Source organism: Elaeis guineensis, chromosome 2 (assembly GCF_000442705.2).
Source record: "Elaeis guineensis isolate ETL-2024a chromosome 2, EG11, whole genome shotgun sequence".
NCBI lineage: Eukaryota > Viridiplantae > Streptophyta > Magnoliopsida > Arecales > Arecaceae > Elaeis > Elaeis guineensis.
In genome coordinates, this window is record NC_025994.2 from 117,605,299 (window position 1) to 117,749,477 (window position 144,179).

The window sequence follows — 144,179 nt, forward strand, 5'->3', positions numbered from 1 at the left end:
ACCGTAGCGAGTGTCACACATATAGTCTCTTGAAATGTATCAATAAAAGAGGGTGGATGTCAACTTTAAAATCAAGAATTTAACATACATCACGACACTCCTTTATCTCGTCAATAGTCTTCCTCTCTTGAATCTATAAAAGATCATCAATGGTAGAAATAGTTATCTAATTACAAAGTTGGTTAGGTTGCTTTATCTCATCAATCTTCGATCTGCACCAATAAAGATGATGTGTAAAGGATCGAGAATCTTAAACTATGATATATCTATTAATCATATCGATACTATCATTTTTTTAATATTCATTCGAGTTAAAGATCAATTAAATCTATATAATTTTTTTATTAAAATAAAAAAAGAGCATGATAAATAATGGACTGTTACAAAAAAAATATCAAAGAGGATTATCATACTACATACTTTCACATATCTATAGATGCACAGAGAGAATTTGATATTTTATCGAGATAAAAATTCGGTGACCTCTGAAATAGTGGGATTTATAAGCATCCTAGATGCATATAGAGAATTTGATATCTTTCTGTTGCCTATATAAAATAGAACAAAGATAATTAAATATGCAAAAATTATATATTGATAAAATTACTCATAAGATAAAACTCATGCATAGAGAATGCATACCAGAGAAGTCTTTAATCTTACACCATTGGACAACAATAATAATAAGACTATTTTGGGTATTGGATATAATTTCAACAATATTATCGGCAAAAGACCCCCACAATGTACAAATCATTCTATTACCTTTGTAAATATTGAATAATTTAATATAAAAATATAAACAGTGCTGAGTATTTATTTTTTTTGAGCTCGTGGCCCATTTTCTATGTAAACAGAATACATGTTAACAAAATACATATTAAAACAATAGTGAATAGAATACATGTGTATGAAGAGTGAAACAGAACACATATTAACAGAATAAAAAAATATCAAACATATGAATAGGATATATGTGCATCAAGAGTGATAAAAATGACAATGTATCTTCAAGCTCTATCTCCATTTTTTTTTGATTGCTGCCATCCTTACAGCTTTCTTTCAGTTCACCAATAATGGATAACTTGCCAATAACATCTATAAGAACTATAACAAATATGAAATAAGAATTAATTTATATATAAAAAAATAAAATAATATTTTAAAGAATATCATGATACTTATATTAACAATAGTACATAATGTAGTAATCTTACCAACCAAATAATTCTCATCGACTTGTCTTAAGGTTATCTCTATGAACCGAGTAAACTCAAAACCATACATAGATATCCCAGAATCATTCTCCGTAATACGCACATTGATGGAGTATTGAAAGTTAATTTTAAATGGATGTTTAGTAGTCCTATAAGAACCACTATTTTGACCAATCTTGAACTGACTTATAATAAATACTTTTCCTTTTGAGATAATATTCTTAAATTTTAAAATAAAAAAATATTTTATTGTTGCATGAATCCTTGATTTCTAATGAAAAAAAAATAAATATAAGATTAACTGCTGATTAATGAATAAAAAAATATAAAAATACTTATTATGACATCACCTCACCATTATATCTTGAAGAACCATCTCGATACTGTTAATCTCTTTGGAAAGATTAAATCTGGGCATTGTCTACATTCGAACCACTCTTGCTTTGATCCTCTAATTCTCCTTGAGTAGAGTTATGTCCTTTATAGAATTACATCTCATAGCCATGCTGAAATGAGAATATAGAAGGATAATAATAATGGATAGAACGAAGAATTTGATCTAAACACCGTTTTGCCTATTAGGCTTTATAATAAAGCAAATAATTTGAATTGAAAATCTAGAATGGAAGTATATTTATATTAAAATTCTTCATTTATGTTAAAATTTTGAAAATATATTAATAAATGAGTGAAAAATTCTCCATTTATGTTAAAATTCTCTATTTATGTTAAAATATATTAATAAAAGTTTTCTTTGATATGGAAATGAAGTTTTTTAAAAAAATAAACATGTGATGTTAATATTTTTAAAAGAATCTATTTTTGTTAAAAAAAACTTGGGCCAAAAGCTACTGATATGAAGAGGTGCCATACATAGAGAGAACTAATTAGGCCATGTCATATTTTTTTAGATTGATTTTTCTTTTAGATGATGCTCTCTCCGAGATCTCCATTGTTCGAGAGAAGTCATCTATAGATGGCTATTAACAGCATAAAGTTGAGTTGGTTAATGTCCAATGAAGCTGGTAGTGGAATACCAAATGCTGGAGTACAAATTTTTGTCCTCGCACCCCTTCTCGCTTATCTTGTAAATACTTTCATCCTTAATTAGTTATTAGCTGAGTATGATATTGTTGGATTCCTTGAATGGATTAGTTAATCAAAATGTCCCATGCCTTCAACTGTGTGGTGGCAAGAAGCTTTCTGGGATAGGAGGATTTATTTAGCATAATTGTTGGTGGTACCGCTTGTATTTTTTTTTTTTGTCTTTCCTTCCAAAATAGTTTTTCAAAGATATTTAAGGCTATCATTTTTCATTAATAATAGGTGGCTAATTTGGAAGCAGGTGAGATTTTCTTTATTAAACTTTCTATTATTATTTTTACTGATCAGGAAAGCTGGACAGGTAGAGATAATTTTCAATGCTTGCAAAATAGCTTTTCAAAGATATTTAAGGCTGTCATTTTTCATTAATAATTAATAATAGGTGGTTAATTTGAAAGCAGGTGCGATTTTTTTTATTAAACATTAAGAATTAAACTTTAAAATAGAGGCTGGATTGACAAATCAGGGAATACATGAATTAGAAAAGGCTAAAATAGGGGAGGGTGGGATAAGTGGAACCGATTTTCACTATTTTGGAAACAGCGTACTTAAAAAAAAATTAAAGCTGTTACTTTTTTCTTCTTAAGAATAGGCTGGCTAATTAGGATATTTGTCAGTATTCATAGAAAAGATTAGAAATCAATCAATTCCTAAAATATATTAATAAATGAATAAAAAATTCTCCATTTATGTTAAAATTCTTCATTTATGTTAAAATATATTAATAAAGATTTTCTTTGATATGGAAATGAAGTTTTTTAGAAAAACAAAGATGTGATGTTAATATTTTTAAAAAAATCTGTTTTTGTTAAAAAACTTGAGCCAAAAGCTACTGATATGGAGATGTGCCATACATAGAGAGAACTAATTAGATAATGTCATATATTTTTAGATCCACATATGCGTCTAAGGTGGAGGGATAAAAATTTGACACATAAACCTTAACTACCCTATTAAATGCCCCAGGTGGAACTATTACAAAAGAAATACTTACAATTACAATAAAAACTATCCCATTCAGTTTGGTGATGGAAAAATATTTGGATATCCATCCCTATCAATATCCTTAAATCTTAGAAGGATAATATAATTAGAGACAAGCTTTATTGCTTTCTAAACATAGCATCCCATTCTTGAAAGATAGTTATGGTTCCAACAAATTTGATTACCTTTCTATCATGCTTGCAGTTACATCAATGCATTGTCATTATATAATTTTATATTAAAATTTTATGAATTTGATTCTTTGGCAACTTGCATACAAATAAAGTATTTCAATGAATATGATAAGAGATTACAGCTGAAATAATTCATCTCATATAGGATTATATTACAGCTGGAAGATTAGAAATTATTTTTTGATTCTCTAAAAGCATTTTTAAATGATATAGTAGTGTTTGATAAAAAAAATTAGAAAGTAGTTTTATCTTTGTAGAAAGTTGAAAATAACTATTTGGAAAAATCTATATTTTAGAGCTTCTCCCGAAAAGTGCTTTCTCGCCAATATTGAGAAGCTATTTTGATTTTAATGATTTTTTTTTATGACCAAACTATAGACCAGCAAATCTTATAATTATATCTTATACCATATCATATAATATTATTATGCTATAAATATAATATTATAATATAATAAAATGTAATGTAGTTTAATTAATGTAATAATGATAAATTAATAGTATATTATATTATACTACATTATTACATTACAATAGTATGATGTATTATAATTTTATAATAATACATAATTATAAAATAATATATTAAAAATATATTATCTTATATTTATGTATTATTGCAAAAATATATTACATTATACTATTGTAATGTAATAATGTAGTATAATATAATATAACTTATTAATACAATCATTATATTACATTAATATCATGATATTTATATTGTGGTAATGCAATATATTATAATAATATAATAGACTATTTTTTTATTAAAATCTTATTTTTTAAAACTCCACTTCAAATGCTCCAAAAATTCTATTGCCAACAACAATTCTATACAAACCCTAAATTAGCATTCTCTAATTACAAATAAAAAAATTCAAGAAAATAAAATAAAAAATCTTGCGAATCTTTATTTATCGGCATAGAAATAAAGGGTTAAATTTATTAAATATTTTGGAAGATAGATCTACTCGAGAAATTTAGATGAAAGTGAGAGTCACCGATGAACAATAAACAATTTTAGCTCATTTTATTTTTTGAAAAAAAAAATATGCACCTAACTTTCATTGTTAGCATTGGCATGCTTAATAATTTTGAAGCGGTGATGGTGGGATTTGTGGTGTGACACCATCTAGCATAATTTCCAATCAGCTAAATATAACGTCTCCAATGTCCAATCGATCGACGAGACCTGGTACTTTCCTTCCTCTAACTTTAGGTACGCCGTGCCAGAAGACGTTTCATTGCCAACCATCAAGCGATTGCTGTTTCAAATCCATGTTCCGATAGCAGTCCAAATTCTTCACGATTTCCTCTGCATAACGTTTTTGTCTTATTGGGATTGGAGATGGGCTGGGTGGCAAAGAACAGGAGGACGCACATGGTTAGGCCGCTCGCCGAGTGTCCAGGGCTTCGACACGTACTTTCGAGACTACATGGCACGCGGTGATTGTTGGATTTTAGTTTGTGGTGTGAGGGAATAAGGAGGAAACGATGGCTTCGAGAAGAGGTCAGTGGGGCCATCTTATCTCCTCCTACCTCGATCCAGTGGGGCAGTGGATCAGCACAAACCTTCCTTTTTGTTCCTTTAATCCTCCCACGGCGTCAAATCGTCTCCAGAGTTCCTGCACTACATGTGGCCGTAGACATAACGGATTATAATTGCTTGTTCTTATGGATCCCATACATCAAATACTTATCTCACTCTATCCCTATAAGAATTAGTGGTTATGATTAGTTGTATATACAATCGTTATTATGATACTTGCAATATAGGGTATAATTAGTTTCTCCAAAAGCATAAGATATAGTAAGGGAGCTAAGGGCCATTCAGCTGACCAGCAGATCGGGAAGGAGGGAGGAGGGAGGGAGAGAGGAGGGCAACCAAGGCTCTCTGTTACTGGATCGCACGCAATCACTTGCCTCTAGCCTCGCAACCAGCAGAGAAAGAGAGAGAGAGCTGGGGCTGCTCCCTCCTTGGTGCTGAATAGGTTAGTCTCATGCTCGGGCTTCTCCCTCTGAACTCCGTGTCCGATGGATGCCAAGGTGGGTTTTTATAGAGTCAAGTGGAGGTTTCTCGGTGCTGAAAAATTTATCATCACTTTAAAATCGAATATAAATCATTTTTAAAATCAAAAACCATAATCGCCGCACAAAATTAAAATTGAAACAAATAAAACATAAATTACTTAATTTTTTATTCAGTTTTCTAAATTTTATATGTAAATAATAAAATTGAAAGATATCATCCATAATTTTCATAATATAATTCGCAACAAAATTTTATATATAAATAATAAAATTAAAAGATATCACCCATAATTTCTATAATATAATTCGTACCAACTCACCTAATAGATATATCCAAAAATAATATCTGATCCACATCTGTCATTAACTGGAATATGGGATGGTCTAGATTATTTCATAAAGTTCTTAAGTTGACTTTATATTGAATACAAAGTGTATTAAGTGTATTAACCGTTAGATATTTTTGGGTTCGGATCTGATTATGGATTTGATTTTAAGGGTGGCAATCGGATCGAGTATGGTCATAAACGGATTGGGTCAACGTGGGTCGAGTCAGAAAATTATCATCCCAAATCCGATCAGTTTATTAAACATGTCAAAAATTTAAATCTGACCCCGATCTGTTTATTAAACAGATAATCCGATCCGACCTATTTAATCTATTTATTAAATAGATTAAATTAGGTTAAACGGATTAAACAAGTTAAATGGATTAAACAAATCAGATTAAATGGGTCAGAAATAGATTAAACAGATTAAACAGATCTTAAATGGGTTAAACAGGTCAGATTAAATAGGTCAGAAATAGGTTAAATAAGTTAAACAGATTAAATAGGTTATCTAACTTAATCTGATCTGAATATTAAACGGATTAAATAGATCAGATATCTGAAATCCAAATCCAATCCAATTATTAAACGGATTAAATAAGTCGACCCGTTTATGACACAAATTCATTTAGCCTAAATCCAAATTTGATTATGACGGATCGAACATAGATCAGATTAACAGGTCGGATTATATTTTGTCAGCTCTATTTGATTTAGGGTTCGATTTTAAGTCAGAAAAATTCACTAAAACAGAGACCGAACCCAAAACCAAATGATTTTTAATTTTTGAAACCATCGCCAAAACCATTCCAGTTTAATTTTGGTTAAAACTACCCCATTTAGTTTGGTGATGAAAAAAGTAGTTGGATATCCATCCCTATTAATATCCTTAAATCTTAGAAGGATAATATTATTAGAGACAAGCTTTATTGCTTTCTAAACATAGCATCCCATTGTTGAAAGATAGCCATGGTTCCAACAAATTTGATTTCCTTTCTATCATGCTTGTGGTTACATCAATGCATTGTCATTATATAATTTTATGTTGAAATTATATGAATTCGATTCTTTGGCAACTTGCATACAAATAAAGTATTTCAACGAATATAATAAGAGATTACAGCTGAAATAATTCCACTCATATAGGATTATATTACCAGAAATAACCTTAATCACCTCGTATGACAGCTCAATGACTGGGTATGTGTTGATTGGGCACTGATATTATATATATATATATGTGTGTGTGTGTGTGTGTGTGTGTGTGTGTGATTGCATAGATATATATAGCTTATTGTATCAGCCATGCATATCTAGATTTTAGTATATACTATATATAGCTAATCATATATTATTAGAGAATTTTAGAAAAGATCTTCAACTAATATTAGCGAATATCATGAAATATTAGAGCATATCAAATAGATCTAAAGCTGACATACTATATTGAAGATATAATTAATTGCATATATCGTATATAGTTGATAAGATCTATATATAGAGATCTTTATTTACATGAAGTCGCATCAACTCAGTAAATTTCTCTTGGTAATTTTTTTTTGTTACTTTCTTTCTCGACATGAGGACAAATATAGTGGTTTTTTTCATCTTTTTCTTATTCCTTGCATCGTCGATGAAAGCAAGAAAGCTTTTGAGCATAGAAGGAAAGATAGCAATGTCTGATGCTGCTTCATTTCCAATTGTTTCTCCTCCAAAGAACTAGGGCAATGGCATGAACATTGTTGATGAGATGCTCTCAGCTTTGCACTCCATAGGCATCAACAAGCAACCATTTGAATCTGCTCCAAGCCCGGGCATCGGCAATCCCCTTCCCTCAAATTAATTTTATTGGAAGTCCATTGCTTGTCATGTTTGTAGTAGGATTCTATTCCTAGTTTATCCTTGTGTCTTGTTCCAATTCTAATAAAAATAATTTATTTTATATTAAAAAAAATTCTCTTTGAAATTTTTTTATGCTATTATTGTTGATTTAATTGATGTTTATTCTAAGTTCTAAGCCGATGCTTTTTATCTTCAATAATTAGTAGCATGCTATTCTATATGATGTAGGAGTCAAGTATAATAAAATACTCTTTGTTTGTGATTTGTTAGATGCAAATTATTTTTTTTTATGCCAGGTACATCATAAATACTATTAATAGAAATAGATAGATTGACAAATTAGAGATAAACCATCAATACTTTTGATGGGATAAAGTAAGTCGTACACAAAGGTCATGTGGCCATGACTCTTATCCTATTCCATGGATCTTAAAGTCCCAACCATCCATTTTTCAGTCAGCCTATTGGTGCCTCCCTTACTATAGTTGAATCAAAAAAATTGAAAAAAAATATTAAAAAAAAAAGTACCTTAATCATCTTTCTCTTCCTCTTTTAAATTCTCTCTACTCTCTTCTCTACCCTCGTTCTCAACAACGGCTCTCCCTCCTTGGAGCTAACCTCTTCTCGAAATCAAAACTGACAAGTTAACCAATGCTACGTGGCGAGACTAAATTGTGTAATAGAGAAAACTATATGAGAGGTAGAGATAACCAAAATTTATAGCTTTTTTGTAATAAAAAAGTTATGATTAACATATTTTTTCATGCATAAAATAATTTTATTCATTTATTTTTTTACCATGTCTGAGGAAAGTGCTACAATCTTTATCTTTTTGTTTTGCTTCTCCAGTGTCATTCTTGTTGGAGGTGAAAAAAAAAAAAATAAGCTTGACGATTATCAGCATCAATAAAGATTCATTTTTTTCTTTTCATTTCTTTTCAAAAATGTTAAAAATAATCCATGTACCAAATGATCCATATTGAAGTCCCACGGTTAAAAAACCTGAGCTAATTTTGTACAAAGAAAATGGTAGTTAAACTACTACACTTAATATCATGGATCAATTTTTTAAAAAAAAAACTCAAATATTTTTAAAATATAATTTGTATTTAATCTCAGAGAGTGAACTAACTGTCTTGCTCATGCACCTTATACTTTTCTTTCTTTTTTCGGATACCGAATGCATTAAAAGATCTATAAATGATACTAATGTGGATTAATATTTTTCAAGCCAAAAAAATAATTTATAAAAAAAACCTACTAAATAGATAATTAATTATAATTATGGACTATATTATTCAATAATATAGTTTTATTGTTGCTATAATTTAATCGGTATAGTTTTTTTTAGTCGGCTGAGAGGCGAGTAAAATTGATAGTCCGTAGAGTAAAGAGGATCTACCTCATAAATTGTATGACACCATCTAGTATAATTTTCAGTCAGCTAAATATAACATCTCCGATGTCCAATCGATCGACGAGACCCAGTAATAAGACGTTTCACCGTCAACCGTCAAGCGATTGTTGTTTCAAATCTATGTTCCTATCTCAGTCCAAATTCTTCACGATTTCCCCTCTTATAGTTTCTCTGCATATCCTTTTTGTCCTATTGGGAAGGGATCGGATAAAAAAGAACAGTTCCGGAGGGACAACAACACCAATGGAGATGGGCTGGGTGGCAAAGAACAGGACGACGCACATGGTTAGGCCGCTCGCCGAGTGTCCATGGATTCGACACGTACTTTCGAGATTACATGGCACGCGACGATTGTTGGATTTTAGTTCGTGGTGTGAGGCCGCGAAAAGAATAAGAAGGAAACGATGGCTTTGAGAAGAGGTAAGTGGGGCCATCTTATCTCGTTCTTCCTCGATCCAGTGGGGCAGTGGATCAACACAAACCTTCCTTTTTGTTCCTCTAGACTAATCCTCCCACGGCATCAAATCGTCTCCCCGAGGAAGGGACGGCGTCGTTTGACACGCGTTAAGCACCAGCAGTTTTTTTTTTGCCAAAAAAGCACTAGCAGTTTTGGATCTGACTTCTATAACAAAAGTTCCTGCACTACATGTGGCCGTAGACATAGGTGATTATAACTGCTTGTTCTCGTAGATCTCATACATCAAATGCTTATCTCACTCTATCACTATAAGTGGCTATGATTAGCTCTATATACAATCGATATTATGATACTTGCAATATAGGGTATAATTAGTTTCTACAAAAGCATAAGATAGTAAGGGAGCTGAGAGCCATTCAGCTGACCACCAGAAAAGGGAAGGAGGGAGGGAGGGAGAGAGAGAGAGAGGGGAAGGCAACCAAGGCTCTCTATCACTGCTGTTACTACTATGTCCCAAATGCTGTTTCAAAGAGAAATGAAACTGCTGGGAAGGGACATTTATTCCATTCACTATGCTTTATTGTACCTCTGCTTTATAACTCAGCTTTCTACCGCTGTATTTCACACATTCTCCACCAACAAATGCATCACTCTATCTGCCTCGGTACACTGTTCCGGATACTAGTACAGAGCTTCATTTTCAAGGGTCTTTTGGGCTGCTTCAATCCTATTTATCTATATCTACTTAAATACTACATGCACAGATCAAGTACTGCTGACTGTCTTCATTTTGGGTAACTATTAAAGATATGGTGCTTCTACAGGGCTGCTATACTTCAAATGTTTTTATCCTTGTAGGGAGATCATTATAGATCTGCAAATTCAACTGTTTTTGTGTCACATTCTTCATCCACAGCTTCCTCCAGAGCTTCATCTAACTATTCTACAGTGCATTTCACTTGTATAGATTATCAATGCACAGGTTACAGAGTTCAAGGTCTCAGTTATACTTTTTTGGCTTCTTGTTGTGTTTCTTTGTTTTAACCTGTTGTTGTTGTTGTTTTGGCCTATTGTTGTATACATAAATAATGTAATACTTTCCTGAGTTAATGGAATTTATATCCTTCTACCAAAAAAAAAAAGTCAAGGCTCTCTATTACTGAATCGCACGCAATCACTGGCCTCTGGCCTGGCAACTAAGAAAGAGAGAGAGAGAGAGAGCTAGGGCTGCTCCCTCCTTGGTGCTGAAAAGGTTAGTCTCATGCTCGGGCTTCTCCCTTTGAACTTCGTGTCCGATGCCAAGAGCGGTTTTTTAGAGCCAGGTGGAGGTTTCTCGGTGCTGAAAAATTTATCATCACTTTAAAAGTGAATATGAATCATTTTTAAAATCAAAAACATATATTAAGAATCTAATTATCTTAAAAAAATAGATCTTTATCTCATAAGAATCCTCTACATTTTAATTTAATTTATGTCAATTAAAATCAGATATAAATGATATATAATCAGCCCCTTAAAGCATGTACAAAAAGCATCCATCGAATACTTGTCAGGTAGTTGACGTTCCACAAAGAGATCTCTAACCAAAAGAAATAGGACGCGGCCCCCACTCTCTCGTCCATGTCATGACACATAAGAGGGGGTGGACCCCTCTGGAATTTGGGACCCAATATTTTCCAAAAGAGAAGGGAGGCGTCACCCAATCTTCCATCTATTCCACATGTGCATTTAGAGATAATTAAGAAATAAAGAAGAGATAACATTAGAATAATTATGCCAACTAATTGACTTAATCAAATCCTCTTGGACTCATAATTAAGTGCCCAATTAAATTCAAATAAATTTAGGTTAGGTTCAAGGCTATGGACTTGATCAATTCAAAATCCGAAAAAGAATTAGGTTTAATCGTGTGCTAGTGTGGTTCTCATAAACCTAATAGGATTTCAATAAATCCTAACCCAATTAGAACTTCATAAGTTCAATTGGCAAATTCGAGATTAAATTTCTTAATATGTGATCCCATAGGTTCCATTCTATCTGATAGTGAGATATATTATAATCTCCATCACAATATCATCGAAATTTTTTCGATAGATTGGAACATTTTCAATTCTACCTTTCGAGGGCCGTCGATCATTAAAATGACGTTCGATGAGTCTCACAATCTATCAGTAACAACTAGCAGTATGTAATGACAATCTAGTAGAACGAAAATATAAACCCTTAGGTGCAGTTATCGTATGATTCAGTCCTTCTATCGTGAGTTCTGACTTGATGGAGGTCATGAAGAACTCGTCAGAACCTATTGTCAGTCATATGCTAGATTAGCTCGACTCGAGTTTATTTGTGAATCCCATGAAAATTCTTTTTCAGTATTCATACTTATTTTTGCCAAAGATATTCTGAACTCAGTCTCGCAAATCGGATAGGACTTTTCCTTTTCTACCAAGATCAATAGATTCTATCTAGGTGCATCCTACTCCAAACAGTAAATCTGAACCTACTAAAGCCAACATACACAGCAAAGATCCGAATGGCTAAAGACCAAGAGAACATGCAATCAAACTCTGTAGCCTCGCTGTGAATAGCTAATGACACCGTAGGTCAAAAGACTACTCACACCACTGCCACATCGAGAAAATCACTGACAAGTGAGTAGATAACTATTGGATTCTTGTATTGGTCACGCTCAGTGTAAGTTGTTCTTTAACAACCATCCGTACCTTCAATCCAGTATCTTTACACGTAGATCTAAGGCTCATCTATCCATAAGAGAGGTAAACCGTACATCGATCTCAAATAGATTGATTACTCTCCTTCATGATGATCCGTTAATCGGGAGCACTTAGAAATTAACTACTAATTAATGTATGTCTCAAAATCTTAACTCTTTAAGAATATACAAAAATCATCTTTGTTAATTTATAGGATAAATTATGGACACATATACATGATTGGAATTAAAAAAAATTATTAATAAAAAAATATTACAAGTACAAGTTTAGATCTAGAAAATACATAATGTATCAGCCAACAATTAGCTTCTAGAGCATAAATTTAACAGTACGCTGATATTTAATGGACCCTGCTAGTGCGGGTTGTATACTGGTATTCAGTGGACCTCGTCAATAGGGGTTAAACGTTGGTCATAGTCGTAACTGTTGAATTATGAATATTTTGATTTGAATCAGATTTATGATTATATTGCATATAAATATTTGAAAAGATTGAATTTGCATGGAGTTAGCATGAACTACATTTTTATATTTATTTATAGTGTTATTTTAGAATATTATATAATATCTAAAATATCGAGTTGAGATATTTGTTACTTACTAGGCCGTCAAGCTCATACCTCTCTTTTTTATTTTTCAGATTCAGATAATTAATTACAAGTATGGGCAATAATATTGGAATAGAGCTTTTAGAGATGAGATTTAGTATTGTCAATTTCATTGAATTTAGATCTATTATTTTATTTTTAGAAAAATTTTATTGGATGTAAGATATTTGATTTAGTTATTCGAATTAAAGTTGAATAATAATTATTTAAATTTTATTTTGCTATGATGCATTGATATTATGATGAAATACCTTGTATGCTTATGGAGAGAGTTCTTCATTAGTATACGGTGGTTGCCATGATCCTCGGCTCATGATCTTGAGTCGGAGGCATGACAGGGATAGTCTAGATTATTTTATAAAGTTCTTAAGTTGACTTTATATTGAATACAAAGTGTATTAAGTGTATTAACTGTTAGATAACTTTGGGTTCGGATCTGATTATGAATTTGATTTTAGGGGTGGCAATCGGATTTAGTTGGATCATAAACGGGTTGGATCAATGCAGGTTAGGTCAGAAAATTATCAATCCAAAATTGATCTGTTTATTAAACATATCAAAAATTCAAACCAGAATCCGACTTGTTTATTAAACAGAAAATCCGACCCGACCTATTTAATTTATTTATTAAATAGGTTAAATTAGGTTAAATAGATTAAATAAGTTAAACAGATTAAATGGGTTAAACAGATCAGATTAAATGGATCAGAAATCGGTTAAACATGTTAAACGAGTATTAAATGGGTTAAACAGGTTAAACAGATCGAGTTAAATGGGTCAAAAATTGATTAAACAGATTAAACATGTTAAATAGATTATCTAACTCAATCTGATCTGAATATTAAATAGATTAAATGGATCGATATCAAAATTTAAATCTGATCCAATTATTAAACAGGTTAAACGGATCGATCCGTTTATGACCCAATCCTATTTAACCTAAATCCAAACTGATTTATGAGGGTCAAACATGGGTCAGATTGGCAGGTCAGGTCATATTTTGCTAGCCCTATTTGATTTGGAGTTCGATTTTGGATCAAAAAATTAACTAAAATTAAAACCAAACCCAAAACCAAATGGTTTTTTATTTTTAAAACCATCACCAAAATCATTCCAATTTAATTTTGGTTAAAACTACCCCATTTAGTTTGTTGGTGGAAAAAATATTTGGATATCCTTCCCTATTAATAACCTTAAATCTTAAAAGGATAATATTATTAGAGATAAGCTTTATTTCTTTCTAAACATAGCATCCCATTCTGGAAAGATAGCTATGGTTCCAACAAATTTGATTACCTTTCTATCATGCTTGTGGTTACATCAATGCATTGTCATTATATAATTTTATATTAAAATTATATGAATTCGATTCTTTGGCAACTTGCATTCAAATAAAGTATTTCAATGAATACAATAAGAGATTGCAGCTAAAATAATTCCACTCATATAGGATTATATTACCAGAAATAAGCTTAATCGCCTCTTATGACAGCTCAATGGCTAGGTATGTGTTGATTGGGCATTGATATATATTCTATATGTATGTGATTGCATAGATATATATAGCTTATTGTATCAACCATGCATATCTAGATTTTAGTATATGCTATATATAGCTAATCATATATTATTAGAGAATTTAAGAAAAGACCTTCAGCTAATTTTAGTGAAAATCATGAAATATCGGAGCATATCAAATAGATCTATAGCTGACATACTATATTAAAGATATAATTAATTGCATATATCATATATAGCTGATAAGATCTATATATAGAGATCTTTATTCACATGAAGTCGCATCAACTCAACAAATTTCTCTTGGTAATCTTCTTTTGTTACTTTCTTTCTCGACATGAGGACAAATACAGTGGTATTCTTCATCTTTTTCTTATTCCTCGCATCGTCGATGGAAGCAAGAAAGCTTTTGAGCCTAGAAGAGAAGATAGCAACGTCTGATGTTGCTTCATTTCCAACTGTTTCTTCTCTAAAGAACCAGAGCAATGGCATGAACATTGTTGGCAAGATGCTCTCAGCTTTGCACTCTATAGGCATCAACAAGCAACCATTCAAATCTGCTCCAAGCCCGGGCATCGGCCATCCCCTTCCCCAAAATTAACTTTGTTGGAAGTCCATTGCTTGTCATGTTTGCACTAGGATACTATTCCTAGTTTATCCTTATGTCTTGTTCCAATTCTAATAAAACTAATTTATTTTATATTAAAAAAATTCTCTTTGAAATTTTTTTTATACTATTGTTGTTGATTTAATTGATGTTTATTCTAAGTTCTAAGCCTACGCTTTTTATCTTCATTGATCAGTAGCATGCTATTCTATATGATGTAGGAGTCAAGTATAATAGAATACTCTTTGTTTGTGATTTGTTAGATGTAAATCATTTTTTTTATGCCAGGTGCATAATAAATATTATTCAAAGAAATAGATAGATAGACAAATTAGAGATAAACCATCAATACTTTTGATGGGATAAAGTAAGTGATACACAAAGGTCATGTGGCCATGACACTTACCCTATTCCATGGATCATAAAGTCCCAATCACTTATTTTTCAGTCTGCCTATTGGTGCCTCCTTTACTATAGTGAAAACAAAAAAATTAAAAAAATATATATTAGAAGGGAAGCACCTTAATCATCTTCCTCTTCCTCTTTTAAATTCTCTCTACTCTCTTCTCTACCCTTGTTCTCAACACCGGCCCCTCCCTCCTTGGAGCTAACCTCTTCTCGAAATCAAAACTGGCAAGTTAACCAATGCTACATGGCAATATAGGGTATAATTAGTTTCTACAAAAGCATAAGATAGTAAGGGAGCTGAGAGGCATTCAGCTGACCACCTGTTATAGCCCAAGCCAAGCCCACGGCATCAGGATCCAAGCCCAACAAAAAAAAAAAAAATAGAGTAAAAATCGGGAAGAAGACTCCCGGTAGGAGTCTTCTTCTCCGCGAGACCCAAGCACATTAGGAGTCCTAGGACCCCTCGAAATCCTAGGACCCTCTATAAGAAGGTCTCCCCTCTCTTTAGAATCGATCCATCGGCCTCTTCTCCCTCTCTTCTCTCGATTTTTCCGAAGTAGAGCCGCGGACACCGTTGTGATTCTCGTCGTGATTGCCCGCCGATGAGGTCACAGGAGGTCGAGGTAAGTCTTTCTCTTTTTCCCCTCTTCCTTCCCCTTCCTCCCATGCCCTTGTGCGCTGTGGCCGGTGACGAGCGTCGCCGATTTTTGATCGGGAAAGATCCCTGTTTTTGGGCCATTTTTCCTTGGATTTTTCGACGCCGGCGATCGGAATCGATCGCCGGCCACGCTCCTCAGTGACCGGGGGAGTGGCCCCCCCTCTGCCGCCGGCCTCCGCCGTGGCGGCCGCGGCCCGAACGGCCGATCAAGGCCGGAGGACCAAGGGTCCTCTGTTCCGGCGCGGGAAGGGCCAAGAAGAAGAAGAAGAAGAAAAAAAAAAGAAGAAAAAGAAGAAAAGGAAAAAAAAAAGAAAAAAAAAAGAAGAAAAGGAAAAGAAAAAGAAAAAAAAAAGGGGGGCGGAGAGAGAAACTCTCTCTCTCTCTCTCACACTTTAGATTTTAGGATTTATGGAATTAATTAATTAAAAAAAATTATTAAATTAGCAATAAAAATAAATAAATATAATTAGGGTATCCATGGATTAGTTCGAAAATTCTGGATGCTGTCGACGAATTGATCCTCGTGGGGACATTAGATTTTAATAATTTAGTTATTTTTAATTCGATGAAATTTTGATTTAAAATATGATATTTGACATATCAGGTTCAGAGAATGATTTTCGAGATCCCTAGAATTTCTAGTTTGGACTTTCTTTTGAGGTAAGTAGTGTTTACTTTTACTGAATTTATCTGGTAAATAATGAATTAAATAAATTTATGCATGCTTGCGATTGTAATTATTTATTGAAATAATTATTAAAAATTATTTATGATGAAAGTTAATTGTAGAAAATTATTTAAGATTGAAGTTATTTGTGGAGCAATTATTATGATGATATATGACCTCAAAGAATGTTATAATTGATTTGACTCGAATATCAATTAATTTTATTATTCTTAAAAATAATATATGAATTGGAAGACAATATGAAATTGACAACCTGACTGTGTTGAGGACCCCGCCAATGGGGGCATATACGTTGGCAATTGACTGTCCTGAGATTTATGTCGCCAGTGAGACCAGCGACATGTCGCCAGTAGACCAGCGATAAAACCGCCAGCTAGACCAGCGGTTCCAAAGGACTTGGCTGCCAGATGATTCGCAGCCCACCGCAAGCAGATACGCGGTATTATGACCCTGCCACAGGGATAATGTGGTCATAGTCATGGTTGGTAAGAAGAACTTAAGAAAATTGATGAAAAGCATAATTAGAAATTATGATGAATTGACTTATATATATGATTGACAGTATGAATATGATTCCATGAATTTTACATATTGATTTTTATCAGTAAATTGATATGCATAGTATTATTTGCCTGATTTATTCAGTTAAAGGTATACACTGCTTACTGGGCTATTTAGCTCATGATAAGTTTTATGTTTTTCTTACAGTTCCAGAAAATTAGCATGATGCGGGATTTCGGTTAGGAGAGCGATTAGAGATGGAATTAGTTCATTGATTTAGGATTTTCTCAGAATTGATTCAAGACTTTTAGTTTTATTTTTAGTGCTGACTTTGTCAGACAGTTATTTTTTTTGAACACTGAGTTTTGATTTGTTATTTGAACTAAGGTTTGATTATTAAATATTGAAAATTTATTTAATATTTGTGAAGATATCATGATGAGATGCCTTGCATGCTTATGAAAAAGTATTCTATAAGTATGCGGCGGTTGCCATGACCCTCGATTCAAATCTCGGGTCGGGGGCGTGACAATTAATATGGTATCAGAGCATAAGTAGATAGATAGAGACATATAGAATAGAGTGAGCGAGTGATGGGTAGACATTAGGAAATTGAAAGGTTAGTTATGATGATTATGAGCTGACCTGTCTCAAGTAAAGTTTATAACCTTATTAAGGATAAGTTATTATCTCAAATCTATCATAGGTCAATATGCCTCCACGACGAGCAAGGAATACTCAAGGAGCGGTAGGAGGGACATCAAATCCACTTGGCGATAATACTCCCCAATTAAACAGTGGCACAACTCAGCAGGAGGGAATCCATGATCCTACCGAAAATACTCCGACAGTACAGGAGGAGCCGAACATGACTCAACTAATGCAAACTCTGATCGGAGTAGTTCAAACACAGCAACAGTTACTTCAACAACAACATGCACAGCCACGTCAGCATTTTTCTCCGACACCTGGACATGGAGAACATCCGATGCAGAGAAACAATATCGTCGAATTTAAGAAGCTAGCTCCTCCAGCCTTCAAAGGGACTATCGAGCCACTGGAAGCAGATAACTAGATTATGAAATGGAGAAGGCTTTCGCCGTACAAGAATGCCACGATGAAGAGAAGATCCGCTATACAGCATATCTGTTACAAGGTGAGGCATACAACTGGTGGCGTATACTGGAACAGAAATATGAGCACGATGGGATACCACTCACTTGGGAGAGATTCCGAGATGAATTCTTTGATAAGTATTTCCCCGAAGTGTCAGAATACAGAAAGAGCAGGAGTTCATTCACCTGAAACAGGGAAACAGATCCGTTGCAGAATATGAAGCCAAATTCACAGAGTTAGCCAAGTTTGTTCCAAGATTAGTTGAGATTGAGCAAGACAGAGTACACAAATTTGAAATGGGACTGAAGACAGAAATCAGAAAACAGATTGTACCCTATGAGCTAACTATCTATGCCTCAGTTGTAAATAAAGCTCTAATAATTGAGAGAGAAGCTAATGAAGCTCATGCGGAGCGTGAACGGAATCAGAAGAAGAGAAATAGGTTTAGTGAACTCAAGGACGAAATCAGAACAATAAGGTTCCAGCAAAGAAGCCAGCAATTGATAAGAATCGTGAGAATGTGGCAGCTAGATGTTCGAGATGCGGCCGAAGAGAGCATGAGACTTCTAATTGCCCATAGAATACGGTTCGTGTTTTAGATGTGGACAGAAAGGACACAAGATTGCAGATTGCCCCCAGATGGACGAAAATAGATCAACACAAGCAAAGACGGAGGTCAAAGGCCGAAAACTCAAGGAAGAATCTATGCACTCACACAACAGGATGCTCAGGCCTCCAATGCTGTGGTGACAGGTACCATTCCTGTATCTGATATTCATGCTTCAGTTTTGTTTGATTCTGGTGCTACACACTCCTTTATATCCACTACTTTTATTAGACAACATGATATAAGTTGTGAACCCATGAAAACCAAATTATATGTTGAGACACCAGTAGGTGGTATTCTGAGTATTGAAAGTGTGTGCAAGTCATGTAGTATCAGAATAGGAGAAAAAGAACTACCGACAGATTTGGTGGTCCTGGATATGCATGATTTCGATGTCATTCTAGGAATGGATTGGCTGGCTACTTATCATGCCTCTGTGGATTGTCATGGAAAGAGAGTGAACTTTCACATACCGGAAGAATTAACTTTTAGTTTTGATGAAGTACAGGAACCACCCCTCCACTATTATTTCATTTGTGCAAGCTAGACAGATGCTAAGAAAGGGATGTAGAGGTTACCTAGTATCAATAAAGAATAAAGAACATGATGAATTGAAGTTACAGGATATTCCTATCGTAAATGAATTTTTGGATGTATTCATTGATGATTTAGTCGGACTACCACCAGATAGAGAACTTGAATTTACTATTGAGTTGGCACCCAATACCAGTCCGATTTCTAAAGCTCCTTACAGAATGGCCCCTATGGAGTTAAAGGAGTTAAAAGATCAATTACAGGATTTATTGGATAAAGGTTTTATAAGGCCTAGTGTATCTCCTTGGGGAGCTCCAGTCTTATTTGTAAAGAAGAAAGATGGTAGTATGAGACTTTGTATCGACTATAGAGAGTTGAATAAAAATACTATCAGAAATAAGTATCCTCTACCTCGAATCGATGATTTGTTTGATCAGTTGCAAGGTGCACAAGGCTTTTCTAAAATTGATCTTCATTCAGGGTATCATCAGTTAAAAATCAAAACAAAGGACATACCCAAGACGGCATTTAGAACTCGTTATGGACATTATGAATTTTTAGTGATGCCTTTTGGGTTAACCAATGCTCTAGCAGCCTTTATGGATTTAATGAACAGAATATTCAGATCCTATCTTGATAAGTTTGTTGTCGTATTTATTGACGATATCTTGATATATTCGAGAAGTAAATTGGAGCATGAAGAATATTTACGGTGTGTACTACAAATATTGAGGAAAGAAAAGCTTTATGCCAAATTTAAGAAGTGTGAATTTTGGTTGGACAAAATATCCTTTTTAGGACACATCGTATCTAAAGATGAAATTTTTGTGGATCCAGCAAAAGTGGAAGCTGTAATGCAGTGGAACAGACCTACAAATATTTCTGAGATTCGAAGTTTTCTGGAATGACAGGATATTACAGACGATTTGTAGAAGGATTCTCCCGCATAGCTGCACCTTTGACTCGTCTTACTCAAAAAGGGGTTAAATTCGAGTGGACTGAAGTTTATGAACAGAGTTTCCAAGAATTAAAACAACGATTAATTTCGGCTCCTATTCTTACTATACCAACAGGAGATGAAGGTTTCACAATATATAGTGATGCATCTAAAAAGGGACTCGGCTGTGTATTGATGCAACATGGTAAGGTAGTAGCCTATGCCTCAAGACAATTGAAATCATATGAACAAAATTATCCGACACATGATTTGGAATTAGCTGCAGTGATTTTTGCCCTAAAAATTTGAAGACATCACTTATAGGGTGCGCAGTGTGAAGTGTTTACAGATCATAAGAGTTTGAAGTACATTTTTACACAGAAAGAATTAAACATGAGACAGAGAAGATGGTTAGAACTATTAAAGGATTATGATTTAACAATCCATTATCATCCGGAAAAAGCTAATGTTGTTGCTGATGCCCTTAGTAGAAAATCTGTGAAAATATGGCGGTTTTAATCACACACCAAAGTCAATTATTGGAGGATATAAGGAAACTGAAATTAGACATCCGAATATATGACTCAACAGACGGTTAGCCAACATGAGGGTTAGCCAACACTCATAGAAAGAATTACAGTTGCCCAGAATAATGATCCACAACTAATGAAAATAAGAAATTCAGTGGAAGCTGGTGTTCAATCTGAATTCAAGATACATGAAGACGGTTCATTAAGGTTCAAAAATAGGATTTGCGTACCCAATGATTCAGCACTCAAGCATGAAATACTTCAGGAGGCACATCAGATCGGTTATACAGTTCATCCGGGAGGTACCAAGATGTATAGAGACTTAAAAGAAATATACTGGTGGAATAATATGAAGAGAGAGATCGCTCAATTCGTGGCTCAATGTTTGGTGTGTCAACAAGTTAAAGCTGAACATCAGAGACCTGCGGGACTACTTCAACCTCTTGATATTCCAGTTTGGAAGTGGGAACATATCACTATGGATTTTGTAACTGGACTACCGAAGACTCCCAGTAAAAATGATACAGCTTGGGTGATTATGGACCGATTGACAAAGTCTGCACACTTTCTTCCAATTAGAGTTGGATTTACCTTGGAAAGACTAGCAAAGTTATATATGAAAGAAATTGTAAGACTACATGGAATTCCAGTGACCATCGTATCGGATCGAGACACCAGATTTGTATCACAGTTCTGGAAGAGCTTACACAAGGCATTAGGAACAAAATTGAACTTTAGTACAGCTTTTCATCCACAGACTGATGGTCAGTCAGAGATAACTATTCAGATCTTAGAAGATATGTTGAGAACCTGTATTTTGGATATGAAGAGTTCATGGGATGAGCATCTACCTTTGATTGAGTTCGCTTACAATAACAGTTATCAGGTTAGTATTGGTATGGCACCTTACGAAGCTTTATATGGTAGAAGATGTCGATCACCGATTCACTGGGATGATGTCGGTGAGCGGAGAATATTAGGTCCCGAACTTATTCAACAAGCAGTCGAGAAGATTCAATTAATTAAAGATCGACTTCGGACAGCACAAAGCAGACAGAAAAGCTATGCAGATAATAGGAGACAAAAATTAGAATTTCAAGTCGGTGACCATGTGTTTCTCAAAGTATCTCCTTCAAAAGGAATCTCAAGATTTGGCATTCGTGGCAAATTGAATCCTAGATATGTGGGTCTGTTTGAGATTTTGGAAAGAATTGATGGGGTGGCTTATCGACTTGCCTTACCCCTTCACTTGCAGGAGTACATAATATTTTTCATGTTTCTATGTTAAAGAAATATTTACCAGATCTAAGTCACATCGTGGAACTTGAACCAGTACAAGCCAGGAAGAATCTAACATATGAAGAATACCCGATACGGATCGTAGACCGTAAAGAACAGGTGCTGAGACGTCGCAACATTCCTTATGTCAAGGTACAGTGGAGTCGACATTCAGAAAGAGAAGCTACTTGGGAGCTAGAGGAAAAAATGAAGCAAAAATATCTCTAGCTCTTCGAGACTACAGGTATGAAAAATTTCGAAGACGAAATTTTTTTTTAGGGGTGAAGAATGTTATAGCCCAAGCCAAGCCCACGGCATCAAGATCCAAGCCCAACAAAAAAAAAAAAAACAGAGTAAAAATCGGGAAGAAGACTCCCGGTAGGAGTCTTCTTCTCCGGCGAGATCCAAGCACATTAGGAGTCCTAGGACCCCTCGAAATCCTAGGACCCTCTATAAGAAGGTTTCCCCTCTCTTTAGAATCGATCCATCGGCCTCTTCTCCCTCTCTTCTCTCCGATTTTCCGAAGTAGAGCCGCGGACACCGTTGTGATTCTCGTCGTGATTGCCCGCCGACGAGGTCACAGGAGGCTGAGGTAAGTCTTTCTCTTTTTCTCCTCTTCCTTCCCCTTCCTCCCATGCCCTTGTGCAGTGTGGCCAGTGACGAGCGTCGCCGATTTTTGGTCGGGAAAGACCCCTATTTTTGGGCCATTTTTCCTTGGATTTTTCGGCACCGGCGATCGAAATCGATCGCCGGCCACGCTCCTCCGTGATCGGGGAAGTGGCCCCCCCTCTGCCGCCGGCCTCTGCCGTGGCGGCCGCGGCCCGAACGGCTGATCAAGGCCGGAGGACCAAGGGTCCTCTGTTCCGGTGCGGGAAGGGCCAAGAAGAAGAAGAAAAAAAAAAGAAGAAGAAAAAGAAGAAAAGGAAAAAAAAAAAAAAGAAGAAAAGGAAATGAAAAAGAAAAAAAAAAGGGGGGGCAGAGAGAGAAACTCTCTCTCTCTCTCTCACTTTAGATTTTAGGATTTATGAAATTAATTAATTAAAAAAATTATTAAATTAGCAATAAAAATAAATAAATATAATTAGGGTATCCATGGATTAGTTCGAAAATCCTGGATGCTGTCGATGAATTGATCCTCATGGGGATATTAGATTTTAATAATTTAGTTATTTTTAATTCGATAAAATTTTAATTTAAAATATGATATTTGACATATGAGGTTCAGAGAAGGATTTTCGAGATCCCTAGAATTTCTAGTTTGGACTTTCTTTTGAGGTAAGTAGTGTTTACTTTTATTGAATTTATCTGATAAATTATGAATTAAATAAATTTATGCATGCTTGCGATTGTAATTATTTATTGAAATAATTATTGAAAATTATTTATGATGAAAGTTAATTGTAGAAAATTATTTAAGATTGAAGTTATTTGTGGAGCAATTATTATGATGATATATGATCTCAAAGAATGTTATAATTGATTTGACTCGAATATCAATTAATTTTATTATTCTTGAAAATAATATATAAATTGGAAGACAATATGAAATTGACAACCTGACTGCGTTGAGGACCCCGCCAATGGGGGCATATACGTTGGCAATTGACTGTCCTGAGGATTTATGTCGCCAGTGAGACCAGCGACATGTCGCCAGATAGACCAGCGACAAAACCGCCAGCTAGACCAGCGATTTCAAAGGACTTGGCTGCCAGATGATTCGCAGCCCACCGCAAGCAGATATGCGATATTATGACCCTACCACAGGGATAATGTGGTCATAGTCATGGTTGGTAAGAAGAACTTAAGAAAATTGATGAAAAGCATAATTGAAAATTATGATGAATTGACTTATATATATGATTGACAGTATGAATATGATTCCATGAATTTTACATATTGATTTGTTATCAGTAAATTGATATGCATAGTATTATTTACCTGATTTATTCAGTTAAAGGTATACACTGCTTACTGGGCTATTTAGCTCATGATAAGTTTTATGTTTTTCTTACAGATCCAGAAAATTAGCATGATGCGGGATTTCGGTTGGGAGAGCGATTAGAGATGGAGTTAGTTCATTGATTTAGAATTTTCTCAGAACTGATTCAAGACTTTTAGTTTTGTTTTTAGTGCTGACTTTGTCAGACAGTTATTTTCTTTTGAACACTGAGTTTTGATTTGTTATTTGAACTAAAGTTTGATTATTAAATATTGAAAAATTTATTTAACTATTTGTGAAGATATCATGATGAGATGCCTTGCATGCTTATGGAAAAAGTATTCTATAAGTATGCGACGGTTGCCATGACCTCGATTCAAATTTCGGGTCGGGGCTTGACACCACAGAAAAAGAAGGAGGGAGGGAGAGAGAGAGAGAGGGAAGGCAACCAAGGCTCTCTATCACTGCTGTTACTACTATGTCCCAAATGCTGTTTCAAAGAGAAATGAAACTGCTGGGAAGGGACATTTATTCCATTCACTATGCTTTATTGTACCTCTGCTTTATAACTCAGCTTTCTACCGCTGTATTTCACACATTCTCCACCAACAAATGCATCACTCTATCTGCCTCGGTACACTGTTCCGGATACTAGTACAGAGCTTCATTTTCAAGGGTCTTTTGGGCTGCTTCAATCCTATTTATCTATATCTACTTAAATACTACATGCACAGATCAAGTACTGCTGACTGTCTTCATTTTGGGTAACTATTAAAGATATGGTGCTTCTACAGGGCTGCTATACTTCAAATGTTTTTATCCTTGTAGGGAGATCATTATAGATCTGCAAATTCAACTGTTTTTGTGTCACATTCTTCATCCACAGCTTCCTCCAGAGCTTCATCTAACTATTCTACAGTGCATTTCACTTGTATAGATTATCAATGCACAGGTTACAGAGTTCAAGGTCTCAGTTATACTTTTTTTTGTATCAATTATCCTTTTTTGGCTTCTTGTTGTGTTTCTTTGTTTTAACCTGTTGTTGTTGTTGTTTTGGCCTATTGTTGTATACATAAATAATGTAATACTTTCCTGAGTTAATGGAATTTATGTCCTTCTACCAAAAAAAAAAGCCAAGGCTCTCTATTACTGAATCGCATGCAATCACTGGCCTCCAGCCTGGCAACTAAGAAAGAGAGAGAGAGCTAGGGCTGCTTCCTCCTTGGTGCTGAAAAGGATAATCTCATGCTCGGGCTTCTCCCTTTGAACTTCGTGTCTGATGCCAAGAGTGGTTTTTTAGAGCCAGGTGGAGGTTTCTCGATGCTGAAAAATTTATCATCACTCTAAAACTGAATATGAACCGTTTTTAAAATCAAAAATACATATTAAAAACTTAATTATCTTAAAAAGATAAATTCTTATCTTATAAGAATCTTTTATCTTTTAATTTGATTTATGCTAATTAGAATCAGATATAAATGATATATAATCAGTCCCTTAAAACATATACAAAAGGCATCCATGGAATACTTGTCAGGTAGTTGGTGCCCCACAAAGAGATCTCTAGCCAAAAGAGATGGGGCGTGGCCCCACTCTCTCTCCTTCACGTCATGACACATAAGAAGGGATGGATCCCTCTAGGATTTGGCCCAATATTTTTCAAAAGAGAAAGAAGACGCCACCCAATCTTCCATCTATTTCACTTGTGCACTTAGAGATAATTATGAGATAAAGAAAAGATAATGTTAGGATAATTATGTCAATTAATTGACTTAATCAAATCTCTTGGGCTCATTATTAAGAGCCCAATTAAATCCAAATAGATTTAGGTTAGGTTCAAAGCTATGGATTTGATCAAATCAAAATCCGGAGAAGAATTAGGTTTAACCGTGTGCTAGCATGATTCTCATAAACTAATAGGATTTTAATAAATCCTAACCTAATTGGTACTTCATAAGTCCAAATGGCAAATTTGAGATTAAATCTCTTAATATGTGATCCCATAGGTTCCATTTTATCTGGTAGTGAGATATATTGTGATCTCCATCATAATATCATCGAAACTCTTTTCAATGGACTGGAACATTTTCAATTTTATCCTTCGAGGACCATCAATCTTCAAGATAACATCCATGAGTCTCACAATCTACCAGTGACACCTAGCAGTATGTAGTGGTAACCCAGTAGAATGAATATACAAACCCCTAGATATAGTTATCGTATGATTCAGTCCTTCTATCGTGAGTCACGACTTGATGGAGATCATGGAGAACTCGTCAGACCCCATCGTCAGTCATATGCTAGATTAGCTCGACTGAGTTCATTTGTGAATCTCATGAAAATTCTTTTTCAATATTCATACTTGCTTTTGCTAAAAATATTCTGAACTCAGTCTCGCAAATCGGATAGGACTTCTCCTTTTCTGTCAAGGTCGATAGATTCTATCTAGGTGCATCCTACACCAAATAGTAAATCTGAACTTACTAAAGCCAACATATACAGCAAGGATCTGAATGGCTAGGAATCAAGAAAACATGCAGTCAAACCCAGTAGTCTCGCTGCGAATAGCCAATGACACCGTAAGTCAAAAGACCACTCACACCACTGCTGCATCGAGAAAATCACTGACAAGTGAGTAGATATCCATATGGTTCTTGTGTTGGTCACGCTCATTATAAGTTATTCTCTAACAACCATCCGTACCTTCATCTCAGTATCTCTACACCGCAGATCTAAGGCTCATCTGTCCACAAGGGAGGTAAACCATACATCGATCTCAAATAGATTGATTACTGTCCTCCGTGACGATCTGTTGCTCGAAAATATTTAAAAATTAACCACTAATTAATGTATGTCTCAAATTTTTAACTTTTTAAGAATATATAAAAATTATTTTTATTAATTTTTAGGATAAATCATGGACATATATACATGATTAGAATGAAAAAAAAAATATTAATAAAAAAGATTACAAGTACAAATTTAGATCCTGAAAATACATAATGTATCAACCAATAATTGGCTTCTAGGGTATCAATTTAACAGTACGTTGGTATTTAATGGATCCTGCCAGTGCGGGTTGTATGCTGGTATTCAATGGACCTGCCAATGAGGGTTAAACGTTGGTCATAGTCGTGACTGTTGAATTATGAGTATTTTGATTTGAATTAGATTTATGATTATATTGCATATAAATATTTGAAAAGATTGAATTTGCATGGAGTTAGCATGAACTATATTTTTATATTTATTCATAATATTATTTTAAAATATTATATAATATCTGAAATATCGAGTTGAGATATTTGTTACTTACTAGGCTGTCAAGCTCATACCTCTCTTTTTTATTTTTTAGATTCAGATAATTAATTATAAATATGGACAATAATATTGGAATAGAGCTTTTAGAGACGAAATTTAGCATTGTCAACTTCATTAAATTTAGATTATTATTTTATTTTTAGTAAAATTTTATTAGATATAAGATATTTGATTTAGTTATTCAAATTAAAGTTGAATAATAATTATTTAAATTTTATTCTGTTACGATGCATTGATATCATGATGAAATACCTTGTATGCTTATGGAGAGAGTTCTTCATCAGTATGCGGTGGTTATCATGATCCTCGACTCATGATCTCGAGTCAAGGGCCTGACAAAGATAGTCTAAATTATTTTATAAAGTTCTTAAGTTGACTTTATATTGAATACAAAGTGTATTAAGTATATTAACTGTTAGATAACTTTGGATTCGGATCTGATTATGGATTTGATTTTAGGGGTGGTAATCGAATCGAGTTGGATCATAAACGGATTGGGTCAATGCAGGTCAGGTCAGAAAATTGTCAACCCAAACCCGATCTATTTATTAAATAAATCAAAAATTCAAATCTGAATCCAACTTGTTTATTAAACAGATAATTCGATCTGACCTATTTAATCTATTTATTAAATAGATCAAATTAGGTTAAACAGATTAAACAGGTTAAACGGATTAAACAGATCAGATTAAATGGATCAGAAATCGGTTAAACAGGTTAAATGGATGTTAAATGGATTAAACAGATTAAACAGATAGGGTTAAATGGATCAGAAATAGATTAAACAGATTAAACAGATTAAATAAGTTATCTGACTCAACCTGATCTGAATATTAAATAGATTAAATGGGTCGGATATTTAAATCTAAATCCGACCCAATTATTAAACAGGTTAAACAAGTCGATCCGTTTATGATCCAATCCTATTTAGCCTAAATCCAAACCTATTTATGATGGGTCGAACACGAGTCAGATTGACAGGTCGGGTCATATTTTGCCAGCCCTATTTGATTTGGAGTTCGATTTTGGATCAAAAAATTTACTAAAATTAAAACCAAACCCAAAACCAAATGGTTTTTAAAATCATTCCAATTTAATTTTGGTTAAAACTATCCCATTTAGTTTGGTGATGGAACAAATATTTGGATATCCTTCCCTATTAATGTCCTTAAATCTTAGAAGGATAATATTATCAGAGACAAGCTTTATTGCTTTCTAAACATAGCATCCCATTCTTGAAAGATAGCTATGGTTCCAACAAATTTAATTACCTTTCTATCATGCTTGTGGTTACATCAATGTATTGTCATTATATAATTTTATATTGAAATTATATGAATTCGATTCTTCGACAACTTGCATTCAAATAAAGTATTTCAATGAATACAATAAAGATTATAGCTAAAATAATTCCACTCATATAGGATTATATTACTAGAAATAAGCTTAATCGCCTCTTATGACAGCTCAATGGCTAGGTATGTGTTGATTGGGCATTGATATATATTCTATATGTATGTGATTGCATAGATATATATAGCTTATTGTATCAACCATGCATATCTAGATTTTAGTATATACTATATATAGCTAATCATATATTATTAGAGAATTTCAGAAAGATCTTCAGCTAATATTAGTGAAAATCATGAAATATCGGAGCATATCAAATAGATTACAGCTGACATACTATATTAAAGATATAATTAATTGCATATATCGTATATAGCTGATAAGATCTATATATAGAGATCTTTATTCACATGAAGTTGCATCAACTCAACAAATTTCTCTTGGTAATCTTCTTTTGTTACTTTCTTTCTCGACATGAGGACAAATACAGTGGTTTTCTTCATCTTTTTCTTATTCCTGGCATCGTCGATAGGCATCAACAAGCAACCATTCGAATCTGCTCCAAGTCCGGGCATCGGCCATCTCCTTCCCCAAAATTAACTTTGTTGGAAGTCCATTGCTTGTCATGTTTGTACTAGGATTCTATTTCTAGTTTATCCTTATGTCTTGTTTCAATTCTAATAAAAATAATTTATCTTATATTAAAAAAATTCTCTTTTAATTTTTTTTATACTATTATTGTTGATTTAATTGATGTTTATTCTAAGTTCTAAGCCGATGCTTTTTATCTTCATTGATCAGTAGCATGCTATTCTATATGATGTAGGAGTCAAGTATAATAGAATACTCTTTGTTTGTGATTTGTTAGATGCAAATCATTTTTTTTATGCCAGGTACATAATAAATATTATTCAAAAAAATAGATAGACAAACAAATTAGAGATAAACCATCAATATTTTTGATGGGATAAAATAAGTGACACACAAAGGTCATGTGGCCATGACACTTACCCTATTCCATGGATCTTAAAGTCCCAATCACTCATTTTTCAGTCATCCTATTGGTGCCTCTTTTACTATAGTTGAATCAAAAAAATTAAAAAAAAAAAATAGAAGAGAAGCACCTTAATCATCTTCCTCTTCCTCTTTTAAATCTCTCCACTTCTTCTCTACCCTCGCTCTCAACATCGGCCCCTCCCTCCTTGGAGCTAACCTTTCCTCGAAATCAAAACCGGCAAGTTAACCAATGCTATGTGGTGAGACTAAATTGTGTAATAGAGAAAAATATCTAAGAGATAGAGATAACCAAAATTTATAGCTTTTTTTAATAAAAAAGTTATGATTAACATATTTTTTAATGCATAAAATAACTTTATTCATTTATTTTTTTTACCATATCTGAGGAAAGTGCTACAATCTTTGCCTCTTTGTTTTGCTTCTCCAGCGTCATCCTTATTAGAGGTGGGAAAAAAAAAACACAAGCTTGACGATGATTAGCATCAACAAAGATCCATTTTTTTTCTTTTCATTTCTCTTCAAAAATATTAAAAATAATCCAAGTACCAATTGATTCATATTGAAGTCTCACAGTTCAAAAATTTGAGCTAATTTTGTACAAAGAAAAAGGTAGTTAAACTACTTCACTCAATATTATGGACCAATTTTTTTTAAAAAGACTCAAGTATTTTTCAAACATAATTTGTATTTAATCTGAGAGAGTGAACTAACCATCTTACTCATGCATCTTATTCTTTTCTTTTTTTTTTTTTTTTCAGACACCCAATGCGTTAATAGATTTATAAATGATACTCACGTGGTCATACCATTTACCCTATTACATGGTTCTTGAAGTCCCAACCACTCTTCTAGTCAGCCTATTGGTGCCTCCTTTAGTTGAATCAAAAAAATTAAAAAAATATTACAAGAGAAGCAGTACCTTAATCAAGACTTGGATTCATGGCCATGACCCGGAATCATGATGACATTTGAATGCATAAATCTCACCATGACATATCATCAAGTGCATTGATCTCATCATCCTAGTAAACAATGAACAATTGGCGGCCATGCAACCAAGTCTTGCCGTGAATTTTTCCTTACTTCACATGTATGTAAATTTAAACCATAAACCTATATTCGTACATATTAAACATGCGCACCAAAATAGCTCACCACAATTTTCAAATGCAAATGAAATCTAAGATTAACTATTTGTACAACAGATTTATAACTCTCCTTTTGCCGTCTCTTTAAAGTGGCCAGCTTCATACGAACTGCTAGATCCGAAAAGAACAACGAAATTATATATAATTAGTTGCAAGCAAATTAATAAATCGATCTTATCTTCGCATGCAGAGAAATTATTCCTATATTTTGGACTCGTGACCCTAAGATTATGAAATATCGTCGCCATGGAGCCAAGATTTGCCGTTAGTGTGTTCATTGAATTTTACTCCAACTCGCGGCGTTCGACTCACACTAGAGACCTCGGGAGCAGTAACAATTGGTGTCCGAATTGAGCCTGGTTCGGCCTGGCAGCTTTGAGATCCGTATGACAGGGCGGGATGACGGACATGAATAAATAGTGGATAGGGTTTGATCGTGCAAGACTTCTGGGCCAGGTCCGCAAGCTGGCTCCAGCTCAGCCTTCATCTCAAGGGCCCCACACTTTACCATAAAGTGCAGGATTGCCCAAAGGTTGGTTTCATACGGACCATCCCATACTCAAAACCAAATCCTGGAGTTTCAAGAATTTCTTAGAAGGGATTTGGTTACCGACACTGGGCAGGGCTGTTCGTGGACACAGATTCGGTCCAGGAAACTTGTTCTGGCCCACCTCTAGGCCGACATATATGGTCAGAGAAATTAATGCCAAGGTCCACCTTCTAAATTATTGTTCTTGGAAGGGCTGGAATGGTCATGGCTTGAGGCCCAGTAATAGGAGTTTCTACCAAGCCCCGGATGTTGTGGGCCCACAAATGGACCCAATCGCCACTTAAGGCTAAAGTGGATCACAAAGATGATTTGATATTTGATGCTCTCAAAATTAAGTTTATCAAATAGTTGGTGGAGCAAGGTCTAACATTGGCACGGCCATAGGCTACTTTGAGTAAAAGTTGGTTAGGGTTTAGGTGGAATGTGGTCTCAAAATTAAGTTTATCAAATAGTTGGTGGAGCAAGGTCTAACATTGGCACGCCATAAGCTACTTTGAGTAAAAGTTGGGTTAGGGTTTAGGTGGAATGTGGTCTCTGAGGAAAAATCCGGCAAATTCTATATAAAGATTGACCGGCATTATCTAATGCAAAATGGCACCAATGCTACAACAATTATAATATATTTTTTTTTTTTATGAGAAATCAAAATAGGCTCCAATGGAAGAAGAAAGGGAGAAGAAAATTTAAAGAGAGTAAAAGCAAATTTTCATACGTGATCTTGCGAAGAATGCTAGTTCCTCAAGCATGCATAGAAATTTTTGTGCCACACCCTTGATGTATTGTTGACCTTTATGGAGCTATCTGATCCTTTGTTTAATTAGTCGATGGATTGGATGTGTTTTAAGGGTTAAAGGAAATGATTTCATCTTTGGTGGAATAATAAAGTGGTGGACCTCATTCATATTTGCTGCGTGGCTGTTAGACCGGTCTTTCCATCCAAACATGCATTTCCAAATATTTTCCATCACCACCTACCCAACTTCTGTACCAGTGTGTCCTTGGTCCTTACGTTACTGATCCCTCGTAATCCTTTCTTGTCCACATTAGCTAGATTTGTAGAGAAAGCCAAAGTCATTAATTCTCTTCTTTCATCCAAAACCATTCAAGCCCTTCACTTCTTCTTTCAACCTTTACAAAAGATGGTGACAGGGGGAGAGATAAAGGCACAAGTCGACAATAATCCCTTGCCTTCCACGGTGGCGCAGCCCAAGAAGGACTTCCCACCCGACCCCACCAGCACTACAAGCCACCACACAAAAATTCCAAGTTGAAATGTTTGGTCTATTCATGGACGTACCAATTATGTGAGAAAAATAGGACCACAGATGACTGTCGAGGTATAATGGAACATTGGAATTATTATCTAAATGCTCTCTTAATGGTCTAGATTAGCAAGTATCTAGATTTTTTCCTGTAGAATTTGTCTTTGAATTAAAAGGAGGCGTGTCGGATTTCCCCGCTCTCAGCCGCTTGCTAGCCATGGAAGGACGCAAGGATTGTGGGTGACATTGATGCGACAAAGCATTGCGAACGAGGACAATAATTATGAAATGAAGAAAGTTTGGTTGCATGCGACGAGGGCAGCATGACCTATAATTTTAGGTTGCACCAGGTCTACCACTAACTAGGTGGACCATAGAAATACACGTATTACCCCTTTCCGTATAGGGTTAGACTGGTCCACCAGCTAAGCAGTAGAGCTGGGCCGACCAATAACTACTCTAGCATGACACTTTTCAATGGGGAACCGCTGTTTTACGTTCCTAATCGGATGCATCCCTCGTGTTTTCTGAAGAGAGTTTGACATTTGGTCTTTCAATTTATTGCGGTGCAGGGAGAACCTCTTTAATCTTATCACGAGTCAAGAGAGAATATAATTTTTATGAATTAAAATTTTTTATCTTTTATAAAATATTTTTTAAAAAATAAAATCATGAGATTCTGTGCGATAGCATTGGAAATCAAAGCGGACAATATCTGATGCATACGGATGCGAAGTCAATCCGACTATTCGAATTTGATCTTTTGATCATTGATCGCAATATTGACGCCATCCGTGAGAATACTTCCTATCTTATGAGTCAAGAGGAAATATTGTCTATATGGATTGAAACCTTCTCTCTTCCGTGCAATAGCGTCAGAGCGCAATATGGGCACCGTCTGTGGAAACACTTCTTATCTTATGAGTCAGAAGGGAGCGGACAATACCTCATGCATGCATGTACGAAGTCAATTCAATCATCTGAGCCATTCAACCTATTGACCTATGACCGTAACATAACTCATGAAAGGTATGTCCAGAACCAAAATTGAAAACAAAAATGTACGAGAATGATAACCTAGTAGCAGCAAAACGATTTTATTACTATGATTATACTTCTCATTGGTGTTCAGCAGAGTTCCGCATTTAATTTCTTTTCCCTTTTATTTGCTTTAATAATTGCTTAATTTTTCTCATCATGAAAGGGGAAAAAAGCCTGTCATATACAGCATCTTGGAAGCTGCCCTCAGTGAAGTCAGATAGTCCTGTTAAGAAGAATGATATGGTTCATTTGGTACTAAAAAGAAATATTCCCCTTCAAAGGCGCTCAAATATATAATTCCTGTATATTCTAGAGTAAGTAGTGAATATCTTCTTCATGAAGCGTAGTAAATTGAAGTATTTGATCTGCACGGATACGGAAATTTTCCAAATTCTCGAGCGATCGATTGCAGCTAGTCCATCAGAAGTTGAAGTTCCTCAAGGGAACCAAAAAGGGAATGATATAAGAATTCAAAGTTATTAACTAAATTCGGGAAGGATTATAATTACTATGTCATTTCATCGTTGGTCAATATTGACATTGCACTGACTCAGATATTTTTGGTGATTCCTAATATTCAGTCTTGATATTTGGACCCAAATTAAAAAATTATATTTTTCAGGCCATGAAAGCGAACATATCAACACTAATACTAGTGTTAAGCATATTTACCATCTTATTATACTAAGGGGTGAGGGAATCGCTGGCTTTGATACCATGTAAAGATAGGCAAAAAAGAAAATATCTAATATCAAATTACTCATACTAATATTCTTCACGAGGACACTAAATATGTTGAAAATGGTTATAATTTGTTATACCCGCATATTATTCATCGTACAATATGGATTTTTTTGTGATTTGGTTTCCAAACTAAAGCTGGATTCTATTTTACTACTATGAGTCTAAGGAAGGATTTGAAGTATATTTACCATCTTATTACTGAACTAGTTCAAATATGATAAATATTCCTTGATACGTTTTCTTTTTAGCCACATTATTAGGCCATATATTGATATACATATCATTGCAATGGTTAAACAAGATACCAAGATTCTCTCTGTTGCATATATCTTTAAGATCAGCATTCTTTGCTAGACAATGACCATGCCCTCATTGATATCCTTTTATTTTATCCTTGTCTTTAGTAAGTGACTGGTACCTAACTCAATTAGTAGATCGCTCATGCTAGCTGACTACATTTCCACCTTGTTTTTAAGTGATATCTCCTCTTTGTTCAACAGATTGTTTCTTTCCAAACCACATCCCTTAATAATATTTATTGAGAAATTTTTTTTTCATACATATTCAATTATTATTTTAAAAAAATTTCAAAGTGAGGAGCGTTTTCATAGCAAAACAGTGCGAAACAAACCAAGTTTGCCTCAAAAACATCAAAATAACATGCGACAGTGGGAGCCAATCATCATTACTCACTAAATATTAAGGACAACACAAAATCTTCTTTACTTGCATCGTCTAAATAAATATTGCAAAAAGAGGGGCATGATTTTCATTACATTATAAGGAGAAGATAAAGATGAATTTTAAGAAAAATGGAAGAAATGTCTTTTGTTGAGCCCCCAAAATTGCAATCAAATCATCAAATTCCTTTTGTTAATCTTGAAAACTTAACATATTATTCACCTCAAAAGAGAGAGAGAGAGAGAGAAGCAAAAAAAAAAAAGGGAAACGGTAGATCAGCTTGTATTTTGGCAATTTGCGGCTGTCAAAGTAGGGTTCGTAGGGTCCACAACGCCAGGCTCTTCCCAGATATTGTTTAGATTTGGCATCCGGACATGACCCACAACTCCAGATTTTATGTCCTAGTCCGGATACAAGTTGGCCCAAACAACATCCACCCAATCCACTTGCGCCACAATAATGGTGCGGCAGTCCCAGGGTCAGGAGCCCAACAAAAAGTTGATTCCTTGCTATCCAGATGATAAGATCCTGTATGTCCCACCAAGATTCTTACCAAAAGAAAAATCCCCAACAAGTTATCCTGAAACTTGCCACTTTGATCAGCTCAACAAATTTGCAAATATCAAATTTTTTTTAAAAAAAATAAACAATAAAAAACCGCAAATATCTCTAACTTCCACATTCCACGCGCCTGCGCCAATGTTCCCTTTGCTCCCCCAAGCTGTTGGACTTGGATATGATGCTTTGTTTTTGATTCAAGAGGCTTATTTTGTGTGGTCTATAGCTTTCCTTTTTAGCAGTCCACATTCCAAGTGCATGGAACTCATGGAAGGCCACATCTCTCTTTTCCAGCTTAATTATATCCGCATGATGCCATCTTTTCTTCTTTCAACCTTTTAAATGATGGGAACAGGGAGGCCTTGCTGCTATCAGCTGAAAACAACGGTTGAGGCCTCCTCTTGGAAAATGGATGCTCGATGTTAGGCTTCTTGGCTCTTTGCTTGAGGATTTTTGGTCCTTTGCCTTCAAAGGATAACTTTGCGAACCCCGCCCTTTTGTGGCCCGATAAAGAACTCGAATTAGCCTAAAAAAGCACTATTTATAATGCCAGCCTAATAGCCAGCCCTGTCTGTAATATGGCCCTATCTGGAATAGCCCTATTTTTAATTAGGCATAATAACCAGTTCTATCTTTAATACCAGCCTAGAAGATTTGGATTAGTCTAAAATAACCCAATTATAGGCTCAGAAATTGGATCAGCCTGTAAATAGCTTGGCCTAGAAGATTTGATCTTTGGATATCCGCTACTCATATATATATAATAAAATTTTATAAAAATATATTTACAAGAGGAGGATGAGGGAACTTGGACCCGAAACCCTAAACATATCTAACCTCCACCACATATCATTGGTTTTAGTTGGATATAATATTAGTTATATTATTGATTTTTTACTTGATATCGATATATCAATATCTTGCTAGTAGGGCTTATACATTAGCACATTGATATACTACTTACGGAAATTATACGTTTATGTTGGTGTATTGATATCTTAATAATGAGGGTTATATATTGGTGCATCAATAGCCTGTCAATAGAGGTTCTATGTTGGTATGCTAAATATAGTTCTCCATATCATAAAAAAGGTCTTGTTATAGGAATAATATAGTTATAGTTCAGAGTTGAGAGATGAATTTGATGTTTTATAAAATTAGATTCATGAATGCAAATTTGAATTTTAAGAAAGATTGAATTTATATGTATAATATTTTGATAATGTTGCATATCTAAATCTAGATTTGAATTGATGCATCCATATGCTTACTTTTAGTAAAATTTATTATTTATAATGTATCTAGTTAAAATGTTTATTACATATTGGGTTGTCTTGCTTGTTATTTGATATTTTATTATTTTTACAAATTCGATGACATAGAATTTTGCTACAAAAAAGTGATTAGAGATAGAGATGTACAGATTAGAGACTCGTTTGTTTGATAGGAAGTGAAGGAGGGAAAGGCACTTTCTGAAAAATAGAGAGGGAGCTTTTTGTTTGATTAAAATTTGAAGAGAAAAGAGAATGAAAAAAAAAATTTATGAGAAGTCACTTCCCATAGCTAAAATTTTACAAAATATCAATCGATGGTTAAGATAAAATACTGAATAGTAATATAATATTATATTAATATTATCTAATATTTATATAAATATAATATTAATATTATAATATTTATTTTATTTTAATAATATTTTAATATTTATACTAATATAATATTTTTATTAGTATTAATATAATATTCATATTAATATAATATTATATTTATATCTATATTAATAAATTTATTATATTAAAATATTAATATTATATTAATATATATTTATAGTATATTAACATAATAAATTATTATAATATTATATTATATTATATTATATTTATATAAATATAATATTAATACTTATATAAAGTTTAAGAGCAAAAAAGTATGGTTGTATATCTACTAAGGGTATAATAGATATTTTATATAATTTTTTTCAAAAAAATGGGTGCTTAACCAAACATAAGCTACTCTGCAATAAGTCACTTTCGTATAGTCAACCAAACATATCAAAATTTTATTCTTAAGAAGTTACAAATTCTATTCTTAAAAAATAACTTCTCAAGAAGTAACTTCTCAAAAAGTTACTTCACAAGAGGAAAATTTTTTTTCATGAACCAAATAAGTCTTAAAATTTTAATAAAGTTTGATGTAAGATTCTTGAATATTGTTAGTTTTACGAGATATTAAAGTTTAAATTTTAGTAATTTAAATTTAAAATTTAAACTTAATTATTTATATCTATTCTGCTGCTAGTCCTAGGATTTTAATAAAGTTTAATGTAAGATTCTTGAATATTGTTAGTTTTATGAGATATTAAAATTTAAAATTTAGTAATTTAAATTTAAAATCTAAACTTAATGATTTAAATCTATTCTGCTGCTTTACCAAAAAAAAAAATCTATTCTGCTGCTCAACGTATAAATATAAGACCTAAGACATAGTATAACCAGATCTATCTAACGCTGATAGAGTGATCCATGCCTGATACTAGGACAAATACATATTATGGATTTTGAACGGAAAACATCCTTTGTTTGGACAAATAGAGCAACGATTGGGTGATGGCCTGCTTCACTATTTCTCACTCTTAACTGGTCCTTGTAGTGTTCCCTACTCAGTTTTTTTTAATTTCCCTGGATCATGATAGGTCTTTTAAGGCCCTTGAACTAGAAGTTATAATTATGGAGCCTGCTGACTTTAATTTTTGCCAACATGATCAAGACACATCAGATCAATAATTTATAGTTTAGGAAGCTAAGTCCGTATATAAATAATCATCGACAAAGAAGCATATGATAATTTTATCAAAAAAAAAAAAAAAAAAGCATATGATAAGAGTACTTCGTACACGTGACTCATGCATTATTATTTAAATATTTTGAAAAAAATTCGGTGAAGTCACGTGGTTTTTTATTTTCCTTCACCTATATCATAATATAAAGGTGAATCAAATATTAATAAAAGCCCAAGGAGGTTGGCTAGATGCTTTATGGAAGAAACCAAGCTTTTCGTACTAGCTAATTTATTCTTTATATGACATTTGTAACTCTTGCCCCTAACCTATAATAAAGCGATTTATATTTGAACTAGCTCTGAATCATTAATCATATCATATCGAAAAAAATCATCAATCATGTGTTGGGATATAGTTGGACCCAAATTTAGTTTGAGTTGAATTGTTATCTATTTTAGTATATTCTTGTCTCCCTTCTAAAGGAAAGCTGCTTAACCTTAAGGTAGTCAGCAATACACTTCCATATAAAATACCACAAGATCAATTTTTAATGCAATTGATCCATCTCACAAAGGACAAATTACTAGCTTTCACAATTAGAGCTAGTGTGATTTATCCATCTCAACCATAAGATAGTCAGCAATCCACTTCCACATAAAATACCACAAGATCAATTTTTAATGCAATTGATCCATCTCACAAAGGACAAATTACTAGCTTTCACAAATAGAGCTAGTGTGATTTATCCATCTCACAATAGACAAAATTATGGCCATTCACAAGTAGGTTAAAATGATCTATCCATGTATTATAATTATACTCTGATCAAACAACCTCTGTCATGAACATTAGAGGAGAAGTCAAAAGTCGGCGCACAACAAACATATCATCATAAATTATTGCAAAACCCCCCCCTCAAGAATATTTTTGAGAACCATTTAAATCACTATTAGAGAAGCCGTGCTCCACTGCCCTTAGGCTCCCTGCTACTTCTATGTATGCTAACATTATTTTTGATCCAAAAGATGACTTTAATAAGGTGATTACCCCCACTTATCAAAAATTGAAATACTAACGAGTTATAAATTTGATTTGATCTCTCGCACTTAATCATCCTCAATCTTCTTTATTTGATGTCAATGCCCGCATTTCCCCTCGAATTCCAACCCACAATATTGTAGGAATCACGTGTTACGGCCAACCACGTGTTCCACAACGCCGTGGTGGTTGCGAGGACCAAATTGGGTGATAATAATAATATGGGTAGCGTGTAGCTTTGGATTGCCCCATCGTGGAAATCCCACCGCCCGTCCCGTTCCGTCCCCTAACCTCCCTCCCTTTGACCGGTTGCTGTACCGCGCACCATGGTTTCGTAGAGTCCCGACCCCCCTACCCCGTTCCGTTCCGTTCCGTTTCTTTTCGGCCAGCTGGACCGGCGCGGTCCGCGCAATTTCACGCAGGCCTTGTACGGCTCGAATATCCTATCCGACCAACGTTATCCTGTCGCTCCCAACTGTCCTGTCCCCACCTCTCCCATTTCACGTCTCGAATTCAATCCCAGCCGTCCATTGGATGGACTTCGTAATGCGATCGCTGCCGTGAGATTACCGCCAGGGGTTAAGGACCCACCCTCTTCTGAACACCTCGACATTTGGTTCCGAACGTTTACAGCTGGTTCTTAACTGTCCTTCCCCACCTCCCTAATTATTCTCTCTGTGGGACAACTTCCCCCCATTCGCAACCCCACCTCCCATCTGTCCATCCATAATCTGCCATTTAAGCAACCTCACGTGACTCTGCTTGCGCGGAGAATTTTCATTGGACCCTTGAGCTGGTGTTCTCGCTCAGAGTCGCACCTTTTAGTCGGACCCGGTTAATGTTTTCCGGTACGGATCAACTGTATTGGTATTGGGTTTGGATTAACCTTGGGCGCTTCTGGCCGCGGCGCTACTCGCCACCCAACAATGAGGGCATATTCTGCACGTGCGTAAAAGTTCGCGAAGAGGTGAAGAGAGCACATCCATTCACGCTTTATCCGGATATTTTATCCTTTTCTTATTCTGACTGCCACATAATCGTCCACGATTTCATTTGCATACCGTCGGGTCAATCGTTTCCTATTGAGGCGAAGCGACGCCCCTGGCCTTTGTTTAATTTATCTCAAACGAGTTTCTCTTTCAGTCCACACTTTGACGTCCCAACGTCGCAAAATCTAAGCCGTCCATCCCCATCCCGTGGCCTTTTTTGAATCAGCTGCATTTCTCTTTCGGGCGAGACTTTGACGTCCTAACGTCACAAAATCCAAGCCGTCCATCTCCATCGCCAGCAGCAAGTGGCATAGGGAAAAAAAAGAGAGCGGGAAAGGTGTTAATGATTACTATGCTACGTTTTCTGGGCGTCGAGGAGTCGTCCATGGTCCACCGATCAGAAGGTGCCAATTGCTAAAGATGTAGACGGATGGACGGCGTGGATCTCACTATCTCCAAGGCGTGACAGTATAACGACGCTCTTTTTGCCAGGTTGTTCGGTGCGACTTCGTGCCCGGCGTGCCATCATGGTCAACTTGCCGCCTAAAGATTAAAGAACTTGCCGCCTTTTGCACAAAATAACCAGAAAACTCGTATCTACGACAAGGTGCAATAAACGGCGATGAATGGGTATGGTACCATTGTCATTTTTTTTTCCTTCACTTCTTGAAAAAAAAAAAAATATGAAGATAAATTTTTTTTTCAAAATTTTATAATAAAAAATATATTTAATTTTTAATAATAATTATAAAAATAATGGCAGAAATCTGAGGATGGAATCAAACAAGTATATTAAGAGGACGAAGAGTGGAGGAAGGACAATCTAGGATCATGCGACACAAGCCACTCCAAATCTAACTGGGTCGATGAATATCAAAAATATAAGAACATTGTCTTTTTCAAAAGAATAAATAGATTGAAGATAGACGATAAAAATAAACGAATGTATACAATATTGCATTCTATCTTTGACAAGATAGTCAGCCATGAGCCGAGTTGTTGCATTTGAATAGCGGATAGCAAGAAATCTACAAAATAAATTTTCTTGTCAGAAGTTGTTTGATAAAAAATCCTCCGATGCTTAAGCTAGTAGAAAAAAAAGAAACAACTCAAAGACAAAAGCGAAAGTAAAAATTTATATTTGAGAGCTTATCAAGTTCTCCGAAACTTACTGCTTTATATAGAGCCAGTAAAGTCGTTACTACTTTCATCTTCGAACATTCAGGACGTGAGAGTTATAGTATTTAGTAGACGATTATCTCATTAACCATCTTTAAAATCAAGTAATAGATCGTTCATGGATGATTATTGCGCTCCATATTCGCGTGTAGCTAATACTCGTATCAAATAACCATTGTTTGATTTCCATATATATGAAATTTAGATAATCGATATGATACCGAGTAGGTCATCGGTCATCGATCATGTGTCATTTATATGTCAAACAGTGCTGGCTAGTTTTTAATTGTATGTCGGATCAAATCGATCGAATGTCAATTTGATCGAATTTCATCGATTTAAATTGATAAAAAAAAATTTAGTCGACGTAGGAATGAGAAAGAAATAACCGTGATGCACTTAATCAATAGGAAGATAAGTAAGAGAGTTAGTCGGCTAAGCGATGAGAATTTATCTCATTATATAATAAATTTAAAAATAAATAGATAATAATAAAAAATAAATATTAAAAATATATAAATATATAGATAGAATAGAGAATAAAAATATATAAAATGATAGTAAGATAATTAAAAAATTATTAAAAAAATAGATAGCTATGAAAGGGATGATAAAAGAATGGCGGGGATAGATGAGAGTGCCAAGATTGGAAGGTTAGAGAGAGAAGATGTCAGAGGAATTTATTTATAAAAAATTAAAAGTAAAAATTTTTATTTTTATTTGAATAAATAATATAAATTATCTAAAATAAGAAATAGAAACGTGATAAGAATTCCGTGTTTATTTTTTTAAACAGAAAAAAAAGGACGTGATACCCAAACCGGGGTCATTTTATTTTTGTCTCATCGCATCGCATTAATTAAGACCTGCCAAAATATTATAAAAAATAGAGAACGTCAAATTAGACCGACGAGTGCACCCAGTACAATTAAAAGTAGATAGACGTGGAGCCATGAGAGGCATGCCACCATGTGACGTCGCGATTAAGACATCCGAAAAAATTCTCGCCACGTAGTTCCAACCGTATGATGGAACGGCAGTAGCTCGCCGCACAATGGGCAGCCCCGTTGATACAGTGTCCAGCGGGCTTCAATTCCGGAAGGCGCAAGGGGCAGAACGCTGGATGGAACACGTCGACAGGTGGAGACAGGGGAAGGGGCACGTGATGGGGCGACCGCGTGACTCTAGCTGGCGTTAGAGGGAGAGTCGGCTGGCCAACCTTATCCTCTTTCTCCGCTCCACCTTCGCTCCAACTACACTCGGCATCCCATATCCGCTCCCTCTTTTCTCCTTCTCCTTTTCTTTTCTTTTTTTTTTTTTTTATTTTAATAATAAAATATAAAAGAATGACAGAAAATATAAATCTGTAATAATCCAATCCAATTCATCCTCCCATTTATATATCTCTATTATTATTATTTTCTTCTTTCTCTTATACAGCTATCCAAAGGAGAAGGCCACCAGAACTAAAGATTTTCTCGTTTATTTGTTCCCCTCGTTTTATTTTTTACCCTCTCAGCCCTAACCTCCCTCGTTCTCGCTCGAGCAAGAACTGAACCGAAACCGCCGCTCTGAGCAAAAGAAATCAATCAGGATAGGAGATAACGAAATTCCGTTTTAATTCGACATAATTTCTTTCCAACTCCGATCAAGGTATGATTGTTCGCTCAAATCTCTCATCCTTCAATCAAAATTTCTGGTTTTTATCTTCTTTTAGCTATATGTAATTCGATTCTTCGATCTTTATGAGTTCTATAACGTTTGATTTGATAAGCTCGAAGGGGAAGGGTTGGACGAGGGATCGATTTTTTTGGGTGTGGATGGTTTTCTAGGGTTTTGATCCGGTTCTTGGGGAGTGCAGGGCGCTGTTTGATCGAGATCGCGAAGATGATGTCGAGATCGTACACGAATCTCCTGGATCTGGCGACCGGGAACTTCGCGGCGCTGAGCGTCGGCGGGCCGGGCGGTAGCCGGAGGCGGATGCCCCGGGTGATGACCATGCCAGGTACCCTCACCGAGCTCGACGACGAGGACCGCGCCGGCAGCGTCTCCTCCGACGTGCCCTCCTCTGTCGCCCAGGACCGGATCATCATCGTGGCGAACCAGCTCCCGGTCCGGGCCAAGCGGCGGCCGGACGGGCGTGGGTGGTGCTTCTCGTGGGACGAGGACTCCCTCCTCCTACAGCTCAAGGACGGCCTCCCGGACGATATGGAGGTCCTCTACGTGGGCTCCCTCCGCGTCGACGTCGAGGGCCACGAGCAGGACGACGTTGCGCAGGCCCTCCTCGAGCGCTTCAAGTGCGTCCCCGCCTTCCTCCCCTCCGACATCCTCGAGAAATTCTACCATGGCTTCTGCAAGCAGCAGCTCTGGCCACTCTTCCATTACATGCTTCCCTTCTCCGCCGACCATGGTGGCCGTTTCGACCGATCCCTCTGGGAATCGTATGTTCTCGCCAACAAGTTATTCTCGCAGAAGGTGATCGAGATTTTGAATCCGGAGGATGATTATGTTTGGATCCATGACTACCATCTCATGGCTCTGCCGACTTTCCTCCGGCGAAGGTTCAATCGGCTGAGAATGGGGTTCTTCCTTCACAGCCCGTTCCCTTCGTCGGAGATCTATCGGACGCTCCCCGTCCGCGAGGAGATTCTCAAGGCGCTGCTCAACTGTGACCTCATTGGCTTCCACACTTCGACTATGCCCGCCACTTCCTCTCCTGCTGCAGCCGAATGCTGGGGCTCGAGTACCAGTCGAAGCGGGGTTATATTGGGCTTGATTACTTCGGTCGCACTGTTGGCATTAAGATCATGCCGGTAGGCGTCCATATGGGCCAATTGCAGTCGGTGCTCCGGCTTCCCGATAAGGATTGGCGGGTGAATGAGCTCCGCCAGCAGTTTGAGGGAAAGACTGTGCTGCTGGGTGTCGACGACATGGACATTTTCAAGGGAATCAACCTCAAGCTGCTCGCTTTCGAGCACATGCTCCGGCTGCACCCTAAATGGAAGGGAAGGGCAGTTCTGGTCCAGATTGCCAACCCCGCCAGGGGAAGAGGACGAGATCTCGAGGAGATCCAGGCCGAGATACAGGAGAGCTGCAGGCGGATCAATGAGGAATTCGGGAATTCCGAGTACAGCCCGGTCGTGTTCATTGACCGCCCTGTGTCCATTGTCGAGAGGATTGCCTTCTACACTGTTGCAGAGTGTGTTGTGGTCACTGCGGTGAGAGATGGGATGAATCTCACACCTTATGAGTACATTGTCTGCAGGCAGGGGATTGCTGGTTCTGATCCTGGTTCAGAAGCTGACAGCCCGAGAAAGAGTATGCTTGTAGTCTCAGAGTTCATTGGATGCTCCCCATCATTAAGTGGTGCGATCCGGGTCAATCCATGGAACATAGAGTCGACAGCAGAGGCGATGAATGAGGCAGTTTCTCTTTCTGATGCAGAGAAGCAGCTGCGGCATGAGAAGCACTACCGGTACGTTAGCACCCATGATGTGGCCTATTGGTCAAGGAGCTTCTTGCAGGACATGGAGAGGACTTGCAAGGATCATTTCAAGAGGAGATGTTGGGGGATTGGTTTGGGATTTGGATTTCGTGTGGTAGCCCTCGACCCTAATTTCAGGAAGCTTAATGTGGATTCCATTGTAATGGCCTATGAGAGGGCGAAGAATAGGGCTATATTGCTGGATTATGATGGGACGGTGGTGCCTCAGATGTCCATTAACAAGACTCCAAGTGCGGAAGTTATTAGGATCGTCAATACTCTCTGTGCTGATAAGAAGAATGTAGTTTTCATTGTCAGCGGGAGAGGGAGGCATATTTTGGGGAAGTGGTTCTCACCATGCGAGAAGCTTGGGATTGCGGCAGAACATGGCTACTTTATGAGGTATGCTGTTGCTTTTTGACTGCTCAACTTCTGTTTTTGTTTTTGTTTTTTTTTTTTTTTTTCTAACTCTATTATATGATTTGATTTAAGAAGAAGAAAAAATAGATGGCTGAATCTCTTTCCTGATGGGAAATGGCTGTCTTGTTTCGAATTGTATCTTTAGTTGAATAGGGCTTGACTTTCTCCTCAATTAAGATTGATGTCAGGATGCCTCTATAGGTTGGAAAATGAGGTTTGCCCATAGATTCTTGCATTTGCACTGCTATGCATTAAGTCATCCATCACCTCTCATCAGAAGTTAGAAAAATTCATGGCAATTATGAGACCGTAACTGCTTAGTCTAATAAACTTACAAGGGAAAGGTCTAATGCAAGATTTCATAATCTGTAAATTCTCATAAAATGATGAAAACGTGTTTTTTTACCAAAAAAAAAAAAATTGAAGGGGCATCATTTAGGCACTCTTGCATTTGTGAATGATGCCATGATATATTATCTGGGAATAGGCTGTGGATTGTAGGTTTAACATGCTACCTCTCCATCACTTTCTGCTATGGAAATGTTTTGGATCAATGGGACAACAAAACTAGAGTTATATAAAAATGATGATAATCCCTTCTCCATATCAACATTTGCAGGTGGACTAGAGATCAAGAATGGGAAATTTGTTGCCAGAGCTCTGACTTTGGATGGATGCAGTTAGCAGAGCCGGTGATGAAGCTCTATACTGAAACCACTGATGGATCCATTATTGAACCTAAAGAAAGTGCTTTGGTATGGCACCACCAAGATGCCGATCCAGGCTTTGGATCTGCTCAAGCAAAGGAATTGCTTGACCATCTAGAGAGTGTGCTTGCAAACGAGCCAGTCTTAGTGAAAAGCGGACAATTCATTGTTGAAGTGAAGCCTCAGGTGTGTTCCTTTATAATTGTTCATCTCCCTTATGTGCAACTAAATACCAGACTCCAAATTATTATATCCAGTTTGTCTAACGACCTTAAGAACGATCTTTCTATGGCATCATGACTGGTAGTTGAATACTTATTCCATGCACCATATGACAATCTAGAGCTAGTCGTATGGTCTAGAGCTAGTCATGTACGATTGCTGAGAAACTGAACCTGGCCAGCAGTGGTCGGATTCTTCTTATGACCTTTCTGATTAGCCGTGAGTTATGCTGCAAATATGTCATTTTGCAGCTCCGCTGATACACACACACACACATTTATTTATTTATTTATTTTCCCCCAAAATATATATCAATCTCTTCTTGTGCTGGTGTTGCTTTGCAGGGAGTTAGCAAAGGCTCAGTGGCAGAGAAGATCCTATCATCAATGGTGGAGAATGGGAGACAAGCAGACTTTGTCTTGTGCATTGGTGATGACAGATCGGATGAGGACATGTTTGAAGGCATTGCTGGTATAATGACAAGGAACCTGGTCGCCCCCAGCACATCACTATTTGCTTGCACAGTGGGACAGAAGCCCAGCAAAGCCAAATATTATCTGGACGACCCTACTGATGTCATAAACATGCTTGGAGCACTCGCGGAAGCCTCTGGGTCATCCTCCTCCACTGAGGGGATAATCGAACCATCCCCATCTACTGAGAATAGAGCTGATACGTCCCATTGAAAAGATCCTACTGGTCCACTTCTTTGTTCTTTCAACCAAATTCTAGGTAGACGTAAAATTTTTTGATGGTTCTCAGAGCTGGAGGTGTCACGCAATTGTTGCTTGGAGCAATTGAGATGCAACGGGCTGCATCTGATGAGACTGCTAAAGAGGAGGTTACTGTGCAGGTAACCACGTTCGTAAACTGGCTTATAATATTTATGGAACGGTGTGGCACATGAAGCAAGTTCTAGACTTTAGTTCAGCTCCGGGAAGAGGCCAGTGTAGGGAGTAGGTGTTACCAGATCTCGTTTCCGTTGCTATTGAGCTTGGGCAGTGGAGGCAGGTCTATGGTCTCTGATGATTGACTTGTTAGCCAGCTAAATTATCAATTCATAACACAGGGTTTGCATGTTAGGGGTGAATTTCATTCAATCCTTTTTTTCCTGTGTACACATCATGTCTCGCAATGCTGTGCTTGGATTGTTATTCGAAGCGGTCAAGTTGGGGTGGGGGAGTGATAAAATTATTTCAAAGTTGGAGCTACTATTTTAATAGGACAAATTAGGCTGTTCTCGGCTGCAGTGTTCTGCGCAAATCAAAACACAAATCTAAAGTTTTTATAAGGGGGAAATCATATCCTATGGACTTCAGGATTTGTAAAATATGATTTTGACATAGTTGATCGTAAAAAAATAATTTATTATGAAGTGAATTATATTTTTATTTTTTTAAAAAAATTATATAAAATAATTATTATATCTTTATGATCATTTTTTTTACTCACAAATTTTATATAAATAAAATTATTATATTAATGTAATGTTAATATATATGTAATAATATTATATTAATATTTTAATACAATAAATTTATTAATATAGATATAAAAAATGATATTAAATATAATATAATTTTAATATATTAATTTAAATACTATATTAATATTGATAAAAATATTATATTAATATAAATATTAAAATAATATTAATATATTATAAATATAATAATATATATTGAAATAAATATTATATTATATTGATATAATTGTTAAGATAATATTATATTAGTTTTGCAAGGGGAGAAGACGGAGATTTTGGTATATATTATTTTTTAATATTTTATCTTAACTATCTATTGATATTTTATAGAATTTTGATCGTAGATTTTAAAAAAATATTTTTAAAAAAAAAAATTATCAATCAATAGAAATTTTTAAAGTTTATTTTTTCTATGATTTTTTATTTTTATTAAATATAATAAATATTTTTTTTATGAATTTTTTTATTTTTTTAAAAAATTTCAATCAAACAAGAAATTTTTTTTTCATTTATCAAAAATTATCAGTTTCCTCCGCCACAAACCAAATGAGTCCTAAATTCAATATTCAATCTTTCCTATAGGCTTTAGTTCAATATTTGCTGGCCTATAGTTCAATATTTGCTCATTTTGATGATTAGCCCATAAAAAGGAGGCATGCTGATTGGTACGATACATGGCTATTTTGACACATATGGTGTAGGAAATAATTTGCCTTTTATAAGCCGCATCGGTTTGTCAATGTATGGTGGTAGGATGACTGGATAATGATCAGAACCCCAAGTTACTTCCCAAACTAGCTGCCTTGAATGTTGGCCCACTTACGTTTGATCTATTCTATTCTCGAAATTTGCCACGCTCGCCAGAGTATCTGTCGGCACTCTTATCACCTTGTATTTTTAGGGGTAAAAATGTTGCGCACTTCACTTTTCGACGTCAAAAAAAAATTTCAGGAACTCTCGTGAAAGACAGGAACACCATATTCTTCTTTGTCGCCTTCTAGATGTTACAAACAGAAACAATATGCATTTGGGACATCCTACTGGTGCCCCTCTAAAAAGAAAAAAGAAATATTAATTATCCCTTGCGACATGCAACGTCCAGTGAAGGAAAAAAATTTTTTGTAAGTACACAATTTGATATATCTTGGTTCTCTTGATTAAAAAATTTTAAATCAATCTTGGACAATCAATGCTGTCACTCTTAAATGGTTAAATAATTACATGATAGAATCAGATAGAGTAACTTAATCCCTCTGTAAGTCAGGAAAAAGATTGGACCAATGGCAAGAAAGATGCTCCTCATTTCTCTCTGAGTGGAGATCAGAATATAAAAGTCCATGGCAACAACCTTAATTGGTCTTTTCTTTGAGGTTTAGTCACAAATGTTGTTCATGATTACTCAATGATGCAACGTACACCCATCATGTGACAAATCTTGAAAGTCAAAACCATTTGATAATTAATTAATAGCAGAAAGGCAATTATCTTGTAGACTGCAAGATGACCCTCGGCCCCAATTGGAGGTAAACATCTATGTAACATGAAACTGATCTCAAGAATAACTTTGCAACAACTTAACTGAGTTTTTCTGACTCTTTGGGAAACAAATGGGAGAGAGAGTGGTGGAGAAGAGTGATTTTTTTTTTTTAAATTTTAGAGAGAGAGAGGTTTCCTTGCATAATTTTTTTTCAAGAGAACATGGAACGGGCTGGACTTGAAAGCTATTATATATTGGTGCAGAAAAAGACTTATGGGATTATAATAAATCCAAGCCATGGGTGGGAAAATAACGCCATAGATGATTAAAGGTAGGTTCATTGCCAATGGAAATCACCAAATTTCAATGTAAAGTTGTTTACATCCAAAAATTAATAGCGGAAATGGTCAAAAATATTAGATTGGTCAAAGTTTTGCTTAAGTAGTTTCTACATGACACTGGGAAAGGCCATATTTGGTCACTTCTCACTCATGTAAGAGACCGCGCACGGGCACTTTTTTTGCTGGAATTAATTTTCTAAAGAAATTTATTTGGACAAAGGAGAATTTAATATTACAAGGAACCATCCGATCACCATGAGATTTACCAAGACGAAGTTATTGATAGAAATAATTGGCAAAAAGATCTCATGGGCTCACACATCTTGACACAAGATTCCAATGGATCCACTGAATGGGCTACGTTTTCCTTGTACCTTAGAAGTAGGATTCTTCTCTAAAGAGACTTTCGATCTACTCTAGAATGCAACTTGGTATTGGTGTATCCCAGTGCTTAAACTCAGAATAAATGGCAATCAAACGTTCTTCCTCTTATCTCATTTCCCTCTCTGGTGACCATCTTATTTTATCTTGTCTTTTTAATTTTGCATTAGATTTATGGTATTTTGTAAATTCAAACTATATAAAGGTTGATCTGATCCCTTTTATTCTAGTTTAGTCACGCTTTTTTCTGATGCATTTTTTACTTTTCTTTTAATCATTCAACAGTATTAAGTGCTCTTGCTTGAGACATGAAAAGGAAACCAGCATTCCTTTCATTAATCCAAAGCAAGGTCGATCAAAAGAAGAATATTAGAATATGAAACAAAAATAAGGGATCAAATGAGTCATGGATGGTAAGACATACGTACGCCTAACATGCAGATATCTATGTATGGAGAACTTCAGCGATTTATAATAGATGTTCGAGCCCAGCTGGGTAGCGGACAGGGCTCTTTTAAAAGTCAGTGATTCAACCGAACTGATCGATGGTTTAACTATCATATTGCTCAATTTCAAGTTATGATCTAATTGAAAACTAAGAAATTTAATTCATTAACTTAGTCCAACTTTTAGGTGGATCAACAAGCCGTCTCAAATATATTTGTTAAACGTTGCTGTGTATTTTGCTATTATATTACATGTACAAAACATTACGTACATATATTTTTTTCAAATTTTGTTTTAATTTTATACCTCTGTATTAATACTACTTTATTATTTTTTGTATTCCAGTTACCAAAACTGTTGGATGATTCAAAATTCAGGTGAGCTAATTTCTGAGAATTAAACTTTTGCACGGGGGATGGGTGGGTTCAAGACAAACACTCAGCAGTCTGTGATAACAACAATAGTCCAATGGGCTTCTAATAAATTTGTCCCTAGGCTTAACCAGTGGGCATAAAATGGGCCTATTAGATGAGCAGAGGAAGTGTAAGCCATTATGAGCTTAGAAGTCCTTTGAATTCCATTCCATCAATCATGTGGCATCGCAAGTGTCATGGGTATTTGTGAGCACAGCTATCAGCAAACTAAATTGCACATATTAGCTTATGGGACACGAAAAACATAATGGTGGCAAATATCTAACCCAAGTAGTTTTGCTTATTCCTTCTTTTCATCGATTCTTTTTAAGATTTTTATTATTTTTTTTATTCCATCCATCCTTCCTCTTATGGCCCCAATCAAACACACAGCCAATACATTCAAGCTAATGGCTGTTAACTCTTTTTGCTGCCTGGTTTAGGGAGATGCCCAAGGACAAAACCAATATTCTTAGATGCATAAAAAATCAAAATATCCTTGCAAAAAGCTATTCTTCTTCATTCATATGTCTAAGTAATTTAAGTCAACATTAAAGTCATTACATCAAGAATGTTATATTCAATAATAGAGTCTAATAGCAATAATTGAGTTTTCCTACTACAATTACCGTTAGTCATTGAAAAAGGAAATTATGACAATAGATATGTCAACTATGGAAAGACTTCTCATTCGTTTTTCTTTCAACTGAGTGTTACAAATAACGTCTATTTGTCAGAATAAAGTAGAAGAAATCGTTGGATATATATTTAATAATAACATGCTTGGAACACTTCAAATATTAGCTATCAAGAAAGGAGGAGTACACATGAACATATAAGAATGTAACATGGACAACGTTACTAGATTCCTAAGCAATAAATTTTCTTCACAAAAGTCTAAGCAACTATTATCAAGCTAAACATATCTGATAAAATGAAACAACCATTGTTGTCGTTACGTATTATTGAATGGGTAGTCCCAATGATAAAAAATTGCATCCAGTTGTGGAACTCAATAGTTTTGATCTCATATTCGAACATCTTATGCAAGTAAAACAATGATGGCCCTTCAAATTTATGATAAAAAATGCCTAGAAACTGAACGCAGCAACCCGCTGACCTTTAAAACCAATCTAACCAATGGGCGAGATGGGAGGTTTGGTGAAGAAATCCTTCCACATAAAAATTAAAATGCCCATCACAGAGCATACTAATAGAAAATTAAGAAGAGAACAATAAGATTAGAGAAGCGGCAACGGCCCGAACACCTTTAATAATAGATATGGCCCAACGTCCAAGGAAAAACCGACCGATGATCCCTTCTAGCTTGATGTTGGTTGATGAAGGATGGGTTGTTGTATCTTACCCTTTACATGGTCCTATGAATGATCAAGGCCAACCTCCATTAGTTAGAATCAAAGCACAGCTAATCTTTCACAAACTATCATCTCTCTTTATATAATTATTAATTATAACATCTATCATTATCCGTTATACACAGACTAACCACTAGGAAATAATATGTAGTAGACCTTGCTTCAGCACCAGATAGCAACAAGCCTTCCAAGCCGACATGTCACACTATTATTGGTAAGCTGCCAACATGGCTTCTTGGGTCCACACTGGCCTCGAATAATGGCTTGACATATCAGCTTAGAGGGCTGTTTGATGTCTGCGTTTTCGCATCAACAACCAGAAAGATTGGCTCGGTGAATGAGATAGACACTTGGACAGCCACCAGAGGGACCTTGGCACTTCCCATGGCGGAATCATGACCTTCCATTCAGCTTCCACCCAAAGGATAGACCTTGCTTTGTATGACCTTCTTCCCCAACTTGAATCCCGGGACCACCGTGAAGCCCACCGCCGGCTGCACACCAGCACCACCCACCACCACGTTCTCCATGTACACCTCGGAGAGCCGGCACCCCCGCCTCACCTGAAAGATGGATGCTTCCATCTCCATCCCGAATGAGAAGAACATGCAGTGCAAGAGCCACACCCGCCTCGCCATCTCGGCGAACACCAAGAAGAATTCTGAGTCAGGAAACCCCCGGCCAGAGATCACAAGAGACCTGTGATTTAGACCGCCAAAGAAGGCCACCTCCATTGTCTGGTGCACCAACCTCAAATACTTGGCCCTACAGAAATTCCACAACCCTGATGCTGCTGCCACCTTTCCATCAAGAACTTGCTTTGTCTTCAATGATTTGAGCTTGACAAACTCATCAAAGAACTGCTGCTGGTTCCAATTTGTGCGATCCTTCAATGAGCTGAGGCTGTAATCGCAATGGTGGAAATCGGAGAATATCTTCTGACAGATGTAGGATTCGAAGGCGAAAATCCTATGCTCTGGCTTCCACAGTACCACAGCAGGGTGTATAGCTGCAGCAGCAGCGTCAAGATCCCATCTGGCAGCCTCCATCTCTTGCACCATTAGCTTGACAAAGGACCTGATTGATTTAACTGCACACTGGAGCACAGTGAGGAAATGGTTGGAGTTCAGCCCAGAAAGATGGAGGTCATCAAGGCTGGACATCGAGCAGCGGCCAGGTTGAAGCTTGGCCTTCAGGGACTTGTTCTGGTTATCTAGTTCCAGCAGCTCAGCTTGGAGGGAGAGAATCGTGGACTCCTTGAAGTTGAGGTCGGAATCGAGCTTTCTGGTGGTGATCTTGTAGGTCTTCAGAAGGTTTCGCTGCTCCTGGACCTGGGCGTCGAGTGGCGACTTGGAGTCAATGAGAGGATGGATATCATACTGGTTATTGATGTAGATATGCTTCAACTCCGAGAGGTTCCTGAGCTCAGTGACCACAGCCTGGTCGGCAGATTGGATGGAGTCTGGATCATATGGAGATTGGGCAAATTGAAGCTGGGCATATGCTGCTTTGATTGCTGAAATTCTAGCAAACAGATTGGAAAGGAGTGATTCCATGGTTTCTTTGTCATTGCTCAGTTTCTGCTGCTGCTGCTGCTCCTCTTTGCCTTTGCCATAATGGGGTTCAGAAAGAACAGAAGAGTATCCTTCCAGGCTTTTTGAGAACTTGAGTTTATGGGGTCTGTCATCTTTGCTAGATTCCATGCCTTCATGACCAGAGATGGTGGAGGCACGGCCGAAGCGGAGGATCTTGGTGAAGGTCCTCGCCAGCATCGAAGGAGACGTCGTTGTGGGGTCCATTTATATTGCTATAGAAAAGCAATTACAAGATTATAGACCACAGGAGCAGAACTGAAGGATGAGGGCATGAAGGGTTGAGGGAAAGAAGGGGAAGAAAGAAAAAGGAGAGACCTTTGGCTTTTGACACCTGATTCGAGGTTGGCAAAAAGGGAGGCATGGGGATTTCTTTTTGGGCCTTTACTTTAAAATATTTTTGAAGTGGAGAAAAAGAAGATTTTAAAGGCAGGAAAGAAAAAATGGATGGTCGGGATGGACATGGAAAAGATGCTGGAGATGCTAAAGCCTGAAGCAGACCCAGCAAGGACATTACTTTATCAGCAAGTAACCACATCTTAAAGCATTGAGAAACATTTGCTTTAATTCTTTAATTTTTCTCATTTATCTAAACATATTTAAACGCATTAAATCCAATGAAAATATATAATGTGGTCATAATCGATAATCCACATTTATATCCATCATAACAGTTCGGACCCCACCAGACATGTCCCAAAATTGCACAAGAATGCTACATTGGCACCCAACATCAAAGATCTGCATCACCAATATTAACTGCAACACATCTTTGCTAGTGTTTATAGAACATTATACAGCTAATTATACAGGCTTATAGAACTTCAATGCTAATGTTTACTAGCCATCATGGTTTGGAGCAGGAATCATCCAGTTTATATTGTCTCCTCAAAATTTTCAGATAACCTTTGAAGAAAATAAAAACTTCAGCCCAACAAGCCTGAGAAATCTTAGATGTATATGCGGTGGCAAATTGCCAGATGGTATACAATTAAGCTATAGTTGTCCTCTCGTTACAGTTATCAGATTCTCTACAAATGATACCAAAAGGGGAACATTAAAATTAAAAAGATTCCCAACTTCCACAGTGTTGAATTATCTAATCCATAGATCAACCTTTTGATGTCCCACAAAAAGTACATGGGTGGTAAAGTCTGCAAATGGTCCCTTCAAATACATGCCTCTTTATTCTGTAGGCCATTGGAAATTTTTTAGCTAGAGGCCAGATTAGGTCATGTCAAATCTAAAGGGAAGAAATCTGAATCCAAGAGATGATTTTGCTGTTCAAAAAGGCAAAAGCTTTCTTGAAAAGGTTTAAGTAATATGTTTTACTACACACATTAAAAACATAAAATTGCAGTGAAAGCAGATCTATGATGACTTGAGTCACTTCAAACATCCATTCATGAGTGACAAGGGACTACCATCCATATCATGCTCCTACCAAAAGAAAGTGGATTTGACACCAAAATGAACATATAAAGTTCATGCAGCATGTGGATGGTTTTTGCCTACAGTCCTAGCAGTACTGTTTTTTATCAGGAGAGGTCCACTACATTTCAATTGTCACATGGGCCTCACAATATCATAGCTTTTATATGCTTCCCACATTTACCTATGATAATATTGCATCAGGTTTGATCTATATCGCGAGATTATATTTGACACCCGTCGCTATACTAGTCCTGGTGCTCCTTTTCATATTCAAGAACAACTTACACATGGGCGCTCTAACTTTGTTTCTTCACTAATTTAAGACCACTTCCATCATTGTGTAATCACAACGTTTTCATTTGCAAAACTAATGTTATGAGTAATCTTCTGACAGGCAGTCCTATTCAAAACATGGGACATGTGCACATATCCTCTTAACATGATGAATTAAGGTTCTGCTTGACACAAACAAGGTAATGGGCTGATGTTCTGTGCCTACTCTTGTTTCTCGGTATCAATGCCTACAAGCTTGATTCTTTGCATCCTCCTTATTCTTGAATATCTGCGACCTCATCGACCATTCTTATGCAATTGCATTTACGCATATGTTAGTAACTAATAGACCCTTTCCCTCTTTTGATAAGAAAGATGCCTATTACCTTAATAATGGTTCATGTAATTTAATGCATTAGGGGCCATCTCTACTCTTTGCCTAGAACTTGCAACTTTAGACAGAGCTACTTCGGTGGCTGCATAAGCTAAATTTTCTAATCCTTCTGGTATGTTTTAATTAACATTTCTCAAAAGCTGAAAGAATAAAACACTATATTATGTCTCAAACTCATGGCTTAGTATCAATAATAGACAATTTCTTTTTAGTTTGAGACAACTAAGTGTAGTTACGACCATAAGCACGCCAACATTGCTCCATTAACAATCCAAATCAAAACAAAACATCCAAAAATCAAAACAAAACAATCAATTATTCTTTTTTCTTTCCACTTGCAAATCAGTGCATACTTCTATCCTCAATGCCACAAGAAAACAAATACCAGAGAACAACTCCTCCAGAGTGGGCCCAACCACAGTCCCAAAGAGCCAGCCAATGGCCATGCCTCACATGTGCCCCACCTTGAAGGTCACGTGCCACAGCAGTACTCCCAGGCTCTCGTTTCGGGAAGAATCGCGTCTTGCGTCCCAGGTGAAGACAAACACCCAATCCCAGCACGCAATCACCCCTTTCATGAAAACTTTAACCACAACCCTTTTTATATTCACCCGCTATTTTTCAACGTGTACCCAACCTCCTACAGCCGGTCAGAACCAGCTGTCAAACTCCTTCCGTACCAAGTCTACAGCCCATAACCGGTGGACGAGTTTGGCAAGTAACTCGCAGAGAACGGTAATAAAGAAAGGTAAAGAAATTGATCATACTAAAAACGCAAGAGAGCAAGAACCTTGGCTGAAGAGGGATTGCTCTTTCCAGTATAAACAGCGATTCTTCTTATTTTTCTAACTATTTTACATCTTTTTGATCGTTGTTAGAACTCCAGTTAGAGACCCAAAAGCCAAAGCTCAATCTCTCTCTAGCATTTTTCTCAGAAAAAAAAGAAAAAAGAACCAATTTTGAGATGTTTCTTGGTGACAAAAAGGAGGAAGGGGGGGGAGGTTACCTGACGAGACGGCAGCAGCCCCGTTGACTGGGCTTCTTTTCCGCTCAAGGATCCTTTTCCTATCTATTCTTGACAAAACGCTCGATCTTTGATCGAATCAAACTGGCTTTACGAAGAACGGAGCTCGCCAATGGAGACAACCACCTTAAAATCGAATCTTTTGGAGCCTTCTCGCCTTTTAATCTAAGCTCCTCCCTATAAAGAACGGAGAACTCCAGTGTGTGTGTGTGTGAGAGCGAGAGAGAGAGAGGCGGGAAGGAAAAGACAGGGGAGGAGGGGTGTCGGGAAACGCGGCATTGGGAATAAAACCCTATGGCTTGTTTCAGTTTCCAATTATAGGGTTTAACGCGGACGCGATTCCGGAAATGCCCTCCATGGCAAAAATTCCAAGAAAGTCCTCGTGCAACTGGAGTTCTGGCAGGTGAGTGGATAGGAGGTACAGCGGGGAGAAATAGGTCGGCAGTAATTCAGGCATTAGATAGGAGTATATAGGTCATTTTGTTCTCAAGGTTGTTTTCCTTTTTATTCAAGAATTTTTGTTTATAAGGGACCTGCTATTTTGGTAACATTGGGATGTCTTTTGGTCGTCTAGCTGGCTACTGCTATTTGCCTGTTTAGTTAGGAAGGACTATGCGTATATTATATTTTATGCGGATACTATTATCTGCGGTACGCGTTGGCCGCCGATGCCATGTCCTCTCTTTTGTATGGCGTAAAGGGGAAGAGGCTGAACGGCAGATCCATCGTCCTCATGGAAACTTTTGTACGTGCCAGCGTATGACGTGAAGTGTGCGGATAATGATTTTTTTATTCTTTTTTCTCCTTTCGGGAAACTACATTTATTGCTTTTCTTGAAAAAGCCTGCAACAACAAATGTCTCATCTGACAGTCACTCCGTCCGGTGTCACAACTAATAATGTCGATCCATGCATGTAAATTGGTGTTTTTACAAACATTATCTTCTTATCATGTATGTCTTAGGTTGAAATTGGTTTTGATCAGATAATTTGGAGAATTGCAGTCCGATTCAAATATCAAATGTCGAAGTTCCCTGTCAGAGACCTCGTTACGATGAACAAGTCTGTTAGGATTTGACGCCTTAAAATTCAGCCCATATTGAGTCCACAGCGAGATTCGCGGTGAAAAATGAAATCCAACGGACCAAGATCATCCGAAACGGAGCTCGGATGGAGGAGATACGAGCTTTTGAAGTCGACACGAGATCCGAGACGGTGGAGGACCGCCAGCGGCCGGCGGCGGCGGCGGGCGGCGGGCGCAGTGGCGTGGCTGCAGGCCGCGACGTGCGGGACGCACGACCCAGGCACGCAGATGCGCGACCCAGGCGGGCGCGTGGCCCAGGCGAGCGCAGGTCCGTGCACAGGCGCGGGCCGGCCCAGGCCCAGGACCCTGCCTGGGCCCTGTTCTCCGGTCCACCATGGACCGGGCGGTCAACGAGTGGGCCTGTGGATCGCATGGGCGTTTTCCACGTATTTCTCGCGGTCTACGGTACTATTCCGTGGATCGGAGTGCGATCGGAGGGCCCAGGTGACTTTCGATCTTGATCCGACGGTCTGGGACGTGATTTGGGTTGATTAAGGACTCCTAAACCTAATCTAAACCCTGTTTGAGCCCTTTAAAAGCCCTGTGAGACAACAGAGAAGGCGTGGTTCAGATTTCTGCGCCGTACGGAGCCGTACGAAACCAAGAGAAGAGAGAGGCGGAAGTGTTGAGAGAGAAGGAGCAGGAGGCTCCTAGACAGCGGTCACCAGGCACTTCAGAGGTTTAGGGGGTTTTCGAAGAGAGAGAGCTTTTGAGAGGGAACTTCTAGTGAGAGAGAGAATTGGGTGTACAAGGGTTGAGGGTGATGTCTCCTCTTGTAAAATTTCCTTTTCATAGTGAAGTTTGCATGCCCCGTGGAGGCGAGCCCTTTTGTGGCTGATCCACGTATTTTGATTGTTTTATTTTGTTTCTTCTTTCTTCCTGCTGCATCGCGTGGTACTAAAAAGGTCTTGGAAGGTAGTGTCCAGGCCAGACATTCACCCAACAAGTGGTACCAGAGCAAGGCGGTACAAAAATGCAAATTGCAGCGGTGGTGAGCAAGACTGAAGATGGAGAAGACATGAACAATCAAGATGGAGATCAACAAGTTCGATGGTAAGAGCAATTTCTCCTTGTAGCAGGCAAGGGTGAAGGACGTGCTCATCCAACAGGGGTTGATCGATGCTCTCTTGTGCGATGAGAAGCCGACCACTATGGAGGTGCGGGATTGGAAACGGCTACAGATGCAGGCGGTGAGTACTATCCGCATGTACCTGGCGGATGAGGTGGTGATCTATGTGTTGAGCGAGACTTCTCTGACGGTACTGTGGTTGAAGCTCGAGGAGTTGTACATGGCGAAGTCTCTCACCAACACTCTTTTCCTCTGGAGGCAGTTCTACCAACTGCGGATGACTGAGGGACAGAGCGTGTAGGAGCATCTAAGCCACTTTCAGAAGATCCTCATCGACCTCCTCAGCATTGGCGAGAATGTTGAGGAGAAGACCAGGGTGCTGGTTTTGCTGGCGTCGCTTTCTCCTTCGTACGAGTCCTTGGTGACTGCTTTTTTAGTGGAAAAAAGCACCATCAAGATGGATGAGGTCACCGCGGCGATACTCCAGAACGAGGTTCTCAAGAAGGAGAATCCAGCTTCGAGCTCAGGTGGTGGTAGCTCAACTTTGGTGGCTTCTGGAGGAGCAGGAGGCGGTAGACGGAGCGACAGGAGATCGCAACGAGGGCGGTCCAAGTCCAGGAGGGACTTGAGCAAAATCAGATGTTACCGGTGTGAGGAGTTGGGGCATCTAACCAGAGATTGCCCTCAACTCAAAAATCGGACCGTGGCTGCTGTAGCGACGGCCGACAGTGATTCAGATGGAGATGTCCTAGAGATATCTGACGAGGTATCTACTTCTTTCCAGCAGTGGATATTAGATTCTGCATGCCCCTATCATGTATGTTGCAGAGAGGAGCAGCTTGACTCCCTGGAGAACAGTGAGGGCACTGTATATCTGCCGGATGGATCGAGCTGTGCGATCAGAGGCATTGGGATGGTCAGCTGGAGGACACATGACGGTGCAGTGAGGAGATTGGGGGAGGTCTGATACATATCCGATTTCAGACAGAATCTTATCTCACTTAGCAGACTGGATTCGAGAGGCTACAGGATGGTAGCTGGTGGAGGAATCCTGAGAGTGTTATGCGGCGATAGGATTGTGCTGGAAGGGAAGAAGGAGAGCAGAAGATATTATTACCTAGTAGGGAGTCCAGTGCGAGGTGGAGCTTCGGGAGCCAGGCGGAGCCCAGAGCGAGGTGGAGCTCCAGGAGGTGAATCGGGCACGAGACAAGAGACTCGGGAGGACAAGAGGCGACGTCGTAAGGTAAGATTCCTATTGCTGCGGGATGATGCCCCGAGCAGATCTCAGGTTAGGAGGAGCACAGCATACGACGGAGATCGGATCGAGCAGCCTGGCTCGACTCTCATATTTGTCCATCCATGATCAGCAAGCGATTGCCCCAGGGCATGGGGGCGAGAAGATCCAGAAGCTCTAAGAGTTTGGAGGAGGTCGAATATCGAGTCGAGGTGGAGATTGTTAGGATTTGATGCCTCGAGATTCAGCCCACAGCGAGGTTCGTGGTGAAAAATGGAGTCCAACGAGACCAAGATCATCCAAAATGAAGCTCGGATGGAGGAGATACAAGCTTTTGAAGTCGGCATGAGATCCGAGATGCTGGAGGATCGCCGGCGGCGGGCGGCAGCGGCGCGGCGGCGGGCGGCAGCGGGCGGCCGCAGACGGCGGCGTGCGGGATGCGCGACCCAGGCGCGGGGATGCGCGACCCAGGGCCCAGGCAGGCGCGCGGCCCAGCCTGACGTGCGGCCCAGTCGGGCGCGCGGCCCAAGCGGGCGTGGGCCGGCCCAGGCCCAGGTGCCCTGCCTGGGCCCTGTTCTCTAATCCACCGTGGATCGGGCAGTCCACGGGTGGGCCTGTGGACCGCGTGGGCGTTTCCTATGCGTTTCTTGCGGTCCACGGCACTATTCCGTGGATCGGAGTGCGATCGGAGGGCCCAGGTGACTCCCGATCTTGATCTGACGGTCTTGATCCGATGGTCTGGGACGTGATTTGGGTTGATTAAGGACTCCTAAACCTAATCTAAACTCTGTTTAAGCCCTTTAAAAGCCCCGTGAGACAACAGAGAAGGCATGGTTCAGATTTCTGCACCGTACGGAGCCGTACGAAATCGAGAGAAGAGAGAGGCGGAAGCGTTGAGAGAGAAGGAGCAGGAGGCTCCTGGACAGCGGTCGTCAGGCACTTCAGGGGTTCAGGGGGTCTTCCAAGAGAAAGAGAGCTTTTGATAGGAAACTTCTAGTGAGAGAGAGAATTGGGTGTACAAGGGTTGAGGGTGAGGTCTCCTCTTGTAATTTTTTTTTTTCATAGTGAAGTTTGCATGCCCCGTGGAGGTGAGCCCTTTTATGGCTGATCCACATATTTTGATTGTTTTATTTTGTTTCTTCTTTCTTCCTGCTGCATCGTGTAGTACTGAAAAGGTCTTGGAAGGTGGTGTCCAGGCCAGACATCCACCTAACAAAGTCGGTGCCAGAAGAGAGGATTCAGGCAGCTTGTATAGATTGATTGTCCATTCTAAAGTCAGATTCTTCTTTTAAAAGATTGTTTGGGATCGTTCGTCTGTTCAGACTCTTCTCAAAGATAGAAATTTGGAGTTTCTGATCGTCTGCCTCATCTATAGAATAGAAGAGTTGATAGGGCACGTCCTGCTCCGATGTTCCAAAGAATATTTGATACGAGGGATGATAGGTGGCCAACCTTGGAGGACGACCAGTGGATCCTAACTCCTCTCTTTCTTAGATGCAATCTATCAAAGTACATTCGAGATAACTCTCAGATGGTAGGATGGCATACGTTATGTATCAGATTTGACTATCTAAGAACAACTTGATCTTCAATGTCGAGATGGTGCCTATGCATCAGGTGCTAGAGAGAGCCTATTATCTTGCTTAGGAGCATACCTGTTTTAACGCTGCAGGCCAGTCCCTTATCGTCCTGAGTTTCTAGAACTCCCTTGCTATTAATGTAGTGATCCAAAGGATTCTTTTGATTTTCTGGGAGCCTCCATATTTGAGATTTATCAAAGTCAATTTTGATGGCAACGTGAGAGATAATAGAAATAATGTGGACTACGTCATCCGTGGACCGGATGCCAGACTACTAGCTATTGGAGGCTCACATCCTTTTAAGTTATCAGTCCCCGATGCGGAGCTCCATGCTATCTGAACTAGCATTATCTGCGTGCATCAGAAGCTACAAGCTGAGAGGATCTTCATTGAAGGTGACTCTGTCATGATTATTGGCTGGATCCATGATGAGATGAGGTATCTTGATGTTCATCCACTGCTCCATGATATTTTAGGGGTCCTCAGTCATTCTACCGCGACGACTGCTCGACACGTCTTCCGAAAGGAGAATAGTATTGCGGACTATGTTGTTTTCTTCGTGGCTGGCCATACTGAAAATTGGATCTCACGTCAAGATAACGACTGTCCAAGAGCATTGCATAATATTTATACTCTAATTTTTGGATTAAACTTATACTAGGCTAATACGATCGTACAGTTGTATCAAAAAAAAAAAAACAAAATCAAATGCCAAATCGGTCTGTTATTTTTCTGGAAGTCAATATCTTTGCCCATCGACCTAAAGTATTTTATATTTATGCCAATTTTTTGATAAAATTATATTTATGTCATTATCAACCACCAAATACACAAAATGTTGAAGTTTATTTTTGCCAATATCGTTGTCCATTGACTCACAAAAGTCACAGATTATTTTAACCAAACAACCAAATATGCACAAATACATTTATTGTTTAAGGACGTCTGCACCGAATACTCAACGGCTTTTCTATAAAGAAAAGCAATAAAGATGGCCTTAACTGCTTACTTGGACTCAGGGCCAGTCCTGACATTCTTTAGGCGTGGGTTCAAATAAAAAAATAAAACTTCTCTATTAAAAATTAATATATTTTAAATATTAATTATTATTAAAAAATTAATCTATATATATTTTATAATAAAAATTTTTTATAATTTTTTTGTAATCAATATTTGACAATAATTTTTCTTCAATAGATAGTATAGCTAAACCATTTAATCTTTCTTGTAACATCGTTGATCGTAAATATAATTTTAATAATTTTAATTTTGAGAAATTTTTTTCGATAGATACAACGGTGACAGGTATGGTCAATAATATTCTATATGCAATTGATACATTTGGATAACAATTTATTTTATTAATATAATTAAATATATTCATAGCAGTTTTTTTTTGGCATAATTGCTTTTAGAACTTTTAATTCTGAAAATAAATCAATCCCATCAAGATCATAATGATTATCATTTGTTAAAATACTTTGAAGATTAAGATAAAATTTTTTCAAACTTTCTTCGTCCAATGAAATTAATGTTTTGAAATCAAACAAAAATCCAAAATTATTTTCATATAATTGAAATTATTCAAACCTATGTTTCAATGAAAAGATAGCTTGATCTACTAAATATAAAAAATAATTAACTCTAAATGATTCTTCTGGTGATTGTTTAATATCCACATTAACATCTTCATCAAATTATTTTTTCTTTTTACTTGATATTTTATATGAAATATAGGATCAATTCCCATCTCATTTGTAATTTTTTTAGCTGAAATCATGGCGGAAGTAAAGCCAGTTTCTCTATATCTTTCAAAAAACGAAACTAATCTTTTTAATTGATCAATGGCAACATCTATACGTATATCCTTAAATTATAAATTTTTGTTAACTAAATTAACAGTAAATAGTATATCATACCAAATAGTCATTCTTAATAAAAATTTAAAAATTTTAAGCTTGTGTGTTGCTAAAGATTCAGTTTCACTCTTTATTTTTGGATCATCAAATTTCAGCTAATTGATATAAAGCTTCTCTTATTTATGGAGTTTGAAATCTTATTACTTTGACGCTCTCAATACGACTTTCCCAACGTGTTTGTGACAATGGCTTTAATGTTAAATTAGGTACACTATCAAGTAAAATTTTTCATCTCTTTGTAGAACCACCAAATGCATTATATATATGTTGTATCACACTAAAAAATGTTTTAGCTTTACTACAAGATGAAATCATATCACAAAGTATTAAGTTAAGACTGTGACAAACACATGGTGTATAACATGCTCTAGGATTTATTTCTAATAATCTCTTTTGTACTTTTTGATTTTTTTCTTTCATATTAGATCCATTATCGTATCTTTATCCTCTTATATCATCAATGTTTAAATCAAAAGTTTCTATAATATATTGTAATTCATTAAAAAGGTCTAAACCTGATGTATTATCTACTTTTGAAAATTCTAAAAAATATTTTTTTATTGTTATTGACCTTTTTGAAATATTCACACATCGTATGATCAAAGACATTTGCTCTTGATGACTTGCATCTGGAGTACAATCAAGTATAATTGAATAATATTTTACTTCTTTAATTACTTTAATTATTAAATTTTTTATATTAGATGCTAATGCAATTACTAACTCATTTTGAATTTTATAACTAAGATAATGATATTAAATTTTATTATTTTGAATACGTCTGAGATGTTCTTGCATAATTGGATCAAAAACAGTAATCATTTCAATTAATCGTAAAAAATTATCATTACTATTTTGATAAATTTTTTTATTTATTTCATGAAAGACTAGAAAACTTTGAGCAAGAAATTTAACAGCAGCTACTATTCTTAATAGTACTTTTTTTCAATATTCTTCTCTTTATTAATTTGTTCTTGAATATGTTTATCAATTATTTGATTTTTTTTAAATCTATTCTGCAAATCAATCGAAATGGTCATATTATGAAGGTGATCATTATTAGTTTCGTGAGCTTTAAATCTTTTACTAAGATGTTTGTAATCTCTAAAGCCATCACTTGCTAATTGACTTCTACTACTATTATCATTTGATTTAAATAGCTTACAATAAAAATAAAATAATTTATCTAGCTCTTTTGAATATACTAACCATTTTCGGTCATGTTGCTCTCCATTTGGTAAAGTTCGATCGTAATGTGTTAAAGAAAAATCTCTGTTATATTGATCAAGAGAAAATTTTATATTAATATCTCTTTTAGGATCATTTTTAATTAATAAATCTTTAGAATTTGTATCAAGACTATCCCATATCTTAGGATCATAAATGTCAAAAGTATTTGATTCACTTGATTTTTCATTCATTAAATTTTTATCATCACTAATGAGATCATCCGTGCTATTAGTATTATCATTAGTATTATTATCATTATCCAATTCACAAGTAATATTTATATTTTCATTGACAAATTCACTAGTAATATTATTTGAATTCTCAACTACATCACTTTTTTTTACTTATAATAAATTTATCAAGACCTCCTTTTAATGATTGAGTCAGTTGTTTTTGTTTTCTTTTTTTTCTTAAGTTTTTCATGACCCGAAGGATATTTTTTAAGTATTATTTTTATAAATAAAATAATAGATATTAGCTAAAATTAATAATCAATAAATTTGAAGTTTAGCACAATAGAACCTGATTTAAAGCCATAATAAAACTTGCTTGAAGGCTTTTTTGATGGAACAAATTTGAGCAAAAGCTACTGTAATTGTAATAAGAATTTAAACCTGAAAAATAAAATATGACAATTAATCAATTACTTTAAGAATAAGATATAGTAAAAAAGAAATAGGAAAATAAAGTGAAACCACAAATAATCCAAAAAAATAAGATGGATATAAAGACCATGATTATATTTATTTAAAAAAAGCAAGTCTTAGGTGTACAAAATTAAATATATTCCATCATATGCAAGGATTCTGACCCATTGATTGAGACTCTCGTATAGACGGGCCAAATTTCATATGCCTAAACCAATCAGATCATAATTAACAAATCCATGTAATTATATTGTATGGATCATTTTTTTTTATTGTGTGGATTGTGAACCATCTTTTTTTTTCTTGTTTTTTTCTTCTTCTTCTTCTACAGTAAAACAGAGGACTCATCTTCTCTTTTTTTTAACGAAACAGTGTGGACCATTTTTTCTCTCTTTTTTTTTTATTGTGTGGACTGTGGACCATTTTTTCTTTTTTCTTTTCCTTCTTCCATGGTAAAACAAGGGATCCTTTTTTTTTTATTTTTTTAACGGAACAGAGGACTCATCCCTCGTTCCTGAGGTAAGGCCACAAGAGAGATCTTCCTTCCCGGCTATCAGCGCCTACAACTGAAGGGGCGTCCCCGACGACCGGATGGCGACAACCACAGGATCCAATGACCGACGGCGGCCCAACAGTGTCCGAAAGATTAAAAAAAAAAATAGAGAAACTTGCTGAACTAAGATTTTAAGAATTTTTTCGATAATAAATCAGCAAAAAATCAAGTTTAAAATTCATAGCAGATTGAAAGAGGATTGAAGAGATTTACTTAACTTTTTGATGGATTTTGATCTGATTTTTGATGCCCAATGCATGGAAGAACCATCGGTGAATAGCAAAATAGGGAGAAATCAAGGGAGGTGTTGCGAGGCGATGAGAGGGGATGAGAATTGAGAAATTACGAAAAAAATCGAGATGACGAGAGCTAAAAAGCTCTTGCTAGGAGCCGTTGGGGAGTCGGGACTCCGGAGAGGAAGAATGACGTTTGGTTTACCCAAAAAAAGAACAGGGAGAAAGGCATTGCGAGGTGATGAGAAATTACGGGAGAAATCGAGATGACGAGAGCTAAAAAGCTCTTGCTGGGGCTTGGGAGCCGTTGGGAGTCGGGACTCAGGAAAAGAATAATGGCGTTTCGTTTATCCAAAAAAAAAAAAAAATTGGGGCCTGGGCCGGTCGCCCAATTTTACCCGCCCCAGGGCCGGCTCTGCTCGGACTAGCTATACAACAAATTCTTGATTATTTAACAGGGGCCAAAAAAATAATACCCGTTTCTTATAAGAAGTGGGATACATGCCTCTTCCTCAGGGAAGATGGCTTTTTCTTCTTTTCCCATAAAAACAAGAAATTAGCAACTTTTTTTCCCTTGAAAAGTGTATGAGAACTTGATCAGGGCTAAGCACAAAAGGCTCGCGTAGAATTGTTTGACAAGTGTCTGCTATGTTCACTGTTAAAAGACCATTTCTTTTGTTAGGCAAGAGCGTCATTTCTTTACTGCTACCTTTTGTCAGGCAAGAGCGTCATTTCTTTACTGCTACCAGGAAGTGATGGCAAGTATTTGTTTAAAGGGCTGGCATCTCTGGCATCCGTCTCCTTGAGTAGTTCTTTGCATACCAAACACTCCCCAATTATCCCTTTGAAGCATCTTATTTTGGTATAATCACTTGTCGGTATCATTTCGCCCAAAATTCGATATGAACTTCATTGCAAAAAAATAAGAGTAAGCATCAGTTTGGATAAATGGACTTGACATTTCACTGGATTTGTGGACTGGGCCTTACAATCAGTTAGATTATAAGCTTACAGGCTAGCTAGGCTTATATCCAGGGTTGGTTTTTGAAGTGGACTGGCCCGAAATCAACAGATTTTTTTAAACAAATTTAATTCTGACCAACGAGAAATCTGAACATGCTTGTATGTGATGCAGCCTACCTGGTCACTTCATTTGGATGCTTTCACCTAACACCTGCATGGTTTAAGCTCCCAACGGACGTATGCACCGTCAACTGCACTTTTGAAGTTTAAGCAGGAGAAACAGGAACCAAGAACTCAAGTCTTAGTCAAACCGCTACCGAGAATAGGTCAAATTATGCTTAATCCGATCTCAGCGGTACATGATAACAAACACCATCGCTAGCATCAGCTGTCACTATGCTACTTTTTTCTGATCTTTACAACTTCACTTTTTCTATTCAAATGATGCATAAGTTTTCTTCTGATATAAAGGCCCTGGATGAACGCCAAAAACATACTGGCTTCTGAATATTATTATGTCTTTGCATGAGGGGCTAAATTGCTCAAAACGATAAGAATATTCACAGGTCATGTGTTCTCAAAAGGGGTAGATTCCCAATTGAAAGGATGAGCAACTAGAACAAAAAGCTTTGTTTCATATATCAATATATGTTCTGAATACATGCAAACTGGCCTCTATGAAATTAGCAGTTTGTTAGCTTTCATAAGTATGAACAAAGAGTAAGAGAAAAGGTATGACAACTAGAATCAGTACAATCTTTAACAACATTGTATAATCATGCAGTAATGGGGATCAGGGTCAATCATTTGCACAATTTCCTCCTCCATATTTTACTGCATCATTCAACTCAGATGTCCAATAGATTTCAGATTGTTTACTATGCAGCAGCATGCAGAATGACCTGTACCGGCAAATAGCTCAAGCAGGGAGCTGAAGCTTTGCATTGTTTTTCCAACTGTAAGCATCAATAACAAAAATCACTGATTGCTTTCATGAGACCTAGTAGATCTAAAGCACAGTATATCGGTGATCATGAGGCACTTGCCTTATAAAGTAGTAATAGAAGAAATCAGCATAAAGAGCTGTCTGAATAAAACCGGCAATCCAAGCTGGAAAATAAACAAAAGTTAGGGTACAATTACTTACATCAAAGGTTGATCAAATTTCTCTAACATAGTAACTTACGTATCCAACGACTGTAATGAACCTCTGTGAAGTAACGATAAATCCAGTTGAGAATGTAAAATGCACGGTAAGCCCTGATGAACAAAGTAAAAGAGATCAGCCAATCTAACAAATAGATTCAATCAAGCTGCAGGATGGTAAGTGCAAACAAAAGAACTGTCCCCACGTATAACTAATGTGCAAGGTTTGTCCGCTAAACCATTTTAATTATGTGAGAGACAAATGGAGAGGATAGAAAAGTTATGATCACCTGCGGGTGCAGTACATAACTATAATCATAATCAACAAGCTGTTTCCCAAATTCCTAACTATGTGATCAATCAATCTTTGGCAATCCAAGCATATGAAATGTTTTTGAAGTATATGCCTATCTGGGGAAGGCATTCTAGCCTTTTCCCATTATATGGGGTTGGTTTTTTTAGCACAATGCACATTAAACAATACAATATTCCAATTCAAGCATGGCAAAAAGACCAGCCTATTAATCACATAAAAGTACAGAATCAATAGCTATAAATTAAAATGCACATAGAAATGTAGAGAGAATTAGTTTTGAGCATTTAAAATGTTTGATTCAGAAGACAAAAGCTCCTCTTGGATAGGCTGGATGAAAAAATGTTCCAAAACAAAAAGAAACTCTTTACCATAGCAAGATTTATGAGGTTGGAGACAAAAGTGGCCCTTGAGTTAAATCAAGCATGTTAATGTACAATATATTGGACATCATATATGAGGCTGATGGTTATGCACAAGGTGGTGTTACAATGCAAAGATAAAAAGCGATCATTCTGCTGAGAGTCAAATTAGCAATATAAGTGATTCTAGAACTATAAGCGTCCCCAACAATTATAAGCTTAAAAAGTATGACTTATCAAGGAAAAAATTCCTCCACTTCAAGCTGCAGCAGTTATGGCTTCTTATATCAATTGTCAATTTTTAGATGATAAAACTCAGGCAACTTCACAACCATGCAAAAGTTGTCCATGGTTCAGGATATATTACGTGAGCTGCAAGTCAATTTGCAAGGAACCTATAACAGCCAACATGCCCATGTATAATTAATTACTGAGATGCGTATCAACCAATTGTCAATTGAAATTATGGATGTATTAACCCTCCACCCTAGCCCAATGAATGGACACGGAACTTAGTAGAGGAGCACATCTATCTTTTCCTCCAACTGCCAAAAGCACTCAAATGTCTTCATGACTTAAAATTAGATACCTGTGAAAGGTTCTGATGTACTGATAACGGACCAATATAAACTCTCATCTTCACCAATATCAATATCTTTTTATGCATTTTTCTAGGAGCCGTTGAAAAAAGTTATAATACTAGTGTGGTTAATCATGCTGTTCAAGGTAGGTTAATTTCCAAGGTGGTAATTCTGCATGGTTGATTTTAAAAGCTCCATTGTCAGGATGAATTAGGACAACTGTTTTGCGTCTATTAAGGGATGAAGCTCCAAGGATTCACAGATCTTTTGCATTGCTAAATCCTAGGTTAATTTGATTGTTCTCATCTCAGAAAGGAAAGTGCCTTCAGTACTAGAATCCATATCTTACAAATTTTTCCTATCGTTTCTTTTATATACTTGAAGTACTGTTTTGACTTCTTCATAAATAACATAGTATGACATAAGAGATGAGATCTAGATGCTAAATTTAAGACCCTTGATTAAGAGGCAAAAGAAATAAAGTTCTGGTCAAGGATCCAAATGCTGATCCATATCATACCATGTTGTACCACACATAGGATGCCCCATGGCAAAGGGAAGCCAGATCACATGCATCTGTTAGGGCATATACCAGTCCATGTCAGGTCATAGCATAATATACAGTAGTGGTACATCACTACAAATGATCATGTTATGAACTGACCATTGTCTAAACTTATGAATGATTTTTTTCATTCAAGTAGCTCTACTTCAGAATACTCTCCCCAAAAAGAGGTACCAAGCTATATCATAATCCAAGAGGAGTTTGGAAGAGACAAGGTGGAAGAAAGCAGTTGATTTTTGTTTTCCACTTTAATGACTGTGGATATTTACATCAATCCATGGATTCTTCGAAGACTTATGCATGGCTAATAAGAATCAAGTGCAAGGTTTGCCATCTTAATATCAGTATCATCCTATTACAGTGTCAATACGCGGTTCAGTAGTAACAAACAACATATCCAATGTCAGTACAGTACAATACACCCTATCGGAATGGTATGGGTGGTATGGAAGACAATAATCAAGTGTCTTATGGAGATATACAGGTGCTCCTTTAAAATAAATTCAATAAACCTAGCACCTTAAAAAAAAATCATATGGTTACTGCGTAACACCTTAAAATCAAAACTCCATTTTTACTTCTCTTGGTTTGATTAACATAATGCTGGCTTGTGTCAGTATTTATGCCAGTTCTTAAACTAATAAAATGTAGCCTACATAGAAGGTTTTCATTTACTTGGTGTATTTCAATGTTATCTTTGGGATAACGTTTAACAATTCTTCTGATACCCTGAGTCAGTGCACACTGATACTTCATACAGTATGCATGCCCTATCAGTCCTAACTTATGCAAGCACAATACAAGACATTTAAATTTTGATACATAGACATGAGAAAAAATTATGTGATTCAATAAAAATAACAATCACTCAAACTGAATGTGACCCAATTATATGAGGAAAAAAACCCTGATATCTAAGTGCAAGTCTAAACATGCATGGGTTGGTGGGCATTTGTGATCCTTCATCTCCTCCTTGCCAAAGAGACTTGAGCTTACAAGCCTTGAAAATTGCCTGATGGTCAAGTGTAAAAATGATAGCAAGTGATTGACGATTAGAATCATAAAGCCTGAGGATATACGGCTTGAAATCCCTATAGATAAGTGGATAATTGAAAGTAAACTGTTTTCAAAGATGACTGAAGGATATTTAATAAAGAAGGGGCATCTTGCATTTTCAGATCTACCATCCTCATATACATTCCTTCTAAACATTAGTATATGAAAGCAAGTGCTTGTAAATTTTTCATAATCAGGATACTGTCTTAATTTTCAGTTTCAAAACCATTCTCATGCATATATGAGTAAAGGCATACTAATAGGAAAAGTTGGTGAATAAGGACTGACATATCCAACTTTAGATAGTTGGGACAAGATTGGATGGTTAAGGATCTAATCATAGTAGCATTATGAAGGCATTGACTCACTGTGAGATAGCAAGGCATGCCAATACAACCTAAGGTGGATATCTATATGCAAAACATCATAACCGTACAACATTAACCATTACGGTATCTATGCATCCACCCTCCAGAACCATAAAGTTAGATATCCAATACTTAACCCAGTTAGCCAATTCTACAACCATAACTATCATGACTTTTCTCAACTACTTATGTCGAGCTATATGACATTAAACAATTTAAATGAGCTGCATCCATTGACACAGTCATCCAATTTAAATCATTTCTCTTGATTCTTAACATGTTATGCTAGATCTAGTCCTCCCTACCACAACACAAAGCCCCTTTTTGTCACCAAGGCCTCCTCAATCATGAACATACATGTTTGCACCAATTAAATTATGTCCACATTGCTTCATCCTCAATCAGCACATCCACTATCTTTCTGCCGGTTTCTAGGACTCCTGTGAGATCATCAATTTGTACCATACAATATGCAGATTACTTATCTCTAACATCTAATCCAAGATTTCAGCAATAAATTTACTAATTTACAATTACTTCTCTTAAATTAGAAACAAGTGCAGGTTAGAGGGTGCTATCAATATAACATTATTCGTTTCCTAAAGCTGTGACAGCATGTGGGTATGCATTCATATTTTAACCATCAAAAATTTATTGCAAAAATTAGATATTTTTTAAATGTGATTGCATGCTATGTGTACTAATAAGCCGGCCTAGGCGAGATACAGAACCAAGTGATAGCTTTTGTCTGCAATTATGAAAATTGGACAAACAGTTAAATTTTCTTTCCACTTACCTAGTTAGTCTTAATGGTCAAATATATCTTCAGTTGGATTTTGTTGCATTTAGAAAACCAATTCTCTTAATTGCATTTTTGTGTTAGAAATAAGAGTGCAAGCATATACCGTGGCTCCAGAAAGCAAAAGATGATGACTTAAAGAAAGAAGCGATCATTCTATTTAGTTCAGCATGAAATATAATGAGATTGGTTAAGAAGCTTGTCTGAAGGAAATATGGAAGTAGTAGTAATTAAGTGTGGTTTAAAAGGATGTAAGACAACAGTTGTGAAAAAATAGAAGAACACTTGCAAACCTAGGATTGTGTATATAAAATACAACAGATAACTAAGTTGTATTTCATGTTTAGAAGTTCTTATGACAAGTTTATGGTAAAGAGGTCGGAATAATTATGGGCTAGAAATTGAGATGATCAAGTAAATAAAATATCTGGTTGCTTCAATAACTCACATATACACATCCCTCTTTTATACATATGTAAGGGTCCTGCATGGTTAAACAACTGAATATCAAGCAGAATAGTTTTGAAAATGATTTAGCTCCAGCTGCTTCTGCATATCACTTTATCAGGCACATTTACCAGCAATAAATTTTGGGAACCCTTATGTCCCCTTAAGACGGTGTTGCCTTTCATAGATAGGAAATGAAATACATTAATAGGACTAAAAAAACCAAAAATTTAGTTACACCGCAATTCAGCATGATTTGATTTCAACATATTTAAGTACATCAGAAGCCAAGAACCATTAAAAGTTAGACATGCAATTCTAAAGCATACATTTTCAGAACTACCTTCAAATATGAGAGCATTATATTTAAGCCATTTCAAAACCTTGCATTTTAGGCGACCATCTATGATGATAAATGCATTATGTATAGACATTAACCTTTGAGTTTTGCTAGCAGACAAGTCATTTCTAAAAAACCTTGACAAAACTTCAATTTTCTGTAGATTCTCAAATATAACAATACCATATTAACGTACACGAATATATTAGTATTTCCAGGATCTTATAAGCTGATACATTGACATCAAAATCATTTTGAAGTTTTTTTTAAAAAAGGAGTAGAAACAAGATTTTTACAAGAAAACATGAATGAGTTATTAATTAAAGAAAGAAAGCAAGCATGTTAGAATCATACCCAAGAAAGAATACATATTGTCCAGTTAAATTATCCACATTTCCACTTCTCTGTAGCAAAACTAACTGAGGAAGAATTGCCACTGCCTCTAAGTATATGGAGAATGCCCAGAATACCTGGAAATTGAACAATAAATGCACCATGGAACTGACAATCAGTGCTCCAAGTTAGAGAACAATAAAAAATGAAGAAGCAGCTTTTATTATGTCAAGAAAAATTAACTTTACTCATTCTAGGGGCTTCTATAGTTGTTCATGATTATATTTTCAGTTTAATGAATATTATAAAAGAAATGTTTATTTATTTTGAAAACACAAGAAACAAGTCATGATAGGCATAGGCTTTTAAAATCTGGTTACACATTACTAAAATATAAAACAGAAAAACAAACTGTTGACTTATGAAAATAAACTTTGGACAAAAGGGATATCCCATTGCTCTTCTGGCCTTATTCAAACTCGAGACCTCAAACAAAATCAGTAAAGCATTTTATAGCAAAGAGCAAGGTAATGTTTAATGGAGAATGACTATTAGCAATGAGAAAAGGTTGCTCCATATTGACCTGAAGGTCATGGGTTCGAAACATGGAATGATAGCCCCTCCATGCACGGAGTTAAGCCTACACATATCTGATCCTCTCCAAACACCGCAATGGTGGGAGCCTCAATGTACTGGAGCATCCATTTTATAGCATGACAACACAAGAGCTAATACCTAACACTTATGTGACCAATTTCAAAAGAATCTTGCACCACTAATCTGTCATCCTCCTTTCCTGAACTCCATAGAGCTCTGTGTTGTCGACTCTGATGAAAAGCTAATATATGAACTTATGAAGAGATCTTGCATGATTTACCACTTTGCATTCCTTCTTTCTTTTCCACTCTTGCCCTATAGCTCTTTTTTTCTTTTCTGGCATCCTAGATGCTGCACATTTATGGGCAGCAGTGTTCCAACTGACACTATTTTTCAGCAAACGTTGCTAATCTGCATGACAAGATGCTGAACAGATATTGGGTCAAAAATAACTATTAAAAAGTAACAGACATCTGCCTCTGCGGAACACGGCCGGTCAACTAGATGATTTTTCAGTAGGGCTACACAAATGTGTTCTATTTAACCTGAGATCCGTGCTATAAATCAGGTTCATCAGCAGCATTGTCAGGCAGATAACTATCATCAGCACGATTATTTCAGCAAGGAGGGCCTACAATTGCTTTCCTCTTTTCAATGCAATCATTGGATTATCAGTTATCATATACTGTAACTACTGATTATGACCACCAGATCACAATTCTGGAAGCAGGTGCACCCACATGTCAGAATCCAAACAATTATATTTACCAAATCATAAACTATAAAGGTATAAAACATGGACATGTATATACACTAAACAAGCATACATTGGACAAAACAAACAAGTAGGTGGTACATCATGTAAGTAGAGTCTCATATGTTCTACTTCATGCAGAATATGCAGTGAAATTTGCATTTTTCTCAAATTTGTCAGATATGGTACCAAAGAGTTCTTTTAGCACATAATGAAAGCTCATGAGGAAGAAGATATAGTGAACCCCAAAAAAGGGGGAAAACCACTGGTATGAAGGAAAGGTGCACCCACAAGGTCATAACAAGGGACAACGAAAGAAAGCTGGATCCCAATGTTTAACATTTCTGCCTACTATTTCACAGACATCTGTTCTTACCAAAGTTTCCTATGTTACTTGGAATACTAACCAATACTTGATACCTCATAGCTTCAATCTCCAGATCAATTAAAAGAGAAAAAAATAAAAGGTGATTTATCTCCTCATGAGAACATCCACCACATTATGACCTTGAAGAATTTGCTCACTTGACCAATCCAAGCCGCCAAAGTTTTTTGAGTAAATCCAAGCTCCTAAAGTTGATCTGTCAATATATTTCCCTAACCTCTATCTTCCCACATTAATGACTCACTTTCCAGAACCCTTAACAGATTTCTCCTCAAAAATTTATGATGCTCGAAAAACTGACGCACATTGAATTTTTTTTCCATAAATAGACATATCTTCATTTGCATGACGATCAACATTATCATCAGTAAGCTTCGGTGGCTCAGGCTGCACCACTGTAAGATAGAACTAAAATAAAACTATTCTAGTCCTTATGCCGCAAGATAAAATCACATAATCTAGAGAATGACAATACCAACGACCAACAAGACATAAAACTCGACAAGCAAAATAAATAAGACTAATTTCTTCTTGTTATTATTGAAGTACTATTCTGGCTTTTTGACACTGAGCAATATGATAAGGGCACAAAATTTATATAATAGAAAACCCTAATCGTGTTATAACAAATAAGAGCTCCACAAAGTTCACTGGAAACAAAATCGGATTAAACTCCGAGGAAAGAAAAAGGACAAATCGAACTACCTCCCGAAATGTGGATCGATCATGAAAGAGCAGCGCCAAGATAAAGCTCACGCCCACAAGAATGAAGTGCCGGAAGGTGTCCAGATCCTTGTCATACGTCCGCCGCATCAAGGGATGGTACCTCATGCACCACACGATGGCGACCGAGCTCGAGATGAACACCACCTTCATCACCGAGTTGTACACCGAGATGAAATCCGTGAACAGATCCAAGTACCGGGTCAAGAACACCAAAGCATACAGCTCCTGCGTCTTGAGCGAGACCCCTGCCCCCAGATCAAAAAAATGACCATAAAATCAGAGAAAAATCAGAAAAAATAGGCAGATTTCTATTCGGATGTAAAAACCGTAGAACCTGAGCAAGATTTGGTGGCGTAGATCTTGAGCAGCAGTACAAGGACGCTGAAGAGGTGGGTCATGTCGCCAGCGAGCCGGAAAATATTCATGGTGGCGAGTAACGCGAGGAAGCCTAGATTCCTCGATGCGTATCGAGTGGGGTTTGAGAAGGATTGGGAGAGGGAGTGAGGGATTAGGGTGGGAGAGACAACTGACAACGGGACTTGGCGAAGAGAAGAGGGTTCGGCGTTTGGATTTGGGCACCGGCATGCGCGGAGGGAGGGGGGGCATCTGGCAAAAGCGATAGCTGACGTGGCTACGTGGGGGGCGTAAGTTCTACCCGACGTCGGTGGCAGCGGCTTTCTTTCCTTTTTTCCTGAAAAATCCTTTGAGGCCCAACTCTCGTACCAAATTATCTATTTCCACGTGTCATGAGTGGATTGGCGATTTGTCGACAATCCCGCGCCGATGCCGTGTATTTCGCCAATTCTCTCGTCGAACAGGATATAGGCTGCACTCATGTTGGGCCCCCAAAAGAGGTGTGGAAGTGTGGAAAACGGGTATACGTTTCGGTGACCTGACCGACTTCCGTAGGAGGAAACGCGAGCCGTGCAAGGAGCCGGTGGCAGTGGTGCGAACCTACCGCACCACGACCTGTGAGCAGAGATGTAATTGGGCCAAATCGAGTCAAATAATTAAAAGCTCGTGCACAATACGGTTTAAAATATTTAAATTTAAAATTAAACTCGAAATTAATTAAAATTTGATATTTCTAATTCAAATTCAACTTAATAAAAAATAGATAATATTTGAGATTAATTCGATCTAACTCGAATATCAACCAAACAACAAGTCAAGATCAAAATTGAATTCGAATTTAAGCTTGAAATTGAATCTTAATTTATTAATAATATATATATTTATATATAACTATTATAAATAAAAATAATATTATCAAAAATATATATATAAATTTGAATAAATTCGTGAGCTTTCGAGCTAAGCATTTTACTATTCGAACTTGACTCGAAAAATTATTCGAGCTTGATAATCGAGTTAAATTTAGACTCAAATCAAATTTGAATAGCTCGCAAATAGTTTGACTCATATATATCCCCATTTATAAATAATGATATGTTCATACAATTTGATATTATGCATCCACGAGCATCCTTGGTATAATTATCTAATATTACTTGGCCATCTAAGTAATTTGGATAATTAAGGTAGGTTGGATGTTAGTTCACCAAAATCACCCATACGACGTGATGCAATTTTTGTTGTCAAACTATGCCAGCTTCGAAAGCTGCTATACTCTCCTGTTGTTGTCCCAATTGTCAAAGTTCAGATTTTGTCTTTATAGCATTTCTTGATCTCGATAAAATTTTGATGAGCCACCCCTAGCTTTTTTCCTCGAGTACAATGTCATTGTTGCATGTTTCATGCATGGTTATAATAACTATTTGTTATTATACCTTTACAGCAAAATTACCTAGATAGATTAACTATTAGGATATCTTCTTTTGTGGATAAATATTATGATAAAATTGATCAATTTTTTTATTGACCAACTTATTCATGTTATCATACTTTTCAAGATGGCTAAATTACTTTTCTATGAATAGCATTTATCCATAAAATGAGAAAAAATTTATTCACCTAGGAGATCGTTAAATTATTTTTCTATCAACGAAAAAGTAATTTTTTTAATTTATTTTTAATATATTCTTAACCATAATATAACCTATATGTATATATATTAGAATGGAGGGATAAGCCTCCGTCCGCTATGTCTTATTTTTTCCCAAGCTAACATCTGCCACGTATCCAAGTGAGATTTTTGTTTTTTTTTTTCGCTTCGGCCTCCCGCTTCCCACTCTTCCCGTAGCTTCCTCATCCCCCTCCTCTCTCCCTATCTCCCCATTCACCACCATTGTGAAGATGGCCGCGGCCCTCCTCGGCACCTCCAGGTGGTAGCCTGGGGGACCGTCGATGAAGACAACATCCAGGTAAGGCAATAAAGATGATTGGAAAGGTTAGAGAGTGCGTGAGGACAATCGGAGAATAGGAGGTCCTGGATGGGGCGGTAGCGCCCACGGGGGCTCACCTCCTCGGGGTGGACGGCGGCGAGAATGGGGCCGAGGTCGGAGATGTAGGTGGGGAAGGCAGTGGTAGAGATCTCAAGGCCCGGGAGGTTGAGGCGCGGGTCCTTGAAGGGGGAGGCATGGAGATTGCTGTGATCGAGGAAGACAGTAAGAACACCGTGGTCGAGGGCGAGCCAGAAGGGAGACTCGTGGCCAAGGCTGAAGATAAGGAGGTTGCAGGGGATGCATCGATGAAGGACAGCGGCAGCGACGTAGAGGTCGAGGTTGGCCATGCGGTCGGGGTGAGAGGAGGAGGTGGCATAGAAGAGAAGTGCATCAAAGATGGGGTCCGCAGGGGAAGGATGATGGGAGGCAGCGGTGGCGGCATGGCAGTCGAGGTGGAGGAGAGGTTTGGAGGTGAGGTGGTGGTGGTGGTGGTGGTGGAGGAGAAGGGTTGGAGAGAGACGAAGGTGAAGAAAGAAAGAAGAGCGGACGTGAGGTAAGAGGCGGTGACGGGCTCCTGATATAGAGGGTGTCGGCTTGTGGGGTGAGGATTAAAGAAAGAAAAGCTTGGTGTTGTTGGTACTCTTATTCATATCTCTGTGTCAACAAAGGAGAGAGAAATAAGACGAGAAGATATGATGGTGGTTTCTATTGTGCTTTTATAAAGAGAAAGAACAAATGATATGAATAGAGTGTGAACACATGGAATATGATGCGGTCATGGTGTAAGTTCTGTATTTTATTCGCAAATCATGTTTACCAATGTACCAAAAAAAAAAAAAGCAGAGCATGAGTAATGGAGTGCTCTACCTAAATAATTAAAAAAAAAATATTTATAAAAATAATCTAATTTTTAATTTATTTACTAAAATGATGCAAATCATATAAAATGCCATTCAAAATGATATTTTATGATGGCCACGTCACTATTTTTTTCCATCCTTTTTCTACGTAGATGATAAAAAAAATAAAAAATAAAATAAAATCATTATTTTAAATGATATTTTTAAAAAATTATTTAAAATGATGTTTTTGAAAATGCCATTTGAAGTGGCGAGTTCAATTATTAATTTTCAAAAAAAATATATAATTTTAAATTTTTAAAAAAATAAAAATTATAATTTTGACTCAAATAAAAATTATCATTTCAAATTAGTATCCCTATTTCAAATTATCTTTTAAAAAAAATATCTGAAAAAAATTGATGTAAAAAAAATAAAAAATATCATAAAAAAATAAAAAAATAAAAATTATAATTCTAAATTTTAATAAAATAAAAATTTTAATTTTAATTCAAATAAAAATCATCATTTCAAATTACAATCCTCTTTTCAAATTATTTTTTTAAAAAAATTATAAAAGAAGAAAAAAATAAGAAAAAAATAAAAATTATAATTTTAAATTTAAAAAATAAAAATAAAAATTTTTATTTTTTTAAATTTAAAATTATAATTTTTATTTTTTATTTTTTTCTATTTTTTTAATGATATTTTTTATTTTTTAATTTTTTAAGATTTTTTTGGGATATTTTTTTAAAAAAATAGTTTTAAATGGGAAAAATAATTTGAAATGATGTTGTTTATTTGAATTAAAATTAAAAATTTTTATTTTTTTAAATTTAAAATTATAATTTTTTTCATTTTTTTCTTCTTTTATGGTATTTTTTTAAAAAATTAATTTGAAAAGGGATTGTAATTTAAAATGATGATTTTTATTTGAATTAAAATTAAAATTTTTATTTTTTTAAATTTATAATTATAATTTATATATATATATATTTTATGATATTTTTTATTTTTTGTTTATATCAATTTTTTTTCAGATATTTTTTTAAAAAGATAATTTAAAACGAGAATACTAATTTGAAATGATAATTTTTATTTGAATTAAAATTAAAATTTTTATTTTTTTAAAATTTAAAATTATAATTTTTATTTTTTTATTTTTTTATTTTTTTTTAGAAAATTAATAATTAAACACGCGTCACTGCCCAGCGGTGATCCATTTCTCGATGTCAACAGCTGTAATGGTTGGTAGATTCCGGCCCATTTGACGCCTCTTATAGTTACTCTCGTACGGCATATCCTTGGGGCCCTTACGATGCTCCGCGTCCTTGTCAGCCAGTCAATGGAGTTTCGGCATTCCTTTCGGAAAAGCCGGTGGGAATAGTTTAAGCTCGCGAGTAACCGCGAGTTAGCGGAACATAACTCGAGTTATATATATTATATGCCATTGCGAACAAGTTACTCAGACGCTCTATGGCTCCCAAGGGCATTGTTGTTGTTCATATCCACTTCATCTTTTAGTTGTCTTCTCCAACAGAGACTTAAGATTGGAAGATGAGTTCGATGAAAGTGCCCATCCTTGTTCTTGCTTATGTCCTCGCTTCAGCACTCTTGCACCCATGCCTTTGCCAAGATAGGATAGCAGCCCTGAACGCTCCCAAAATCGATGGTAATTATGCTACTTATATGACCTTTTTTTTTTTTGGGATCCAGAAAAAGCATGTATGTTGAATTAAACTCTGATATTATTACTTTTTTTTTTTTGTTTTGATGCAGTTAAGACGGTCGATCAAGGGGTTGCTTATGTGCTTATGCTTGCTGCCCTCATTGTTGCATATCTCATCCACTGATGTCTGGCTTGGATTTTTTTTTTCTTTTTCTTTTTGGAGAATATCCAGTTTGTAACCGGAGAAATAGCATGATCGACAGTACTGAACGCTTAGTGTAATAATATTCAGGATTAAGATTACCTAAAAATGATGCTTTGAGTAAGAATTTATATTTTGCCTACCCTTACTGAAATCGACGATGCGATACTCGGTAGATTAAATTGCCCAAATTACGTGCAATAGATAATAATTCTATTCCTGAAATATCGTTGATCTTCTGCATGACCGTATTTATGGACTCTCTCCTGCTGTGTGGTTCCATGTTTATCATTAAACAAAGATTCTGGGGTAACAAGCTGTGACCATGAGGGGACCGTTGTGTCCAAAAACTGGGGAAAACTTTGACTCATGATGTAGGCATGTCACTACAGCTATACAGCTCATCTGATGAGGGTGAGATTGGACGCCGCTGCTTGATCACCCCATTGGACGACTGGAAGCTCGTATGATTACGGATGAACGGCATAGTTCGGAGTGCTTTCAAATCCATGCAGAGGGTGATCCAACGGCGAACACACGCCAGGAAGGTGAGTCTTTCTTTTGGCACGAAGGATATAATTTTTTTTTTGAAATGATGTTTTCAAAAATATTATTTATTTTTAAAAATATTATTTCAAATGACGTTTTAAAAAATATCATTTGAAATAATTTTTTTTTCGCCGTCTACATGAAAAAGGTATGAAAAAGGATAGTGACGTGGTCATCATAAAACGCTATTTTGAATGATGTTTTAGACGATTTGCATCACTTTCGTAAATAAGTTAAAAATTAAATTATTTTTATAAATAATTTTTTTTTAATTATTTAGATAAAGCACTCATGAGTAATGCTTCATGCATTCCTTTTGAGTGCACTCCAAGGTACAACCTCTCAACAAGACTGCAAAAAAAATTATATCCCATGCATTATATGGGATTATAAACTAGTATAATATAATATTATATAAAATATTATAATAATATAATACTATAATAATATAATATATTACTATATAATAATATATATTCATATAATATAATATATTATATTATACTATAATATTTTATAATAATATAATAATAAATAATAATAATATAATATATTACATTATATATGGATATTTATAATATATTACACTATATTATTATATTAATAATATTATATAATATAATATATTATATTAACAAAAATGTTATACTATATAATATATAATATATAATATAATATAATATAATGATATAATACATTATAATATAATAATATACAATAATAAAATAATATAATATATTAATATTTTATATTACCATGTTATGATATTATAATATAACAATATATTATATTATAGTATTATAATATATAATAATATATTATAATAATATAATACATTCCCATATGTATTCATATATATTAATATAATATAATATATTATAATATTATAATAATATAATATATTATCATAATATAATATAATATATAATAATAAAATATTATATTTATATGATATATAATAATATAATATAAGATAATATATATTATATTTATATGATATATAATAATATAATATAAGATAATATAATATTATAATATATATATATTTATATAACACTATGATAATAACATAATATGTTTTATATATAATAGTATATATTAATATAATATATTATACTATATTATTGTATATAATAATACTATATAATATATTATTATTATATTATACTAATATAAGATATTTATATAATATATTAATATAATATAATATAATAATATTATATTATTATATATAATAATATTTATATGATAAAGAATATTATGAAAAATATGGATAGATCGTAGTAACTTATTTAGAAAAATAGTAATACAAAAAAATATGAGTAATTTATTTTTTTTGTTTAAATATTATTTAAAAAAATATAGTTTTATGGATAAATTTTTTATCCGTAAAAGAATGGATTAAAATAATGTAAGTGTCATTGCTGTGATTTTCAAAGCTATAACTTATTAAGTATTAACAGCGGAAAAAAAAAAAAAGAAAAAAGAAGGGCAAAAATGCAAGCTGTGACTCATCCTATAGCTATTTTGGTCATTTTACAAGTCATTGTAATCAGCAAACTGATAGTATGTTTATTTAAATAGTCTCACTTTTTTGAGAAGATAATTATGCTACAAGCTTTTGTTTAGTTGCACAATCTCACAAACTCACGATAATGAAACATAAAAGAAAGTGCTCCCCGGCTATCCTTGATGTGACTATAAAGCTAGGCATGACTGGACATCTACGGCTATGCTTTTTAGCACAAATTTGTTAGATGACAACCAATTTGAATAGCGAAGGAATTGTTGGATACCACATGTTATATATATATGAGAGAGAGAGAAAGAGAGAGAGAATAGTGTGTTTGAATAAGAGATAGAATAGCGTGCCTCAAAGAAATTTGAGTTGACCTTTTGATAAAACATGAATAGCTATTAAGAAAGGATAGTGCTGATTTTGATGCCTCTATTCACGTTGATACGCAGGAAAATGTGTATTTGAATGACAGCTTTTTAGTATCTTTAAAATTTTTGAAACTGTATGACCTGTGTTCATCCTTCTATTTTGGATTATCATACTCATTAAGACTGAAAGTTTAAGCCATTCCCCTCCCCATATTCAAGATTCTGCATGAAGCAAGGCATCCGAACACCCACTTGCATCAATCATCGTTCCGACTTTGATAGGTATTTCAATCTACCTTGAATCATTATTCCTTCTTAGGATACCGTTTGGGACTTATTTCGTTTCGATAAGGACTGCTGGCTAAGACCTAACAATGCACTGAAACAAATTGCATATCTATATTCCCACAAATTAGACATATTAAAAAAACTATCCTTAAAATGATGTGGCATATTCTATTGAAACACAACTTGTAAGTGACATGATGCTCCTCCGCACGAAAACAAACAACTTCAGAATGCAAACAAAATGGATGTAACATTTGTTTATAAGATCTTTTATATTGTTTTTTTTTACCTTTCTCTTCATTTCGAACGCCACAATTTTATTCTCCTTATAGTACATATGCTACTTGTAATATGGCATGCAAAAGACTAGAAAGATTGCTTTTAGAAGCTTCATAATTAGACCTCACAAACACTCTTCCATGCCAAATATCTATAGAAATAGATATGCTCTCGAAAGCCATGATCAATCATAAGATAAATCATCTAACAAATCACAAACAAAGAGTATTCTATTATACTTGACTCCTACGTCGTATAGAATAGCATGCTACTGATCAATGAAGATAAAAAGCATCGGCTTAAAATTTAGAATAAACATCAATTAAATCAACAATAATAGTATAAAAAAATTTCAAAGAGAATTTTTTTAATATAAGATAAATTTTTTTTATTAGAATTGGAACAAGATACAGGGATAAACTAGGAATAGAATCTTAGTACAAACATGACAAGCAATGGACTTCCAACAAAGTTAATTTGGGGGAAGGAGATGGCCCATGCCCGGGCTTGGAGTAGATTCGAATGGTTGTTTGTTGATGCCTATGGAGTGCAAAGTTGAGAGCATCTCACCAACAATGTTCATTCCATTGCCCTGGTTCTTTGGAGAAGAAACAGTTGGAAATGAAGCAACATCAGACGTTGCTATCTTCCCTTCTATGCTCAAAAGCTTTCTTGCTTCTATCGATGATGCGAGGAATAAGAAAAAGATGAAGAAAACCATTGTATTCATCCTCATGTCGAGAAAAAAAGTAACAAAAGAAGATTACCAAGAGAAATTTGTTGAGTTGATGCGACTTTATGTGAATAAAGATCTCTATATATAGATCTTATCAACTATATACGATATATGCAATTAATTATATCTTTAATACGGTATGTCAGCTGTAGATCTATTTGATATGCTCCGATATTTCATGATATTCGCTAATATTAGCTGAAGATCTTTTCTGAAATTCTCTAATAATATATGGTTAGCTATATATAGTACATATTAAAATCTAGATATGCATGGTTGATACAATAAGCTATATATATCTATCCAATCACATATATATAGAATATTTATCAATGCCCAATCAACACATACCTAGCCATTGAGTTGTCATAAGAGGCGATTAAGCTTATTTTTGGTAATATAATCCTATATGAGTGGAATTATTTCAGCTGTAATCTCTTATTATATTCATTGAAATACTTTATTTGTATGCAAGTTGCCAAAGAATCGAATTCATATAATTTCAATATAAAATTATATAATGACAATGCATTGATGTAACCACAAGCATGATAGGAAGGTAATCAAATTTGTTAGAACCATAGCTATCTTTCAATAATGGGATGCTATGTTTAGAAAGCAATAAAGCTTGTCTCTAATAATATTATCCTCCTAAGATTTAAGGATATTAATAGGGATGGATATCCAAATATTTTTTCCATCACCAAACTAAATGGGGTAGTTTTAACCAAAATTAAATCGAAATGGTTTTGGTGATGGTTTTAAAAATTAAAAACCATTTGGTTTTGGGTTCGGTTTCAGTTTTAGTGAATTTTCTGACCCAAAATCGAACCTCAAATCAAATAGGATGGGCAAAATATGACCCAACCTGCTAATCCGATCCATATTCGATCCGTCATAAATAGGTTTAGATTTAGGCTAAACGGATTTAGGTCATAAACGAATCGACCTATTTAATCTATTTAATAATTGGATCGAATTTAGATTTTAGATATCTGACATGTTTAACCCGTTTAATCTGTTTAATATTCAGATCAGGTTAAGTCAGATAACCTATTTAACCTATTTCTGACCCATGTAATCTGATCTGTTTAACCTGTTTAACCCATTTAAGATCTATTTAACTTGTTTAAAACCTGTTTAACCTATTTCTGATCCATTTAATTAGATCTGTTTAATCTGTTTAATCCGTTTAATCTATTTAATCTGTTTAACCTAATTTAACCTATTTAATACATAAATTAAACAGATCGGATTACCTATTTAATAAATAGGTCGGGTTCAGATTTGAATTTTTGATTTGTTTAATAAACATGACAGGTTTGGATTGATAATTTTCTAACTCGATCCGCATTGATCCAACCCATTTATAATCCGAAATGATCCGATTGCCAACCCTAAAATCAAATCCATAATCATATCCGAACCCAAAAATATCTAATGGTTAATACACTTAATAAACTTTGTATCCAATATAAAGTCAACTTAAGAACTTTATGAAATAATCGACTATCCCTGTCATGTCCCTGACCCGAGATCATGAGTCAAGGATCCTAGCAACCACTGCATACTTATGAAAAATTCTCCATAAGCATACAAGGCATCTTATCATGATATCAATGCATCATAGTGAAATAAAATTTAAATAATTATTATTTAATTTAAATTTAAATAATTAAATCAAATATTTTATATCCAATAAAGTTTTACTAAAAATAAAATAATAGATCTAAGTTCAATGAAGTTGAAAATGCTAAATCTCGTCTCTAAAAACTTAATCCCAACATTATTGTCCATACTTATAATTAATTATCTGAATCTGAAAAATAAAAAAGAGAGATAATGAGCTTGACAGCCCAGTAAGTAACAAATATTTCAACTAGATATTTCAGATATTATATAATATTCAAAAATAATACTGTGAATAAATATAAAAATATATTTCATGCTAACTCAATGTAAATCTAATCTTTTCAAATATTTATATACAATATAATCATAAATCTGATTCAAATCAAAATACTCATAATTCAACAGCCATGATTATGACCAATATTTAACTCTCATTAGCGAGATCCACTGAATACCAACACACAACTCCCACTGGCAGGGTCCATTAAATATCAGGACACAACCTCCACTGATAGGATCTACTGAGTACCAACATATAATCTTCATTGGCAAAGCTCACTGATTACCAACATATAAGCTCTATTGGTGGCACAACAAGAAATCTTATCTATAGTGGCAAGTATTTTATGGCAAAAAAAATTTTTGTCACTGAAAATAAATATTCTATGACAAGAAATCATGCTCATCACTGATTAGTATCAATTGATTTATTTTAGTGATAAACAAATATCCTTGTCATAGATTATTAATTATTGATGACAAAATTTTTTTTCTTGTCACTAGAACTTGTCACTAAATAAAAATATAAAAAATTAAAATATTAGTTAGAAAAATAAAATATTATTCTTGACAAGAATTAAAATTCTGTCACTAAAAAGCATCGGTGACAATAATTACTTGTCACAGAAAATATTTTCTTGTCACAAAAAAAAATTCAATGATAATATTTACTCGTCACTGAAACAAAAAAATATTAAGCACCAAACCCCTGATTGGAAGCCCTTTCTTTGCCCTCTAAAAAACAAAAAAAAAAAAAGAAGAGGAATAAGAAGAAGAAGAAACGAAACGTTTCATCTCCTTCATGTTTACCACTTCTTCACAAGTACTCAATCCCAGAAACCCCACACCTATTAGTAGTGATGTGAGAGAACTCACAATTGGCACCCTTCCGATTGATAACTCCATTGAAAAAATATTCTGGTGCACATTGGATTGGATTTGGAGGAGGCCGTTATACTATATTAAAAGTTAGAACTCAAAACCCCAACTCTAATACCAAAAGTCTTTTTGTATAGATATGCCTATTCTCTATTACTCGCTCTCTCTCCCCCACACTACCATGGTGAGATTTTAGTTCCTAATTTGTTTTCTAGTTTATTTAAACAGGACTCTACATGGCAATTCCATTGATCCTACGTTATCATTTTGCCTCCCAGTGCATTTTAAATTCCTTTAGATCAATGTTATAGGTTCTATTGTACCATGGGTAGGTTTAGTCTATTCTATCTTAAAATTCTATGAATTGCTTGTTGAATATTTAATTTCTCTTATTACTCTCAACTATTTCAGTCTGATTAAAAAAATAGATTTGAACATTCGTGTTAAAGTGTTGGGGTTTAGATCCTAGTTAGGCTCTTGGTTGTTGAAAATATGAATGGAGTTTGAAGTGCGTTCTATTTTTGTGTTTGGAAAATTTTAATGTTTGTGGTATTCTGTGTTTGTCATGTTGTCATGTGAGCTATGATAAAAATACCATCATAAGTATCTCATTGATTTTTGCCATTTGTACTACCTTGATGTATATGATGTGTTGCCCTACCCTATTGGATGAGATGAGATGAGAAGGCTTGAACACAAGTTCCCTTGTATACATATTATTCTTAGATACTATACTAATTAATCAATTAAATACTTCTGAAACTATATTCCCTATTTTGCTTGCATTTGTTATTTGTTATGTTCTATGTTATCTTCCTTCAAATGAGGCAAGTTATATTTTGGCCACATATATGTAATAGCTATTTAACTTGACCTATTTAACATATTATCTTCCTTCATTTTTTATGTTCCATGTTATCTGTTTAACATACTTTTGATCTATTTAACTCAACCTACTTAACATATTTAATCCGTTTAATGACTTGACTTATTTAATAAATGAATTATATGGATCAGATTGGCTTATCTATTTATTAAACAGATTGGGTTCAAGTATGAAATTTTGATCTATTTAATAATTAATAAATAGATCAAATTTAGAGTAATAAATGTTTGATCCAATACCTATCCGTCCCAATCTGTATCTGACTTGACATGGCCCAATTGCCATTTCTATTCTAATGTTTCCTCTAAAATTTGTTTTTTCTAATGTTAGGAGTCTTATCAAGATTCATAAAAAAAAAAATGCATCACTCGTATTTCTTCAAGTATCAAAAAAAATGGATATATGTATGTATAAATTTTTATTAAAAAAATAAATATAATAAATGGATATGAGGATTTGAACCTGAAACCTGTTAATAATCTAATCATCAAATTAACCAACAAACTATAACTCTTATATGTTTTAAAATTGATGAAAAATATATTTACACCATCCAAACAGTTATATATGCACACCAAAATTATTTCCTTCTTGAGACTCCCGAGAATATGAAAATTTTCCTTAACTGCCACTGAGAAACCAATCTTCGTGCATTGTTCTTGGTTTCATGGGAAAGATGCCCAAAACCCCCTCGTCTTCCCCATTTGGCCGCTCCAAGCCTCCCCACCTGATTAAGCCTCATAAAAAATAGAGAAAAATCTAGGGAAAACATCAAAAAAATAGATGAAACAGAGGACGGATATAAAAAATCAAAGGTATGCCCTTTTCCCTCATAGATTGATCATTTTCCTTTGGTTTTTGCATCATTTTCTTTTCATTTCGTTATCTTTTTTTGGAGATCTATGGAGAAGGAGAGCATCTAAGGATATTAGAGGGGTTTTGAGGTTCCGATGATATGGTATCATCTGTATCCAGGCCTTCTAGTGGTAGCCCAGACCATAAAAGCAACATGTTCATTTGACCGAAAGTTGTGATGCCTAGTTATACAAGCTGCAAGGATCACAGCGTTTGACAAGACAATCTGAAGACCATTTTGTCAACTCCTCTTTGTGCTCCTCTCCTGTCTTCTCCATTCTTTTAATTATATATTTCCTTTCACTTACTCTTTATATTTCTTCCATTACATACCTTTTTTCCCTAATATAGTTGAGGATGATATACCAGATACTGTGCATGTTGCATGCCACTTATAATCTTTGTTTAGAGCCTATAAAGGTCTTAAGGCCTGATTCTAGCACCATAGGTCCATAACCTGAAGATCTAAGAGTCTTCACAGAATAACCATTGAGTGATTCGAAATTCTGACAATGAAGAAAAATTATGAGGGAAATAAATAAACTGATATAACTCAGGTAACTTAAATATCATGTAACACCAGATTATGTTGGCTTCAATATTGGTTTCTTCTAATTCAAAAGTAGAAATACCTGTGTCACTGTATGGAGATGCAATGACGAGGAAACTGCATCAGAAGTGCTTGAAAGTTGCTCAATTTCCATGTCACCACTTACCGCCCCAAACCCATCTGAGGCAGATGTTAGTGGAGGATTTGTCTGATAAGACGCAGATGCAGGACTGTTGGGGATGACAGATACTAATTGAAATTTATTTTTTATAGCAACTGTTTCAAGTAAGAATGTGCGTGGGCGTTACAAATGTATTAAGGTTGATATGAGAACAAAGAATGGACCATTGAAAGTTAGCATCCCTCATGATATACTGAGAGCAGTAGGAGAAAATGCTAGAGATATTATCAATTTTTGTGGTTATATTGTCAGGACACAAGCTCCATTAACTGCAAAAAATTGGCCAGATGTGGCAAATAGAGTAGGTGAGCGAATGTGGCTGCAAGTAAAGGTAAATTAAATATTTATGATTGATTTTAGTATCTTGTTTATTTCTATTTATATATATTAACATACAATTTACATTGTTTGTGTCTTCTTGGAGAAGTTTAAGATGGAAGATGATAGAAATGAATATCGTTTATGTGCTTTTGTCTTGGCCACCATACAACGACTTTATAGAGGTTGGAGAAATCACTTGCATAATTTATATAAGAAATTTAGAACTGATGAGGAGAGGTTGGCTAATATTCCTGAAGATGTTACTCCAAAAGATTGGAAATATATGATCTCATACTTCAGCTCTGATGCTTTTCAAGTTTTTGCAAATTAAAGTTTAATTTATATTTAAAATATATACATCATCATTTTGAATTTATAGATGATGTTAGTTGCATGTATCAATTATTTGTAGAAAGTAAGCAAGCGAAATGCAGCAAATAGGGCAAAGCTAGTTACTAAGCATACATGTGGCACCCGATCTTATACTGAAGTTGAAGAATCAACTGTAAGTTTTTAGAATAAATTAAAGATTTAACATAATTTTAGAAACTTCTAAATAAAATACTTATTTTTTTGTGATTCATTTCAGAGGGACCCAAAAACAGGTGAAAAAGCACCACCAGATCAGGTTTGGTTGATTCAGCACACTAAGAAAAATAAAGAAGGAGAATTAGTATGGTCTGACCCTAAATCCAAAGAGATCCATGTTAGTTAAAAAAATTTTCTTATTGTTCTTAAAATTCATTATGCATTATTTTGGCATCTAATCTTTGATAATCTATTACAGGAACAACTTGAGGAGGTTGTTCAATGTCAAACACAAGAGAATGAATCCCAAATGACTCGCAATGACATATTACTGCAAGTACTTGGCCAAAAGTCTGGTTATTTTCGTGGCAAAGGTGCTGGAAAGAAGGCACAATCTAAGAGAGTTAGGTATAATGAAAATATGCAAGAAGAGGTACAAAGAGCTGTCGAACAAGCTAAGAAATCGTTAGTGGATAGCATTAGAGAAGATGTTCGAGTTCAATTGCAAGATGAGGTTAGAGCCGAGATTCAAACTCAAATAGAGGAACAAGTTAATGAAAAAGTTAATGCTATGATCCAAGCTCGCTTTGCTGTCTTTTTTTGAAACTTTCTCCCAATCAAGAGCTTCATCTTCCTCAATGCATGAACCTTGACCAAGTAAGAATTTTTACTTTTAAGAAAGTAAAAAAATTAAATATGATATTTTTTTTTCTTATTTTCAATGATCTATAAGAGAGGAATATAAACAACAATCAATCAGCTATAGTATACTTAGGTACAGTGCTGCATTCTAAGAGTGTGAGATCCATAATTTTTTATAATTCTAGAAAGGGCAACTTTGAATTGAGATTCTTAATATATAGTCAATTCTTTTTTTTTTAAATTTTTTATTTTAGAAGTTTAATTGCTAAAATGCCTAAGCTCATTTCTTGTGTAATCCATTAAAAACATGGATTGCAAACCTTTCTTGTTGTCTCAACTTTTCAATATGAGGTATAAATTTACAAATTATATGCAAAAAAGGTTGCCTTATTTTTTTAAAAAAAATTTTAGTGGATAATCTGTTGCTTATCTAGAGGTTGCTAGACTTTAATTACTCAAAACTTTATTCTAGCCAATCATTTACTAATCTAAACCTTGTTTATATGCAGGAATAATATGGGCAGCTACTTCTGTTGGCATTATGGGAGTACATCAACTAGCTTCAATTTAAAAATATGGATGTCATAGGCTGTTAGTTTTGATCAGTTAAGTAGAATGTAGGGTGCTTATGAACTATAGGTATTAGTCAGTGTTTTTTTAAATTAATTTTGAATGTTCTGTCGAATTCCAAACAGTGAAATTGAAAATTCTTTGGATGTCTTGGATCATGTACTGTTGGTTTTGATCAATTAAATAGCATATGGAGTGCTTATGAACTATTAATACTATCTTGTGATTTTTATTTTGGATATCTACTGAAATGCAAACATTGAGAAAGATGTATTTGGATTCTTAGTTTGCTTGTGAATGAGATGAATTTCTGTAGTCATAAATTATCATAAAAGAATGGTACACTAAATTTTAGTGACAATAACAAGTTGTCACGTATGAGATTTTCCATGACAACAAAAGTTCTTGTTACTTTAAGCTATTTTATCACTAACAGAGTCATTATTGTCCCAAAACCAATTTACGTTATTGCATTGTGACAAGAATGATTTGTTTCTGTGACAAGTTAAGTTGCCACAAATTTTATTTTTAGTGACAAGTGAAACTCTTGTCTCTGTAAGACTTTTCTGCAATAAGAGAACTCGTCTCTAAATAGATTTACTATTGTCACAAGACCCTTCAAGGCATGCCCATTTCATTGTATTGGTGACAACAAAAAGTACATTAAGTGACAAGCTCTATTGTCGCAGAAAAGAAATGATTCAGTGATAAAAAATTTAAGTTGTCATAAATGGTTTTAGCGATGAAGCAATTGCGACCGTCTAGTGACAATAGTTTGTTGTCAGAGAAATTCATACAATATTCCAAGTTTCAGTGACAACATTGCTTGTCACGAAAAACTAAATTTCTTGTAGTGTGGGGCCCACTGAAACATAGTTAGGCTGAGAGCATAAATCCGATCTGTATCAAAATACTTTTATATCATAACATATCATAATTTTCATCGAACATATGCATAATAAATAAACCATAGTATTTTAGAATCACTTTTCGTTCAAAATATAATTTTATAAATTATATATAATTTCATAAATTATATATAATTTCATAAATTATGCATAATTTTAAAGAATAATTATTTACTTTCAAAATAAATATGAAATATCTCAAGAAAATGATTTATTACTTATCTTTCACATACCACTGAACGAATTGATCGATTAATCTTTAAAAATTCTTCAGTGTCTATTATTCAAAATTATATTCTTGTATTAATTCAAATTTAAAATTAAATTTAAACAAATCCTAAATCAAAACTCCATTTAAGATCGGATCCTTTCACTAAGCTTGATTAAAAACATCAAAATGAAGCCTCTCACTGGGCTAATCTTAGAAAATAACTTCAAAAGAGAAAAATCCGTCAAGAGAGAGAAATAATCTAAAGAGAAAAAAAATTTAGAGAGAGAAGTAGAGAGAGAAAATTCAATATTTTAGAGAGAAAAAGCAATAGTTCAGACTAAAGGAAGAGAGAAGAGAGAGAAACTCTCCCATTTATTTATTTATTTATTTTTCTCTTTTTTTTTCTTCTTCTTTCCCACGAAAAACAGAGGACCGCATGTCCTCTTCCTTTTCTCTTCTTCCTTTACGAAATGGGGAGCTCTTGCTCCCCTTGTTTCCGACAAGAAGAACCCGCCTCTCAGCTGACAACCACCGTGGCTGGAGGGGCAGCTCCTGACGACATCAATAGGCTGAGTTCGATGACCGGCAATGGCCAAACGATGGTGGAAAAAACCCAAGAACAACCATAAAAAATAGGAGAAAATTTGGGAAGTAATTTCAAGGTTTTTCTATCAATTAATTTGGCAAAAACTCCTGCTTAGGACTTGAAGAAGATTAGGAAGAAAATGTAGAAGGGATTTACTAGTTCTTTGATGGAGATCGATCAAGGGGTTGCTCATGTGCTTATGCTTGCTGCCCTCATTGTTACTGATGTCTGGCTTGGATTTATTTTTCTTTTTCTTTTTTGAGAATATCCAGTTTGTAACCGGAGAAATAGCATGATTGACAGTACTGAACGCTTAGTGTAATAATATTCAGGATTAAGATTGACTAAAAATGATGCTTTGAGTAAGAATTTATATTTTGCCTACCTTTACCTGAAATCGACGATGCGATACTCAGTAGACTAAATTGCCCAAATTACGTGCAATAGATAATAATTCTATTCCTGAAATATCGTTGATCTTCTGCATGGCCGTATTTATGGACTCTCTCCTGCTGTGTGGTTCCATGTTTATCATTAAACAAAGATTCTGGGGTAACACGCTGTGACTGTGAGGGGGCCGTTGTGTCCAAAAACTGGGGAAAACTTTGACTCATGATGTAGGCATGTCACTACAGCTATGCAGCTCATCTGATGAGGGTGAGATTGGACGCCGCTGCTTGATCACCCCATTGGACGACTGGAAGCCCGTAATCATATGGATGAACGGCATAGTTCAGAGTGCTTTCAAATCCATGTAGAGGGTGATCCAATGGCGAACACACGCCAGAAAGGTGAGTCTTTCTTTTGGCATGAAAGGTATAATTTTTTTTTTAAATTATATTTTTAAAAATATTATTTTAAATGATATTTTAAAAAATATCATTTGAAATGATAATTTTCTTTTCGTCGTCCCTGTGAAAAAAAGATGAAAAAAGATGGTGACGTGGCCATCATAAAACGTCATTTTGAATGGCATTTTATACGATTTGCATCATTTTCATAAATAAATTAAAAATTAGATTATTTTTATAAATAATTTTTTTAAAAAATTATTTAGATAAAGCACTCATGAGTAATGCTTCATGCATCCCTTTTGAGTGCACTCCAAAGTACAACCTCTCAACAAGACTGCATAAAAAATTATATCCCATGCATTACATGGGGTTATAAATTAGTATAATATAATATTTATATAAAATATTATAATAATATAATACTATAATAATATAATATATTACTATATAATAATATATATTCATATAATATAATATATTATATTATACTATAATATTTTATAATAATAATATAATAAATAATAATAATATATATATTTATAATATATTACACTATATTATTATATTAATAATATTATATAATATATATATTATATTATATTAACATAAAATATTATAATATATAATATATAATATAATATAATACATTATAATATAATAATATACAATAATCAAATAATATAATATATTAATATATTATATTACCATGTTATGATATTATAATATAACAATATATTATATTATAGTATTATAATATATTATTATATATTATAATAATATAATACATTCTCATATGTATTCATATATATTAATATAATATAATAAAATATAATATATTATAATAATATAATAATATATAATAATAAAATATTATGTTTATATGATATATAATAATATAATATAAGATAATATAATATTATAATATATATTTATATAACACTATAATAATAACATAATATGTTTTATATATAATAGTATATATTAATATAATATAATATATTATACTATATTATTATATATAATATATTATTATTATATTATACTAATATAATATATTTATATAATATATTAATATAATATGATATAATAATATTATATTATTATATATAATAATATTTATATGATAAAGAATATTATGAAAAATATGGATAGATCGTAGTAACTTATTTAGAAAAATAGTAATATAAAAAAATATAAGTAACTTATTTTTTTATTTAAATATTATTTAAAAAATATTTATCTAAAAAAAATAGTTTTATGGATAAATTTTTTATCCGTAAAAGAATGGATTAAAGTAATGTAAGTGTCATTGCTGTGATTTTCAAAGCTATAACTTACTAAGTATTAACAGTGAAAAAAAATAGAAAAAAAAAAGGACAAAAATGCAAGCTGTGACTCATCCTATAGCTATTTTGGTCACTTTACAAGTCATTGTAATCAGCAAACTGATAGTATGTTTATTTAAATAGTCTCACTTTTTGAGAAGATAATTATGCTGCAAGCATAGTTTGTTTAGTTGCACAATCTCACAAACTCACGATAATGAAACATGAAAGAAAGTGCTCCCCGGCTATCCTTGATGTGACTATAAAGTGATGTGGGATAATCCTAAAAAAGAAAATCAATCCTAATAATCAAGCTCTCTTCTGTTCATCAACAACAAATCATGTCCGGCCAGGGATTCATTATTCCCAGGACAGATAGTATAGTTGCCTATACTCTGCTCAGGAAGCGTGATTGATTGATACGAGACTAAAGCGAGATCAATCTAAATGATACAGACGAATGCCATTCGAGAGATCAGTAAACAATTAGCAATAGAAAAATTCATAAACAGATAGCAGAAATTAAACATGCTCACGAGTAAATGCAAAAAAAGAAATAAGAATGGAATGAGAGAAAATAAAACATTAAACCTGTGAGAAAATTCAAGAAGATGATAAAAATCTGGATCGTGGTAGTTAAGAAACTACTCTGATTAGGGCTCTTAATCTTTTAACCAAACAGATCCATCGATAAAGAACTAGGTCTTTATCAACATCGGATTAAAAAAAAAAATCAAAGATCAACTGTTAAGGAACGAAGGTCCTTGACAGCATATGATCTGTAGAATAAGAAATCGCTCCTTCTCTCAGCACGACAGATAAAAATTCTGGAGGAGACAGATCTTCTCTTGACAGAATAGGCTTGCGTGGATAGATGGTGGAGTCGATCAGAGTCGCAGGAACACTGAATCTTAAGTAGAAGGAATATGATAGAAAGTGGGCCTCACACCTTCCCCTTGTGGGGCGATTTTGGATCTCACACCCTCTTCCTCTCGGAGCGATTGACACAAGTATTTGTGGAGTTTGTAAAATCATTCATTATTTTTTTCATGAAAGATACAAGAATTTATATAGGACTCTAAGGGTCCTGTTTGTTTAGGAATCTTTTATCTTTACAAAGAAGAAATCAACCCTCCACAAAAAAGTAAAGCATTATAATCTACCATAGGAAAGAAATCAGCCTTCAATAAAATAAGTAAGTAGCCAAGAACTCTTAAGGAATTCTAAGGAAGAAATGGAACTCCATGTGGGTGCTTGATGCTTGACACAACTTGGCATGAGCACGGCACATGCTGGCATGCATATTTTTTCTCTTGGCATATGGAGAGTGGTGGCTCCAAAGGTGACGTGGACAAATCCAAGTATGGCCCTATGGACCCAAAGCCAAATGCATTAAAATTTATTGACTGAAAATAAATAACTGAAGTAGAATCAATTTAATGAGGCTTCTTCGATCCAAATCGAACTTAAATCATGTTGTCGATTTTTGATGGCTCTGGTGTCCGCACGATAAAGCTAGACATGACTGGACATCTACGGCTATGCTTTTTAGCACAAATTTGTTAGATGACAACCGATTTGAATAGCAAAGGAGTTGTTGGATACCACATGTTATATATATATATATATATATATATATATATATATATATATATATATATATATATATATAAGAGAGAGAGAGAGAGAGAGAGAATAGTGTGTTTGAATAAGAGATAGAATAGCGTGCCTCAAAGAAATTTGAGTTGACCAATTATGATAAAACATGAATAGCTATTAAGATAGGATAGTGCTGATTTTGATGCCTCTATTCACGTTGATACGCAGGAAAATGTGTATTTGAATGACAGCTTTTTAGTATCTTTAAAATTTTTGAAACTGTATGACCTATGTTCATCCTTCTATTTTGGATTATCATACTCATTAAGACTGAAAGTTTAAGCCATTCCCCTCCCCATATTCAAGATTCTGCATGAAGCAAGGCATCCGAACACCCACTTGCATCAATCATCGTTCCGACTTTGATAGGTATTTAAATCTACCTTGAATCATTATTCCTTCTTAGGATACCGTTTGGGACTTATTTCGTTTCGATAAGGACTGCTGGCTAAGACCTAACAATGCACTGAAACAAATTGCATATCTATATTCCCACAAATTAGACATATTAAAAAAACTATCCTTAAAATGATGTGGCATATTCTATTGAAACACAACTTGTAAGTGACATGATGCTCCTCCGCACGAAAACAAACAACTTCAGAATGCAAACAAAATGGGTGTAACATTTGTTTATAAGATCTCTTATATTGTTTTTTTTACCTTTCTCTTCATTTCGAACGCCACAATTTTATTCTCCTTATAGTACATATGCTACTTGTAATATGGCATGCAAAAGACTAGAAAGATTGCTTTTAGAAGCTTCATAATTAGACCTCACAAACACTCTTCCATGCCAAATATCTATAGAAATAGATATGCTCTCGAAAGCCATGATCAATCATAAGATAAATCATCTAACAAATCACAAACAAAGAGTATTCTATTATACTTGACTCCTACGTCGTATAGAATAGCATGCTACTGATCAATGAAGATAAAAAGCATCGGCTTAAAATTTAGAATAAACATCAATTAAATCAACAATAATAGTATAAAAAAATTTCAAAGAGAATTTTTTTAATATAAGATAAATTTTTTTTATTAGAATTGGAACAAGACACAGGGATAAACTAGGAATAGAATCTTAGTACAAACATGACAAGCAATGGACTTCCAACAAAGTTAATTTGGGGGAAGGAGATGGCCCATGCCCGGGCTTGGAGTAGATTCGAATGGTTGTTTGTTGATGCCTATGGAGTGCAAAGTTGAGAGCATCTCACCAACAATGTTCATTCCATTGCCCTGGTTCTTTGGAGAAGAAACAGTTGGAAATGAAGCAACATCAGACGTTGCTATCTTCCCTTCTATGCTCAAAAGCTTTCTTGCTTCCATCGATGATGCGAGGAATAAGAAAAAGATGAAGAAAACCATTGTATTCATCCTCATGTCGAGAAAAAAAGTAACAAAAGAAGATTACCAAGAGAAATTTGTTGAGTTGATGCGACTTTATGTGAATAAAGATCTCTATATATAGATCTTATCAACTATATACGATATATGCAATTAATTATATCTTTAATACGGTATGTCAGCTGTAGATCTATTTGATATGCTCCGATATTTCATGATATTCGCTAATATTAGCTGAAGATCTTTTCTGAAATTCTCTAATAATATATGGTTAGCTATATATAGTACATATTAAAATCTAGATATGCATGGTTGATACAATAAGCTATATATATCTATCCAATCACATATATATAGAATATTTATCAATGCCCAATCAACACATACCTAGCCATTGAGTTGTCATAAGAGGCGATTAAGCTTATTTTTGGTAATATAATCCTATATGAGTGGAATTATTTCAGCTGTAATCTCTTATTATATTCATTGAAATACTTTATTTGTATGCAAGTTGCCAAAGAATCGAATTCATATAATTTCAATATAAAATTATATAATGACAATGCATTGATGTAACCACAAGCATGATAGGAAGGTAATCAAATTTGTTAGAACCATAGCTATCTTTCAAGAATGGGATGCTATGTTTAGAAAGCAATAAAGCTTGTCTCTAATAATATTATCCTCCTAAGATTTAAGGATATTAATAGGGATGGATATCCAAATATTTTTTCCATCACCAAACTAAATGGGGTAGTTTTAACCAAAATTAAATCGGAATGGTTTTGGTGATGGTTTTAAAAATTAAAAACCATTTGGTTTTGGGTTCGGTTTCAGTTTTAGTGAATTTTCTGACCCAAAATCGAACCTCAAATCAAATAGGATGGGCAAAATATGACCCAACCTGCTAATCCGATCCATATTCGATCCGTCATAAATAGGTTTAGATTTAGGCTAAACGGATTTAGGTCATAAACGAATCGACCTATTTAATCTATTTAATAATTGGATCGAATTTAGATTTTAGATATCTGACATGTTTAACCCGTTTAATCTGTTTAATATTCAGATCAGGTTAAGTCAGATAACCTATTTAACCTATTTCTGACCCATGTAATCTGATCTGTTTAACCTGTTTAACCCATTTAAGATCTATTTAACTTGTTTAAAACCTGTTTAACCTATTTCTGATCCATTTAATTAGATCTGTTTAATCTGTTTAATCCATTTAATCTATTTAATCTGTTTAACCTAATTTAACCTATTTAATACATAAATTAAATAGATCGGATTACCTATTTAATAAATAGGTCGAATTCAGATTTGAATTTTTGATTTGTTTAATAAACATGACAGGTTTGGATTGATAATTTTCTAACTCGATCCGCATTGATCCAACCCGTTTATGATTCGAAATGATCCGATTGCCACCCCTAAAATCCATAATCATATCCGAACCCAAAAATATCTAACGGTTAATACACTTAATAAACTTTGTATTCAATATAAAGTCAGCTTAAGAACTTTATGAAATAATCAACTATCTCTGTCCTGCCCCTGACCCAAGATTATGAGCCAAGGATCATGGCAACCACCGCATACTTATGAAGAATTCTTCATAAACATACAAGGCATCTCATCATGATATCAATGCATCATTATGAAATAAAATTTAAATAATTATTATTTAATTTTAATTTAAATAATTAAATCAAATATTTTATATCCAATAAAATTTTACTAAAAATAAAATAATAGATCTAAGTTCAATGAAGTTGACAATGCTAAATCTCATCTCTAAAAACTCAATCTCAACATTATTGTCCATACTTATAATTAATTATCTGAATTTGAAAAATAAAAAAGAGAGATAATGAGCTTGACAGCCCAGTAAGTAACAAATATTTCAACTAGATATTTCAGATATTATATAATATTCAAAAATAATACTGTGAATAAATATAAAAATATATTTCATGCTAACTCAATGTAAATCCAATCTTTTCAAATATTTATATACAATATAATCATAAATCTGATTCAAATCAAAATATTCATAATTCAATAGCCATGACTATGACCAATATTTAACTCCCATTAGCGAGGTCCACTGAATACCAGTACACAACTCCCACTGGCAGGGTCCATTAAATATCAGGATGCAACCTCCACTGACAGGATCTACTGAGTACCAATATATAATCTTCATTGGCAGAGCTCACTGATTACCAACATATAAGCTTTATTGATGGGGCCTACTGAAACATAGTTAGGCTAAGAGCATAAATCCGATCTATATCAAAATATTTTTATATCATAACATATCATAATTTTTATTGAACATATACATAATAAATAAACCATAGTATTTTAGAATCACTTTTCGTTCAAAATATAATTTCATAAATTATGTATAATTTCATAAATTATGCATAATTTTAAAGAATAATTATTTACTTTTAAAATAAATATGAAATATCTCAAGAAGATGATTTATTACTTATCTTTCACATACCACTGAACAAATTGATCGATTAATTTTTAAAAATTCTTCAGTATCTATTATTCAAAATTATATTCTTGTATTAATTCAAATTCAAAATTAGATTTAAATAAATCTTAAATCACAACTCCATTTAAGATCGGATCCTTTCACTAAGCTTGATCAAAAACATCAAAATGAAGCCTCTCACTGGGCTAATCTTAGAAAATAACTTCGAGAGAGAAAAATCCATCAAGAGAGAGAAATAATCTAAAGAGAAAAAAATTTAGAGAGAGAAATAGAGAGAGAAAGTTTAATTTTTAGAGAGAGAAAGTAATGGTTCAGACTGAAGGGAGAGAGAAGAGAGAGAAAAATTCTCTCATTTTTATTTATTTATTTATTTTTTCTTTCTCTTTTTCTTTTCTTTTCTTTTTTCTTCTTCTTTCCCACAAAAAATAGAGGACCGCATGTCCTCTTCCTTTTCTCTTCTTCCTTTACGAAATGGGGAGCTCTTGCTCCCCTTGTTTCTGACAAGAAGAACCCCCCTCTCAGCCGACAACCATCGTGGTTGGAGGAGCAGCTCCCAACGACATCAATAGGCTGAGTTCGATGACCGGCAATGGCCAAACGGTGGTAGAAAAAATCCAAGAACAACCATAAAAAATAGGAGAAGATTTGGGAAGCAATTTCAAGGTTTTTCTATCAATTAATTTGGCAAAAACTCCTGCTTAGAACTTGAACAAGATTAGGAAGAAAATGTGGAAGGGATTTACTAGTTCCTTGATGGAGATCAATTCAATTTCCAGCAGCTAAATCAGGATCAAACTATCGAAATATCAGAAAAAAATCAGAGGATAACAGCAACTATCAATGTTGGTCCTTGGCGTGGGGAAACAAAAGGATTTAGACCTTTAAATAGACCTCCATGGGAAAGAAATTTGAGTTTGATTAACCTTTATTTCTCAATAGATTTAGGTGTTTGAATCCAAGAAGGAAAAGAACTCTTCTGAGTTCCTTCCACATTTTTCTCCTCTTCCCTACTGTGACTCCAGCACGTGCAGTGCACGTGCTAGCTTATTTCTTTTTTTTTTTTGGCTTATGCTTTGAGATCTGTGTGATTATTGGATTCTGATTTGGGGTATCACATTCTTCTCCTCTAAAAAGAAATTTTATTTTTAAAATTTTTTTCTTGCTAAGTCCTCAAAATTTTGGATTACTTTTTTCTCAAGTCATAATCAATCCCCAAATTTCTAAATCGAATCCTTCATTATAATACTTTTCAAATCGAATTATTGTTCTCATCAGCTTGAAAATAACTCAAACCACTATGCTTTCACGGCACACTCTGATTCAAATCCATCAATACGCTTATGTCAAATCTAAATTTTTAAGTTATGTCATAATTAATGTAAGTTATTATCCCAATATCCCTAGTGTCTATCCGCCTACACTCATATCTGATTCGATGTGTCATATTATTTTTACATATGTTCTGATACTATATTAATTATCATTCTCTCGATCCGTGATCGTGAGTTGGAAATTGCGGTAACCACCGCATACTTATGAAGAACTCTCTCCATAAGTATGCAAGACATCTCATCACGATATCATTGCATCACAGTAAAATAAATTTAAATAATTATTATTCAATTTTAATTCAAATAACTAAATTAAATATCTTATATCCAATAAAATTTTACTAAAAATAAAATAATAGATCTAAGTTCAATAAAATTAACAATGCTAAATCTCACCTCTAAAGGCTCTATCCCAATATTATTGCTTATATCTGAATCAGAAAAATAAAAGAGAGAGATAATGAGCTTGACAGCCTAATAAGTAACAAATATCTCAACTAGATATTTCAAATATTATATAATATTCAAAAATAATATTATAAATAAATATAAAAATATATTTCATACTAATTCAATGCAAATCCAATCTTTTCAAATATTTATATACAATATAATTATAAATTTGATTCAAATCAAAATACTCATAACTCAACAACCATTACTATGACCAATGTTTAACCTTCATTGGCGAGGTCCATTGGATACTAGTACACAATTCTTACTGGCAGGATCCACTAAATACCAGCGTACAACTTCCACTGGCAAGATTCACTGAGTACCAACGTATATCCCCATTGGCAGAGCCCAGTGATTACTAATGTAAAATCTCCATTGGCAGGATCTATTGAAATATAGTTAGATTGGGAGCATAAATTCGATTTATATCAAAATATTTTTGTATCATAATATATCATAATTTTCACTGAACTTATGTATAATCAATAAACTATAATATTTTAGAATCACTTTTCGTTCAAAACATAATTTCATAAATCATACATAATTTCAAAGAATAATTATTTATTTTTAAAATAAATATTAAATATCTCGAGAAGATAATTCATTACTTACCTTTCATAGACCACTGAATGAACAGATCGATTAATCTTTAGGAGATTCTTTAGTACTTATTATTCAAAATTATATTTTTACATTAATTCAAATTCAAAATTAGATCTAAACAAATCTCAAATTAAAATTCTATTTAAGATCTGATCCTTTCACCAAGCTTGATCAAAATCGTCAAAATGAAGCCTCTCGCTGGGCTAATCTTAGAAAATAACTTCGAGAGAGAGAGAAATCCATCAACAGAGAGAAACAATCTAGAGAGAGAAAATTTTAAAAAAAAAAATAGAGAGAGAAAATTCAACATTTTAGAGAGAGAAAGTAAGTGTTCAGATTGAAAGGAGAGAGAAAAATTCTCTCATTTATTTATTTTTTTCTTCTTTCTCACGAAAAAATGGAGGACAACACGTCCTCTTCCTTCAAGTATCTATTAGGTTAAGAGAGGTCTTAACATGTCAATTTTGTGCCATCCAATAAAATATCAATTTTTAAATTTTGTCGACACTTTAGAAGATCTAAACAAAAAGTTTTTAAAAATAATCACCTTAAGAAAAATAAAAAACTATGTCAAACATCTTATCCAATTCATATCAAGAACTTAGGATGGCATAATATATACGTGTGCATGAGTGTGTGTTTGTGTATTGGAGAGAGAGAGAGAGAGCGTTAAATTTGGCAACAATTATTTAGATCCATTGAGATTTGAGATATTGGATGCGATCTATTACTTTAAACTATTTATATATAAAAATTATATGATTTGAAAATTTCTAATCTATGCATCATGTGATCAAAATATTGACTAGTCTAAATATCATGAAACCACACACACACACACACACACAATATATATGCATCATGTGATCAAAATATTGACTAGTCTAAATATCATGAAACCACACACACACACACACACACACACACACACACATATATATATATATATATAATATATATATATATATATATATATATATTATATATATATATATATATATATATAGGTTAAGAGTCTCTAAATCACATAATTTTTTATGTGTAAGCAGTATAAAGATTGTAGATTATATCTAATAGCTTGAATCATTGACGCATGATTTTCATCATCTAATGTAGAATTGACTGAATCAGAATAAAAATAAATTTAAATATAATCAAATTTAGTATAAATATAAATATATCTATATATATATATATATATATAGAGAGAGAGAGAGAGAGAGAGAGAGATCACATAATATAAAGTAATTAGATCTTTGTTCTCCGAGCAAATTTTTTATTTTGCTTGGGTAAAACCCAGAGAAATTATCTTGCCCAACCCAACATTTAAGCTACTGTAGTCCCAAAAGAAAAAAAAATTCAATTCATCAGTGGGGGATTTCCCAAGCGAAGCGCGAGGCACCATACCCAGCCCATTGTATGCGAACCACGTGAGCCGGCGACCACACAGCCCGGCCGTCGCACCAAGATCGAAAGCGTTTGTGAGAACCCCGAAAACGACAAAAGAAAATTCATGGAACCAACGTAAGCCCAACCCACCTCATCTTCTCTTTCTCTCTCACCCCAACAAGTCCAACAACGAATACCAGTTTGACCTCCCCACCGGAGAAGAGCTCTTCCGGCCTCCCGCTCCCGTCCGCCCACCCTCTTCTCCCCCCCCCCCCCAACCCCCTCCCCAAAACCCCACCGGATTCAGAACCCTCTCTTCGATAGTCCTCGCTGGAGATCGAAGACCTCGAGCTTGTTTCTCGTCCTCCGCGCTTCTCCGGCCGGCAAGAAGGCGATGTTCTGATCCCCCTTTCCTTCTCGATCCGGAGGAAAGAGCACATAGGGAAGCGATTACCATGGGCTGCGTTGGATCCACTCAGAGCAAAGGCGAAGGTGAACTCTTTCTTCTCCCCATCTCCCTCTAGGTTTGGATTTCTCCAACTCTTCCCATCACCTGGGGTCGGTTCTTGGCTCACCGCCTTAGCTTGTATTCAAATTATATAACTTTATTGGACATTCGTGGTATTTTTGTTATCAAGAACTTTTCTGCTTCGATCTTGCACCTGTTTTTTAATAGATCATGACTGGATTCTTAATTCCAGGTTATTGATTGGTGGATAGTAGTCGATATGCTCTGTTTGTTGCTACTAGCCCTTGTTTAAATTCTCCACGTGGATTCATGGGTTTAAGAACTGAATCAGTTCAGATCTGTGTATCAAGAATCGAGTTTTTCTTGAACAATTACCGATTAGGAAATATGTGTGTATAGGTTGGGAAAGAACAGCATCAAACTTGCACCATGTAAACATTTATCATCTTGCTAGCACTTTTCTGAAAAAACTGGGCTCCAATATGTGAAACTAATTTTGGGGATTTGGTGCCGTGAATCGGGCTTTGATGCCAAAAATATGATGCAAGTATAACGTAGAGAATTTCATGTGGTGCAAAAATGCTCACCGGCATTCCTGAATCATCTTCCATCCGGTAGATGGGATTACTGGTTTTGTTATTCAGATGGTGATTCACAGAGTCGATAGTGTAAATTTTCAGCTAATTAACATTTGCATCATCTAGTATCTTGTGAACATTTATTGCCTTGTTATTTTTTATAAATCAACTGGGCTCTAATATGTAAAGAATTAATCTGGGAGCTTGGTGGCATAAATTGGCTTTGATATGGACAATGGGTGACATAAGTTTAACATAAAGCATTTGATGTGGATAGAAGTAAATGCATGCTTGAGCATTCCTGGGTCATCTGCCAGGTGGTCGATGTTCCTAGTTTTTATTTGGTTTCATTGCATCGAAGTTAAATTTTCAGCTAATTCACATTTACAGCTTTCAATTTCTCGCTAGTATTTTTTCCATTCTGATATATAAGAAATAATTTCTGTGTTTGGTAGCATAAACTGGGTCTCAATGCTGACTGTTAGTGACGTGGGTTTAACATGAAGCATTTGACATGATCCAAATTGTCTGCCAGCAAGCAGATGAGATTCATATTTTGGTTACTTAACTGGTGATTTGCTGTTTCAATAGTTAAATTTTCAGCTAATTCACATATGTGACTTTTATTATCTGCTTGCATTTCTTTTTTCTTTTTCATTAAAACAATTGGGCTCTAACATGTCAAGAATTAGTCTGCGGGTTTGGTAGCATAAAGTGGGCCTCGATACCAACAAGTAGTGATGTAAGTTTAGCATAAAGCATTGTCGTGAAATAAATGTGCACATATGCCTGCCAGCCTGAGCCATCTGCCAGCTGGTGGATGAGTTTATCATTTTGGTACCTTAGTCGGTGATTCATTGTGTTGACAAGGGAACTTTTTTAGCTAATTAAAACACATGGTATCCAATGGCTGATTATATGACTATGCAGTTATTGTGGCTAGTTAAATGACTTTGTGGAGCGCTTTTTTTATCGTACCAGTTAAAATGATAAGTGACGATTTGCTTAGATATTTAATCATCCACCTAGATGTCTTAGATGTTCAAATGGCTATTTATTCTGCTTAATTCAGGATACAGAACTAGATTCAAGACTTTATGAGTGTAGTATTTAGTACAGAGAGTGTTATTTCATAATCAAGCATAACAAAAATTTTGCTTCATAATGAAGTATACTATTTAAAATGATGTTATGTCGTAATTTCATCAGGAAAGTCTGGAGCATAAAATTACTGCAGGAGATCATTTCACTCAAGAGAATGATGAAGAAAACCTGGAAGGAGATACAGTCACATTTAATGTTATGCCCCATGTTACTTTTAAGATGGCTCTCAATAGAACAAGTCATTGTTTAATGATTTATTGTTCGTGTCTTGTATTCTTGCACAAAGTGGCTTCCCTCTGAACTTTGATATTAAACATAATTTTTCAATCCGCTTGAATTTAATATTGCATTTAAATCAAGGATTAAAAATTCATGTCCTAGTACCATGCTAACCTGGTAATAGCACAACATTTGTCATGCCATGCCAGTGCTTGGTGTGAACTTGCACAATGGTGTGCTGAGCAGCGGCATAGTCAATACCATGCCAGCACCGCTTGTTTGTAGGGCACTAGAATGGTGCCTCTTGTGCTGTGCCAACCAACACTTTAGTCAGTGATTTAAATTCACAGACCATTGGAATTTTAAAGAATAGGATATAGCATTTAACAATAATTTATGTTTTCTGACAATTCTGATGCATAACCTGGTTGTCATGCATTGCTATAGCAAGTCTCCTTGAAACTTTCAACATTATAAGAGAAAAAATTGCTGGCTATTCACAAAATTCCTGGGGAGTCCTGATAGAACAAATAAGTAGGTCTAAATTTCACACCTGGCAGAGATTTTTCAGGTTCCCTTGAAGCGGAAGGGTTTCAAATTAATGTGTTTGATATCTATTCTGTCTTATTGTCTTCTACCAGGGTTCATTTTCTCTAAAATGAAAGAACTAGCTTACTTTTGGCAATAACAAATGAATGTTTTCAACTTGATTGAAGTCTTATTGATATTTAGGTTTTGCTGTAGCATATATAGAACTCTTTAATGGACATTTTGGATGTAATTTGAAACCTTTGAGGAATTACACCTCATATAAGTCTTGTAGATTGGTCTGACTTTTATGACACCACAATTGTATCCCTATGCATTTGATGGCTTGACTTTCGAATGCAACTCATATGAATGGACATGGACTTTTTCTTTAACATCCCATGTTTATCAGATATACTTTGTGTCATGCAGTGGAGATCTATTTCTATTGTTCCACATTCTTTCATCAATTGGTAAACTATACAACACAACCAGTTTATTTTGCTTGATCATTTTGAAATTTTGTTCTCAAATGCAATTATTTTTTTAGGTAAAGAATTTTGTAAGTCCATTTAGAGTTGCAATTTAATCCTAGGACCATGACTTGTTCTTGCTAGTTTGATATCATTATTTTCAGATTATGTTCAGGTAACGCATTGCTAGACTCTTTACTGCATTTTGCCTTTTTATACTAGGAGTTTGTTCCAGATTTTGATCTGGTAATCTTCATTGCTCGCAGAGAATACTACCAAAAAACTCCGTAAGCCAAAACCATGGAAGCATACTCAGCCAATAACCAGGACACAACTTAGACAGATGCGTGATGAATTTTGGGATACAGCACCTCACTACGGTGGCCAGAAAGGTGCTTATTCTCTTCAAATTGACACACCTTATTTATTTGTTATCGCTGCATGAGTTTTGTGAGCGTTTAGGAAGAACTGTACGAACGTGTGTGGAAACCTTTTGGCCTGGTATCTAGTTTCACATTGTTTGCCTTAGAATACTTCACAAAAGAGAAGAAGAGTTTGAGATTGGGGTCTGTCATTAAATCATTGAAAATGCGGGGCTTCAAATCATCATCATATATCCTAAAAAATATTTTTGCTGTCACCTGTTCATTTTCCCTTCGCTATTAAATAAAGTGAACGCATGCTAAGTGCAAATGATATTTGAATATGTCATTCGCTTTGAATTTATTCCATCATTTTGACATATTGTTAGCCGGCATGCCTGTTTACTTCTTCTATATTATGGTGGAATATCAAGCTGTGTGACTTGTCCAGGACTTTCTATAGTGTGCTTGCTGAACAGTTGAGTTGCTTTATGTGACTCTCAGATGTTATCATCACATTGGATGTGGACATATGTTTAGTCAAAAAAAGACAAATTTTGGATCCATTTAACTGAATGTTTTATACTTTTATGTGCTAGCTTGTTTTTAGTTGGAAGGTGAACAAATTAGAGGCAACCAAGTATTACAATGAGGATTATATGCTCTAGAAAGATGGAAGATGTGGGAGTGAAAAATAGAAAATGAAGGGTCAAACAAGTAGTTCAATGTCATCCATATTGCCTCTCCCCATATTCAGTATAAGCTGTTCTTTGCTGCCAGATAACCCTCCTATCAAGATGTCTATTTTGGTCTGACAAACTCGCCTAAGTACATAAATGGTCATTAGATAATAGATAACTTTCTTTTCATCTGGTCCTCAATACAACAAGGGGAATAAGTTCCCAAATTTATGTTGTGCTCTTGCTGAGTAAAACATTGTCCATCTTCTCATTTTTTTCAAACCTGTACACCTATTCCTTTCTGTTCCGTTCTCTTATATAACCTGCTCATTCTACTCTTGTTTATGTATTGCTTTCATGTTACTTTAATTTTACCAACGGTTGTAGAGGACATGTCGAAAATGGATCTTATCCGGTTCCCTCTTCTTGACATGTATATTGAGTAACTGACACATCTGTATGCAACAACATAACCATTTAAGTTGCCAGTATCATTAAAGAATATTTTCTTGTCATTGCTTTATGTAAGACAGACGAGGATTCCATCTTGCATTCTTTGTAAATTACTTTATTATATTCACTTTTCATAAGGTTTTCCTTAGCTTTTCTACCTTAAATTAGTGGTGTTTTCTCTTTCCAATCAATTAGTAATTAACCTTGAAATCGCTTAACCTGCAAATGAACTTTTATGGGACAAAATCAAACTGGTATGTAGGCATTTAATTCATATTTCGGCCCCAAAACTTTTGTTCTTCTATCAAAATTGATTTTAAAACAAATGGCCAGAAGTCCATAGGTGAGTGTATGTATTACAGAAAGTGCAATGTGATTGCTTTATCAGGGGCCAATCCCCAAAGGTCAATCTGACCCAAGAGACACAAACAAAAATGTTACTCATACCTTTTGATGAAAAGTCACCCAGTTCATTCATCCAATTAGGGAAATGGTCATCAGAATGAGATTATTAATAGAGTTGGAGGCTGGAGAACTATGACTAACCCAAACTTTCAACCCACAAAAAGAAAAGAATAGGTTTACCCACCATGTCTTCCTGATCAGTTTTGATTCCAAATATATAACTTGTTAAAGTAATCTGTGGGCTCGAACCATTTATAGTAATTACAAGTTAGAGGGCTCATTCATTGTCTTGTTAGACACAAAGTCTATAGTGTATTTAATCTGTTTTCAATATTCTAATTGAAACAATAGTCAATATGCCCTCTTTATGGTGATTACACAGCAATGGACCTGTTGGATTTCCTTCCAGTTTGATTTGTTTCCTATAAGGTGAGTAATGCTATTTGTATAGTTGGACCCCTGTAATTGGAGCAAGTGTCTAGGTGTGTTTGGCATCCAACACAACCACCTATAAGCAACCAGATAAAGGACTGGACACCAGACAAAATGTTTTCATCCCTTCATCTCAGTTGTCTTGCTAAAGCTCCCAGCTCCTCCACTCTTCTATATCATGTCTCTACTTTCCTTTTATTATCTTCATTAAACCTTTTTAAGATAAGGGCGACTCATCTCTCAATTTGATTAGGCTCTCACCTGCTAAATGATCCCTAGACTTTTCCTATAGCATGAGTTGCAGCAATATACGTACTTTCTCTTCTAATGCAGATTTCTGAAAAAAAAAATAATAAATCAAATCAATTAATTTAAGAAAAAAAGAAACACCTGTAATATGTAAGTGCCCTTTTGGCAAAGCAGTAAGACTCATGAGGGGGAGTCGTGTTTTTCGTTTATCAGCGAGATGATCAGCATCTATCAATAGGTCAACTTTAGCAGCTAGAAGTGGTGGCGGTAGCTGCATTGCCAGCGCTAATGCCAAGTCTGTGTTTTTAATTCTTTCTTCTCCTCCAGACCAATAACTCATCTTCTTCTCCTCTTTACTCTGATTTTTCTTCCTCTTTCTTTTCTACTTATACCTATCCTTCATCTGACCATTCTTCAGCTTTTCTTTCTAAATATTTCCCTTTTGTTGTGCTTGCCCCTCATCCTTGATGGCCAGTTTTTAGTTGGAGTGCTGCAGCCTGTTTGCTGCTGCTTCTTCCCCTCCTTGCTAGTTGATGAATGCCTAGGTGTGTTTTGCAAACTCCTAGCTGCAGCACTGGTGGTAATACTGTCGTTCCTCTCTTCCTCATGAGTTTTGATCTTTAGATTTTTAAAATGTGAAAACTAGGTTGCATGTTGTCAGTATAGTGAAAGAAGAGTGTGTATATACCATATGCATATGCTTGTTTATGCATAGGATTAAAGGTGTATATATGATTAAAGTTATGCATATTGAATGCTTGGATGGCTTTAATCCTTAGGTATTAAATTGGTACATCTGTACTAAGTTTTGAAATCATTATTAAAATAAAATTCGAAGAACGACATCTAGGGCCGAAATTGGATTGGATATGGGTCAGATACCCATAATATCCATATCCATATTTGTTTTGTCTGACGAATATAAATACGGATATTATTCGGATGTAAAAATTTATATCCATATTTATTTTAGACGGATACGGATACAATTCGATACTGAAAATATGGATATAATTATATATATTATTTAGATAATTAAACTTTATGACTACAGAATTAAAGATATTATTAAATAGATGATAAATCCGTTTAATAACATGTTTATATAGTTGTATATTTTTCTTAAAAATTAATAAGTACTATATAAATAGATTCGGATATTCGGATATGGATTGGATAGTTATCTATCCATATCCATATCTTTTTTTTTTTTTGACGGATATGGATATAGATACGGATTCTATACGTATCCGGATTGATTCGGATACGAAAACAGATCCGGACAGATAATATCCATACTATTTTCACCCCTAACGACATCATGTAAATAAATAAATATTCCATCCATGTGGAAACCTACTTCACCAATGTGTTCCTTCCAACACATCATCAAGGATTATATGTTGTTTATATTGTCTATTTTGCTGTGTCAGAGATTTGGGATGCACTTCGAGCAGCAGCAGAAGCTGATTTAACCCTTGCACAAGCAATAGTGGACAGTGCTGGTATCATTGTTTCAAATGCTGACATGACTCTTTGTTATGATGAAAGGGGTAAGAGTGTGTTATCTCTCTGTTTTATTCCAAACATATTTATGGTACTTGTGGAATCCTCTTTTAACAATAAAGTTATTGCAGGTGCTAAATATGAATTGCCCAAATATGTTTTGAGTGAGCCTACAAATTTGACTCGGGATAGTTGACCAAAGGCAGGAGCTCAAGCATGAATATGTCAGAACTCGCGCATGAATAAGTTATTGTACATCATGTAAATGACTTACCCTTCTCGTAGCTTTTACTGAAAGGCTAGTTTGAGCTTTTCTGCTCAGAACTTAAAAACTGGAACAATTTGACTTCTCAAGCTTCTACCTGCTGCAGCTCACTAATACAACCGTGCCTTCTGTAATGGTCAATTCATCTATTCCTGGACATTATATTTCCAAGTTGTTTTTATTTTCTTGTTGTTGATGTCTGTTTTGAGATTTGGGAGTGGCTTTCATGCAGTGAGGAATACAGTGAACTTTATATGGTCAGAGAATTCCGCTTCGAATGTTGTGTGACTTTATCTGTTTATTTGTTTATTTATTTGACCAGGCAAAAGAGGGTATAGTCTGCGGTTGTCTTCATGTTGCATCAAACGAAGTTGGTGTGTATACGGTGATTGAGAGGAACTTAATAGTTCTAATGTCTTGTCAATCTGGCTTATGTGTTCATGCTAGAAAATGAAATTGTTGGGATTTTTATTTTTATTTTTATTTTTTTCCTGTCCGCAGAACTCTGAATGGCTGGAGCAATCCGACAGGCGGAAGTCAATGGCAATGTATTCTTTTATTTTGAATTGAGATCTTTGCAAGTATAACCTTAAAATATTTTAAGTGCTCTTGGTATTTGCCATCTCTAATAATTTATCTTATGAATGCACAATATTCTTTAAGGTTTTCCCGCAATATGATCAGGGCAAGCATTTACAATTACCAAAGTAACTGACAACAATAGTTCTCCAACTTAAACCTTTGCATGACCTTTGGACTTGTGGAAGAAGCACCATGGTAGCAATGTCTTTAGACTGTGTTTGGTTTGGATATAAAGTAGGATTAAGGGTTAGAATAAGTACCTGTGAAACAACATTTAAGGATGAGGCATAATCAAGGAATATCTGGTCAAGCATGATTAGGATTTGCATAGTTATTCGAAGAAAAACCTGTCGTAAGCTATTCAAAAATTATTTCAGAAGGGTGCGTTTTGCCATTCAAAAGCAGAGGCAAACAAAATTTGTCATGATTGATGGCATAACTACTCCCAGCGTTCTTTTTATGCAGCAACTACTGTTTTCCCATTTTCCAGATTGTTGATTTTTATTGCTCTGTCAAGGAAAAAGGTTCTCACCTATTTGTGATTAAATTACTGCACAACTATAACTTCCAAGATTCATAGTAAATTGTGATTTGTACTCTAGTTTCTCTACCATCATAACATATTTGACTTTTACGCATATCTCAAGGTCAAGCTACGTGATTATTAGAGGTTCTGGCTTGAACATTCTTTGTCCACTTTTGCATATTTGACTTTTACGCATATCTCAGGGTCAAGCTACGTGATTATTAGAGGTTCTGGCTTGAACATTCTTTGTCCACTTTTGCCTGTGCGAGGCAGGAGGCACATGCACTGTTCATTCGCAGCCCATGCTGGAAAAGCAAGAGTAGTAGGATTAGGGCTTGTTGTTTAGTCTATGAATAAATTGGGGCAGAATATTCTGCCTTCTGCCTTTGATGCAACATCCAGATAGGACTTGTGAAATAGGTCAGCCATTAAATATTTGGTTGGAATCATCATTTAGCATCTGATCGATATGGCACTTCTATTTTTATATTTTATTATAGGTGCACCAATCTCACATAAGGGTGCCATTTACTCCGCCCATCACTACCTATCCAAAGTTGACCCTAATATGGTGGGTTTTATCTAGCTTGCAGAGGATCTGCAATAGGTGCAGGCAATGGTAAACTCACCCAGATTATATCAAGTTTTTATAAATCTCTTTCATGAGACCCAAAAAATTGATTTATATGCTAAAAAAAAAAAAATTATACCTTTATCTGATATAACCCGCCAATCAATCCTATCTAACTCTACCCATTCTTCTCCTACGAAAATATGAGACGGACATGAGTAATGGCCTATCCATATGCTATCCGTTGCCATTCTTAACCTTCCTCCTCTCTTAAGACTTTGTTTTCATAGGTCGTGTATAGGCTGCAATAGCCGGCATCCGAACATTTACCATTGTCATCTTTTGTTCTATAAAATGCTAACAAATATAATTTTCGGATCACACAAGCTAAATACTTGCCAAGAGTATATATCGCAAAAAAGAAAGTGGGCAAGGCGAGTAACGCGGCAAGCATATATTCTAGTGTTTACATCCAAATATTAATTGCTCATTGATCAACTATAGTACAGGATAAAGATATTAGAATAATCAATATTTGGTTTAAGTCCAATTCCACTAAAATTGATTTCCTAAGAGAAGTTATCGTTATATAGGGCAATTATTTGTAAGAACAGCTAGTAACCACTAGAAGGGTTATAAAGATACCGTTCAAAATAACTTCCAATCTTTATGGTAAAAAGAAAGAAATATCCATCTATACTCTTTCAATATATTTCATATAATAACACTACACTAGGTGCTAGTCACCTTCTACCTTAGACTACAATATTATAATGTTGTATTTGACAGCTCTTCCCCTAGGATCTTAGGATCCAAAGTCATTTTTGGCGGTGAATGCTTTTTAAGCATCAACAAGTACAGCTCCAATTCTGTTCCAGAAGCATTAGTTCAGTCTGCTCTCACATAGACATTGAATGGGTAAGAGTAAAGGCTCGACTTCTACATGGATACAAGTAACCCACATATTAGAGGTTCATATACTGGAGAGTTAACCTTCTCATGGACAGAGATCAAGTGATTTGTGAATTTGATGGTGGATATCTTTCTATTGTCCAGAAAGTAACTCGAGTCATACCTAGCAAAGCAAGTTTGACGTACTCTTTTTATGAGGGGTTCGATGATAGAATTGATCAACAATTGACATAGCCGAGATGGCTTATTCGTCTCCTTCTTGTCGTAATTAATTCTTTTATCATGGTGCATCAGAATCATTCTTAGCCAAATCTATCTTCTATTTTTTCTATTTCTTTCAGTTTTATTTCTTCATGTCATTTCTTTAGCGAATTTTAAGTCCTCTTACTTGAGGCATGAACAGAAATCCAAGTACCTTTGATCAATCTAAGCCATGATAAATTACAAAGGGGACGGAGTTAGAATGGTGAAGACAACCTCACTATGGTTGCTTCCTGTCTTTTATGTTTTAAGAAAGAGACTAGAGCGGTCTTCCCTCTACTCAAGACATGACTACTAGAAAGTTAAAAGAGAAAGCTACAACTCACTCTTTTATTTAACCACCATTTAGTAATATAATACTTCCACCGTTAATCATTTTGTATTCAATTCTTTACATAGTTAGGCTTTGTTCTTACATGCAAGTAAGCCAATTTCTTGCACAATTATGTTTGTTTTACATGTATATGAAGAATAAATATCAAATGATTCTTGAAATTGTGAGGCCAGAGTAAAAATTCTGGGTTAGTAGAGACTAAATGTTAAAGCGCTATCAAGAATGGTTAAAACCGTAGGAAAAAAAAAAAAAAAGAAGGCTAAGCACACCCATACTTTACGAGCCCACACCATCCTCACTCTTTAGAAAAGAGTCTAGCTAATGGAAGGCCCTAGCCTGGGGACCATCCACATAGCAGAGAGAGAAGGGGAAGCGATTGGACTGGAAGCACCGTACAAAGAACACTTCAAATGGTGGAGGCTATAATGAGTAGAAACGAACAAAGATGGAAGGATGGATTCGGGACTTGAAGCATGGCCTTTGGCTCCACATCGAGTTCAAAGCAGAAGGGGACGGCAGGCACCCGTTCCCTCTATTTCGCCACCACAACGTGGGGACCAAGCTCTGAGATGCGTTAATTCAGTTGCTCAAGTTCCAACACGATGTAGTATATATTTTGCACCGCAGAAAGCTATATGATCATCATCATCCGATAATATAAATAATTATTGAATAAAATATGATGAATCATGTTAAATTACATGTCATGCGTGATTCATTGTTTTGAATGTTTGATAACTGCTTGTCTTCGTGATTGAATGGCTTGGCAACTATCAAGGGGTGTATAGATCTCTGAAGCACATATCGTGCCATGAAAAAGTTAATTAATGGAAGAAGGCATACACTGGGCTGGGTACCTTAGATACTAAAGGGATTAAATTAGATCTCCACGCATTAAAAGAGCATGTCTGATGCTGTTTCCTTTTTTTTCCTCTTAAGAAAATACTATTGTAACTTTTTAAAACAAATAAAATAAATGGACATAAATATTCTCGCTATCCAAAAATCTCTTGCCGCTCAACTCTCGCATTTTCTTAATAGTGAAGGACATATAAGTCCACAAGACTAAAATTAGATCAGATATGGATCGGATACTAATATATCTATATTCATATTTCTTTTGTCTAATGAATATAAATATAGATACGGATATTATTTAAATATAAAAATTTATATTTATATTTATTTGGAACGGATACAGATATAATTCGGATACTGAAAGTATGGATATAGTTATGGATATAAGTTAAATAGTTAAATTTTATGGTTATAGAATCAAAAATATTATTAAGTAGATGATAAATCAAGTTAATATTATGTTTATATAGTTGTATATTTTTTTAAAAATTAATAAATATCATATAAAATTATATAGAATTATATATAGATTCGGATATGGATTGGATAGTTGCTTATCCATATTTATATCTATTTTTGTTTGACGGATATAGAAATGGATATCGATATTAGTCGAATCTTTAAATTTTTATTCATATCTGGATTGATTTGAATATGAAAATGATTCCAAATAAATATTATTCATACTACTTTGGTTCTTTTCTACTCATGAGTTTTGATACAAAACAACAGGATTACACTAATTTCAAAAAGATTGTTGAGTAATGGAACGACATTCAAAAAAAAAAAATGATAACATGATCCAAAACCAAAAGTACTTCTAGAATAATGGAAAAAAAAAAAGGCTTCTAGTCTAGAAGAAGCTACAAAGCCTGGTATTTTATTTAACCACCACTTAATAATTTAATACTTCCACCATGAACCATTTTATATTTAATCCTTTGCCCAGGCTTTATTCTTACACGCAATATGTTAAGCCAGTTTCTTCGCCCAATTATGTTTGTTTTACCCGCATTTGAAGAATTAAATATTAAATGTGTGATCCTCCAAAATCAAGAGCCCATAGTAAAAATTCTTGGTGACATCACGAATGGGAACAAAAGATGGTAAAGAACAACGATAATTTTAATAAACCCACACCATGCCTCACTCTTTATAACAGAGTCTAGCTCTAGCCTCAGGACATTCCACAAAGTAGAGGGAGAAAGGGAACTAGATCCTTACCAAAAAAAAATAATAATAATAAAAAGAAAAGGGAACTGATTGGACTGGAGCCCATCCCACAAAGATCCTGTCGTGGTTTCTCTGGATAATGGTGTGATTAAAGAATAGCTCAATGGTTGTGGCCATGATGAGTCGAAAAGAACAAATACGTTAAAGTGGTGGATTCGGGACTTGAAGCATTGGCTTGGCTTCCCGGGAACGAAGAGAATGGCAGGCACCCATTCCCTCGATTTCGCCGCCACAAGATGTGGACCGAGCCCAGAAATACTTTAATTCAGTTGCTTTAATTAATGGAAGAAGGCATAAGGTGCGTAGTGTATCTCAGGCATCAAAAGGATGAGTTTAGGTTAAAGTGGGTCAAGAGTGTATCTTGATACCGCTTTTTTGTTTTTTTTTTTTTAAAAAAGGTCTTGTGACTTTTAAAACAGAAAATATTTTAAGCAGAAGAAAAATAATCTATCCAGTGCAAAATCTCTCTTTGTTCGTCTTATTATTTTATCTAAATCATCGGAGGTAAAATTGGCATTTAGATTCCTAATAAAAACACACCAAATATGTTTGCGACCAGCAAATTAAATAGAGATTACATAGTTCAAGAAAGATTATTAGTTAAATTAGCAATGTTTCAAAAAAAAAAAAAGATAGCATGAACTAAAAAAGTACTTATCAAAGAAAAAAAAAAAAAAAGACATTTCTAGAAGAAGCTAGAGAACCTATCTTCTAGCTTCCTTCTTTTAAAGATGAAATAATACCTGACACACCTTAAGAGCCTTAAAATGATGAGTTAATTTCAATGTTAACTCTTGATTTCACAATATACTGATTGGAGTTTGTTGATTAAAATCAGGAAAGGATTTCAGCTTGCTAATGCTAACGAGCACAACCCCGCATGCACCAAGACTTTACAAGGCACATGCTTTTGTGTATTGGATGCAAAAGTGCAAGAATTGGAGGATGCATATCATGTATGTCTCAAACGGCGCTCTTGCGATCACATCCATACTATAAATATTTTCTAAAATTTAAAATTTATCTTTACCCTGCTGATTTTTTTTTAATTGCTACATGATATGTAATAACAAAAAGGAATAAATGTGCGAGTGCATGTCCACATGGAACAATATATAAGCGTACATAAAATCAAATAGATAATTAAGAAATTGGATTGCCCGATTTACTTTGAGCTTTTAACAAGCATCCAAAAAGAATAGCTATAGTTGAAGAGCCATGATTCCTTCTTGCTCTTCTATTATCTCCATGGGAAATGTCTTTTGTCTTTTCAAAGAAATTTATCCCTCCAAAAAATCACTAGCCTCATGTCTTCTTAAAACTTTAATTTTTTTTATTGACAATAGAAAAAATAAAAGGAATGCTGAAACAAGTCTTACAATCTAAATTAGTGTTGTTCCTTCTGATGTGGAAAATAAGTTATTGTTGTTATAATTCTCTTCTTGTTGAAAGCAAAAGGAAAACTTACATATAGGTGCATTATAATTACCTAGATTCAAAGATATACCATTTAAAATTTGAATCCAAAATATCTTGCTTATTAATTATTATAAATACAATTTTATAATAAAATTGTATTTATACCACTCCTTGTAAACCCTTCTAAAATAGCAATGCTAGGATTCTAAAAGGAAAAAAAAATCCAAATAACCTTCTCACAAGAGGTTTAGGATGGGTACTAACGAATGATTTAGTGATCATCATTTGAGAGAGATTAGACCAAAGTCATTGATGGTGATTGACCAGCCATCTTACGGAACGAGATAATACCTCACATAAATAGATATTTTATGTGATTCATGAGAGTAGGTGAACTGGTGAATCACATGTTTTATAAAGAAATCTATCAAGGAATTATATAAGTCAATTAATTTTCAGTGCATTAGATTTTAAAATAATGGCAGTAGAAGTAATATAACTTATCACTTATTTTTTTTTAAAAAAAAATAATACAGATTACATACTAATTATTGTAATATAACTTATCACTTAATTTTTTTTAAAAGAAAGAGAATTCAGAAATTTCACACGAACAGATAGCATACTAATACATAACTTGTCTTTTTATATACCCTCCATCATATTTAAGCATTGTCTAAAAATATTTATAGATTAGATATTTAAATTCTTTCAAAAAAATTATCAAACATTAGTAGCATAATAAAGTATATTTTTTATCATTAATATATTTTCTCAGAATAAGTATGGTCTATCCAATAAATCGATAATGATAAAAGATATAGATCAGAAAAAAATATCTTTCTCACAATTGTTATAAAAAAGATTGTGTTCTATGAATAAATATTAAAATATCTAGCAATATATTTTTATAAAAAATATTTAACACAATATATATATATATATATATATATATATATATATATATATATATATAATATTATAATATTATAGAATTGGGTTGGTCGTATTAACCTAGAATAAATATATCAAATAAAATTAAAAAATAAAATATATTTAAAATCAACAGAAGCAACGGCCGTCTAGGTCCACGGGATGTCTTCTGAGCGACTCAATTTATTGTACTGTTCATCTGACAGATATGTCTGGCCAGTAGAAAAATGCATCCGCTCCATATCTTCGACATATCGTACGGAACGGATTGGGTGCGGGTCGCCTTCGTCCGCCCCTAAATTCACCCTACCGTCGATGATTAACTGATCTAATCCCAATCACTTTTTCAAAAAATCAGAAGAATTAAACACCAATCATTGCATTTATGTTGCGGTAAATACCAGTAGCGATGCCATAAACTTCATCCATCCCATGATTGATATGTTGATCTGACGGTGAACCCGTAACATCCTAAGAACCCGTCACCTCGTGTCCCCTCATCGATTTTTTGGCCGTTAATTGTTGGATCGTGGGCCCCGCTGTGTCCACATCCCCATCTTCTGCTACGGATTCACTGTATCACAATAACGTTTAGAATTTTGGTCACCTTGCCCCACCGACTCTCCCTGCGCCCCATCCCCCAACTCGCCACCATCAACGGCCAATCGTCGATCCGACGGTTCCCGATCAATCTTCATGAAATAAATTCCCCAAAGTGTCCTTGTCTCCCGCCACGTGTTCCGCCTCGTTCGTTCCAGCAGCGGCGATGGCGATACCAATGATTGCGATAGTTTGTGCCCTCTTAATCTTGCTTCAGTTAATTAATACATGATATAGTAACTAATTGGAGACAATCATTATATTGTTATTCTCCAAATCCCAAAAGTGCCCTTTAATCAGGACCGTCAGATGTTCGAAGTATCCAGAACAGGACAGGCAAATCAAATCAAAGAGAAGGTCTGATCATAAGAAAAGATGATTAAAAAAAGAAATATTAATAAAAGTTCTTAAATCCCTATTCCGTGGGTATGGTACGCCCCTCAGGCGAAAAGGCACCGGCCACAAATACACCGGGCACGGGGTCGCACCGTCGCAGGCCTCGCCAACGCCAACAGCACCCCACCCTCTCTCTCTAAAGGAAATTGCCAGCGACTTCATGTGAAGCTTGGAAAGAGAGAAGGATAGAGCGGCCGGGGGATCGAGATCCCGTCGGTGGGCAGAGGTTGCGAAGCGTGTGATTATCTTCTCTGGTGAGTGGCTCTGCTCTTCTTCTTGAATGAGTTCTTCTCATTCGGCTTTGATGGTTCTTGGTTTTCATAATATCCGAAAAGATTTGAGGGTTGTAGGTTTCAGTTCTTGAAACAGGAAGCTGACGTAAAGGGACGATGTTGATATCTTTTTCGGTGTTTGTTTTGCAGGATAATTCTTGATTTCGGTTTCGAAGCTTCTGGTACAGTGGTGAGTTGAGTAGCTCCTAGGGTTACTCCCGATTTCAGCTTCAAGTGAGTTCGTCTCTTCGGTTCTTTTTTTTTCAATCTTCTGGCCATATGAAAGAAAAAAAGGTTTTGTTTTTTCGCTAGCTTTTCTTTAGTAGAGCTTGAGTTCTTGCAGAGTCTTCGTCATTATCTTTGGCTTTTCTTAATCTTTATGAGTTGAAAACAAGATTCTTTCTTGGTGCCTGTTTCAACTTCAAGAATTCAGGGACTGAACTAATGCCGGGTTATATCGTGTCTTGTATGAAGGGGGGGAAGGCATATGGGATTCGATTTCGTGGACGTTGGTGGAATAGATTGAGATGAAATGCATGCTACGGTCCGGCATTGTTATTATCAAGACCAAGATGGCAATTTGGAGGGCGGAAACAGCTATTTATGCGTTTCTTATGGTCTTCTGCTGCTGTTATTGCCTCAAGAAGACTCGATTAGGTTTTGATCATGACCAGGGCGGTACGCAGGAATTTTCTCAAAGATGAGAGCAGTGCAATCCGTAATCATCTCAAGGATGAGTATGGTGCCATCAGCGACCATCTCTGCAACCACGTGCACCTGACCAATTGCATCCACTTGAAGAGCCACATGCACCGCCACAGCCCCAACCCGGCCGAGAGGTCCCTCATGAGGGATCTCATTGTCCTTCAGAAGTCCAGATCCCTTAGAGATCCCTCCACCAGTCCTCCATCATGGCTTTCCCCTTACATCGGGGGCAGCTGCGCTAAGAGACCGGCAAAGGATGGTGCGGTGCATGGTGGAGGGAGTTCTCTAGGTGTTGATGGGCGAAGGGAAGTGGGACGGTTGTTCACAAGCTCACCATGGGCTGCAGGTGTTGCAACATCAAGAGTTGCTGCTGCAGGTTCAAGCAGCGATCACAAACTTGAGGGCAGAGATATAGATGCTGAAATGAATAAAGGGGAAGAGCACAGCAGAAAGAGTCGAAGGAGTAATATTTCGCATGGAAGGAGCGATCCTCCTGAAGACTTACCCCAAAAGGTGGAGGCAAAGGACAATAGGATTTCCCAGAGGGGTACCCGTGGACAGGGTGCCCGTCTCAAGACTCTCTCAGAGCAATTGGAGGAGGTTGCGGGTCTTACAGACAATGAGAGGAGGAATCCTTCTCATTTATGTCAGCATGGGAGGCACACAGGCGAAGAGAAGATCCGTAAGGAGCCAGAAGCAAGCAGTTATGGCCATTCTAATAGGTTGAACAGGGGCAGGAAGCGTAGGTTTAAAGGTGGGAGGAGGGCTTGTGGTTCTACTGATTCTAGAAGTTTAGGAGCTCACAATAATATGTCTACTGATTCGAAATCGTTAGCTCAAGTTTCAGTGAATCGGAAGTTTTACATGGGGGAAGGATCAGAAGAGGATGCTGAGCTAGAATTTGCGCAGGTGCCAAGACATGTATGTGGGATTCCATGGAATTGGTCAAGGATTCACCATAGAGGCAAAACATTTCTAGATTTGGCAGGAAGGAGTTTGTCCTGTGGGCTATCTGATTCAAGGCTGAGAAAAGCTGAAGGCTCTGTTGGCCAGAGCCAAGGGAATACTTCAAACATGCCTCAAATTGCATCTGATCATTTAAGTTCGTCGACAGGCTCTGATTCAGAGGCACTACCATTACTTGTCGAAGCATCAGGATCGCAGCATAGTGGTGCCAATCCTCCTTATTTGGCGCGGGATTATGCAGGAAAACTTGGAAATTTTTCCAATCACAGCTTAAGAGATGAAGACTCCGACCTTGCATCTGAAGCAAAGGCAGGTAATCAGCAGAAATCTAGAGGGTGCTGCCATGGTAGGCATCGAAGCCTGACCCAGAAATACATGCCAAAAACCTTCAAAGATCTTGTGGGGCAAAACTTAGTTGTGCAAGCTCTTTCAAATGCTGTTTTAAGGAAGAAAGTTGGGTTGATTTATGTCTTCTATGGACCTCATGGAACAGGGAAGACATCTTGTGCTCGTGTATTTGCTAAAGCTTTGAACTGCCAATCTGTGGAGAATCTGAAACCTTGTGATTTCTGTGCTTCCTGCATCTCACATAATTTGGGTAAGAGTCGAAATGTGGTGGAAGTGGGGTCAGTCAGTAATTTTGACTGTGAGAGCATAATGGATGTTCTTGACAACATAACACTATCACCATCATCATCACAGTATAGAGTGTTCATTCTTGATGACTGTGATACGTTGCCCCCTAATTCATGGGGTGTCATCTCGAAGATCATTGACCGAGCACCCAGGCATGTGGTCTATATCTTTGTCAGTTCGAATCTTGACCATTTGCCTCATATAATCATTTCCCGATGCCAGAAGTTCTTTTTTCCAAAACTGAAAGACTCCGATGTCATCTCTACCTTGCAGTGGATTTCAACCAGTGAAGGCTTAGAAATTGAGAAGGATGCTTTGAAACTAATAGCATCACGATCAAATGGATCATTAAGAGATGCTGAGATGACCCTTGATCAGCTGAGTTTGCTTGGGCAAAGAATTTCTCTACCTCTTGTTCAGGAGCTTGTGAGTTTTTCCCTTACTCTTCATTTTAATTTATATGCTTCTTGATGTGGTGTAAAATATTTTATCATCTTCATTTCCCAATTCAAATGGATTTTGCTGAACTTGAATATGGCTCTCACCAAAATGCCAAGCTTAATATAATCAGTATTTGAATTTAATTTCCTAATTCAGATAGATTTCAATCAAAAAGTATTTGAATTTTCAAAAGTTTAAATGAGAATCTTATGAGCTGATTTTGAATGATGAAGAAACAGAGAAATTTGGAGGTCAGGACAGAATGATATGAATTCCAGTCATAAATACGGTTATGGTGAACCAAAAAAAAACCATCTGTACCTTAGCAGTCATATGTTACGCCATAGACAGTTAAAAAGATATAATTTCCAGGCCTACCATTTTCAAGGATGCATAATTCATGTACATAGAGGTGGTACACCCATATGAGAATTGTGATCTCTTCTTCATAGTTTTAACCACTGCTTCAGTTTGGCGAGTGATGAAGTAACCGTTGCCTCTTTGTGGCACATTTAGTAACTAGGATTCTGTAAATTAGGCATTGGAGCTGTGTATAGTTCACTTTAACTAATGAGGGAAGTTACTGCATTGGTCTGCTGTGTCAGTTTGATTTTGCAGTATCTGACATAAACCATTCTTAATGTTATCTGTTCCTTTCCCAGGTTGGTTTGGTGTCTGATGAAAAATTGGTGGATCTGCTTGATTTGGCATTGTCTGCTGACACTGTGAATACTGTGAAGAGCTTAAGAGAGATAATGGAAACTGGAGCGGAGCCTCTAGCATTAATGTCACAACTTGCTACAATTATTACTGATATCCTTGCAGGTAGCTATGTATTCACACAAGAAAGACTACGCAGAAAGTTTTTTCGCCAACCAACCTGTGAGTGATAATTCTTTCTGCTTCAACTTCGTATTTCCAAGTCAGATATTGGGTTACTTTTTAGCTACTATTGGGTTTCATCCTCTGCTTAACTTGGCTGCAAGTAATCTCAGTACATGATAGAACAGCATGTTTCTTGCATGAATTGACTAGGTCCATCCTGCTTCAGCTCAGTTTGCAGAAGCATGCTACTATGCTACTATTGCCCTCTCCCTATTTTCTATGGTTTGCGAAACTTATTAGTGTCTTAAATTTTGATTATTTCAGTACCCAAGGAAGATATGGAAAAATTGCGTCAGGCTCTGAAAACACTATCTGAAGCTGAAAAACAGCTGAGGGTGTCAAATGACAAATTGACATGGCTTACAGCTGCTCTGCTTCAACTTGCTCCAGATCAACAATATATGTTGCCAAGTTCTGCAGATGCCAGTCTCAAAAATAGCCCATTGGTGCTAAACAACTACAGCAACAGATATAAACCTAGGAATTTTTGTAATGAGCAGGATGAGATGCATATTTGTGATAGGAACTTGTCAAGAGGAACTGCAATTGGAAGTCATGGCAGCATAGGTGGTAATGATGTAGTTCGTGCTAATGGTAAGATGATCGATAATCATCTCAGTGGAACAGGACATGGTGAGCACACTCCATGCTGTCTTATGCGATCAAGTGGAGCTTCTAAAGAAGGTAAAGGATATAATTATGGCAAAACCAACAAGGATAATGAAAAGATCTGGCGAGCGGTACTTGAGAGTATTCAATCAAGCATGCTAAGGCAATTTTTATCTCAAGAAGGAAGGCTCAATTCAGTCAGCCTTGGTGCTGGTAAGATCCTAAATCCTTGTAAGTCCATATATCCTGTGTTTGACCTTATTACATTTATTCCAGATCAAGAAACATCACATTCAGTTATAATATTGAGATGTTATTTGAATATTGTACGATAGTCGGATCAAAATTGTGAAAATAACATGAAAATATTCAAACAAATACACTGAGGAAATTTTGTATCTAGAAGGTAGGCTAAATTCAGTTAGCCTAGTGCTGGTAAGAATACATGTTGCTTCATGTATCCTGCCTTCCACAAAAAGAAATAACACATGTCGGATGTCTAAATGTTCTTTGAATGTATGTAGCTGGATCAAAATTGTGTGAATAATTTGAGATGGCTGCTGGGGGGAGATATAGCATGTAAAAGCAATAAACAACAAAGCAGAATTTGCAAAGTTGATAGCAAATAATTGAGATGAGCTTGTGATGTTTCTATAGTTTATGAGAAGATTCTTGCATGCTAAGGTTTTTTGATCTGTTCAGTCCGCATTGTTTTTCTTATCCTACATGCAAGTTATATTTTTGTTCTTAGCAAATTGTAAAACTTGATTGATGTTGCCAGTTTACCAAGTTGGAAAAGTCTCTTGGTGGTTTTGGTAGAGTCCTGGGTTCAAATCCCACCTTCACCTTGGTTTAGGGGGTCAAGGGTATATGTGGGATGTGTGGTACATTGCCTGTATGCTCTTGCCAAAAGGGCAAAAAATTGTAGAACTTGTTCATGATATTATAATTTGGACAAAGACAATTGCAGCTAGTCTACACATCCTGAATTATTCTCCATTATTGTTGTTACTTAAAAGGTTTTCTAGCTGTGGAAACAGTGATATTAGATTTAGCATTTTAAATATGGGATTATTAGCTTGAAATTCTCCTTTTTGCATGATATTTTTTCTTGCATAATTCTTGTGGTTCTCCTTGCCTCACCATGAGGATTCCTGAATACATGTTGCATTGTCAACCTTATTCCAAAAGAAGATTCTTGAATTACTTTGAAAAGTATTCCACTCTTAATGGCTTAAAATTGAATGATTGATGTTACTGCTTTCCTCCTTACAGCCCCAACTGTGCAATTGTTGTTCAGCTCTCAAGTAAACAAATCCAAAGCTGAGAAGTTCAGAGGACAGATTTTACAAGCATTTGAATCCGTACTTTCTTCTGCGGTAAAACTTGAAATCAGATGTGAATCTAGGAAAGATGTGAAATCAGATGTCAAAAATCCACATGTTTTGCCTGCTTCTGAGAATTATCATATGACAATGCGGCAATCTATCATCAATCGAAATTCACTTTATCCAGGATCTGAAAAACTTTTAAGAAGGCTGCTTCCAAAAGAAAATGGTGTCAAAGGGATTGGCTCCAGTCAAGCTAGATGGTTGCACTGTGATCCCCATGTAATGGCAGGAGGTGAAATCATTGAAACAGGAGCTTCACCTCTAGGGCATGGGAACGTTGAATTAACTAATAACAGTATAGGACCTAGGGAGGGACTTGAAGGTGCATGGGTTGAAGAAGCTTCATCATTGCAGCACCAAGGTAACTTGGTTCCTCATAGTAGGGAAAGTGATGGACAATATCGGAGACAAAGCTTGGTTAGAGGAAAAGTATCCCTTGCACATGTCATTCAACAAGCTGAAGGTTGTTCACAGCAAGGTGGATGGTCTAGACGCAAAGTAATATCGATTGCTGAAAAGCTTGAACAAGAAAACATGTAAGTACCAGAATTGCAGTTTTTACCCGTAGTATCTTCTGATTGCTATCATTAGTTTTTTTTGTTATTTGCGCAATAAAAATGAAAAGTTATAAGCAATTACCTTGTATGTCTGCTTTTGGATTGTATCCATCTTCGTTTCTGCAACTGGTTGGTAAGTAAATTTACTATTAAAGCTGCTTTCTTGAAATTATCTAGGTTGGATAATAAAGCATATAGAAAATCAGAAATATGTACTCTATGCCGAAAATATTATTAAGCTTTCATCACATTTGGAGTTAAGATATGAAAAGGATCTTTCTCACTAGGTAATTGTAAATTGTCTCATGGAAATGTAGAATCCTCTCAAACAAATTGTTCTATTAAAAAAAAAAAAAAATCTCCTACTGATAATATAATCCTGAATGTGATTTTGATACTATTAGACATGATTCTTAAAGAACATTTTATTTGTGAGACTGCTTAGCTGTCAGATAAATCCACCTTTTATATGATTTCTGCTGAATTTGGTAAAAACTACTTGCTCTGTATGGTATTCATATCCACTTGTCAATGGTGTACAATCTTCCCTCAGCTAATGGACAATTGATATCGGCTGATCTTTCTGATCAAGTTAATTAATTATGGTAAAAAAACTTGTTGATTAGCTTTTAATATCTTTGCCTGCAGCATACACACATATACCGATAGACTTATATATCTCAAGTGTTATAATGCAAAAGATCTTGGCCGTGCATCTTCCAGTTGCCCTTCATGAGCTTTTTTTGATTCAAAGATACATAACACCGTTAAGACGTCCCAAATCTCCAGCTGTCTGCTATGTGTACTCGATTTTTGATAAAGACAACCTTCCTTGTTTGGTACTCGCCCATGTTTTAATGGAGGGGGAGAGAAATGAGTGAAGTACACTGGGCAAAATCGGACTCTATTTATTAATTATGTATAATAGTAAAATACTTCTCATCATGTTGGTGATCACAGTCATCCATGCTAGTTATCAAAACAGTGTGCTGTCTTTTGCAGCTATTCACAAGGTCCAGGGATTTCAAGGCATAGGTGTCGGTTCAGCAAGTTCTGACCCAGGCTGGCGACCCAGCTAAACCCTGATGAAATAAGCGCATCACCCAAACCGACCTGATTATAACTGGGTCAGATTCAGGCTTGCTTCCTGAGTTTGTTGTGTCCCATCGGGCCACAATAGGTTGGACACACCCTTATGACCCGATGTAGGTCCCTAGAACAGCGGTAGCAGTGTGGTGAGCTGCAGTTTAGCTGAGACTCAGTTTGGGTGATTAGAGAGGCCTTGCATTTTAGGGGGGGATGAACCGGAGGGATTACAAATATTATCCCATTCTCTCCTGTGCGTGCGAGCACGTGTGTGTATGTGTGCCTGACTGTCTCACTCTCTCACACACGGAGACTCACAAACATTATTTGGATCTGCAAATCTGGTTCCCTCCTCCGGATCTTTTCATGCTTTAACATATATAATTGACAAGCAAAATTCTAATTGGATTGGCAGGTTGGATATAATCCGTATAATCAAGTGAGTTGGTATGGATATTTTTCCTACTATAACATTGGATTGACGCCTCGAGAGCCCATGAACAGCGAGTTGCCGAAAAACGGAGTCCAACGAGACCAAGATCACCTGAATCGGAGCTCGGATGGAGAAGATACGAGCTTTCGAAGATGGCACGAAAATCGAGGCGGCGAAGGATCGCCGGCGACCGGCGGCGGACGGCAGCGGCGCGCGGGACGCGCGACCCAGGCCCGCGCGCGGGGGGGCCTGCGGCCCAGGCGGGCGCGCGGCCCAGCGGAACGCGCGGCCCAGGCGCACGCGGGCGCGCGGCCCAGGCGCGCGCAGGCCCGCGCGCAGGCCCGCGCGCAGGCGCGGCCCAGGCGCGCGCAGGCCCGCGCGCAGGCGCGGCCCAGGCGCGCGCAGGCCCGCGCGCAGGCGCGGCCCAGGCCCGCGCGCGCGGGCCGGCCCAGGCCAGCGGGCCTGCTGGCCCCTTGCCCCGGTCCACCGTGGACCGGGTGGTCCACGGCGCGGTCTGCGGACCGCGTGGGCGTTTTCCACGCGTTTCTCGCGGTCCACGGCACTATTCCGTGGACCGGAGCGCGATCGAAGGGCCCAGGTGATTTTCGGTCTTGATCCGACGGTCCAAGGGGTTTTTGGCTTTGATTAAGGAGTCCTAATCCTTCTCTAATCAAGGTTTAAAGTCCAATTATGCCTTTAAAAGGCCCTGAGACGTAACAGAGGGACGTGTGGTTCGTTTTCTCGCCGTACGAAGGCCGTACGACCCCGATTGAAGAGAGAGAGAGGCGGACGTGCTGTGAGAGAAGGAGCAGGAGGCTCCTGGACAGCGGTCGCCAGGCTCTTCAGGGGTTCAGGGGGGTCTCCAAGAGAGAGAGAGCTTTTGTGAGGGAAACTTCAAGTGAGAGAGAATTGGGTGTACAAGGGTTGAGGGTGAGGTCTCCTCTTGTAAAATTTTCTTTTCATAGTGAAGTTTGCATGCCCCGTGGAGGCGAGCCCTTTTGTGGCTGATCCACGTATTTTGATTGTTTTTTTTTTTGTTTTGTTTCTTCTTTCTTCCTGCTGCATCGCGTGGTACTGAAAGGGTCTTGGAAGGTGGTGTCCTGCAGACACCACAACATTAAGCACGGGAGTTTCATGTTACGGGCTTTTTGACACCACCCCCACTCACCGAGGTGAAAGGCTAATTGTGAGTACTGAAGTATAGTTAATTTTATATGATTTAAGAAAACATTATATCAACCAAGATATACATTATCAAGAGTTGCATAGTCAAAAAAAAAAGAGAGAGGGAAGTTTCTATTTTAAAGATAGCACATCGTTAAGAATCTTTCATTGGCCATTCTTTAACAAAGTTGTGTACTTAGAATTATTGGAGGGTGATGGTGAATATTTACATTGCATTCATGCAAACTGTTGCCCCCACTTCCAAAAACTACATAAAGTTTAGTAGGTCAACCTGTCAAATCCAGCTTAGATTATAAAATTCCATCCTACTCCAAAAATTTACACTTGGGAGGCTGCATATTTCTCAACCTTAGGCCTCCACTTTGATTAATGCACATGTTTGAGAGGCGCAGAATCTAAATGCTTTCCTCCATATCACATACTCAGATCCGATCTTTATATCAATCTTAGCTAATCCGCTTGAGCATTGTTCTTCTCTTTGCTTGTTTATTGCCTTTGTATCATCCAATCTGATAGTTACATCAAGCTTTCCATATCCCATTCATTGCCTGGGATCCTTATTTTTCCTCTCTGCGTGTTTCTTTTCCTCTTGAGCTTCTGATTGGAATTTCTCTGTCTGCTTGACTTAAAGCACAGAAGAGGAATGGCTCATCGTGTATTGGTGCTCGATAGCTTCTGATGCGTGGTTTGGAGTGGAGGGAGGGTGAGAGGGAGAGTACTATTGAGCTGGGCCCAAGCTGTTCATGAACTGCTTGGTTAATTTGCAGCTCTAGCTGATCAGGCTCCTTTTTCTTTGCCAAGGCAGCAGGCGTCTTTTAAGTTTGATATTTAGTCTGATCTTGATCACCACCCATTCTGCAAGACATCACATAAAGAGTTCCTATGTATTCACTCTTGTGTGTACAATACATGCAGAGAATCATACAATGTATAACATACTAAGTAACGGACAGCATTTTACCATATTTGTATTGTAATTATATATAAAAGGCTACACTCTAACTATATCTTACAGTAACGTTCATTTCATAACAAATGGTGGAAAAGTTTAAATCATCATGAGTTTCATCCTTCTATGCGGAATTTTTTGGTGCCTTTTCTTCACTATACTTGGAAGTTGTAACTATGCTAGGATGTTATGCACTTGAAGTAATGCAGCCCACACATTTACTGAGCATTGTTTTCTAGTTCTCCATTACGCATGTAAGGTGTTTGGTTAATTTATTATCTCAACTGTGCTTTAGGGAACAAGCTTGTTTGGTTGTATTGATAGTTACCCTAATTATACAGGAGATTGGAGCCCAGATCGAGAAGCTTACTCTGCTGGAAAGCTTCTAGGATAACGCGAGCAAAGGTATCGCACTGAAATATCATGTATTGCATCTTTGTATGCATATTGATTCCCTTTCCCTCAGTGAGAATTTTTTAACAATCATAGGACAAGGTTGATGAGCTTCTTATAGATAATGACAACAAGTTACTTTCTTGTTATTTTTGATGTTTTAAACAACATCTTGAATCACACTCGCCACTAAAAGCTGCAGGCTAGCTTTCCTTACCAAGTAGTCAATAGTTTAGTCAAATTGAAGGATGCCTCCTTCAAAAGGGCTTGGTATTATCTTATTTCATGTGTGCACGGGCCCAATATGTGGTCCAATTGTGCACATTACACAGGCCAGGGGGTGGGGGTAATACCACCCTGATAACAGAGAATCCGAGGTTCTGGAATGTCAGTACTTCATATAAATATTTGGTGTCTGATATAGTTACCATGGTCATTGACATAAATTGATATCTTTGTACCAGTAATTAATATAGAAAGAATATTTATTCATCTATAGTTTTGATCGTTAGGCAAATTAACTCTAAAAGATTCTTTTTATGAGGGATGCCCAAAACAAGTAGTTGCTGTAGTTTTCATTATATAATTTAGTTGTAACATGTGTGTGCATGTGGTCACCTTTTCATAATGAGCATCCTATTCACTTTATAAATCGTCTCTACAGCTCTCAAATCTGAGAATCAGGAAACAGAGACCACGTTCATTGTTGAAGCTTTTTACATGTGGAAGGTGCCTTTGTGCCAGATCTCCAAGGTAATTTCCTGATTCATATATGATAATAGTCTCAGTGATGTATAAGACATCATGTGTATTACTTAATTTTCTTTTTTTTACTTTGTTATGTCTGTCATTTTAGGAAATTTTGTACATTCATCAAAAAGTGAAAAAATGGAAAATGCAATCAATATTCTTTATGTTGAAGTTTGCAAATGCCTCTTATTCTTGCCATTTTGTGAAGAAATTAGTCAAAGAAGCCTCCATATCTGACAATTTCTGCTCGAGCTCAACCTGAATCTATATAAAAGATCTCACTTGCTGACACATTAATGTTTGATGCTTTATCAGTAGATTTCACAATTATTCTGAGCTGAACACATCAAGCTCATATAAGTTCTTTTAGGCTAGAGCTTTGACGAAGGCTTCCATTGATGGTGTCATCATTAGGCTGAAAAAGGTCCAGTAAGGAACTCCAAACCTATTGAATATTTTCATACGCATGTGATATACAGTGCTTTAGCTCTTACAAGATTTATGTTCCTACGATTCTGTCTCCTTATGTTAATGTATCCTTGTTGGAATACATTTAATATAAGAAATGAACTTATGTAGCGCACCTGTGTAAGCTGTGCCTATATATATATATATATATATATATGTCAGGGTATGTTTCCCTCGTACCCTGGTTCATCATGAATTTTTTTATGTCACGGTATGTTTTCCTCAGTTCTCAGTGCCCTAGTTGCCATCAAACCTGCAGGAAATTTCTGCATCTATGAATGATTGCTAATTTCTGTTCAGTTGCTTCCCTCAGCATGGAATTGATAGCTAAGCAACAAATCAGCTCATTATTGAGCCTTCCCTTGTTACCTCGATCCATCTATTACAGGGAAAAAATTTCTTTCATACTTGATGCTCGTGGAACCCAAGGTCAGCTCAGCTCTGAATTCTTTACCTGCCATCTTGCCATATTCTCCACCTAGAAGTTGCAGTGCCTGGCATAGATCAGTCTACCTCCCAGTGCCTAATGACAAACTGTTGCATCTATGCTGTTTCGGGTAGTCAGTCTAGAGCTCCATCAAATTAATCTGATACTCCAGAGGAAGCATCAGGCAGAATTAGATGCAATGATTGTTTAATACTATCTTATATTATCATACCTTATAATATTTTTGAGCATCATACAACTGAGCTTGATTCAAGCTTAATATAGTCTGCAATCAAGCTTCTCAGATTACTTGATGACCCTACTTCTAATGCCATTAATCTTCCTTTATTAAAAACGAAAATTGGCAAACCATAAATTTATGTTCCAGTTGAACTCCAAGTATCCAACTTGCATTTTGGTTATGGTAATTGGTGAATGGCCATCATAACAAATATTATCCTAAATAGCAATTGACCAAGGAAAGAACTTCCCCTGGATATTAAGGATCTTGTGCCAAAAGCCTATCTGAACATCAAAATTGTTCCCCAATCATATCAATACTCTCTCTCTCTCTCTCTCTCTCTCTCTCTCTCTCTCTCGTTATGCTTCTACTTGGTAGAACTAATCTGATTGGTCAATTGTGATGCTGTTTCATAGATACTTCATTTACCCTCATCTATTTGGTCTCCAAGATAATGTGGAAAACTCAGTAGTGAACCATACTACCCTTTATCAGAGTTCATTGGCCTTATCAACGTAACTGAGTACTGTTTTCTGCTCATGCTCATGTTTGGAATATATTGAGTCATGGTTCAGAATTCATGGTGATCAGTTGATAACATGGATTCTTAAAACACAATTTTATATGGTACGGGTGTTTTTGTGAAAAGCCACTAAGATTAATAATATAGGCATCTGAGGCTTTCAGATGCCTAAAAGTTTTAGGCAACATCCCATGTATCATGGATGACTTGCAGTTACTGATTGTTGAGGATTAGTTGGTATGACATTTTGTTGACATCAAATGTATCTCAACTGTGAGAGAATACATGGAGTGGCACTTGGTACGTGAGTTATGATTCATATTGGAGTCATGTTTCGGACAGATAAAATCCAAATAGGAACAAACTAGGATAAAGCAGTGATGATTCAGATCCTCATAAGCCTACATGGTGTTGATGAAGGTTCAAGATACATACTTGAACAATGATTTAATTTGGTGGTTCAGTAATATTTTCATTTACTTCAGGCACTTCATTTTAATGTTGCAAACATCTTTGTTGTGAACTGGTTATCTTATGTTAAGCCTGTTGATAATTTGGTCTTGCATGTTTTTCCGTTAAGTCATGTGCATTTGTTAGTAGTTCATCATATGTTGTCATTCTATAATGAGACAAGTAAAAGAAGATATCATAATTTGAGCATCTGATGGCCTTGGATTTCTATTTAAGTCTCATCTTTCGATATATGTTTCCACAAAACTATTCTGTGGTGCTTTCTTAAGTTCCACTAGTTTTAAACTCTCTTTTTTTGTGCATAGATTTCCATTAAATTCTGACTATTAGAGATTTATGAACAAAGTCTATTCCTATATTAAATGTACCCCAGGGGGATTCCTATGGAATACCAATGCCAAGTCGTTCAATAAAAGAATAAAGAGATGGGCATAAGCACATCCTTAGCCAACAGACCTAATCAATTTTGTTCATCAGTTTGTTTATTTATAGTTGTATAGTCTCCTTTTGTTTATTGTTCTTAGTATTTGCACCAACAGCTTTTGGTAAATCAACAATTGTTATTGTTCGTCTTCCTAGTGTATATTAAATTGTTTATCCTATAAGATTTTTTAATTCTCAATTTTCCCCTCATCACTGCCTTTTCTATATTCCAATATGGGTGAAATATAATGGAATACATATTTTCTTTTATAGGCGATGCATAGGCTAGTTACACCAGAAATCCCATCTGGTATTCCTGTACCTACTGACATTGCATGCAAGTGTCATGCTTTTCATTTTTCATTCATAATATTTTCTCTACTTTGTTTGACTGCATTCCTATGTTCCTTTAAGCTAACATATATAATAGGTTGATTTGAAATCTGTACATTTGCATGTTTTGGCAACTCATATGGAGTTTTGACAGACAAGCAATAGATTTGCTGATTTGCTGTGACATGAGATTACTTGCAAGCTGGATTTTGGTGAGATTGATTATTGAGTTATGTAATCATTTTGGAGCTTGCACTAAGTGCATAAAGAGGGTATTTTGGTTCAAAAACTGACATTTCGAGAAAGCTTACTATTGTGGCTACAGGAATTATATAGTGATAAATAAATGCTCTCAGAAGGGATTCTGGGAGATGGACAACTTATGTTTCCATGAAGTCTCACAAGATATACTGATAATGATATTCACCACACGTAAGGCATCTTCTTTTTGCCTTTTTATTTTTTTTTTCTTTTAAAAAAAAGATTAAGCGTAGCCGCTGAAGAGATAATGGGCTTGCAAAGTGTGTGGTAACACGAATTGCTTTCATCAGTCGCAGTGAATAGTGGGTCAGGTGCAACAAGGTTGGTATTTGTGAAAGCTTTCTTTGGTATTTGACGTTTGTTCTCTGTTTCCGATGCTTGCACTCTTTTGCTCTATCATACCTGCTTGCATGCATGGTGGATGGTGCTCTGCAACATGGATTGTAGTTTTGTGGAAATCTTGTTTATGTTTTATCATACCATCTCCATTTCTGCTAGAGTTTCCTCCTCGGCCACCACATTTTCTCGTTTTGCGAAGCCAGTTGAGGGTGTGCTCGAACAGCATAAATCGAGAAACAAACCAAGAATTGCAAGAAGTCAAATTCCTTCTGCAATTTTTAGCTGGATGAGGAGGGAATATAGTTGCCACTCTTCTTCTTTGCTATGGGTGAAAATGGACAGCGAAATATTTGATACAGAACTTGATCAACAAAGTTTCTCCCAACTGGAGAATGTGATGAAGCGTTGCTTGCCGATGGTAAATATCTGATTAAAATTAGCTAAATGATATGGCTGAGGTTGGGTCTCGGTTCTTCTTGAGTGATTGAACCAATTCATTAGAGATGATATTGGTAATATTTCCAATGTCGATGATAAGATCACATAACTGATCACAAACTTAGCATGGGTGCAGAAAATATTCGTATATCTCTAGTTTGGATAGCTATTAAGCAGAGCTACATGATGGGTCTCTCTTTCATCTCCATATCTAACAACTTCAAAATCTTCAGTAGTTTTTGAATCCTTTAATGGCATTTCAAGTACCTTTTGGTTAAATTTGCAAATTATTTAGGATGTGATGTTGCTATGTGGCCTATCTCCTTACATTTGAAGCTTCGGCTAGTTGATGTTCCTTTGTCCCACCAGGTGCCCCTGTACCTACTGACATTGCATGCAAGTTTCATGCTTTTCTTTTTTCATTCATAATATTTTCTATTTCTTTTTTAGACTGTATTTGTATGTTCCTTTAAGCTAACATATATATTAGGTTGATTTGAAATATACACAATGCATGTTTTGGCAACTTATGGAGTTTGGACGGCAGCAATAGATTTGCTGTGACATTAGATTATTTGCAAGCTGGATTTTAGTGAGACTGATATATTGAGTTATGTAATCATTTTGGAGCTTGCACTAAGTGCATATAGAGGGTTTTTTGTTTCGTAAATTGACATTTCGAGCAAGCTTACCATCTACAGGAATTATGTAGTGATAAATAAATTCTCTCAGAAAGGATTCTGGGAGATGGACAATTTATGTTTCCATGAAGTCTCACAGGAGATACTGATAATGATATTTTCCACACATAAAGCATCTTTCTTTCTTTTTTTTTTTTTTTTTTTTTTTAAAGGATCAGCTTCTGAGAGATAATGGGCTTGCAAAGTGTGAGGTAACACGAATTGCTTTCATCAGTCGTTGTGAATAGTGGGTCAGGTGCAACGAGGTTGGTCTTTGTGAAAGCCTTCTTTGGTATTTGATGTTTGTTCTGTGTTTCTGATAAGCCAGTTGAGTGCGTGCTCGAACGGCATAAACCGAGGAACAAGCCAAGAATTGCAAGAAGTCAAATCCCTTTTGCAATTTCTAGCTTGATGAGGAGGGAATACAGTTACCACTCTTCCTCTTCGCTCTGAGGGAAAATAGACAGTGAAATATCTGATACAAAACTTGATCAACAAAGTTTCTCCCAGTTGGAGAATGTGATGAAGCATTAATTAATTGCTGATGGTTAACGTCTCATTAAAACTAGATAAATGATATGACTTTGTCTTGGCCTCAGTCTTCACCTTGAGTGCTTGAACCAATTCACAAGGGACGATATTTTTCAATATTGAGGATAAGATCACAAAAGTGATCACACACTTAGCATAGTTGCAGAAAATACTTGTAAATGAAGGGTCTCTCCTTCATCTCCATATCTATCAACTTGAAAATCTTCAGTAGTTTTTGAATCCTTCAATGGCATTTCAAGTATCTTTTTGGTTAAATTTGCAAATTATTTAGGATGTGATGTTGCTATATGGCCTACCTCCTTGCCTTTGAAGCATCGACTAGTAGATGTTCCTTTGTTATCATCTATATCAGCATTCGAGGTACAATGTGAAGATGAGGAAGTTTTTCATAGCTTTCATGAAATCCTCGTTGTTTAGGCCAGGGTCCCTGGGCTCTGAGGCTGACCCCAGATGCCACTCCCCTCGGATTCGTTGTGGGGATCTTGTACGACTTTGGAGCCTGGGGCTCACCTTATCCTCAACATCACCATCAAGAACAGGTATCCATGTCGGGAAGTAAGGTTGTGATGGAAAGCTGATTGAAATTGCTTAAGGTTGGATAATTAAATGATGACGTTTCATGATTTTATATGTTGGTTTTTTAACTCCATAACTATGAGGTATCATGGATTACCATCTAACAATAAAATCAAGATTCACACTATTCACTTCAGGAAGAAAAAAAGAGAACAGATTAGAAAAAAAGAACTGACGCAAAAAATATACATGCCGGGTATTAATTAGGTTGGTATTTTGCATTTTACTTTAACAACCAAAGGCCATCTATTAACTAGTAGATTTTTAATTCTAAATTCAAGGGAAGTATAGAATGATTATTTTAGAATTAAAAACATTTAAACTGAGCTTAAATGAAAAACACCATATACAACTGCAGTCATGGTAACGTGAATTGCATTAAGCCATAGGGTCTGGTGCTCCTCGAACAATCTTCAAGGAGCCTATGCACTCGTGTATTCTTTCTGGAATGTTTTTTTTTTTTTCCCTTTTTTTTGGATGGTAAGGGAAGCTGCAACAGCAGCCCCCTAGCATTTATTTGAACTGAATGTACATGAGGAAGAAGAGAGTAGGAAAGCAGAGATTGCAGAGGAGTAAATAAAAAACAAAAAATGTCTCAAGTAAGGAAAGAATGGAGAGACAATCTGAAACAATGAAAACCCAATGACAAACACCATAGCATCAAGCAGCCGGGTCCATCCCACACGAACTTTCCAAGTGAACTAATTCAACCAGAAGATACCAAGGTTGTTTTTTTTTTTGAAAGTAAGCAAGGAGGAAGTGAGGAAATTCCCCCTTGCATAGAATATTGTATTAAAATATTTAAAAGTTGATGATACAGACTAGAAGGTGAAATGAGTTGTAGGCTCTGTACCAGTGAGGTGGGAGGCACGAAGACAAAAATACATGTGGCTGTTCTCTCAGGACGAAAGAACATGCCCCTATGGAAACAGTAAGTAGAGCAAGTGTTAACATCAACCAGTTGATCCCATTTATCTCATGGTGTATCTTCCTGGTGTCGAGTTCAGATCCTTCCTTCAATCAATGTGGCCGTTGCTGAATTCAGACAGAGTGCGGTTGATACTCCTTAAACTAGCGGCTGGGCACTGAAGTAAAACAGAGGCGAAGAGTTTAATTATGTTTTGTGTGCAAGTCTGAAATGAAGAAGCGAAGAGTTTTAGACTTCGAGAATTTTGTCCAGTCTTTCGCCAAGAATAAAATAGTTCGGACTAACTCGCCAGATGATTTAGCTTCCGAACAAAAGACTTTGTTGTTTCTTTCTTTCTAGAGACACCACCAAGTGATTGCGGCGAGGACTTCCAGCACTCCAGCTTCAGCAGAAGTACAATGCTTCTGTCTCCATTCATTCCAGATGGTCCTCAATGTCAATTGGGAGGTCAGAAATGTGGCATGTCAGTAGAGTTCTTTTCCACATTTCGCTTGGGTACCGCAATGAAGGTATGATCCAGTGATTCATTCTTGTTGTAACAGAAGTGACATCTACTGGGTCCATGAAATCCTTTTTTTCTCAAGAGTATTTGCAATTAGGATTTTGCGGTTATAGCATAGCCAGTTAAATAGTTTGCATTTTTCAGGGATTGGGATCTTCTGTATGATCCTTCCGAAGAGTGAAACCTTCCCTCCATGGCAGGTAGTAGACTTGTGCTAAAACAATATGAGAAACAGAAACATCTGAAACATCAAGCAAAGTTGGAAGGTTGGTGTCTAATCTTCAGCTAAACTTTTAGAGCTGTCCAAATGCTACGAGAGAAAGGATACTTAATTAGTAGATAATTGATAATTTCAAATCTTGCTCCACATAAAATGCAACCAGAACTGATATGCCAGTCTTTCTTATCCAGAACTTCTCCAGTATGTAGCCTGTTGCGTAAAGCGAGCCATAAAAAAATCTTCATCTTTTCCGAAATGGTTGCCTTCCACAAGGATTTATAGAATGGGCATATTAATCTACCATTGTTAATAAACCTATAGAAAGACTCAACTCAAAATGTAATCAAAGAAGGTGGACTAATGTCAGAGTTCTTTGGTGGTGATAAGAGAAATAAACAGTAAGCTCACCAGCTGGAGCTATAGAGACTAGGGGATGGTAGAGCCCCAATTCCAGTTTTGGTCATACTCCGAAGAGGATGTTCTAAGATCATTTCCAGCTCTCCAACTTGCTGAGGTGGTTGAAGCATTTTTAGAGCTTGTCCTTGAGCTAATATTTTTTGAAAGCTGTCCTACTGTATTTGTAACTTGCTTACCACATGCCAAGAAAATAAAGTTGGCAAGTAGTTGTATTTTTTGGGGCAAACGGATGATGCATCTTTGTGTCTATGCATCCACTGTTGGATTGCATAATAGTTACTTTGAGATCTGTGTAAATGGATGAATTAAAGGATTTGAAGTGCTTTAAGAGCTGTGTGGAGCGTCATCCAATGGCTCACATCACGAAAGGAGTGGTATGAAGCCTAATGTTTGGAGACATGCAAAATAATATGTATTTATCAAGAGAGATCGGGTTATATCTTTCGTGCGAAAGAATGACGTTCATTTTTGACAACATAACCACGGATTGCGTATTGCACAGCTCGCAAAGTGCTCCAATTTATTTTCTTTATGTGCGGCAAAATTTTAAAGTGGTCATTGGGCGATCCAACAGTTACGTCATAAAAGAAGGTGGATCATTCTTTGCGTGAAAGATAAAATCCGACCCTTATCAAGGAGGGAGATGAGTACAATATTACCTCAATACATTCGTACTCCGCAAATTTGCCGCAACTTTTCATGCAACCTAGTAATGTAGGAACTTGGCAACCAATTTCCAATGAAACCTAGTAATATAGAAACCTAGCAAATTTGATACTTCCAAAGCCTAAGAAATATAGAGCACAAATAAAAAAATAGAGTAAACACAAAAATAAGAAGAAAGAAAAAAAACACAGATTTACGTAGTTCGACTGAAAATACTCCACCAAACAGAGAAAAATTCACTATGATGAAAAGAGATACAATATCAAGAACTTCCAAACCTAGCGCAATTTGATTTCCCAAACCTCTCTCAAAACTCGCTACACACAAACCTCTCAAATATTTCATTCAAGTCGCAATGCAGCTTTCAGATTAGTCATAGTTCGAGCCATAAAAATATTCAAAATTCAAACCATAAAGAACGCTTTAAGCAAAATGTCCATGAGATTGCGGTCTCCATTTCTCGTTGTCGAATCCGCGGCGATCACTGCTCTCTCCAAACTTGAGGCGAGACTCTTGGAGGGAAGTTGGCTCAGATGGGGACGAAATGCAGAATAGGTGTGCCTTTGACTTCGTCAACGGTCATAACTACATCAGCGGCGCCACCATCTTCTGCCACGATGCTGGCCTCGGAGTCTCCAAGTCTTGCTTTTGCGAAGCGAGGAATTAAAGATCAGAGTCGAGGAAACCAATCCTATAGTGTTGATGATTTCATTCAGTTTCAACTTGGGTACACGTTTTCTGAATCAAAAAGTCGTCGGGTACGCGTTTTATAAAGAGATGTTGCTTCTATAGTACTCCATTCCGCTTCAACTTAGGAATTACTATGTTCTAGAAATAGATGCTGCCTCTATTCCGCTTCCACTTAGGACTTGATACGTTCTATAAATATATGATACCTCTACCTATGAACCATCATCAACCGTTGCCCTACTCAGAGGATTGAGACTGAGAGAGGAAGTGGGAGAGACCGAGAGTACGTAGTTGAGAAGAAAGCCTGCAGCTAGCCATGAAGGAGATGACGTGGAGGTGGCATGAATCCAGTCTCTTCATCCAAACGTATGAGGAATATCTTACATTCGCCGAGAAGAAGAATAAAGAAGTCAAAAAAGACGACGGCCTCACTCATACTCCCGAGGATCTTCTTCAATTCCGGTTCCTGGGATTCACAGTTCATGAAACTAAAGGAAAAGAGATCAACAAGGAGGAGGGAGCTAAGGAAGGAAAAGAAGAGAAAACGAGTCTTCTTTCAGTCTACCACCTTCACTACTTCTTGAGCTAGAGTCCTTGGGATTTCTTGATGGGGACAAAAAAGAAGTCGGAGAAGAGGGAAAGAACAAGAATGGGAGAAGAAGCAAGAGGAAGAAGATGATGATGGCTATGTTCTAATCCAAACATCTAAAGAGGAGCTTGAGCTGGGTCTCCTAGACTTCTTTTTCGTTGAGAGGATCTCCTAGACTTCATCAACAAGAAAAGAAGAGAAAGAAAGAAGAAAATCAAGAGGAGAAAGGCAAAAATAAAGAGAGCACGAACCATGCTAAGGCGGCATCTTATGGGATAGCTTTGGATCCTATAGTTGGACTTAGGTCATGCAGGTTTTAGTTAGGGTTTATGAATTAGTATATTCTTTTTTCCCTTTTGTATGTTAGATGTTGAGATGATGTTTAATTTTGGTGAAGTTTTCGGATGATTGGATGTTGGCCCAGTATTTCTTTTTATCTATTTCACAGCACTCTTGCCTTTTGGAATATGCTTGTAATCAATTCTTGAGAACTGCTAATAAAGTTCTTGAAAGTGAATTTATAGTGTTCTTGTGACTGAATGTATGGATAGATAAGAATGGTTGCTTTTATGTGTTGTCAGGATCACAACTTCCAACATTACCAGGTTGCAGGGATGACCTCCTAATTAGAAAAATTTCAACATCCTTGAGTTTCTTACAGAGGACGCTCGAAGTCTTTTTTCCCCACCCCGTAATGCAAGTACAAAATTTAGTTATACTCTAGGCCCCAAGATAATAATGTCTGATTCCAAGGTAAATTTATACTACAATACGATTCTTATAGTTCTTTTTTAATTGTTTTTGAGTATTTGGACCAACTGCTTTTAATTAGATAACTTTATATTACATAGAAGGGCAGCAGGATGCAAGTAAGAAATCCTTAGTTAAAAACTGTTACAAATTTTTAATCCTTGAAAAACGATTCTACTAGAGAAGCTCAAAATTAATATTCAATTGGCTCGCCT

At 35.7% G+C, this 144,179-nt stretch overlaps 5 protein-coding genes and 1 pseudogene across 16 annotated transcripts; 3 read left to right on the forward strand and 3 right to left on the reverse strand.

Moving 5' to 3' along the window:
• Window positions 1-43,307: 43,307 nt before the first annotated feature.
• LOC105041389 (probable alpha,alpha-trehalose-phosphate synthase [UDP-forming] 7) lies at window positions 43,308-47,422 on the forward strand. The gene is given in 5 exon segments (XM_010918357.4): window positions 43,308-43,516; window positions 43,725-44,549; window positions 44,552-45,749; window positions 46,387-46,660; window positions 47,041-47,422. Coding segments are annotated over 4 exon segments (2,613 nt in total). The 5' UTR covers window positions 43,308-43,516; window positions 43,725-43,750; the 3' UTR covers window positions 47,383-47,422.
• Window positions 47,423-52,673: 5,251 nt separating this feature from the next.
• Window positions 52,674-57,553, reverse strand: LOC105041398 (protein GRAVITROPIC IN THE LIGHT 1). The gene is made up of 2 exons (XM_010918367.2): window positions 57,317-57,553; window positions 52,674-54,424 (listed from the first exon to the last, which is right to left on the reverse strand). The coding sequence occupies exon 2, from the start codon at window positions 54,414-54,416 to the stop codon at window positions 53,025-53,027; it is 1,392 nt and encodes a 463-aa protein (XP_010916669.2). The 5' UTR covers window positions 54,417-54,424; window positions 57,317-57,553; the 3' UTR covers window positions 52,674-53,024.
• A 10,907-nt stretch (window positions 57,554-68,460) lies between these two features.
• LOC105041412 (ER lumen protein-retaining receptor A) lies at window positions 68,461-77,231 on the reverse strand. The gene is made up of 6 exons (XM_010918385.4): window positions 76,952-77,231; window positions 76,597-76,862; window positions 74,177-74,292; window positions 69,032-69,105; window positions 68,892-68,955; window positions 68,461-68,801 (listed from the first exon to the last, which is right to left on the reverse strand). Exons 1-6 carry the CDS (start codon window positions 77,040-77,042, stop codon window positions 68,765-68,767), a joined length of 648 nt encoding a protein of 215 aa, XP_010916687.1. The 5' UTR covers window positions 77,043-77,231; the 3' UTR covers window positions 68,461-68,764.
• Window positions 77,232-78,719: 1,488 nt separating this feature from the next.
• LOC105042007 (protein IRX15-LIKE-like) lies at window positions 78,720-79,612 on the reverse strand (annotated as a pseudogene).
• Window positions 79,613-106,062: 26,450 nt separating this feature from the next.
• On the forward strand, window positions 106,063-114,249 carry LOC105041419 (uncharacterized). 6 transcript variants are annotated; one of them, XR_012139224.1, is made up of 6 exons: window positions 108,217-109,235; window positions 109,502-109,627; window positions 113,250-113,369; window positions 113,454-113,583; window positions 113,910-113,972; window positions 114,089-114,249. XR_012139224.1 is itself a non-coding variant. In XM_010918396.4 (4 exons), exons 1-4 carry the CDS (start codon window positions 106,320-106,322, stop codon window positions 113,516-113,518), a joined length of 348 nt encoding a protein of 115 aa, XP_010916698.1. In that variant the 5' UTR covers window positions 106,063-106,319; the 3' UTR covers window positions 113,519-113,744. The 6 variants fall into 6 exon arrangements, 3 of the variants coding, with proteins under 3 accessions (XP_010916698.1, XP_073109083.1, XP_073109082.1); XR_012139223.1 differs by having other exon boundaries at window positions 113,910-113,961; XR_012139222.1 differs by having other exon boundaries at window positions 113,910-114,249.
• A 7,987-nt stretch (window positions 114,250-122,236) lies between these two features.
• LOC105041438 (protein STICHEL-like 3) lies at window positions 122,237-136,745 on the forward strand. Of its 7 annotated transcripts, none has more exons than XM_073252983.1 (9): window positions 122,237-122,466; window positions 122,635-122,718; window positions 122,959-125,217; window positions 125,895-126,114; window positions 126,382-126,939; window positions 128,002-128,653; window positions 132,669-132,732; window positions 133,385-133,473; window positions 136,502-136,745. In XM_073252983.1, exons 3-9 carry the CDS (start codon window positions 123,151-123,153, stop codon window positions 136,647-136,649), a joined length of 3,798 nt encoding a protein of 1,265 aa, XP_073109084.1. In that variant the 5' UTR covers window positions 122,237-122,466; window positions 122,635-122,718; window positions 122,959-123,150; the 3' UTR covers window positions 136,650-136,745. The 7 variants fall into 7 exon arrangements, with proteins under 7 accessions (XP_073109084.1, XP_073109086.1, XP_073109085.1 ...); XM_073252985.1 differs by having other exon boundaries at window positions 136,511-136,745; XM_073252984.1 differs by having other exon boundaries at window positions 122,635-122,674.
• Window positions 136,746-144,179: the final 7,434 nt, after the last annotated feature.

Excerpts from the sequence above, each read along its gene's own strand:
- LOC105041438 (XM_073252983.1), top strand. The coding sequence starts at position 123,151 with ATGACCAGGGCGGTACGCAGGAATTTTCTCAAAGATGAGAGCAGTGCA. Across the intron at positions 126,115-126,381 it reads GTTTTTTCGCCAACCAACCT|TACCCAAGGAAGATATGGAA; the intron begins GTGAGTGATAAT and ends TGATTATTTCAG. Across the intron at positions 133,474-136,501 it reads CTTTGTGCCAGATCTCCAAG|TTTTGACAGACAAGCAATAG; the intron begins GTAATTTCCTGA and ends ACTCATATGGAG.
- LOC105041419 (XM_073252981.1), top strand. The coding sequence starts at position 109,073 with ATGACACCACAATTGTATCCCTATGCATTTGATGGCTTGACTTTCGAA. Across the intron at positions 109,236-109,501 it reads CCACATTCTTTCATCAATTG|AGAATACTACCAAAAAACTC; the intron begins GTAAACTATACA and ends CATTGCTCGCAG. Across the intron at positions 113,370-113,453 it reads TCTTTGTTATGATGAAAGGG|GTGCTAAATATGAATTGCCC; the intron begins GTAAGAGTGTGT and ends AAGTTATTGCAG.
- LOC105041398 (XM_010918367.2), bottom strand. The coding sequence starts at position 54,416 with ATGGACCCCACAACGACGTCTCCTTCGATGCTGGCGAGGACCTTCACC.
- LOC105041412 (XM_010918385.4), bottom strand. The coding sequence starts at position 77,042 with ATGAATATTTTCCGGCTCGCTGGCGACATGACCCACCTCTTCAGCGTC. Across the intron at positions 76,863-76,951 it reads CGCCACCAAATCTTGCTCAG|GGGTCTCGCTCAAGACGCAG; the intron begins GTTCTACGGTTT and ends ATCTGGGGGCAG. Across the intron at positions 68,956-69,031 it reads TCATTACAGTCGTTGGATAC|CTTGGATTGCCGGTTTTATT; the intron begins GTAAGTTACTAT and ends TTTATTTTCCAG.